This window comes from Myotis yumanensis, unplaced genomic scaffold (assembly GCF_028538775.1).
Source record: "Myotis yumanensis isolate MYYU_CA2020_CCGP unplaced genomic scaffold, mMyoYum1.0.hap1 SCAF_2, whole genome shotgun sequence".
NCBI lineage: Eukaryota > Metazoa > Chordata > Mammalia > Chiroptera > Vespertilionidae > Myotis > Myotis yumanensis.
This window is the reverse complement of record NW_027223753.1, coordinates 90,043,611-90,187,789: the sequence shown is the minus strand read 5'-3', so window position 1 is coordinate 90,187,789 and position 144,179 is coordinate 90,043,611. Positions and strand designations below refer to the sequence as shown.

General features: G+C 43.7%; 1 protein-coding gene and 2 pseudogenes across 1 annotated transcript; 2 read left to right on the top strand and 1 right to left on the bottom strand.

Annotated features, from left to right (window-relative positions):
• Positions 1 to 4,857: 4,857 nt before the first annotated feature.
• LOC139001958 (large ribosomal subunit protein uL14m pseudogene) lies at positions 4,858 to 5,310 on the bottom strand (annotated as a pseudogene).
• A 32,211-nt stretch (positions 5,311 to 37,521) lies between these two features.
• LOC139002483 (guanine nucleotide-binding protein G(I)/G(S)/G(O) subunit gamma-5 pseudogene) lies at positions 37,522 to 40,510 on the top strand (annotated as a pseudogene).
• A 14,237-nt stretch (positions 40,511 to 54,747) lies between these two features.
• On the top strand, positions 54,748 to 114,559 carry LY86 (lymphocyte antigen 86). The gene is made up of 5 exons (XM_070403445.1): positions 54,748 to 54,909; positions 89,060 to 89,146; positions 90,704 to 90,832; positions 110,232 to 110,284; positions 114,141 to 114,559. Exons 1-5 carry the CDS (start codon positions 54,783 to 54,785, stop codon positions 114,222 to 114,224), a joined length of 480 nt encoding a protein of 159 aa, XP_070259546.1. The 5' UTR covers positions 54,748 to 54,782; the 3' UTR covers positions 114,225 to 114,559.
• The last annotated feature ends 29,620 nt before the right edge of the window (positions 114,560 to 144,179 follow it).

The window sequence follows — 144,179 nt, the reverse complement described above, 5'->3', positions numbered from 1 at the left end:
CACTGTACTGGCAGCCATCAGCCTGGCTTGTGGCTGAGCAGAGCTCCCCCTGTGGGAGCGCACTGACCACCATGGGGCAGCTCCTACATTGAGAGTCTGCCCCCTAGTGGTCAGTGTGTGTCATAGTGACCAGTCATTCCCAGTTGTTCTGCTGTTAGGGTCAGTTTGCATATTACCCTTTTATTATATAGAATAGAGGCCTGGTGCATGGGTGGGGGCTGGCTGGTTTGCCCTGAAGGGTGTCCTGGATCAGGGTGGGGGTCCCCCTGGGGTTCCTGGACAGCCTGGGTGAGGGGCTGAGGGCTGTTTGCAGGCTGGTCGCACCCCCTTCAGGGTGGGGGTCTCCACTGGGGTGCCCGGACAGCCTGGGTGAGGGGCTGAGGGCTGTTTTCAGGCTGGTCAAGCCCCCCCAGTGGGGACCCTCACCTCATGGAGGTTTGGCTGGCCTGGGTGAGGGGCTGATGGCTGCTTTCAGGCTGGCCACACCCCCTTTAGGGTTGGGGTCCCCACTGGGGTGGCTGGCCAGTCTGGGTGAGGGTTTGAGGGCCGTTTTCAGGCTGGCCAAGTCCCCCAGCAACGGAAGCTCCCAGCCTCTCCTTTTTTTCTTTTTTTTTTTTATTCTGGGATTTATTTGCCTTCTATAATTGAAACTTTGTAGCCTTGAGAGGAGCTCAGAGCTGGCCAGGGCAGGTGGGAGGGAAGCTTGGCTTCCTCCATCTCCAGGGGCAACCGAAGCCTCCTGCTTGCTCCAGCTCCGTGGCCACGGCCAGCTGAAAGCAGGTATCTGAGGTTTATTTACTTTCTATAATTGAAACTTTGTTGCTTTGAGTGGAGCTCAGAGCCGCCGCAGCAGGCGGGAAGCTTGGCTTCCTCCATCACTGGGGCAACCAAGCCTCCTGCTCGATCCAGCTCCGTGGCTGCCGGTCGCCATCTTGGTTGGGTTAATTTGCATATAGTTGCTCTGATTGGCTGGTGGGCGTGGCTTAAGGCATAGCGAAGGTATGGTCAATTTGCACATTTGTCTTTTATTAGTGTAGATAGATACTAAATCTTGATGTCTGATAGGCAAGTTCCCCCACTTCAACCTTTTTCTTCTGCAGGAGTATCTTGGTTATTTTTTTTCATTCCTGCTACTTTCTTGTGCTTACTCTGTTTTTTACTTAAGCAGGCTCTTTAATTCATTAATTCTTAAACTTTGTTCTTTTCTCATATAATCACTTAGATTTTCCTGCAATTACTTCTTTAGCTTTATTCTTTGGTTTTTGCATTTACTATTTTTATTCAAATTCTGGTTTATGTCTCACTGATGGTAATTCTTTGAAGCTATTCTAGACTTGCTTTAAGAACTAGTATATGTCAATTTTTGCAAATGCTGCATGCACTCTTGAAAAGAGAGTTTATCCTCCAGTTTTTGGGTACAGGGTTCAATATATACCATTAAGACAAATTGTTAACTATGTTTTCAAATCTTCTCTACCCTTGTCCACATCTTCTTAACCAATCAAATACTAGATAGATAGTTTGAATCCTCCCAATATGACAGGGGATTTGTCTATTTCTCCTTGAACTTGTGTGAATTTTGCTTTCTATATTTTGTATCCACTTTAGTAATGCGTATAAATTTAGACTTGTTATGTACTACTGCTGAACTGAATCTTTTAACATTTCAAATTTAACCTCTATATCTTTAATAATTTTTGTTGTTTTTGTAGATTGTTTTGTTTTGTTTTGGCCTGATTTATCATTTTAACCTTAACCTTCCTATGTCCTCAATTTGTAGTTTATTGTTTCTAAAGTCAAATAGCTGGGTTTTGTTTTTAACCCATTCTGATTATCTTTGAATTGGTAAATTTAAAATTATATTTATTGCTTCTAGTTATCCCACATTTTCCATGCTTCTTTTTTTCTCTTTTTATGCTTTTGGATTGATTGAGCTTTGGTTTCTCCTCTCCCCCACCCCTTAGGGCCTAAGGCTTAGGCAATCTTTCCCCTCTGCTAATGTGAAAATTATAAACACTACTTTTATTCTTTCAGTGATCACCCTTGATATCTTACCATGCAAATATAACAATGTCAAGAGTTAATCAAATTTCTACCCTCTTACTGAATTGACATTTTTCCAAAGAAGATATACGAATCACCAATAGATGTATTAAAGATGCTTAACATCACTAGTCATCAGAGAAATGCAAATCAAAACAACAGTGAGATGTCACTTCACACCTTTTAGAATGGCTAATATAAAAAAGATAAGAGATAAGTGTTGGGGAAGATGTGGAGAAAAGGGAACCTTTGTGCACTGCTGGTGGGATTGTAAATTGGTATAGTCACTATAGAAAACAGTATGGGGATTCCAAAAGATATTGAAATTACTGCTATGTATATGCTTAAATTAAATCACTACCTCAGGTATATCTGCACCCCCTTATTCATTGCAACATTATTCACAATAGCCACGATATGGAAACAACCTAAGTATCCTAAGTGTCCATGGACAAAGAAATAGATTTTTAAAAATAACACACACACACACACACACAATGGAATTTTTTTCAGCCATAATAAAGTAGGAAATCCTACTATTTGTGACAATATGGATGAACCTTGAGGGCATTAAGCTAAGTGAGACAGGTCAAACAGACAAAAGACAAATACCATATGACTTCATTTATATGTAAAATCTAAAAAGAGCCAAATTTATAGAAACCAAGAGTAGAATAGTGATTACAAGGGTCTAAGTGCTGCAGTGGTTCTCAACCTTCCTAATGCCGCAACCCTTTAATACAGTTCCTCATGTTGTGGTGACCCCCAACCATAAAATTATTTTCGTTGCTACTTCATAACTAATTTTGCTACTGTTATGAATCATAATGTAAATATCTGATATGCAGGGTGTGTTTTCAGGGGTCATGACCCACAAGTTGAGAACCGCTGGAATTGTTGGTCAAAGGGTACAAAGTTCCAGTTATAAAATGAATAATCTCATATATTCATCTATGATTCTAATATCCAGCCTGGTGACTATGGTTAGCAATACTGCATTGTATACTTATAAGTTGCCAAGAGAGTAAATCTTAAATGTCTTTACCACCAAAAATATTATAGTTATGTGAAGATATGAAAATGTTAAATAACCTTATTGTGATAATAATTTCATAATATACACATTACCAAGTCTTCACATTGTACAGTTTAAGCTTATACAATGTTATATGCCAAATATATCTAAACAAAGCTGGGAAAAATCTCTAATTTCCTCATGAGAAATACAAAAACTTTCACTTCAATCACCTCCCTTCAAATTATATCTGATTGTTTTCTATTCTTTTCATTTTATCTAGTTTTTTAAAACATCACAAATAAGACAATTATTAATATTACCCTTTAAACAGTTAATTATTGGTATTCTGGTACCTTTTTTCTAAAGTGCATTCTTCAGAAGTTCAAGTTTCTTGGAGCTAACCTCTTTTCTTGTTTGCCTAAAAATGACATTAATTTTCCCATATGCAAACGTAGTGTTAGTAGAATGAGAATTTTAAATAGTTATTTACTCATGTCATTTTGAAGATTTTTATTTTACTGTCCTCTGGCTTCCACTGATGCTGGTAAAAATTCTGATGTAATAATTGTCTGTATTTTGTAGGTGACCTATCTTCTCTTTCTGGGTCCTTTTAAGATCTTCTCTTTATCTTTTATATCACAACTAGAGGCCTGGTGCATGAAAATTCATGCACTGGTGGGGAGTACCTCAGCCCGACCTGCCCCTTTTCACAGTCTGGGAGCCATCAGGGGTGGGAGGTGACCCGGCCATCAGGGGAAGGTGACGCCCCATCATACCTCTGCTGCTGCCATTGCTGGCATTGCAAGCCTTGGCCAGCCCTGGTTACCTGCGCCTCAGGCGGCCCTGGGCAGCTGGGCAACCGCCATCCAAGGTTTGCCTGCACCTCAGGTGTCGGCTGGGCAGCTGCCATCCAAGGCTTGCCTGCACCTCGGGCCGGCCCTGGACGGCTGGGGGGCTGAGGGGACTGGGGTACTCCAGAGGCAGGTGTGCTGAGCGGCCAGGCCCACCTGGGGGTGGGCCCAGCCTTGCTGCATGACTACTGCCCCGGTGGGGCTGAGGGGACTGGGTACCACCATCTTGAGACTGTGGGCACTGCCATCTTTGAGGGTGGGGCAGTCAATTAGCATATTCCCTCCTTATTGGCTGTGTGCGCCACCATCTTTGCGATGGTGTGAGGGTCAATTAGCATATTCCCTCTTTAGTAGATAGGCTGTATCAGTGAAATACTATAATGGAATGTATTTTACTGACCCTGTTTATCTTTCCTATATTCATGGAAAAATAGCTTTTATCATTCTCAAAAATTTTAGACACTATCTTTTCAAATATTGCCTCCATTTCCTATCCTCTCTGTTCTTTCATTTGAACTCTGATTAGATATGTTAGACATCTATCTACCTTCCTTCCATATTTTTTCCTCTTTGCTCTATGTGGGTTATATCTTCAGAAACTTTCTCTAGTTTATGAATTCTCTTTCAATTTGTATATAATATGTTAAAAACATACTATACATCAAGCTGTAATTTCAACCATTATATTTTTATTTCTGGAAGTTCTATTTACTCATTTTTAATATATCTGTTCATTATTAATAGTCTCTTGCTTTTAAGTAATTTTAATGATTACATTTTTTATTTCTTCTTACAAAAAGAATTTTTTTTTTTTACATGTGAAAATGTTTATTCCTCACAGGACACTGTTCCCCAGCCACAGGGCCCCAAGCTCCCCGCCAGCAAGGGCTCGGTTTTCAGAACTGCTCCTTCAGGAGCCCCACTGCCGCGGTGGCTGGGCTCTGCTCACACAAAGTTCTGAGCAATGGCCAGCACCTTGGAAAACTCGCCTTCCCTCCGGCGCAGGCTGGTGGGGATGGGTGTCTTAATGCGGGTCCGCACCGGGTTCCCGTTGTCCTCAATGAGGACCACGTTATTGGAGTCGAACCTGGGGGTCATCCGAGGACCAGGCATGTGGTGCCCCACAATGAGCGCCTTCTTTTTCTGTCCCTTGATGGCCAGCAGTATCCGGTCGCCTACTTTGCCCACCTCATTCTTGGTATAGACGTGGATGCAACTAGGAGGGCGATGGTACGGGGTGTTCCCCAGGGCACTGTTGTCCACCACACGCACCCACGTCATCTTCTGAATTGCACCGAGGGTCCCGGTGGTGCTGAAACAGCGCTGGCTGAGGGCTCTGCTGATGCGGGTGAAAGGGCCCCTTAGCCCAGGAAAGAAAGCCATGGGATCCCAAGAAGGCAGATCCGCTCTTGCCACCCCGGAATATCCCGCCACGGGCCCCTCCGGCCAAGCGCCGCCTCCCCACAGCACCCCACGCGGCCGCTCCCTGTGCCTGCCACAAAAATAATTTTTATAGGAGTTTATTTGAGCCAAACTGACAACATATGCCAGGGGAACTAGTTCTCAAATGCTTCCTACATTTTTATTTCTTAAAAAAAGTTCTTTATATGCTGTCTGAAAAGTCTAATACCTAAAGTAACTGATCTATCTAGCTCTGTTTTTACTTTTGCTAATTCTCAGTAGCTATGGCTTGTTTTTGTGAGTGCTGGTAATTGTTACTTTGAACTCACATGTGGTTCAGTTTCAACCAGGGGGATTCCGAGGGGCTTGCAGAGGAATGCTTCCCTCCAGGGACATGTATGTTTGTTTCTGCAAGGTGTGCTTTAGAGAAACACTTGTCAGTATCCATGGCATCTCTATACACTCTGAGGTCCTACTGTCACTTTAAGCTGCAAACTCAGTTGCAATCCAGTCCCTGACAATAATCAAAGCCCTTTGTTTTAATGTCAAATATAGTCGCCTCCAGTCACCTGCAGAGGAAAACCTGGGCATTATCCCTCTTTTCTCTCCAGCTCCCAGCATTCACCCCCAACTACTGCTTGCCAACGGTTCCCTATCAGAATCAAGACCAAGATGGAGAACATTAGGAAAACGGAGTCAAACAGCAGCTGGGCCGTTTTCTACCCGATGAATGGTTGGCTGCTTCCTTCTCTCATAGACATTTTTGTGGGCACCTGAGTGGTTCTCCTGTTGTATTTGTTCTCCTGAAACATGAGTAAATTGAACTGGATGCTTCTTTCAGCCCTGCTCCTCTAACCGATTTTCTTGCACATACTCAGTAGAGTCCATGATTCCTCCATTTAGGCCTCCTGGTTTCAGGCCAGCTCTCTCCCTCCCACACAGACCACTCTGGCCCATGGAAAAGCATCCTATGATTTACCTCCAAGAGAGGTGCAGCCCCTTCCCCCACAAAACTGCAACTCCCTTTGTTCCACCCTGCCAGCCAATGTCTCTCTCCTTCTAGATTTTTTTTTTAAATATATTTTATTGATTTTTTACAGAGAGGAAGGGAGAGAGACAGAGAGTTAGAAACATCAATGAGAGAGAAACATCTACCAGCTGCCTCCTGCACATCTCCCACCAAAGATGTGCCTGCAACCCAGGCACATGCCCCCGACCGGAATCGAACCTGGGACCCCCCAGTCCGCAGGCCGACGCTCTATCCACTGAGCCAAACCGGTTTTGGCTAGATTTTCTTTTTTTTTTTTTTTTTTTTTTATCATGTGGCATTGCAACAGAATATCTACCTCTCCCTTGCCTGGGGCAGAAATTAGAGTCCTCAAGGAGGCAGCCTGCCTGCATCCCAGCAGGAACTGGGCCTGCAGAGCCAATGCTGGGTGTTGTATGGCTGGCCTCTGGATCTTTATGTGGACTCTAAGGCTTTGTCTTTGGGGGTCTCAACTCAAAGCTGGAGGTTCTTACAGGGCTCCTCCTCCTTGGTGGTCTGAACTGAAAACTCCCGCCACCCAGCACCACAGCATGCTGCAACTTTGCTCAGCTTTTATACTTCTTAGCAGTTGGTTGTGTTCATTTTGCTTTCTTGGCCTTTCAATTTTTTAATGTACATCTTAGAAATCAGGCAATGCCTTGAAGATAAATTGTTCACAGACTCAGTTCTCTTTGGTTCCCTTTTCTCTGTGTCCCTGGTTCATCAAGTCTGGCAACTTAGTATCTCAACCTTCAGTTTTTCTGACTGAAGCAAGCTATGAACTGCCACATTCTGTTTGGGTTCCACATCCCATGCCAGGACCTGAATCAGCAAATGCTCCAAGAGGACAAGAACAGTTGTAAAGAAAAGAATCACCTCACTACATCTGTCTCCTGTCTAGCATCTTGGCCCTAGGAATCCTGGAAATTTGATTGCTCTTTGAGGCTCAGACTAATTTACAGTTTATTTTATTCAGCTTACACAGTGCTTCAGCACCAGGGTTATTCTGATACAAAGTACTCCTTCACAGCCAGAAATGGAAATCCTTTTTAAGTTTTTTTTTTTTCCCAAGAAATGTACCAGGTGGCATATATTCTTATTTAATAAGAATGCCTTGCCATTGGCTTTAAATATGAAAGATAATTTGACATACTAATAGAACAAAATTCTTGGTTCACAGCAGCTTTTTTCAAAATGTTGTAAATGTTATTGCATATTCTTTTTTTTAAATCCTCACCAGAGGATATGTTTTCATTGATCCTAGAGAAAGAGGAAGGGAGAGGGAGAGAGAGAAAAAAAAAATCCATGAGAGAGAAACATTGATTGGTTGCCTCGCCTATGCACCCTGACCAGGAATAGAACCCACAATGTGGGTAGTGCCCTGGCCAGAAATCAAACCTGCGACCTTTCAGTGTATGGGACAATGCTCCAACCAAGTGAGTCACACCAGCCAGGGTTTGCTCCATATTCCTTTTGCATTTAATATTGCAGAAGAAAAGTCTTACATGAGTCTTTTTGTTCCTTTGGAATAAAAGTTAAAATTACTTAATGTTTCCAGCAAGACACCAAAAAGGATTAAAGCTACAAAACAATGTCTGCATAGGTTTTCCGTACAGGTGATTGAGAAGGGATGTCACAGTTTGAGCCCTCCCTGTAGAGGATGGGGGATGAGGAATTGGGATGATTCCTGAAGAGGTTTTAGGGGATGCCTTTGGAGTTTGTTATTATTCCAACCTATGGCTGGCACTCTCCCCTCACGTGTGTTGGGGGTGAGTTCAGTGGACACTCAGAATCCTTGAGAAGATTTCCACTTTGAGATAAGGAAGTCCTTTTCACACAGCCATCTTTTAGTGTTTGTATATTGGCCATTTATAAGAAGTAACAAATACTATATGGTCTCAACTAAAGTAAACATGCACAGAATAAATGTTTTAAGGAACCAGCCCTAGCCAGTTTGGCTCACTGGATAGAGCGTCGGCCTGGGGACTGAAGAGTCCCGGGTTCGATTCCGGTCAAGGGCATGTACCTTGGTTGCAGGCACATCCCTAGTAGGGGGTGTGCAGGAGGCAGCTGATCGATGCTTCTCTCTCATTGATGTTTCTAACTCTCTATCCCTCTCCCTTCCTCTCTGTAAAAAATCAATAATATATATTTTTAAAAAATGTTTTAAGGAACCACAACAAAAAGATTAGTGTACTTGGAATCTAGGTGATTCTTATTTTTGTCTTCATACGTTATCTTATTTTGCCAAAATTTGAAAAGACATACTACTTTTTATAATTATATATGCTGTTTTTTAAAAAAATACCTAAATAGTCTATAGACTTATAGACTTGGAAAGAGTAGAGTACCAGGATTGGGAAAGGAAGTTCCATTCTCTTATCTTATATTTTGACCTATGCATCTCTTCCATTTTACTGTTCTGGAATTATATCCTTTTATAATAAACTGGTGATCAACAATTCAAATGCTCTTCAATCAATTTCTTTTACCACTCTATTTGGTGGGCTAAGGCCTATAAATAACAAAGGCCCAGAGAATTTAAATAACTTACCTAAAGTCTACACAAGTGTGTGACACATGTACTACAGCTTGTACAATGTGGTTTGGGTTGAGCCACACAGTCTGGTTCACCTGAGGGATAGTCCCACCCATGAACAGGACAACAATAATAATACCTAATTACAACAGGAGAGCCCAAATAAACCACACAAGGGACACAGGATATCAAAGAGATTGCAACAGTGGGTCCCCCAGGACACCTACTACATAAGGCCATGCTGTGAAGATTGAGAGTCATAGCAGTTCTATCTAAGACAGAGAAACAAACACAAAGAGAAAACTAAAATGGGGAGACAAAGAACAACCACCAAATGAAAGAAAATGAGGAATCTCCAGGAAAAAGAGCTAAATGAAATGGAGGCAAGCAAGTTATCAGACATAGAGTTCAAAGTAATGGTATGAGGATGTTCAAGGAATTTAGTGAGAACTAAAAGGAACTTAGTGAGAACTACATCGGCATGAAAAGGGACATAGAAACTATGAATAAGAACCAATCAGAAATGAAGGATACTATATCTGCTATCAAGAGTACACTGGAAGGTATTATAAGTAGGCTGGATGAAGCAGAAGATCAGAGGAGCAATTTGGAAGACAACGTAAAAACAAAACAAACAAACAAACAAAAAAAACACACACAACACACTCAATTAGAGCAACAGAAAGGAAAAAGAATTTTTAAATAAAAGGATTGCCCCTGGCTGGTTTGGAGCACTGGCCCATGGACTAAAGAGTCTGGGTTCGAGTCCTGATCAAGGGCATGTACCTGGGTTGCAACTGATCATTTTCTGTGTCGGGGTGTGTGCAGGAGGCAACAGATTGATGTGTCTCCCTCACATCAATGTTTCTCTCTCTTTCTCTTCCCCTCACTCCCTTCCATTCTCTCTAAAAATCAATTGGGGAAAAAATATATCCTCAGGTGAGGATTAACAAAGAAACCAAACCACAAAAACAACAAAAAATAAAGAGAGTTTAAGGGAACTTTGGGACAACATGAAATGTAACAACATCTACATCATAGGGATACCAGAAGGAGAAGAAAGTGAGAAAGGGATATAAAAACCATTTGAAGAAATAATGACAGAAAACTTCCCTAATCTCATTAAGGAAAAAGTCCTTCCCACAAGCTCAGGAAGCACAGAGAATCCCAATCAAGATGAGCCCAAAGAAACCCACACCAAGACACATCATAATTAAAATGGCAAAGTGTAAAAACTAAGAAAGAATATTGAAGGCATCAAGTGAGAAAACAGTTACCTACAAGGGAATTCCCATAAGGCTGTCAGCTGAATTTTCAACAGAAACACTTCAGGCTGAAGGGATTGGCATGAAGTACTCAAAGTAATGAAAAGCAAGGAACTGAAACCAAAACTACTCTAGCCACCAAGGCTATCATTTGAAATTGAAGATGAAATAAACAGCTTCCCAGACAAAAAACAAAAAGGCTAAAGGAATTCATTACAACCAAACCAGCATTGCAAGAAATGTTAAAGGGACTGCTTTAAGAAAAAGAAATATATAGAGAGAGGAACATAGGATAAAGAAAAAAATGGCAATAAATAAGTACTGATCAGTAATAACCTTAAATGTTAATGGATTAAATGGTCCAATCAAAAGACATAGGGTAGCTGACTAGATAAGAAAACATGACCCATATATATGCTGTCTACAAGACACCCACCTTAGAACAAAAGACTCACACAGGATGAAAGTGAACAGATAGAAAAAATATGCCATTTAAATAGAAATTTTAAAAAAGCAAGGATAGCAATACTCATATCTGACAACATAGACTTCAAAACAAGGCCATAACAAGAGATAAAGAAGGTCACTACTTAATACTAAAAGTATTGATCCAACAAGAGGACATAACACTTGTAAACATATATGCACCCAATATAGGAGCACCTAAGTTCAAAAAGGTCTTAATGGACTTTGAGACTTTGGCAGAAATATAGTCACAGAAGGGGACTTTAACACCCCACTATCATCACTGGATAGATCTTCCAGATAAAAAATCAGTAAAGAAACAGACCTTTAATGATACACTGGATCAGATGGATTAAATTGCTATTTCATCCCAAAGCTGCAGATTATATATTCTTCTCAAGTGCTCATGGAACATTCTCAAACATAGACCACATGTTAGAATACAAAATAAGTCTTAAATTTAAGAAAATTGATACTATACTAAGCATCTTCTCAGATCACAATGGAATGAAACTAGAAATCAACCACACACAAAAAAAACCTCAAAATATTCAAACACATGGATAGAGGCTAAATAGCAATGAATGCATTACCAAGGAGATCAAAGAAGAAATAAAAAATTACATGGAAATAAATGAAAATGAACACACAACAACCCCACATCTATGGGACACAGCAAAAGCAGTTCTGAGAGGGAAGATCATGGCATAATAGGCCTACTTCAAGAAGCAATAAAAATCTCAAATAAACAATCTAACCTGACTCCTAAAAGATCTAGAACAAATATTTAAAAATGTATATGGAACCAAAATAGACCCTGAATATCATTAGCAATCTTGAGAAAGAAGAACAAAGTTGGAAGGACCACAATATTAGATATCAAACTATACTACGAAGTCACTGTAATCAAAACACCCTATATTGGCACAAGAACAGGCATATAGATCAATGGAACAAAACAGAGTGTCCATAAATCAACCCACATTTTTATGGTCAATTAATATTTGACAAAGGAAGCAAGACCATACAATGGAGTAAAAACAGGCTTTTCTATAAATCGTGGTGGGAAAATTGAACGGGTACAGGCAAAAAAAAAAAAAAAAAAAAAAAAGCAACAAGGCCACCAACTTATACTATACAAAAGAATAAACTCAAATTGGATAAAAGACTTACATGTTTTCCCGTCTTACGTTTAAGTCTTTTATCCATTTTGAGTTTATTTTTGTGTATGGTGTGAGTTGGTGGTCTAGTTTCATCCTTTTGCATGTATCTGTCCAATTTTCCCAACACCATTTATTGAAGAGACTGTCTTGACTCCATTGTATGCTCTTGCCTCCTTTGTTGAATATTAATTGGGCATAGTGGCTTGGGTCGATTTCTGGGTTCTTTATTCTATTCCATTGATTTATATGTCTGTTCTTGTGCCAGTACCAAGCTATTTTAAGTACAGTGGCTTTGTAATACAGTTTGATATCTGGTATTGAGATCCCACCTACTTTGTTCTTCTTTCTCAAGATTGCTGCAGCTATTCAAGGTCTTTTTTATTCCAGAGGAATTTTTGGAACATTCGTTCTAGATCTGTGAAATATGCCATTGGTAATTTAATGGGGATTGCATTGAATACTAGAGGAATCCACAGGCAGTGAAATCGCAAACATATGCTGAAGGAATTTCTTCTCTGATAATGCTCCTAGGGCAATGGAAACTAAAGAGAAAGTAAATAAATGAGACTACATCAAAATAAAAAGCTTTTGCACAGCAAATGAAACCATCAATAAAACAACAAGAAGACCCACTACATGGGAGAATATATTTGCCAATGATATCACTGATAAGGGTTTAATCTCCAACATTTACAAGGAACTCATGAAACTTAACAATAGAAAGATAAACAATCCAATCAAAAAATTGGCAGCGGACCTAGATAGACACTTTTCGAAAGAGGACATACAGAAGGCCAAAAGACATACAAAAACATGCTCAAAGTCACTAATTATACGAGAGATGCAAATCAAAATGACAATGCGGTATCATCTCACACCCACCAGAATGGCTATCATCAACAAATCAACAAACAACAAGTGTTGGAGAAGATGTGGAGAAAAAGGAACCTTTCTGCACTGCTGGTGGGAATGCAGACTGGTGCAGCCACTGTGGAGAACAGTATGGAGCTTCCTCAAAAAACTAAAAATGGAACTCCCATTTGACCCAGTGATCCCACTTCTAGGAATATATCCCAAGAAGCCAGAAACACCAATCAGAAAGGATATATGTACTCCTATGTTCATAGCAGCACAATTCACCATAGCTAAGATTTGGAAACAGCCTAAGTGCCCATCAACAGATGAGTGGATCAAAAAACTGTGGTACATCTACACAATGGAATACTACGCTGTGGTAAAAAAGAAGGAACTCTTGCCTTTTGCAACAGCATGGATGGAACTGGAGAGCATCATGCTAAGTGAAATAAGCCAGTCAGAGAAAGATAAATACCTCATGATTTCAATCATTTGTGGAATATAGAGAACAACATAGACTGGTGAACAGGGACAGATCCAAAGACAGAGAAACAGCCATCAGACTATTAATCCCCAGACGGAAAGTAGGGGAGGGAGGGGGCAAGGGGAAGAGATCAACCAAAGGACTTGTATGCATGCATATAAGCCAAACATGGACAACAGGGGGATGAGACATGGACAACAGGGGGATGAGAGCATGAGTGGTGTGTGTGTGTGTGGGGGGGGGGGGGGGGGGCGGGGGTTAATGAGGGGAATGAGGACACATTTGTAATACCTTAACTAATAAAGAATTTTTTTAAAAAAGACTTACATGTAAATTGTGATACCATAAAAGTCCTAGAAGATACCATAGGCAGTAAAATATCAGACATCTCTCAGGACAATATTTTTTGCTGATATGTCTCCAAGGGCAAGGGAAACGGGAAAAAATAAACAAATGGGACTACATCAAACTAAAAAGCTTCTGCACAGTAAAAGAAACCTTTAATAAAATGAACCCATTGTATGGGAAAACGTATTCACCAATGATACATCTGATGAGGGGTTAATATTCAAAATTTATAAAGAATTTATACAACTCAATACAAGGAAGACAATCCAATTAAAAAGTGGACAAAGAACCTGAATAGACACTTCTCCAAAGAGGACATACAGCTGGCCAACAGACATATGAAAAAAATGCTCAAGGTCACTAATCATCAGAGAGATGCAAATTAAAATTACAATGAGGTATCACCTCACACCTGTCAGAATGACTACCATGATTACTAGTAAATCAACAAATGACAAGTGCTGGCAAGGATGTGGAGAAAAGGGAACCCTCGTGCACTGCTGGTGGGAATACAGACTGGTGCAGCCACTATGGAAAATAGTATGGAGTTTCCTCAGAAAGTTAAAAATGGAACTGCCATTTGACACAGTAATCTCACTTCTAGGAATATATCCTAAGAAACCCAAAACACCAATCAAAAAGAATATGTGTACTCTTATGTTCATAGCAACATTATTTACAATGCCAAGATCTGGAAACAGCCAAAGTGCTCATCAGCAGAAGGGGGGAGGGGGGAAAAGGGAGCAAAGTGAGGGGGATAGGGGACATCTGCAATAGTGTCAACAATAAAAAATTCAAATAAAAAATTAAAAATAAACATAAAATAAAATGCCTAAATATACCCTCCCCCCCCCCCCCCCCCCCCCACACACACACACCAGAAACCTTTTCTCTGGATAGTGATTTCCCCCTCTATATCTGTTCTATTTATTAGGCGGGGACTCCCCCCTCTATAATTGTTCTATTAGGCAGGGAGAGGACTTAAGAAAATACCAGTTCCAGACATCTGGAAGGTCTGTGTGTTGGGTGGTCTGAAGGGCACAAGGGCTGTGTTCTCTCTAGCTGCAAACTGAAAGTTAGACCAGCCCTCATTCTGCCTCTTCATGTGACCACAGGTTTAGTTCTTTTTTCTTCACTACCTCCTGCCACTCGTGCCTTCTCTCCTCTGGACCCCTCCTCTGCTCACACACAGTCAGCTTCCACCCCCCCACCCCCCCCACCCCCACTGGCTGGTACACAATGCAGCATGTTTTCATTCAACTATTTCGGCCTTATTTTGTGGGTCCTATTTCCCCAGGAGCCTGCTAGCTCCTAGAGGGCCGGATGTGACAATGCCCACAAGCTCCTTCTCTGGGCTGAGACACTTAGGGCTTTTCCCAAATGCGATTAAACTGAGCAGACGCATCTGCTACTCTGCCTTCACCGCTTGTCCCCTGCCTTACCCATTCCATGGCATTCCCAGCCCCCAGTTTTCTTTGGAGATTCAAACAAGACCTAAAGAGACAAAGAAGAGCATTGGTGAGAGAAACTGCGGATTCTCTCCCAGGAGAGAAATAAGCCAGACAGGGATAGGCTCCCCGCCCCGCCAACCTCCCCGCCTGCACAGTACAGTCCTTAATGGCTCCTGCCCCAGAGGCTGCCTTCAGATCGACAGAGAAGTGAATTGCGATGAAAAATTCATCAGCTTCTGCTTGTCCACAGCCCAGAAGCGCGAGGATCACGTGACCTGAGCAGCAGCCAGGGGGCAGTTAAGGCAGCCTCTGCAGAACGGAGGCTGAGTTCAGATCCCCAGGAGACCTGCAGGGTTCAGCCTGCAGCGCCCACCTGCCAGGAGCGCGCACACCGAGGGGATGCTCAGGGGGCTTAGCCCCTGGGGCTGAGGGCCATAGTAATTTCCAAAATACTACTGGGAAGCATGCCCTTGGATCCCAGGACCCCTTGAGTGTGTAAATAGGCCGTCCTTGACGACTGGGCCTCCCAGTTAGGGCCTATTCCCTTGCCACCAGCTTCCTGCCATTGCTCAATCCAAAGGAACAGGCTTTGGAGTTTGAGGTCAGTCAGAGTCCTCCAGTGCTGCAGTCCCGGAGCTGGGGTACTGAGGGAAGGTGGAGGGACAGAATTAGAGACATGCAACTGAGCCCCAGGAGGCCTCTGCAGCCCCTTCCATCTGGGCACAGAGCAAACTGACATTGAGTGCCTCCCCACCCCCACCCCCTAGCTAGCCAGCCACCTCTGCACTGCGCTGCCAGCCATGCCGCGTCTGAGACTGCGGGAGGGACACAGAACTGCTAGCCTGCTCTCCAAGTCTCTGCATTTTGAAGTCACTTTCCTAAAATCAAACTTTAAATAAGCATGGATGACTTGCCTAAGGGCCACGCAGTACCATGAGATGCTATATTCTGACCTCATTGGGATGCGCAGCATTTTTCTGCTGTTTTGTTCCTGAATCAAATGCAGTGGTTAGGGGAATTTTAAATTCAGGTCAGGCTCTCCCAGGACCACCAGGCTAGGGAATGCGCTAAATCTTAGGCCAACAGCGCTCTCTGGTGGTAGTTGACAGTGTGCGGGGAGGCGAGCTGAGTGATGTAATGGTCCACAATAGTTCCTCTGAGAGCTCTGCAGCAGGATCCGCGAGGCCAGGCGTTTTATACTTCAGTTTTCCTTGTAAATGCATCATCTTACAAGGCGGTTTTCCGTAAGACCAATATTATATGATATAACCGAAATGTCCCTCTTTGATTGCAATCTATCCTAGAGCTATTGGATTTGAAGCTGAAGAGGACATGGAGGTCTAAGTCCAACCTCCTTGATTCACAGCCTTGAGGGGCCTGGTTACGTGAGCTTTCCCAGGTCCGGCCCAGCCAGGACGTGAATCCATGCTTCTGACTCCCAACTGCAGAATTGTTTTACCTCCCTCTGCTCTCGTGGCAGCATCCAGCTCTTTTGTTCCCTGAGGACTGGAAAACTGACTCCTCACTGCCTGAAAAATTTGGGGGACAAATTCAGGTCAGGGCCTCCCACCGCCCGGAGAAGGTCACCACAGAGGAGAGTGGGCCAGTGGCAAAGTTGGGCTGCTGGACTGCAGATGAGCCTGCACTACAACTCAGAGCTTTCAACATTTGCGGATTCCTGCATTGCAGATATTCCAATCGTTTCCTTCTGATCTTTAACTCTTGCCCTTATGATATCTCACAGTTTGAGAAACCAATTCTTCTCATTTCCAGAAGTGAAGTTTGCCTCAGGTGAGCTTCTTCAATATTGTCTCTTTCCCATTAAAATGTTTGTATTGTCTCCTATCTTTTCACTCTCTCTTACATCAGGGGGGAAATCCTTTGTCTTTTCCAAGCCAAATGCATCTACTTTTACCTCTAACATAAACTGTTGAGTGCTCCCAAGAACACAGGGAGGAAGGAGGGGGGGACTCATTAGAGAAAATACAAAAAAGCAAAAAGAAACTTTAAGAACCTATCAATAACATTCTCAGGAGAATGAAATAGGATATTGTTTACCTGAAAAAATAAAGATGCACAACAAACAGAATATCCAGAGAACAGGAAAGACTCTTTGGAAATTAGAAAGTATGAAGCAACAATGAAAGATTCAAGAAAAGAGTTAGCATAAAAATTTCGGGACATCCCCAGAAATTTGAACAAAAAAGGCAAAAACACAATAAAAATCAAACCACAAACATACAAAAACTAGAGTCTGGCCCAGGGGTGGGCAAACTTTTTGACTCAAGGACCACAATGGGTTCTTAAACTGGACTGGAGGGCCGGAACAAAAGCATGGATGGAGTGTTTGTGTGAACTAATATAAATTCAAAGTAAACATCATTACATAAAAGGGTACGGTCTTTTTTTTTTTTTTTTTTAGTTTTATTTATTTCAAATGGGCCGGATCCGGCCTGCGGGCCATAGTTTGCCCACGGCTGGTCTGGCCAGTGTAGCTCAGTGGTTGAGCATCGACCTATGAACCAGGAGGTCATGTTCGATTCCTGGTCCAGGCACATGCCCAGGTTGTGTGCTCGATCCCCAGAAGGGAGCATGTGGGAGGTAGCTGATCAATTACTCTCTCATTGACATTTCTATTTCTCTCTCCCTCTCCCTTTCTCTCTGAAATCAAGAAAAATGTATATATTTTTTAAACTAGAAAGTTAGTACAACGGGCAGCATCAGCTACATAATGTGGAGGCTCTTGTTTAAAAAACATTAAAGAGTTTCAATATGGTGACAGCAGAGCATTAACTCACACATGGTGCAGTGGGCACTGCTGTCTGGTCCTCTCCTTCCTCATAGTTCAGGGATCTCATCAACCTACACCATGAGGAATCCTCCTGACCATAACTTTCAACCACAAGGTCACTGCCTTTTATGCTGCTTTGGGATGGGGGGAGGCGAGATATGGTGTCCAATGTGGTAGCCTCCGCCACACAGGGCTATTGAGGCACAGATGGGATTAGTCTGATGGAGACTCACTGTAAGCGTAAAAAAAACCACATCACCAAAATTTAGTATGAAAAAAAGATGTCAAATATCTCATTAATAATGTATTACATTGATTACATGTTGAAGTGAAAATATTTTAGATATGTTAGGTTAAAATAAAATATAGTTATGAGTTTGGACAAGAGTATGGTGGTTACCAGAGGGAAGAGGGTCGGTAAAGGAGGCCAAATATATGCTGATGATTTGACTATGAGTGGTGGGCACCCAGTGCAATATACAGAGTATGTGTTATAGAAATGTACAGTTGAAACCTAAATGATCTTATTAACCAATGTCACCCCAATAAATTTAATTAAAAATAAAATATAGTTAAAATTAATTTTACCATTTCTTTTTACTTTTAAAAAGTATGGCTGCTGGGGAAAAATTTAAATGTGGCTCCTGTTGTATGTCTATTGGACAGCACTGGTCTAAAGAGATTTATTACTGAGACAGTCATTAACCTTGTTATCCCTGTTCTCTTTCTTGTTGTTATTACAAGGATTCGGGGCAGCAGGCCTGGCCATGTGCTGTATCGATCCATTTCCAAAGAAGAAACCAGAATCCTCTGTAGATATTTCAAAATGTTGGAGATTTAACATAGAGGATCGGGTTATCAAATTGTTATAAAGATTGAAAGAGCAAAAGGGGAAAGTGTTGTTGCCAGACATCCAGAAATGCAGGAAGCAGCTACCAGCCCCCCACCCTCCACAGGAGTCTGTGCTCCCAGGAGCTCACACCACTCACCCTGACCTGTTTCTCAGTGGCGCCAGGAGCTCATGTGCTGGCCACAGCCAGGCAGAAGCCTTCTTACCTGTGGCTGCTGATGGTGTCGGGATTGTTGGCACTATTGTTGGAGCCGACAGTCAGCCTCCGCTCTCCCCGAACTGGAGTCACTGACTCTGCTACTGAGAGGGGACCTGCCAGAAACATCAAGGCTTCTGTCTTCTCACACGCTCTAATTTCTGTGAATGCCTCAAATTGGCAGACTTCAGTAGAAGTCGGCTGTCAAAGGAGTCTGCAAAGGCAGTTTGCAAGCTTCCAGTCCTGGAGGTGAGAAGGAGGATAGAAGGAGGTGTAGAGACCTTCTATAGCATCTCCTCACAGAAGACAAAACTGGTAAACATAAGTGAATGTACCAGCAGGAAAGTCTTTGGCTGACTATGAATGAATCATTGGTAGTGAAATGGAAAAATAGGAGAGCAATGAAATTTTTAAAATAAGTCCATTACAAACTCCAGGGAAAAAAACCCTAAAGTTGTACAATCAAGGAAATATGCTTATAATGCACTACTTGGTCCAGCTGTGAACAATGTTTCTATGGTCATAATATCATAAGTAGTGAATATTAATTTACCAAAAATTATGTATAATTTTATTGGGATAATGGTAAGTAGACAGTAGATGAAATGAATCTGAGCTCTAAATCTTCAACTCCCATGGCAGTAATTTAACACATAAGTTCAAGCCTGGGAGGAAAAGCCATAAGATTGCATTTTAAGTTAGTTATTTGTATCCTCAAAGGAAAGATTGAGTAGTTAAAGTAGGGAGTAGTAATCTGGAGTGAGGAATGGGGTAACAGCATTGCAGGTTGGGGTGATGAACCTAATTTGCTTTAATGATGCACATATATTCCTTTGAAAAGTATAAAATTGAATAAGAAGTTTTTAACTTCATAAAGAAACCTTCTGCCCTCAAACAAACAAGCAAAGCGTCCACTACTCATAGAGCATCATTGTAAACATACATTTATGGTAATGACAAAAAGAAAATGCCATTAGTGTCATAGGAAAACGATGCTTGACCGCATTGAGTGGCATGATTTATTTGTGGAAGGAAAAGTTGACTGAGCAAGAGCAAATTATTATCTTTAGCCTGTATTCTTTACCATAAATAAGTCTAGCTGTTCTTGGATGAGCAATGGTAGTTACAAATACCGTTTTGGAAGGGTAATGTTGAACATGTTGTTTCAGACTACCAGCCATGCCAAGATTGTTAGTTAGATAACTTTGAAATAGATGTTAATTCATTGGAGCTAAATTGTATTTGGACAGAAACATTTACTGCTCCCCAAACATCTACCCTCTTGTAGTTAGGTAGGGCCATGTGACCTTCCAGCCAGTAGGCTGAGTGGAAGTGATCTGTTCCTCTGAGCCAAGCATTTAGGAGCCAGTGCTCAGCTTCTCAGCCCTCTCCGCCCAGCCTTGTGATTACTGAGAAGAGAGTCACAGATGGTAACAGTGTTTTGCATCTCTGAGTGACCATGTGGAGGAGTCACCCATCATTCAGCGGCCTTGAGTGGTTGAGAAATAAACTTGTATTGTTTAAACACCTGAGATTTTGGCTTGTACATTTTACTTTAACATAATCCAACCTATTCTGCCAAATGTTCTTTTGTATTGTTTCACTTACTATGTAATCGTAAAATGTGCTATTAATGGAACTCACTGAGCCACCATCATAAATCCATCACCAGGTGTACTTAAGCAATGATTCTAATAAGAACAATGAGTTTATGTGGAGTCTCACACACCCACTTACAAAGGCTTCTAAGATGACTTTCGTTAAGATGGTTGTTGGGAGAGGGAGGTACAGCAAGTGGCCACATAACAGATCTTTTCTCTGGTTAAAGTTACCTTAACTTTGAGGGAACAGAACCCACAACTGAATAGTCATCATGTCCTAGCTAACTGATAGCTTTCAAAGGAAACAGAACTAAAGGAGTTAGACGGTTTAGATTGAGTCAAATATTTCAATCGGTCAATCAATAACATTATTTCAAAGCCTGCTGAGTTCAGTTGTTGAGCAAGTACAACATAACACTAAAAATGAATGGGAGATATATTTATTTCCCCAAAAACAAAAAAGAAGAACCACCATGGCCGAGCACTGTTAAACATTTTTGTAAAATAACATCTCAACAAACACACAATAATATACTCCCGATTTCATGCTTGTACTGAAGCCGTGGAACTAAGGAGACTGGGGAAATCACTCAGTGGAGGATTCACAGGGATGGAGTTTCAAGTTGGGCTTGTAGGAGGCAAAACAAGTATTAGTAGACAGGTGCAAAGAACATACACCAGATGAAAATAGGGGCACACAGAGAAGTCCAGGGAAGAGCAGGTAATGTGCAGAAAACAAGATCAGCATGCATGGGATGACAGTTCCTGAATGGGGATAAAAAGGATGACATCCAGATAGGGAGAAATTAGTGAGGGACCCTGAAGGCCAGTGATGTAAATCATTTAAGAATTGCTTAACGAGGTTTATATAAAATGATCTGGAAAAGAGAGATTATAGAGATGGGGAAAGAAGACCAAACTGGGACATAATGCCATGATTCAACTATGAAATTATGAATTGGGATGTTTTTGGGGTTTGAAAGGAAGGAGAAAATCCAAAAGACAAACTCAGAAGGATTTGAGGATGGATTTAGATGTGAGGGTTAACAAAAAGAGAGGAGATGGGTTTTCAAGCTTGGGGGAATGAAAGGGTGTCTACTTTGGGGTAAACAAAGTGCTCCCAAACCCAACACTAGAATTTTCCTCTAATCCCAGTGGGAAGAACAAATTAGACCAAAGAAAGAGATAGAGAAGAGCAGGAAGGAAGGATAATGTTCCTAATCTTTTAGCTTTTTGAAGCCAATGATCATATGTTTCCTTATCTTAGTGTCCTATTCCTGTCTCTAATACAAGAACTAACACCTGGAACCAACCAAAGAATAATTATTGAGTGAGAAAGTAAATTGATTCAAACTGACTTAGGTTTTCTGTAGACTAGAGATGTCAGAGCCATCTGCACCCTTCCACTACACACTGCGGGCGTCGAGGTCTCTATTCAGGCACCACCAAAGGATTTCTCATAAGAAATGAACTCTAAGTGGGGAAGGAGCCAGGTCTAGCAAGACTGAGCTCATAATAACACCTTAGGTATCAGGGGGAAGTTGAGATTCAGGATCAGTGGTCAGGTTGTCTCCTACACAGGTCTGAGTCCTGAGTGGGGGACCTTAAAACTGAAAGGGCTGCTTCCCTGCCACAATGGAGCATGGTGCAGGCTGTGACATCATGAAACCTTAGTGTTGAGTTACAGGTTAACCATCATGAAATTATGAGAGGCCACAGCACCAGAAAGATAGGTGACAACATGCTGGCCACTTGGAAAAGCAGGATGGAGGCAGCAGTCCTGTCACAGCAGAGTTGAGAATATGGGAGTATATTTATTCATAAGATCATTTGAAAATTCCCCCTAGAAGCACTTGAAGAGGTGGGAAATATTCAGGGAGCCACTCAGTTAAGAAATAATCAAAGCCTTTGTCCAAAGTGTATGAGACTGTGAAAGGCAGCACCCAAGCTGGTGCACATTGCAAGCATTTGAAGGTGCTTCCAGAGGGGCCACTGCTGCCCTGCGAGGGGGAAAGGATGAGTTAACAGCCATGCAAAGCTTCTGATCAGTAAGCTGCATCCCATATGATGTGGACCAATTTCTTACCATAATAACAAAAAATGTTCGAGGAATTAGAAAATAATTAACTGTGCCACACAGAATAATTAACTGCTCCACTCAAATTTTAGCTTCCCATCATGCCTCGCACTCTCCTGCCTGTGCCTACCCACCATCCAGTCTCTGCCTTTCTTTACCAATGGGGCCTCCATTTTGTTCTGGGTGGAGTGTGGAAGGCCATGTAACACATTTCTAGGGCGATGCATAAGTCTCTGGGTGATGTTTCTTTGGGGGCTTTCTATAAAGGGGGAGATTCCCCAGGTATGCACCTCTGCCCTTTGTCCTTCCCCTTCTTCTTACAAAGAGTGTGGAGTAGCTGCTGTCTTGTGAATACAAGGCTTAAAACATATGAAGACGAAATCCACGTGCCCAGAACATAAGTAGAAGGAGATCAGGGCCCTGATGGCATCAAAGAGCCACTATACCATCCCAGATTGCCTACCTGGAGACCTCAGGTTATGAGAGAAAAATAATGCTACAATTGGGTTAAGACACCAGATGGGTTTTCATCACAGGTAGCTAACGCAGTTCCTAACCTATCCACTACTTTTGTCCCTTTGCTCAAGCACGTAGTCCATCTGCAGCACCCTAGTCTACTCCCTCTGCTGAACTGATTTATTCCCTTATGTCCTACCACACGCAGAGGTTCCTGTGTTCTTGTGCTCCTGTGTTCCTCCCTGGCCTCCTGCACACAGGGGTTCCTCCCTCACCCTGCCCCTCCTCAGCCTCCTGCACACAGGGATCCCTTCCTCATCCCTCAGCACTGTTAGCTGGCTGTGTCACATGAATAGCATTTCTGCTTCCTGTTAGCTCCTCTTTTATACAGGAAGTGTCTTCTCAACTATACTGTGACATTCTGATGGCAAAGACCCATTACTATTTCTTTTTCCTTTTTCTTTTAACTTCCACAGAATCCTTCTAAAGTAGCAACTAGTCCCTACTGAGAGCTTCCCTCATGGAAGGCTGGGTTAGAAAGGTGATGTGTCCTTGTGTAAGTGTGGAGGGTGGAATCCAAATGGGAAACTTGTTTAAAGTCTTATGAAAAGTATTTCAGGCATGTGGAGGGAAACATGGGTGAAATGGGGTCAAAAAGTACAAATTTCCAGTTATAAAATAAATAAGTCATGGTAATGTAATGTACAGTATGGTGACTGTGTATGTGTATATATATATATATATATATATATATATATATATATATAAAGAGAAACATGTAAATTGACCATCCCTTTGCTATGCTCACCGGCCAATCAGGGTGAATATGCAAATTAACCTGCCAAAGATGGTGGTTAATTTGCATACACAGGCACCAGGCAGAGAGCAGAAGCAGGAGAGCTGGCAACTTGGGGGAACGTGGCTCCTTCGGTCGCTCCCTTGGAGGGACGTGGCTCCTTGGTCATCAGCCGGAGAGCAGAGGAAGAGAGCCAGAGGCTTGGGGGGCTGTGGCTCCCTTGGTTGCTCCAGTGAGAGGAGCACCAGAAATTCTGAGAATAGTAGTTCTGATGGCAGCCCCAGAACCAGAAGCAGAAGCCCAGAGCGCAGGGAGCATCAGGGATGCTGGGAATCATAGTTCTGGTGGCAGACGGATCTCCTAGACCAGGGTGGGCAAACTTTTTGACTCGAGGGCCACAATGGATTCTTAAACTGGACCAGAGGGCCGGAACAAAAGAATGGATGGAGTGTTTGTGTGAACTAATATAAATTCAAAGTAAACATCATTACATAAAAGGGTACGGTCTTTTTTTTTTTTTTTTTTTTTTTTTTTTTGTTTTATTCATTTCAAACGGGCCAGATCTGGCCTGCGGGCCGTAGTTTGCCCATGGTTGTCCTAGACACTAGAGCAAAGTGAGCCTGGAGCAAGTTACTGTTGTGGTAGGGGATGAAAGGAAAGCAAAGGTGAGAGGCATAAGTAAAATCAGAGTGTCTAGGAAAAATTAAAGGGAAGATATCCTAAAACTGCCAGGAAATCTCCACCAATGAAGCAAAGGAAAAAAAATGCCTCTATTATTCTGTGAGCAACAAACCAAACTGGGTTGGGGGTCTCAGACAATTCGCTCATATGATTGCAAAGACAGACAGAAACTCCCAGATTGGAGAGGGCTCACCTGAGGGCTTCCAGATTGGAGAGGGTGCAGGTCGAGCTGAGGGACCCCCCCTCCCCGTACTCCCCTTCCCTGTGCACGAATCTTCATGCACCGTGCCTCTAGTATCCTATATAATAAAAGAGACACATGCAAATTAACTGTCCCTCTGCTATGCTGAAGCCATGCCCAAGCCACACCCACCAGCCATGCCCACCAGTCAATCAGGAGCGAGTATGCAAATTAACCCAAGTAAGATGGCAGCGGCCACAGAGCTGGAGCAAGCAGGAGGCTTGGGTTGCCCCCGGCGATGGAGGAAGCCAAGCCTCCCGCATGCCCTGACTGGCCCTGGGCTACGCTCAAGGCTACAAAGTTCCAATTATAGAAGATAAACAAATCCCAGATATCTGCTTCCAGCCGGCTGGAAGCTGAAGCGAGGAGGAGGCTTGGGTTGGCCTTGGTGATGGAGGAAGCCAAGCTTCCCACCTACCCTGGCAGGGCCTGGGCTCCACTCAAGGTTACAAAGTTTCAATTATAGAAGATAAATAAATCCCAGGGAAAAAAAAGAAAAAAAGGAGAGGCTGGGAGCTTTGGTCATCGGGGGTGTGTGGCCAGTCTGAAAATGGCCCTCAGCCTCTCACACAGGCTGGCCAGGCACCCCAGGGGGGACCTCTACCCTGAAGGGGGTGTGGCCAGCCTGAAAACAGCCCTCAGCCCTTCACCCAGGCTGGCCACACCCCCATGGGGTGAGGGTCCCCACTGGGGGCTTGACCAGACTGCAAACAGCCATCAGCCCCTCACTCAGGCTGGCCAGGCTCCACAGTAGGGACCCACACCCTGAAGGGGGTGTGACCAGCCTGAAAATGGCCCTCAACCCCTCACCCAGGCTGGCCAGGCACCCCAGCGGGACCCCCACCATGATCCAGGACACCCTTCAGGGCAAACCAGCTGGCCCCCACCCGTGCACCAGGCCTCTATCCTATATAATAAAAGAGTAATATGCAAATTGACCCTAACAGCAGAATGACTGGGAATGACTGGTCACTATGACACACACTGACCACCAGGGGGCAGACGCTCAATGCAGGAGCTGCCCCTTGGTGGTCAGTGCGCTCCCACAGGGGGAGCTCTGCTCAGCCACAAGCCAGGCTGATGGCTGCCAGCACCAAGGTGGTGGCGGGAGACTCTCCCGCCTCCTCAGCACTGTTAAGGATGTCTGACTGCAGCTTAGGCCTGCTCCCCGCTGGCAAGTGGGCATCATCTGAGGGTCCCCAGGCTGCCAGAGGGATGTCTGACTGCCAGCTTAGGCCCAATCCCCCGGGGAACGGGCCTAAGCCAGCAGGTAGACATCCCCCGAGGGGTCCCAGACTGTGAGAGGGCACCAGCCCGGCTGAGGGACCCCCCCCGAGTGCACAAATTTTTGTGCACCGGGCCTCCAGTGTAAATATATATATATATATATATATATACATATATATATATATATATATGTATCCAGAGGACTTTGCATTAAAGTTTATGGGTTATTTGATCTCAGCTTAAAATTTATAGTACACTAATTATGATTTGTTCCGCATAATAACACCAGGCTCCAGACCACACACATAGCCCAGGACACAGCCACTCCCAAAGCTGCTAGAAACTGCCAGCTGGTGGTGTTCCCTCATTTGATCACTCCTAACTACTCCTGAGCAATGCTGAGTGGCTCACCAGCTCCCTTCCAACACCTCCACCTCTCCACCTTGTGCAAGGTCCACCTGGCTTTCTAAGGCCAAAATAACATTCTGGGATGACTGTCCTAGAATGTACCAGAATGTACAGGCAGAATAGTTAAACCCCTTCAGAGGCACTTGGATGATTTTCTGGAATAGAAAATAATAGCAGTTCTTTTCCAAACCAGAATCCTTTGTTTGGCCCAGTGTATTAAATGTTCCTGCTCCTCCCCATCTGCCCCCGTGCCCCCAGTTTATGTGGCAACACAGTTGCTGTGATTCTCATTCCCATGCTGTTTCCTGACTGAACAAAAGTGCAACAGGGCCCCATGGTCTGTGAGTACCCAGCGGGCCCATTTAAGGGCTGCAGCAGCTCATGCAGACCCAGGTGCAAAAAGAACAGGCTCCACCTCACCATGTCTGCTGTGTGCGATCTAAGCCAAAGAAATCAGCCTTTGATACACCCCGGTTACCCACTACACTATATTTAATGTGGACTAAAGCAGGGCCTGCCTGGAAGCATGGATATATGGAGCAGACTGACAGAAGTCAGAGGGAAAGGGGGGTTGTGGGGGAGGGAAACTTGATCAAAGGTGAGGAGATTAGCCAAAGAACATGTATGCATAGCCCATGGACACAGACAACAGTGTGGTGATGGCCAGATGGAGAGGGGGCAGAAGCTAGGTGGAGGTAGGTAAAGGGGGGAGGGGGACAGGAGGGTATGTAATAGTGTCAACAATCCTATATAATAAAAGGCCAATATGCAAATCAACCTAACGATGGAACAACCAGTCACTATGATGTGCACTGACCACCAGGGGGGCAGATGCTTAGCCCAGGAGCTGCCCCCTGGTGGTCCCCAGTGGTGGTGGTGGGAACCTCTCCCACCTCCGCAGCAGCACAGAGGATGTCTGGCTGACAGCTTAGACTCACTCCGAAGCCAGCAGTCGGACAATCCCCGAGGGATCCTGGATGGGAGAGGGCACAGGCTGGGCTGAGGGACCCCCCAAGTGCATGAATTTCATGCACCGGGCCTCTAGTAAATAAATAAAAAGATTTGAGTTATTTCTTATCTGACCCTCCAACAGGTGGCTCAAATTCCAGGAGCCTTGCAAAAAGCTGCAGACCAGCCAGATATCCACTAGGGGGTGCCCTGCTAACATTTGTCAGAGCCAGAGGGCTCAGTCCCTGAAGTTTTCTGATATATTGAACATGATTTATCAAACTGTTTATTTTATCCTTCCGTAAAGATGTAAAAAGCATTGATAATGGGCACACTCCCAATAATGAGCAAATTAAACTAATTGTTTTACTTTCACTCGCTTTTGAATTTAATATTGGCCAGCAGTATTGAAACAAGGTGTGGATTGGTGGCAAGATACTGTGCAGCAAACCTTCTGAAGAAAGCCACTAGAATGGACTCTATCCCAGATATGTAGGCACAGGGCATTCCGTGTCCATGCAGGGGTGGAAGCCGTTTTAGAGCTATTCAAACAGAATATTTCAGTAGGGAAGATCCAAATGTCTTCTTTGTTTATTGGAATTTTTATTGAGATAATTATACACGCAGTTGTGATAAATAATTCTAAGAAATCTCATGTATGCTTTCCCCCAATGGTTAACATTTTCAAAACATAGTATATTATAACAACCAGGATACTGACATTAATACAATCCACTGATCTTATTTATTTAGATTACTTAGATTTCCACAATTTTATTTGTACTCATGTGTGTGTGTGTGTGTGTGTGTGTGTGTGTGTAGTTCTATGCAATTTTATTACCTACTAGAGGCCCAGTGCATGAAATTCATGCACGGGGGCATCCCCTCAGCCCAGCCTGCACCTTCTCCAATCCGGGACCCCTCAGACATCCCTCTCACAATCCAGGACTGCTGGCTCCTAACTGCTCACCTGCCTGCCTGCCTGATCGCCCCTAACTGGCCCCCCTGCCAGCCTGATTGCCCCCATCTGCCCCCCCCACCAGCCTGATCACCACTAATTGACCCCCCCCCCGCCAGCATGGTCGTCCCTTACTGCCCCCCCCCCCCCCCCCCCCCGCTGGTCTGGTTGCCCATAACGCCCCCTGCCAGCCTGGTTGCTCCCAACTGCCCCCCGGCCATCCTGGTTGCCCCTTATTGGCCCCCCTGCCAGCCTAGTCACCCTAAACTGCCCCTCTGATGGCCTGGTTGCCCCATGCAGCCTGCTGTTCAGTCATTTGGTCACTCCCCACCGTTCCCCCCTGTGGGTCTGGTTGCCTCACAAAGCCTGCTGTTCAGTTGTTTGGTCGTCCCTCACTAACACCCCTGTGGGCCTGGTCATCCCACGCAGCCTGGTGTTCAGTCGTTTGGTCATCCTTCACTAACCCCCCTGCTGGACTGATCGCCCCACGCAGCCTGCTGCTCAGCCATTTGGTTGTCCCTCACTAATCTCCCTGCTGGCCTTGTTGCCTCACTCAGTCTGTTCAGTCCTCCATTCTGTTGTTTCAGATGTGACGGCCTCTGGCTCTTTATATATATATATAGATAGGTTCACCCAACCACCACCACAGTCAAGACACTGGGCATTTCCTCCACCACAAGGATTCCTCGTGCTGACCTTTTATAATCACACCCATCTCTCTCCCATGCCCTGGCAACCACTAATCTCCATTTCTGAGACTTTGCCATTTCAAAAGTATTATATGAATGAAATAACACAGTATGTAACATGGCAGAATTGGATTTTTTTTACTCTGTAATTCCCTGGTGATTCATCCAAGTCAACAGTTTGTATGCACTACAGAGTGCTTAACCATTCGCCTCTTAGAGTACATCCCTGCTGTGCTGCCTCAAGATTTGGCAAGTAAATAAAACCACTGTGAACATTTAGGTAGTGATTCTAGCACTGCTAGCTAATGATGCTGAAAATTTTCATCTTATATCTAGTGACTTATTTGTTCCAGGACTTTTTTTTTTTTTGGTAGATTCTCTGAGGCTTTCTATGCAGACAATTATGTTTTCTGCAAATAAGTTTCTTTTTAATAATTATTCCTTTTCCTTCTTTTTCTTGACTTGTTTCAGTGGTTAGAACTCCTAGTACTACCAATAAGAGTAGTGCAAGCAGACATCCTTGCCATATATCTGATCCTAGAAAAAAGGCATTGTGTTCATGAGGTGGGACATAGTTATTTTTGTAGATGCTTTTTATCCAGCTCAGATCATTCACCTTCATTTCTAACTTGCTAAGACTTCTTAATCATAAAAGGGGGTTGGGTTTTGTCAAATGCTTTTCCTAACATCAATTAATATGATTATATGATTTTTAATTATTATACACTAGAGGCCCGATGCACAAAATTCATTCAAGGGGCTCGGCCCCTGGTTGCCGCCACTGCAGGGGACCTCTGCCTCTGCCTCTGCCTCTGCCTCTGCCTCTGCCTCGGCCCCAGCCTGCAGCAGCTTGGTCTGGAAGGACGTCCAGTCTAATTAGCATATTACACTTTTATTATTATAGATTTTTGGGACACCTTCTATATGTGGGTTTATTTCTGGGCTCTCAATTCTGTTCCATTGGTCTGTGTGTCTGTTTTCTGCCAGCAACATGTTGTTTTGATTATTGTTGCTTTGTAGTACAGTTTCAAGTCAGGAAGTATGAGTATAATACCTCTGGCTTTGTCCTTTTTCCTCAGGATTGCTTTAATTATTTGTTGTTGTTTTTTTGTGATTTCATACAAATTTGATGATTCCTTTGTTCTATTTCTTTGAAAAATGCCATTGAGATTTTGAAGGGGATTACATTAAATATAAATATTGCTTTGAATAATATGCCCAACTATACTGATTCTTCCAATCCATGAACATGGAATATCTTTCCATTTCTTTGTGTCTTTTTCAATTTCTTTTAATATGTCTTGTAGATTTCAGTGTATATAGGTTCTTCATATTTTTTGTTAAGTTTATTCCTAGGTACTTTATTATTTTGTTGCAGTTGCAAGTGGAATTATGTCTTTTTTATTTATTTTTCTGAAATTTCATTGTTAATAGTACTATATATAGGAATGCAATGGATTTTTATACATTGATTTTGTATCCTGCAACTTTACTGTATTTGTTTATTATTACCAATAGATTTCTTTGTGGAGTCTTTAGGGTTTTATATATAAAAATCATGGCTAATATCCAAAATATATAAAGAAGCCATACAACTCAGCAACAAAAAACAAACAACCCAATTAAAACATGGGCGAAGACCTAAACAGACGCTTCTCCCAAGAGGACATACAAATGGCCAACAGTTATATGAAAATATGCTCAACTTCACTAGCTATAAAGGAAATAAATCAAAACCACTGCACACCTGTGAGAATGTCTTTATCGATAAGACAAGTAATAACAAGTGTTGGAGAGGCTGTGGAGAAAAATGAACCCTTGTTCACTACTGGTGAGAATGTAAATTGGTACAGCAGCTGTGGAAAACAGTATGGAGGTTCCTCAAAAGTTAAGAATAGAACTAGCAGAGGATTCAGAAATCCCTCTTCTGGGCATCTACCCCCAACATTGAAATCATTTATTCATAAAGTTATATGCATCCCCATGTTCATTACAGCATTATTCATGGTGGCCAAGACATGGAAACACAAAAGTGTCCTTAGATGGTGACTGGATAAAAAGGATGTGATATATATATATTAGAGGCCCAGTGCACAAAAATTTGTGCACTGGCAGGGGGAGGGGGTATCCCTCTCACAGTCTGGGACCCCTTGGGAGATAATGACCTGCTGGCTTAGGCCCCTTGGGTGGCAGAGGGCAGGCCAAATCCCTAGGTGCCTGCCCCGCAGCCCCTGGTCGGGCTCAGAGCAGGGCCGATTGGGGAGTTGGGGCGCTGCCCCCTGTCATGCACAGAGCAGGGTGGATCAGGAGGTTGTGATGCTACCCTCAGTCACGCTCAGGGTAGGGCCGATTGGGGGGTTGAGGTGCCGTCCCCATCACACTCAAGGCAGGGTCGATGGGGAGGTTGCGGCACCACTCCCTGTCACACACAGAGCAGGGCAGATGAGGGGGTTGTGGCGCCACCCCTGTCACATACAGAGCCAGCCGATGAGGGGATTGGGGCGCTGCTCCCTGTCACGCACAGAGCAGGGCCCATCAGGGGGTTAGGGCACTCCCCCCTGTCACACTCAGGGCAGGGCCGATAGGGAGGTTGTGGCTCCACCCCGTTACACACAGAGCAGGGTCCATGGGGGTGTTGGGGCGCCGCACCCTGTCACACACAGAGCAGGGCCGATCAGGGGGTTGGGGAGCTCCCCCCTATCAGGCACAGAGCAGGGTCAATGAGGGGGTTGGGGAACCTTCCCCTGTTATGAACAGAGCAGGGCGGATAGGGAGGTTGTGGCCCCGCCCTCTGTCACACACAGAGCCACAGGGTGATCAGGGGGTTTGGGCGCTGCCCCCTTGTCATGCTGCTCCAGGGGCCAGGAGATCCCTCACGGCTTCTCTTGACACCAGGGCAGTGAGGCCTCGTTGCTCCGCTGATCCCGGTGCTGGGAGGCCTTGTGGCTCTGCTGATCCCAGTGCTGGGAGACATATTACCCTTTTACTATATAGGATAGAGGCTTGGTGCATGGGTGGAGGCCGGCTGGTTTGCCCTGAAGGGTGTCCTGGATCAGGGTGGGGGTCCCACTTGGGTGCCTGGCCAGCCTGGGTGAGGGGATGATGGCTGTTTGCAGCTGGTCACACCCCCTTCAGGGTGGGGGTCCCCACTGGGGTGCCTGGCCAGTCTGGGTGAGGGGCTGAGGGCCGTTTTCAGGCTGGCGGGTGACTGAAGCTCCCAACCTCTCCTTTTTTTCTTTTTTTTAATTCTAGGATTTATTTACCTTCTATGGCTGTCACTGGAGCTGAGAGCCGGCTTTAGCTCTGAGGCTCGGCTCCAGCTCTGAGACCTCAGCTGCTGAAAGCAGGTTTCTGGCCTTTGTTTACCTTCTGTATTCGAAACTTTGTTGGGACTCCAGCTCTGAGATCCCGGCTGACTGAAAGCAGGTTTCTGGGGGTTATTTTAGCTTCTATAATTGCAACAATGTTTCTTATAGAGCAAGCTCAGAGCTGGGCTGTGGCAGGCAGGGAACCTTGGCTTCCTTCATCACTGGAGCAAGCAAGCCTCCTGTTCACTTCAGCTGCCTGGCTGCTGGCCGCCATCTTGGTTGGCAGTTAATTTGCATATGTCACTGATTAGCCAATGGGAAGGGTAGTGAAGTTACGGTTAATTACCATGTTTCTCTATTATTAGATAGGATATATATATTTACTACTCAGCCATAAGAAAAGGTGAAATACTGACATCTGAGACAACATAGATAGGTCAAGAAAATATCATGCTAAGCAAGGTAAGTGAGATGGAAAAAGACAGCAATCATATGATTTTGCTCATATGTGAGATATAAAACACAAAGCAACAAACAAACAAAAAAACTCAGAGATACTAACAATAATATGGTGGTTACCAGAGGGGCTGGGGAGTCAAATATATGGTGATAGAAGGAGACTTGACTTTGAGTGGTGAACACAATGCAATGTATTATAGATGATGTATTATAGACCTGTATACTTGAATCTTATATAATCTTTTTTAATAGATTTTTATTGATTTCAGAGAGGAAGGGAAAGGGATAGAGACATAAAAACATCAATGAGAGAGAATCATTAATTGGCTGCTTCTTGCATGCCCCCTACTGAGGAGGGGGGGGGGGGGAGCGGATCGAGCCCACAACCTGGTCTTGTGCCCTTGGCTGGAATCAAATCTAGGACCCTTCTGTCCAAAGGTCGACGCTCTATCCACTGAGCCAAACCAGCTAAGGCTAATCTTATATAATCTTATTAACTAATGTCATCTCAATAAATTTAAAGATTTTTTTTTTAACATTAGTTAGGAAGTGTTCCTTTCTCTTGTGTTTTCTGGAAGAGATTGTATAGAATTGGTTTTAATTTTTCTTTAGTTGTTTGGTAGAATTCTCCAGTATGCAGAAAAGAGTTAACGTGCAGACCTGAGACTGTGATTCTTACAAAGAGCTGCTTGTAAGGTTGGCCCTTGGCTGAGTGGCAGATAGTTCCCTATGGTGATATAGCACTTTTCCTGAATGTTAACAGTGGCTCACTGTGCCTAAACTGTTCCTGGGATGTGGTTCATGCTAAACCACTGCTTTCCTTCTGGGTGTCTGGCATCTCAGTGACTGTGGTCAGTCACACAGGTGCCTACATAAGCAACCCTGGTGAAAAACTTGGATTTCTAGGTTGACAAGCTTCTCTTATAGACAAGACCTCATATGTGTTGTCATCATCCTTTGCTGGAAGAATGAAGAATGTTTCACTCCACTGGAAAATGGCTCTCAAAAGCTTGTACCCGATTCCCTCGAGACTGGGCCCTGGGTGCATCTCCCTTTGTTGATTTTATTCTGTATCCTTTTGCTGTAATAAATCATAACCATAAATTCACAGCATTCTGAGTTTATGAGTCCCGCTAGCAAATCACGAAGCCTGGGGGTAGCCTCGAGGGCTCCTAACACATGCTGTGAAACCACTGGAGCCTACGGATTTCTTTTTCAGATTGGTTTAATTATAAATTGAATTTCTTTAATGGTTATGGTATAGTAAGATTATCTATTTTATCTTGGCTATGTTTGAGTAGTTTGTTTTCTAGGAAATAATCCATTTCTGCCAAACTTTCAAATTTATGAGAAAAAGTGTTCAAAACATTCCCTTGTTAGTTTTTCAATGGCTGCAGAATCTGTAGTGAAATCCTCTAGTTCATTTCTGATGTTGGTATTGATGTGTTCACTCTTCATTTTTGTCAATATTGCTAGAGGTATTTTAATTCCATTGATTTTTTTTCAAATAACCAGTTTTCTGTTTCAGATTTTTTCTCTATCATTTTCCCACTTTCCACTTATTTGATTTCTGTTCTTTATTATCTCTTCGGTTATGCTTTATTTGGTGTGTTTGTTCTAGTTTCTTATAGCAGGAGTATAGATTACTGATTTGAGAGCTTTCTTCATTTAATACTATAATTTTTCTCTCTCAGCCCTGCTTTACCTGCATCTCACTTTTTTTTATATCCTGTGTTATCGTTTTCATTCAATTATATGTTTTTTAAAATTTTCTCTTTGAGAATCCTCTTTGATCTATGGATTATTTAAAAGTGTGTTGTTTAATATTCATGTGTTTAGAGATTTTCCCATCTACATTTTGTTATTGGTTTCTGGTTTGATTCCAACAGAGTCAGAGAACACATTCTGTATAATTTCTTTGAAATTTGCTTAGTCTTGTTTTATGGCCTAGGTACAGTGATGGCAAACCTATGACACGCGTGTCAGAGGTGACACGCGAACTCATTTTTTGGTTGATTTTTCTTTGTTAAATGGCATTTAAATATATAAAATAAATATCAAAAATATAAGTCTTTGTTTTACTATGGTTGCAAATATCAAAAAATTTCTATATGTGACATGGCACCAGAGTTAAGTTAGGGTTTTTCAAAATGCTGACACGCTGAGCTCAAAAGGTTCGCCATCACTGGCCTAGGATATGAGGATATATCTTGGTGAATGTCTATGGGGGTTCTAGAAATGAGTTCTGCAGTTATTGCTATTCTATATATTATATGTCAACTAGAGGCCCGGTGCACAAAATTCGTGCATGGGGGGAGGGTCCCTCAGCCCACAATCCAAAACCACTGTCTCCTAACTGCTCACCTGCCTGCCTGCCTGATGACCCTAACTGCTCCCCTGCCGGCCTGATGACCCTAACTGCTCTCTCTTCCTGGCCTGATCCCCCTAACTGCCTATCTGCTCTCCCCTCCTTGCCTGATCACCCTAATTGCCTATATGCTCTCCGCTCCTGCCCTGATCCCTCTAACTGCCTATCTGCTCTCCCTTCCTCTCTGCGCCCTTCAGACCCCCAGCACAGGAGTGCTGAGAGCTCTCCACCATGGCCTAGCCCCCATCCTGATTGGTCATTACATGATGGTGTCCAGCAATTTGCATATTTCTTTATTATTAGTATAGATTAGATTCCGCTGATCACATGGTTTGTCCAGGTGTGCTATCTCTTTGCTGCTTTTTTGTCTAGCTGCTCTGCCAGTTCCTAGAAGGTGATGTTGAAGTCTCCAATTATAATTATGGGTTTTTTAATTTCTCCTTTCAGCTTTATCAGCTTTAATTTGAATATTTTGAGGTCCTGTTTTTGGTGCACACATATTTAGGACCATTATACCTCCCTCATAGATTGATCTTTTTATCATTATGTAATATACCTTTTTTTCTCTGGTAATTTTTTTGCTCTGAAGTCTACTTTACCAGATATTAATATAGCCACTCTCATTTCTTTATTAATGATTTCATTATCATATATCTTTTTCTTATTCTCTTACTTTTAATTTATGTCATGAAATCTAAAGTTTCTTAGAGGCAATATAAAGATTGGTTGTTTTTTTAAAATTTATTTAAAAAAACCTCTTTCAGCCTTAGCTGGTCTGGCTCAGTGGATAGAGCGTCAGCCTGCATACTGAAGAATCCCAGGTTCAATTCTGGTGAGGGGTGCATGTCAGGGTTATGGGCTCGGTCCCCGGTGGGGGGCGTGCAGGAGGTGGCCAACCAATGATTCTCTCATCATTGATGTTTCTCTCTCTCCCTCTCCTTTCCTCTCTAAAATCAATAAAAAACATATTTTTAAAAAATCTCTTTCTTTTGATTTATGTATTTAGACCATTTACTTTTAAGGTAAATACTGATATGTTCATGTTTGTGATGCCATCCTATATAATAAAGAGGTAATATGCAAATTGACTGTCACGCCATCCCACAAGATAGCCTCCTCCATGTGGTCAGAGATGGTCACCCCCATATGGACACAAGATGGACACTACAAGATGGCCTGGAGGGGAGGGCAGTTAGGGACGACCAGGCCGGCAGGGGAGGGAAGTTAGGGGTGACCGGGCCAGCAGGGGAGGGCAATTACGGGTGACCAGGCCAGAAGGGGAGGGCAGTTGGGGGCAACCAGGCCTGCAGGGAAGGGCAGTTGGGGAGGACTAGGCCTGCAGGGGAGGACAGTTGGGGGCAATCAGGCCTGCAGGGAAGGGTAGTTGGGGGCAACCAGGTCTGCATGAGAGGGAGGGTAGTTGGGGGAGACCAGGCCTGCAGGAGAGGGTAATTAGGGGCCACCAGTCCGGCAGAGGAGGGCAATTACGGGTGATCAGGCCAGAAGGGGAGGGCAGTTGGGGGTGGGGGGACCAGGCCTGCAGGGGAGGACAGTTGGGGAGGACCAGGCCTGCAGGAGAAGGCAGTTAACGGTGACCAGGCTGGCAGGAGAGAGCAGTTAGGGGTGACCAGGCTGGCAGGGGAGGGCAGTTGGGGGTGGGAGGTTCCAGACCTGCAGGGGAGGGCAGTTAGGAGCAACCAGGTCAGCTGGGGAGGGCAGTTGGGGGCAATCAAGCCAGCAGGAGAGCAGTTAGGCGTCAATCAGGCTGGCAGGGGAGTGGTTAGGAGGTCATCAGGCAGGCAGGCAGGTGAGCGGTTGGGAGCCAGCAGTCCCAGATTGTGGGAGGGACGTCCGACTGCAGAGACAAGGCAACCTACCTGACCAGTATTGCCCAGGGTTCTCTCCTCTCACCCTGCCCATCACAGCCTCATCTCTTTAGAGGCACATATTGGGCCTGGCCTGAACATGGCATGTGATTATCCTCACTGCCCCCCTGCCAGTCTTGCCCACCCTTAGTGAGGCTTCCTCACCTTTGGCACAAGCAAACGTGATTGAAATTGGAAAAAAGCTAGATGGGGTGATGTTGCCATGATGATATGGCTACATTGGTGTAAATACAGCCTGGTGGGGAAGAAAAAAGTTATTTGTGGGTTTTTTTGTTTGTTTGTTTGTTTTTAAATATATTTTATTGATTTTTTTACAGAGAGGAAGGGAGAGGGATAGAGAGTTAGAAACATCGATCAGCTGCCTCCTGCATACCTCCCACTGGGGATGTGCTGGCAACCAAGGTACATGCCCTTGACCGGAATCGAACCCGGGACCCCTCAGTCCAGAGGCCGACGCTCTATCCACTGAGCCAAACTTGTAAGGGCAAGTTATTTGTTCTATTCCTCGTAGTTAAATACTGAAAAAGGCTGAGATGCAATGTGACAAATTCTCCTCCATCTTCATCTCCACTAAACCTAAGACATTTATTAGAACTGAATTTTAAAATTTTTTAAAAATCTCTTCCATTCTAGAGGGAAAATATTGTGTGTCACTGGTGCACTCTGCAATAATGGCTAAAATTAATCTGTTGAAGGTCTGTGCAATTCAAAATGCAATAGACAGGAGCTCTGGCTGCTCCTAGGCTTTGCAGCCTTTGGCTTCAGAACGAAGACTGCAGGTTGGAAGGTGATGATACAGCATAAAACCCAAGGGCCACCTTTTGTCAGATCCACTGTCAAAACTTTTATCTACAATGTCCTGTGGATATCAACTTTTAGGGAAATGTTATGTTTTAAAAATCAACTCTCCCAAGTTTAGCTATAAATCCTATGGTAATTAAAGATGAAAAAAACATTTCTTTTTCATTGATCTCATTTGTCTAATAAATGTCTTAGGGACTGACAGCTCAATCAATGCTTCCAATCTCCTGAAATGAAAATATCTTTCTTTCATGAGCTAGATAAAAATGATTTAAGTAGGTGGAATAATTTGGCTATCTTAGTATTATTAACTGAATGGCATTATCATCAATGTTTGTTCCCTCCTGTGTTATTTATTTCAAGAACAACCTGGGATTGCTGCAAAAAATAATTTTATTTCAGTAAAGATTATGTTTATAGAGGTTGCTCCCATTTACCCTTTGAATAATAGTGTAAATGTGAGGCCAGGGGCCTTCCTCAACTGAAAGTAGATTTGATCTTCTTCAAATCAGAGCATTCATAGTACATTTAGAGCATTCTTACATAAGATAATCACACAAATTATAATTACAGAAGAAACATAGAAAATGTCTTGGTGGTTTAATAAGAATAGTTTTGTTGGCATTTTTCACTTGTTGTTTATTATATAAACATTTGTTAAACTATCATTATGTACTAGACTCAATGCCAGAAAGGTGAATAGCACCGAGGCCTGGAGTTCGTGCATTTTATAGATGGAGAAGTAGACACAAATAAATAATGCTGATATACATAATGTGTGCAAATGCTATAGATGAGATAGATAACTGGACCCTAAGTGTGTAGGAACTGGGGATGGGAGGAACCTAGATGACGTATATTCTAAAGCAGCACATGATAGCCACTGGCATCATGTAGCTATTGAGTACTAAAAATTTTCATGTTTTTTTCATTTTAATTAATTTGAGTAGCCAAATGTAGCCAGTGGCTACCATAGTGGATAGCATCATTCTAAAACAATAGTTCTCAAGCCTTTAGCCTGCATCAGAACCACCTAAAGACTTTCTGAGTTCTGATTCAATAGATCTGAGGTAGGGCCCAAGAATTTGCATCTTCACAAGCCCAGGTGACTCTCATGCTGCTTGTCCATGGATCCCACTCTGAGAAGCACTGATCTCTAAGGAATCGTGTCCTTGGCAGTCACCATAGGGCTAACACTCGTCCTTTGCCATGTAGACTTACTATGAAGTGGGCTCCAGAGCCCGCACTTCTATGGCCCCTTTGGAGACTTAGTAGGGTCTTCAGCAATGTGTTCACACAAGTCATAATTTGCAAAATTGGTAAAACCCAAGATTGGTTAAGACCACCATCTGACAAACTCTCCATCACATTCCCTCCCCTATTGGCTGATGTGGAGACGCTAATGGCATTTTGAGAATGGTGCTAAGGGGAGATTAATTGACTTCCTTTTAGCTGCCTAGTGGGTATATTTTTGTGGTTTCCAGTTGCATGCATGTGTAGAACTACTGCAGCTGGTTCTTATGTAAGAATTGCATCAAGACTGCTCCTATCAACTGCTCGGTTGACCTGCTGGCACTGAGGTGAAGGTTCATTGCTTTACAGACTCTCCATACCACCAAACAGAAGTATGTGGATTGCAGGGGAGAAACAAGGTTTGAAATGGAATCTGTGGGATGTTTTCAGTCATTAAACATTTATAATTGTAAGTGGGAGATTCAGTTCCTTATAGACACCTATTGAAAATGGAAATTCATTCTTACAGAAATGTGCTTGATTCAGCTAATACAATATAAACAAACCATTTTCTTTTCTGTTGTTGTTGTTGGTTGTTTTTGTGTTTTGTTTTTTTTTAAAGAGACAGATATTTTGAGAAAGCTATTTTCCCAAAATCTGTTTTACTTGCAATTTGGCAAGAGGTTTTGGAATGTATAGTTTAAAAAGTGAAAAATTATAGTTTTTTGTAATTTATTTTGATATTTAGATATTTGTTTTGATCATCATTAAATTTATTGAATCAGCTAAAAATAAATGGAATCTAAAACAAAATTCATAGAGATGAGCAGTGTAATTAGTAGAAATTATTCTGATATTGAGAAGTAAGTGGTAGAAATTTTTGTCTTTATATTAAACTTAAAGTAGTTACTCATTATGTTGAATGAAAGTAAAGAGTAGGCTCTTTTGGTTGTTTGAAATTCCAATTAATGAAGAGAAGTAAGTCCTATAGAAAAATGGGAAAACATTGAACTCTTGTTGATTTGTCACAAACCACTAGTAACAACAAAAACCTAAAACTCATAAGAAGCCATGAAATGAAGGCCTGGTGACAGGATGGTTTATAAGTGTTTCTAACTCAAATTCTTTCTAGAAATTGGTATACCAAAAAAGTTGAAAAGTCCTCAGTGCCAGTTATTGTAAGGAAAAAACTCAGTTGATATTTTCCCAAATTTGACAATAATCTTAAAATTTTACCAGAAACAAATTGGGAAACTAATTATTTTTTATAAACTATCAATAATTTAAAACAACAACAACTTTAATCAATGATGCTAGAAGAGGCCCCTTGATTCACTGTCCCACTATCTGGCTTCTGAGGACTCACAACCTGTGGACCCACTGCCCCACTACCCACAAATCTGCCAGCTCTCATGTGTACAATCTGGTTCTGCCAGCGCCACCTCTATGAAGACAGTGATTCAACAGCTCCAGCTAGAGGCCGGGCTCAACTGTGTGAGAATTTCCCAGGCACCTGCAGATTGGAAACAATTTTGTCTGCAGAATGCTCAGTACGACCCCCTGCTGATGTGAGTACCTTCAAGTACCAGTCCCTTTGGACCCCAGAAAGGCTGTTCTTTTCTGTAGTGAAATGAATCTTTGAAGGTGTTCTAAACCACTTTTCATGAACTGCTGAATATTCAAAGAGAGCTATGTTTGAAGCCTGTACAAAAAGCTTGCCCTATAACATGTGCCATACTACAGAAACTTCTGCTTTTGTCAGTCCTTAACATCTTCCACTCTAAATTTCATGAATTTCTATTTCACAAAGATGATTATTTTATATACACTGTCAACAGCATACAAATGAAATACTAGGTATAAACAACAACAAAAATAATGCTAGAAGAAAGATGAAATTATCTTCCTAAAATTGTCATCTGAAGAGAGTGAAGTAAAAAAGACAACAAAAACCAAAAAGCTAGGTGAAACAGTAGTTAGAGAGAATAACCAGAGAATTAACTAATTGAAATGTTATTTTTATAGATTTTGTGATGCTTGTGGTGTCAGCATGTTAAACTTAATGATTTAAAATTGAATAATATATTATTTATCTTATCATTTGAAATATTAATTTGTGTTTACAAATTATTTTCTTCAAGAGGGCCCACAAATCATGAAAGTGTTATGCTCTACAAAACCTGATTTTGCCCCTGGCCTTCTCTTAGTACTTATGAAGTGAATTGAAATAATGTTCTATAAGCAAATGGACTTAGGAAATGCTTTCTCTGCTATGGCACCCACAGTGCCTAGTTCGTAGTAGGTGTTTAATAAAAAGTTGTTAAAGAGTAAAGCCCAGGAGTGAATAATGGTGAGCAATTATCTGAGACAGAGCTACATGTGTGGGGTGAGGGGCTAGGGGACAGGTCAGGAGGAACCTTCTTTTTACACACCCCATTTTGCTTCTCCTCAGTTATTCAGATTTATTGGTCCTGTGAAGCACATTCTGCTAGATTCCAGAGGCCTAAAGGTTTACATGACAGCCCCTCAAAAGGCTCTAAGTCCAGATGAGGGGACAAACTTATATAAAATAGTGCCACTGGGATGGTGAGGTAGCCTGGTGGACATCAGAGGAGAGAGACCACCCTGGGCCAATGTAATTGGTACAAGTTCATAGAAAAGTAACTCTGAAACAGAAGAAAGGAGTCGTGGGAGAAGAGTGGGACAGGCAAAGGGTGGAGATGGGAACTCACGTGGCCTGCTTGAAAGGGGACAGAAGGAAAACCACTTGGTGTGAATAGGCAAGTCCTGAAGGGGAAAATTGGAGCTTCCTTGGGAAAATCAACTATGAAGGCCAAAAATACCAAACCAAGGGGCTTGGCACCATCCTAAGCATAGAAAAGAACATGCAGAGGGTTGAGTTTGGGAGATGAGTGTCCAGTGGGGTGCAGAACACCTTGTCCCCATGGCACAGAGGACGGCTTGGAAGGAGGGACTCCAGACAGGGAGACCAGATCAGAGGCTACTCCACCAGCTCAGGAGCAAAGGAGCATAGCTCAGGGCTCAGGATGTGGGGACAATAGCAAAGGAGGATGGCACTGAGGCACAATATAAAAGAGAGAGACTTGGGGTTTTGCTTTATTCTGTTTTAACATTCATTGAATGCCTAGTGTGCAACAGATGCTTTTTCATGAGCTACTTCATTTAATCCTCAAACTGAAACTGGAACCAAGGATTGACTGCCTGCTGCCCAAAAAAAGCCAAACTCATGGAACAGGTACTGGTGAAAAGGGAAAGAGGTTTATTCAAGTGCTGGTCACCTGAGAAGATGGGCAACTCTTGTTCCAACGCCCATCTTAGCATCTCAATGCAGTCAGGGGTTTTTTAGGGGGGTAGTTGAAAGAGGAAAACTAAGGAATTCTGTCAAAGTCCAGTTTCAAAATCCAGTCTTCAGATGTTTCACTGTTCTCTTTAGTGTGTGTCAGTGTCTGGTGTTTTATTTCTCTGTGGGTTTCATTGCTGATATCTGGGCACAGGATGTTGAAGGCCTGGTCAGCCATGAGCATCTGCTACACCTCTATGGTTGAGGCCAGCAAAAAGAGGAACTGGAACTGCTGCTGCCTGCAACATGCTTACATATGAAACTATTAATATTTTAGACTATAAGTTTTATTAGTATATTCTTATTTTTAATTCTTGGTTAGTTAGTTAGTTAATTACATGTGAAGTTTTTTTATACCCTATACCCTGTTACAAACTACCTGGAAAAATGGAGGCCATCATCCTCATGACATATGTAAGGAACGTGGGGCTCAGTGAAGTAACATTTGCCAAACAGGCAGGATTCCAGGGGTTCCCCGTGAACACATTGTTTTCAGCTCATGCTCTTTCAACTCATGGCACAGCCCCTGAGAGGGGAGACAGTGGCAGTGTGCAGTATGGAAACTGAGAAAGGCCTGCCAGAGAGCCAGTTGGGGGAAGGAGAGGAATGGCTGATTTTAACTGGGATCTTTTGCAGGAATTGATTTCTATTTGAACAGCTGGAGGACAGCTTCTTTTTCCTTGTTTTCCCAGCCTGACAAGTATTTTGAGCCCTGAGACTAAGACAGAATCACCCTGCAGCTGTCGCTGACATTTTTAAATCTGTTCCCAGTTTGAATTAAGTAAAGTCCTCATTCTTGGATATGAAAGCTATTGCCAAAAAGGTTGTAGAAAGCAGTTTATTTCAGCTTTTTCTCCGTATTGCAACTGACCTTCTAAATAAAAAATGTGCAATATAAACAGGCCTTCCTGTCTCCAGTGAAGGAAAGTCTAGGAGGTAAGATCCAGGGCCAGCCAAAGTTCCACCACCACATATCTAACTCCAGAAGAGGGGTTCGCTCTGCCTTTCTGCCCCTAGAGCTAGGCCATGGTCACACTTGGAATTAAGCTAATACAGTGTGATCATAATACTGCTTCCACATGCGTGTTCTTTGTCTTCTCCAACTGTCTGAAGCTCAGTCCTTGAAGGAAATACTATCACGGGGGTATGCTCAGGAGAGAGTATTTCTCCTGTTCAATAAGGAAAGAAATACGTATTTTCACAATTTACAGTTTAACAAAGACATGTTTATTTATTTAACTATTTCTTGACAAGTCAGTTTTAATATCTTACATTAATCTTCCAAAGACAATTCACTACAACTGCAAAACATCCCCCCCCCCTTGCAAAAAGAAAAATTGCTGATTAGCCACTTTAAATTTTCCTCTTCTATGGAAAGTGTGAACATTAAGGAAACACAAAAATGGTACTCCTACAACAGGAAGCTGATTTAAAAACCCTGTAGGCATTCTTTAAGGTTTGAGGAAATGAAATAAGAACTTATATGCATATATGCATAATCCGTGGACACAGACAATAATGTGTTGAAAGCCTCGGGTGGGACAGGAACTGGGTGGAGGGAGACAACAGGGGACACTTGTAATACTCTCAACAATAAAGACAAATTAAAAAAAGAAAGTAACAATCTCCACTTGCACCATCTAGGTGGATATTTTTTAAATCTTTTTTTAAGTTGCACAAGTGCTATGTGGTCACTGGAAAAGCGACAAATGTCATAAAACATAAGTCAAAATATCCCTTCCTTTATTGTCTCTCACAAGTTATTCTACTGTTGTGAAAATTACATGTAAATATTCTGCATAAAATTTATAGTACATACTCCAGGGATAACGTGAACTTAGACTGTGATGCATTGGATCACTCATGACTCTGTCACTATAAAATGGCCCTGGTGTCGTCACGTCAGCTCAGAAAGCAGTGCTTCTGAAGTGCCTGCCCCCAGGCATGAGGAGGTACATGAATCATTTTTACCAGGTCTCAGCAAAATAAACAAAATAAGGATAATATCAATGTCAATGTGAGGCTGCCAACTGTCTTGATTGTAAAGAACCTTGTTTTAATATAAGAATGTGTCTTTCTTTCATTTTTTTTTTTTTGGTCATTTCTCTAAAAACAATTATATCAATAGTAGATGATAATTTGGGATTTCTGCTTTTATGCCATTTATTGCAAAACAAGAAGTTTAGCAATACTAGTTCAGCTTATTTTTAACAACTTTCAATATTTTTAAGTGTACAATTAAGTGGCATCAATTACATTCACAATGTTGTGCAACCATCATCACCATTTTCATATTTTTTTCATCATCCCAGGTATTCTGTAACCATTAAACAGTAACTCCCCATTTCTCCCTCCCACAGCCCCTGGTAACCTCTATTGTATTTTCTGTCTCTATGAATTTGCCTATTCTAGGAACCTCATATAAGTGAAATCATACATTTATCCTTTTGTGTGTGGCTTATTTCACTTAGAATAATATTTTCAAGGTTCAGCCATGTTGTAGAATGTATCAAAACTGCATTCCTTTTTAAGGCTGAATAATATTCTGTTCTACATATGTACCAGTTTGTCTATCCATTCATTTGTTAATGGACTCATTGTCTTCCCCTTTTTGGCTAATGTGCATAATGCTGTTATGAACATTGATGTACATGTATCTGTTTGAGTTCCTGCTTTCAATTCAAGTGCTAATGTAGCTAATGGCTAGCCTTCTGGACAGCACAGCTCTACAGCAACCACTAACATCATAAAACAAGGAGGGAGAGGTAAAAAGCCAATACAAAAAACGTTTTACATCAATGTTAAAGGCACGCTTTGAAATTAAATACCCATTGCGTTTTGAAGTTATTTATTACCAGTTCTTACAAGCTAATATCTTTTTAAAGTATGATACTTTGTGAAACACTGTGTAATATGAAGTGAGAATTCTCGTGATCCATCCACAATGTGTTAATATGTGTTGTGACCTTAGAAAAGAGACCTAATCTTTCTCATTCTGCATTTATTCCTTTACCAAATAACTTCTCAGAGGTGGGGCCAGAATAAAGTCACCACCCACCCCACCCAATCTCTCCCTTACTGGGGCAACAGAATGTTGTAGTTAAGAAAATGGACTTGAATATTAGGCCCAGGTTTGAGTCTCACCTCTGCCATTGTGTGACGTTGAACAAATTACTTAATTGCTATAAACTTCAGTTTCTTCATCTGTATAATGGGTATTATATAATACTTACCTTAAATCCATGTAAAACATGGATTTTATCATCTTGGAAGCCTTAAAATATTAGTTTTTTTTTTATTATTATCCACCCCACTAACTCTAAAGACCATGAACTATGAGGTAGACACCATTCAAGGCAGCAGGGATTCAAAGGTGAATAGCAAAGGCCTTTTCTTCAACAGAGAGGCCAGACATGTGATAATCTGACTGACGGAAATGGCTATTCTGAGGCTGAAGTAAGAAAGTTCAGAGAAGTGAAACCAGACAACCAATGGATCTGGGCTGTCTGTCACTACTTCAGTCAATTAAACAGAGACGGGGTTGAATCATACACAAGGGTTTATTCCAATACTACCAGCAGTATGGAAGAGCAACAGGTCATCAACAAAAGTCTGCTCTCCAACACTCCATAAGACAGCTGCTTATATTGGATAGGACAAATATTACAGGGGGAAGTAGGAATTACAGGCATGGGGAAGTAGGCAATGCCAGCTGGGGTGGGACTCCATTGTTTGGGCAATAAGGTTATTAATCTTTCCATTATATTAGGTAGTTCTTGAATGAGAATGGACCACATTCCAAGGTTGACTCCCAGGTTCAAGGTTGACTTCCAGGTCTGAGGTTGACTCCCAGGTCCCAGTGGTATGAGAGGTATACAACTCCCAGCCAGGTTAGAATGGTTAATAAGACATGATTGATATTTCTTATAACTATAGATAGTCCTCAATATTCTATTTTTGCCTCTAACAGAGCCATTAGGGTAACCATATAAATGTTGCTATGTCAGTGTTCGTATTGTGATGTGTACTCTTTTTTTTTTTTTTAGTAAAATACAGTAACCAAGGAGCCTGGAAAAATTATGAATATCGTTCTGATTCAGTTGAGGAGACAAAAGAAGCTAGGCAGATTGGGGCAGGACCATGGGAGGAAGAACCCAACTAGGCGGAGTTACTAAGTAAGACACCCTATTGGGTGGGGAAAGAAGGGCGTGCTCGGGAGGCACAAGCTGTAAAATGTATGGATATTTCTAAGACAGGCAGCATGCAGATAACCCATCACAAGATAGTAAGGCGCATAAACCAATTCCAAGGATGTTGCTAAAGCAGAATTATTTGAAAAGACCAATCAGGAGCTAGCAAGGCTATCTCTACCCCCTAAATTAAAAGGCGTGAGCTTCCTCTCCCCTCTCTCTTCTCCCAGACTTGCTAGGATCTTGAGTTGATGGTAGGAGATGCACTCCCCTGCACCTACATGGCTTATGGCCATGTGGGCCTCCACACAGTACTAATAGACTTAACTTGGATGCTGACCTACTCCCAATGCAACATGGAAAGGAAGCTCTGGACACTGGTCTGCTCCTGGAATCCCAGCTGCACCTTTTCCAGGACTGGCTTCTCAATATACTTCGGTTCTACTAACTGTTTTTGGTCCATGACTTTATTCTTCAATTTTATGAGACAAATGAACTTGGACTCAACCCCACATTTTGGTTTCATAGTTGTTCTTTCCAAAAAACATTAGGCTTTATTCTATCAGTGAACGGGAATAAATTATTTCCATTTAACTTAAAAGAGCAAATTCTACTCGTTCACAAAGAAGCTCAAATCTTCTGAATCTTACTCAGAGTTGTCAGGAAGTAGTATTTTACTGATAGTTTTCCTTATCAGCATCCTTTCACAAAGTATTGTGCTCATTTATGGGACCCAGCTGCTAATTTACTAGAGAATTATTCCCTAATGAGGATTACCAGGTTTTTAGTGCCAAATATGTAACAAGCACTTTCCATACATACTCAATCTAGGTTTTTTTTCAAACCCAAACCGTGGGTTTGGTGAGCTTCATTTTACAGATGACTCTGTGACCTGCCAAGGTCACATGGTGGTCAGAGGCGGGACCAGAACCCAATTGCCCCACCCAACTTCTCCCTTACAAGCTTGCTCTTCTAGTGGGTGTTTAGGAGAGAGCACTTGTTGAGTAATGGTGTTTCCTATATGTTCAAAGTGTAAGGAATTGGTCCCAAACCTTTGGAGGGCCTCCAAGGAGACAGCACACTCTCAGGTGCAACAGCAACAGCAGAACAGCAGTCCAGGCCCAAGTTCACTGTCCAGAGTGGCAGCCGCAGCAACAGATCCTGAGAAATCTCCTGTTTCCACACAACTTCTAAGGTAATCATCACAAAGGTGAAGAAATTACCCACGCAAATATAGTATCTTATCTAAAACACTTTTATTTGTTTATGTATATTATCAACACTCTTTTATTAATAGCCTGCATCCTCCTCCTAGTAAACTTGAGTCTCAAGCATTTCTCACGGCAGGCTTTTCTTTACCTGCACCAGCTCATAACGGCATTTATCCAAGGATAAAGAGCACTGTGCAAAGAGGAGGTAACAATAAATGTTTGTTAATTAAATTCTCATGAAGATCTAAATTTACTCCTCTTACTTTCCATTTCTTTTCTTTACCTTTGATATCAAAACAGAAAAATGGGCAATAGCTATGCACAGGCATTTTCAAAGGAAGAAATACAAATGATCAATAACAATAAGATGAAAACATGTTCAACTCTATTTGTGCTGAAAGAAATATAAGCAAAACAATTTTTAAACACTAATGCCTAACTGCTGGTGGGATTGTTGTATCATTACTGTGTCTAGAAACAATATGGTAGCATGTATGAAGAGCCTTAAAAGCTGGTAATTCTTTTCACCAAGTATTTCACTTTCAGGAGTTTACCCTGAGGAAGTAATCATGCCTGCCTGCACAAAAATACAGCAACAAGGAGATTTGCTGCTTCATTATCTCCTCCTAGTTTGCTATTAATAACAATCTAAATTGATTAAATAAATTGTGGTTAATCCATGCAGTAAAATACTATAAGTCATTAAAAGTCATGTCATGGAAGAATTCTAAGTGACTGGTGTAAGTGATGTAGCATGTTACAGTATACGCAGCTTGTACAGTGTGGTCTGAAAGGATATTTCACAAAATGTCAATAGTGGTTTATCTGGATATTGAGACTACAAGTGGTTATTTTCCCTCTCTCTTCAGCTTCCCTGCCCCATCTCCTTGCAGGAAAAGGTTGTCCTGTATATCTCCCAAGTCCTTCAATTAGAATATATTACTTAAGAATGAGAAGCAAAAGGAGAGAAAAGGAAACTGTAATACTCCTGTGAAAAGATGACATCACACTTTGTTAACTATGTGGGGATCATAGACTCCCTAGTGATAGAGAGCTGCTTGCTTTGCCTTACTGTGCTGGCCCACTAAGCCCAGAGGTAAAGTCACCTCAGCTAAAAAGACAAGCTTATCGGACCACACCCATCCTGTTTTTCATCCATTCAGACTAAACTATTTTACTAAATTCTTGCTATGTGCTAGGCACTGGGCATACAACCATCAGGGGGAAAAGGAGAGAAAGAGAAAGAAGGAAGGATGGGAACGTGGGAGGGAAGGAGGGAGGGAGAGTTACTGATTAGTATAAAGGAATCTGACCTTCACTGAATAATGGCCTGTGAACAGTGCTGTGAAGAGATGAGGTCCCCCTGGCACAAGCTCAGTTTAGGGGAGTTACCCTCTTGGTCCCTCCCCCCCAGGCCGCAGGCTCCGATTGCTAGATGGTGAACTGGTGAACGGGGAACCATGGGGAAGAACCGGGGTGGCGGGGTGGGTGGCGGTGGGGCAGGACTGGGGACTGGTGAGCGGGTCGAACAGCTGACCTTTTGGTCCCTCCTCCCGGCCTGCAGACTCAGATAGATCGCCAGATGGCGAATGGGGAACTGGGGTGGGTGTCAGTGGCAGGGCGGGACCTGGGACTGGCGAACAGGTGGAAGATGGCCCTGATCGCACGCAGGCTAGGCCTCTAGTAAGAATATATTTATGTGCCACATAAGCTCATCCAGTTAGCCACCTTTCCATGGGGTGGAGGGCCTGGCTTTGGCTAAAGAGCAAAGCATGCAAACTAGATTCCTGAGAGACTCTCCAGCCTGTCTCTCAAGCCCCTCCCAGGATCTGGTTTCCTTTAAGAGTAAAAGATAGTAAAAAAAAAAGTACCATTTATTGATTATTATTGACTTTTGCGAAGGTAAAGAACTTACAGTCAGAGAGGTTATGTGACATTCCAATACCACACAACAGAGGCAAGATTTCTGCCCAAGCCAGCTGACTACAAAACCCATTCCACGTGCACGGCTCCTATATGCCCCAGCACCCAACTTCCCATTGTGGCAGTTCTCTGACAAAGATGCCTACTCCTTGAAGCTACAAAGGCCAGTCCTGTCCATCTCTAAGTGGTGGGGATAATTTGCTTTGATCTCACTAGATAGGAGGATAAGCAAACATAAAGGCTCAGTAGTAAAGAGGCTGTTTTCTCTGGGGTCAAGAACCTTGGATTCTGGAGTCTGTCTGACTTTCAACTTGGCTTTACCAAATGTGTGATCTTGGACTAATTTCTAACTGTGCCTCAGTTTCCTCATTTTGATAATGAGGATCATCACAGAACAAGTTCAGTACCCTTTCACTGAGATCTTTAGTACAGATCTATTTAAAACTCAGAATTTCTTGATTTTAAAAAGGTAATAGCGTTTATATTTTATAACACTCCAAGTGGGGTCTGGTGCAGGGTCCATTGCTCATTAATCAATCACATTAATATTTTTGCAGTGAAACAAATTAATATTCAGTTAGGTATAATAAAATAAGTCTCTAAATTAAGGCTTTAAATTGATGAGACTATACAGTTTAGATCAGATTTTTCCAGCAAAAGAATGTTTAAAGACTCCTTTTCCAAGACTTTGGGATTTCAAAGTTGTGGTAGCAGAATGATGGTACTGCACCTATCTTGCAAGGTTGTTTTGAGGATTAAATGAGTGAGGGAATGCATACTGAGTGCTTAGAAGAGTGCCTGGCACGTAACAGCGGTCCAGCACATTTGGCTATTCTTATTTATTCCAGGGAAGAAATAAACAGGCTATTTCAAAGATTATTATTTATATGTCAAAATTACTGCTGAGTTAGCTTACTACTTCAGGGAGAATTCTAGATGGATCCATCCCATAGCCAACACCAGGAGAGAGAAGTCAAGAAAATGTTCTGAGTTCTGATGCAAACAATGGGCAAGTTATTTCATTCCAACCACCACCTGCCAGTCCAGCAAAATATGCTCTCCAACAATGTGGCTCAAAGTGACTCATGTAAACCCCATGATGACCAGCTGCAAATCTGGAACTAACCAGAGTGGGAGGTACATACTGAAGCCAGAGGCAAGGCACAAGCTACAACGGCAAATTAGGACTCCTCTTCATAGCACGTAAAAGAACTCTCTTCATTCTGACCACACTTTTGGTTTCCTTCCTAATGCTTATCCTTCAGCTTATCAAAGTCATTTCAATCTTAACAGAATGAAATCTTGAGAACATCTCAATCTGGAGAGAGTTTTAGCTACAAGTTGCTAATTTGTCCCAGGCGGCAGAGAAAATTTAGACAGTGTACATAAGTCCTTTCAGACTACCAGTGATGGCGAACCTATGACACGCGTGTCAGAGCTGACACTAGAACTCATTTTTTGGTTGATTTTTCTTAGTTAAATGGCATTTAAATATATAAAATAAATATCAAAAATATAAGTCTTTGTTTTACTATGGTTGCAAATATCAAAAAATTTCTATATGTGACATGGCACCAGAGTTAAGTTAGGGTTTTTCAAAATGCTGACACGCCGAGCTCAAAAGGTTTGCCATCACTGGACTAGACCCACCCTCTCTGAATCTCAGAGCAGTTTCTTGTGCCTTAATCATTGGGAAACTCGTGGCCATTTTCATCATTGGGAAATTGATCATACTAATCTATAAAGCCACTTCTTTCTTGGCCCAGCATACCTGTTCCCCAAGCAAACAAAAATCATTTCTGTTGGTAGTTCATCATAGAATTTATGGCCCCATACTTTTCATATGTCCCCAGAATAAATAAACAGGAATGTTAATAAATGGAGCAATAATAAGGAAGTTGGAAGAGGCAGTATCTCTAAAAATGTTCTTAAGAGGAAAGACTTGCTAGAGTTTATCTATTAGAACAGTTACTGGAAAGCTCTGACGAACTACCAGTCTGGGCAAATTAAAAGGGAGGGGCAGTTAGTGTATACAGGCATGCAACAGGAAGCTGAAAGGATTTCAGAAATCTCAGTTCAATTTTCTATGTGAGAACCAAGCAATTTTCTATGTGAAAACCAAGAAGTGAAGTGTCTTTTCTTTTACTAAATGCTTTTACTAAACAAAGTTTTGATTGTCTTCTCCCACTAGAAAGTTAGCTCTATGGCAATCGGCTCTTTGATCTGCTGGACTCCTGGTGCCTGGAATTGTATCTGGAATGTTGGAATTCTTAATAAATATCTGCCGAATAAATGAGTGAATTAATCTGAAGCAGGTAAATAGATGACATTTTTCTTCTTTTCTGTGGAAAGCAGACTGTTTCTACACTTTTCTATTTTCTTTGCCTTGTTCTCTGCAGCAAGGTCTAGTCCATCCAACTTCCTCATGTGGAGCCGCTTCCCTCTTACCCTTTTATGTTGGACTCTTGCCCTCAGAATCTCACCTTTTATTCATAAAGTCTCTTCTTAAACATGAGTTTTCCTCTTAAGAACATTTTTAGTGACAGCCATCCTGATCATAACGTTTTTACCTTTCAAGAAAATATAGACACTGTCCCCAAGCAGAACTCTATGCAAGGAGAACAGCTTGAAACATGGAGGAAGAGGATTAGCAAACGAAGTAGAAGAGAAGTCTGAAGGAGACCAGAACAGCACAGCTTCTGTAAGGTCCTGGGAGTCAGGATCAGAGCCTGACAGTACTAGTATGTTTGACTGTCATTTGCATCTATAAGGCCATTTTCAAAATAAATATCATGAATTTGTTCTAATTTTATTCTATGGTTAGGGAACAGGACATTATCAATAAACTCTTCTGTGAACTCTACAACACTTCTAGCTGAAGCACTCCTCAAGCCAGTATGGATTGATGGAACTAGTGAGCCATACTGATGATTTCAGTCAAATCCTGCTTTTCAGGATGCTGAACTCCTTCCAGAAAGTTGCTCACTCCTTACTCTCCTTTGGCTGTGTTATGTGTTTTACAAAATGTTATGCGTCATATAGAAAAAGAACATGTTGTTTATAAGAGGATTTTTAAAATTGTACACTCTGCAAGAGGACAAATTCCATAATCTAGGGCAGAACTCTCAAACTGTGGCCCCAGCCCCGCAGCATCAGCAGCATCTAGGAACTTGTTAGAAATGCAGGTTATAGGGCCCCACCCCAGACCTCTAAGTGGGGCCTGCAATCTGTGTGTTAACAAGCCATCCAGCTGATGCTGATTCCCATTCCCCCCACCCCCAGGTATGAGACCACGGCTGTAGCATCACCACGCCTCCAGAGCCTCTCAATGGATGGTCCCTTTTGAACATTTCTGGATGCCAATGCTATCTCTGAATTATGATTCTTTTCATTGCCAGGTCCTTTGATTCACAAATATCTGTGGCCCTATCCTCATATGCCCTGATTTCCTTACTAGTAGCCACTCACAGCTCTCTGCCAGCCTGCCTGCTCCCTGCTCTGCACCCCTGGGCCGGTCTGCTGGTGTATTGGTCATGCTGGGCTCTGCAGGGTGGAAGGGCTTTGCCTTGATTGCTCTCCTCACTCACTGTTTAGATCTCTCTCACAGCCTTAGAGACCTCAAAGGTCCCCAGGGAAAGCTGCCATGGCCTTGTCCTGGAACTACCAGAGATTAAATGCTCCCCTGGGCCCACAACTCTAAACATTGAGCTTCTGGCTCTCACCTGAGCTCTTGTTCACAGCATAGCTGACCTCTGTTCACACAGACCACACGGTGCTATCTTGTCTCCTCTTAGAGCAACTCACCCTCCTCTTCATCGGGCCTCAACTTTCACCCTGAGTTCTTAATGCATCAGAGAGCTTATTACAACACAGAGTGCTGGCTGGACCCCGCCCAGAGGTTCTGATTCAGTTGGTCTTGCATGTAGCCCAAGAACTTTCATTTGTAATAAACTCCTGGTTGAAATTGATGCTATTGCCCAGAAACCATACTTTGAGAACCACTTTTGAAAGCCAATACCACTGTACTTATTTGCAGATAAGTACCTAAAAAAAAAAAAAATCAATTCAGACCTGCCCCAAATGACTAGTCTCTGGTGTCTCCAAAAAAAATGGAAAGCATCCATCAGCTAAGTCAATGTATTTATTTGTCTTTATTGGCAATTACATTCCACTTCAAAAACAGTTTTAAGGTGACTTTAATTCTTATTTAGCCATCGGCAAAAATTGTCAATTTCACCTACTGTGCTTAGTGAAATGCTTTTTCTCCCAGGGGAAATAGTGTTCTCTGTTGCTCCTAAAATCTGCCTGCTTTGGCTCTGACTCCAGTTCTCTCCAGCGAAGGTGCAGTTGGGTGGGGGTGGGAATCAATGTTCAGAAACCTTGCTGTCTGGAATCAGGGCAACAGTACTGGGATAGGGAGACAGAATCTTGGCTTTGAAAAGAAAGTGAGACATGACTTTAACAATCTCACCAATGACCAAACCAATTACATTCCCACTCTTAAAAGGGAGGCCCTCACTTCCCCATCTTCCCCTACCCCGTCCACCAAGCTGAACCAGAAATAGCCCACAGCTCACTTCTCAGGGCGACTCCCTCCCCCTCATTTTCAGAGACCACATTTGCAGCTTCCAGAAAAAGGCTCCGTATTAGCAGCTGCACAAGTCCAGAGAGTGGAGCTGAAACCAGAGAGAAAAATGCCAATAGGGCAAAAGCCTCATTCCAGATCCCCAATGCCGGATGCTGCCTGCCAGAGCCAGCCAGGTCCAGGGTCCACAGCCCGCGTGAGAAGCCTGCAGGGACCTGGGGCCTGCTGATGGAAAGCACAAGGTGGCCTGTGGCTTACCCACCCTGAATTCACAGCTCCACCTGGGGTGGGGACTCTTAGGCGGGATGTTTTGCGGGGATCTGAGGCATAAGGCCACACACCACTTCCTAGTTTCTCTCTGTGAAAGCAGAAAGTCAACATCCAACCTACCCCCCACCTAGACTAGCTTCTCTCTGATTCAAGTGCCAGAGGTCCTGGGGGAACAGTATTCAAATGCCTCTGCTAACGGACTGTGCTACTCACAGTGGTTCTCCAAGAGCATAAAATATGAGAAGTGAAACTGAACATGTCACCCTTTTAATGAGGGGAGAGGAAGAACCACCCTGAAGGCCCTTCTTATTGGGCCTGTTATTTTTCCGTTGGTCACACACAGGCTTGGCCCTGCACCATGAAGGGTTTCACTGCTGCCTTCCTCATCTGGACCCTGATTTCTCCCAGTGGTGGTGACACCCCAGCCTGGCCCACACACACAGCCTGCAAGGACTCAAGCTTGGAAGTGCTCTACCAGAGTTGTGGTAAGGTCTTTAACTATCCATCTGTGGCTCAGTGGTTGAGCATCGACCTATGAACCATAAGGGCACTGTCTGCTTCCTGGCCAGGGCACATGCCTGGGTTGGGGGCTCGTCCTCGGTGTGGGGCATGTAAGAGGCAGCCAGTGTGGGGCATGCAGAAGGCAACATAGTGAGATATTTCTCTCTCTCTCCCTTTCTCTCTGAAATCAATAAAAATATATTTAAAATAATTAAATAAATATCCATGTGTGTTTTAGGGGAAATTAAGGCCCACAAACATGGGCTACTATAGCACTTAGTTGGGGTGTGTAAAGAGTGAGGGAATTAGTGGCCGAACACTTTCTCCACTTGCAGCAGGTCTGCGAGGGCCATTTGGAGCCCTTAGGAGAAGGAAGGGTGGGGGTAGGAAAGAGCCTGAATAGAGTGACAAAGAGGATGAGAAAAAGACACTGAGAATCTAAGTATAGAATCCACTAATCCCACAGAGCCTGAAAAGGAACCCAATGACCAATGAGTCTTCAAGTCATGAAACCTCGCCTCTGCAAAATTAGGAAAAGCTGCTTCCAATCCCCCATCCCCTCCCTCAAATTGTATCCTTGGATAGTCTGTTTAGTTTGCAAGTTGAGTGAAAAGATCGCTTTGGCTAAAAAGGAGGTTTCTGTCCTTCTCGTAACACTTCCAGAGCTTCTGCTGCAGTAGCATCGCTCATAAGTTAGGCAAAAACTTACCTTGCAGTATTAATGCCTGGGTTTTCTCTAGTGCTGCACATAGTAGAAGGGAATGAACCCTGGTGGTTACCCCAACAGGGCAAACAGATAAACCAACAGAAATTGCAATCTAATGAACAGAATGCAGGAAATTGCAATAATCAGTGTCTGAACCAACCCTTTGGGGTTTAAATTAGTCTATGAGGGCGACAGCACACCCTGGATGTGGTGGCTGAAACTACAAAAATTGTTTGGTTTCTCCTGCGGCCTCTCTCCTGGGCTTGCAGAGGCTGTCTTCTCCCTGAGGCTTCGCCTGGTCTTTCCTTTACCCACACAGTCCTAGTGTCTCTCCCTTCTTATAAGGACACCAGTCCTATTGGATTAGGGCTCATTTAAGCTTAATCGCCTCTTTAAAGGTCCTGTCTCCAAATACAGTCATATTCTAAAGTACTGATGACTAGGCTTCCAGATATGAATTGGGGAAGGGACACAATTCAGTCCATTAAGGGGGCCTGAGTGGGGAGAAATGAGCCTGGCCTCAGGATCATCTCTTGAATGAAGATTAGAGAGATGGGCTCATGAAAGGGCATGGCATTGTGAAATATGACACTTTGGAGATAGACTGTGGGCAAACTGTTGTTTGGATTGAAGGAAGTGGAAGGAGATCTTGCTAAGCATCTAAGCTGGTGTACTCTACGCTGGGGAGTAGTGGAGATGTTATGAGCAGATAGCCGATCCCTACAGCTGCCACCCAAGGAGATGACCGTCTGGACCTCTTTGAGGCAGCATCGACTTAACTTTATTCCTTTAAAAGAAGGAACATGGAACATTAAAGTGTAGAGGTTTTTGGTTGTTTTTTAATGTAAAAGAGAATGAAAGGCTGATGCTGGTATGTTGATCTCATTACTCTTGCTCTTCCCGTGGGAATGGGATGCTTTCTGCTGGCATCTGTTCATTTTAGGTGCAGGGTGACAAACAAGGCTTGAGATGAATGGACTGCTCAGGACTCGTTTTCCCAATTCATCCTCCCATAAAAGTTGCCATGGCTGGTCCAGCTCCCTGACCAGCCTTCAGCTTACAGCTAAGCTTGGTACAGCCTTTCAAGTTGCTGCCAGGAGAGGCAAGAGGGGCAGATGAATCAGGGAAAGAACAAGAGCATAGCATTTGCCCACCTGGGGATAATGCCTCCCTCTGCTCCAGGAATGTGGGCACAAGCCCTGATCTGGGCACTCAGAAAAAATAAATGGGGGAGATGCTGTTTTTGTCCAAGAATAGTGGGGGTCAAACAATTAAATAACAGGGTAAGTGTTCTGTATTAAGGGCTGGAATAGATGCATGCGTCGTGCAGCAGAGGACATGGTAGCTGGAGAGGGTGATGTTGGGGAATGTCTGGGGCAGGGTCACCAAGCTTGAATTCAATCTTAAAGAAAAATACGAATAGTAACTATAGCATCTCATGTTCCTAAGATTTATATGTGCCAGGGACCAGGCCAAGTGCTTCCTATGTGTTATTTTATAGAAGTGCTAACTGAGGGTTAGAGATGTCAGGTAATTGTCCAAGGCCGCTGCACAAGCAACAGTGGCAGAATAACATCCCTGTTGCACGGAGAAGATGTTGAGTAAATATTTATGCAATTAATGAATTGATCCGAGGCCTTTCTGACTCCATAGCTATTGCTCTTTTTTTAAAAAAAGTTTTGTTTTATTGCTTAAAGTATTACAAAGAGTATTACATATGTCTCCTTCCCCCCCCCCCCTTGACATTCCCCCGGCCTCCCCTACCCCCCAGTGTCTTATGTCCATTGGTTATGCTTATATGCATGCATACAAGTCCTTCGGTTGATCTCCTACCCCCCCTCTCGCCCCCCCCCCGCCAACCCTCCCCAGCCTTCCCGCTGTAGTTTGACAGTCTTATAGCTATTGCTCTTAATGTCCTGCTGTCTATTGTTCTGCCTGATGCCAAATGGAATAGAGGTGGAGAAGGAAGGAATGGCATGTGTGAAGGAGGGGCATGTGACCAGGCACAGAGTTAAGAGCTCTAAGGAAGGGCTGGAACATGAGGGGATGAGACATGAGGTGAGCAATGGGGTCAGAACCTGAGTGTGATGGTTAATTTTACACATCAACTTGATTGGGCAAGGGAATGCCCAGATAGGTGGCTAAACATTATTTCTAGGGGTGTCTGTGAGGATGTTTCCAGAGAGATTAGCATTTAAATCAGTGGACTGAGTAAAGCAGGTCGCCCTCATCAGTGAGGATGAATATCTTCCAACCAGTTGAGGGCCTGGGTAGAACAAAAAAGCAGAAGAAGGGAGAACTCACTCTCCACCTGACTTCTGAGCTGGGCTGTACCTCCTGTTTGCAGCTCCCCTGGTTCACACTTCACCACCAGCTCTCCTGGGTCTCCAACTTCCAGCCAGCAGATCATGGGACTTCTCAGCCTCCATAGTCATGGGAGCCTGTACCTCATAATAAATCTCCTCATAATAAATCTCCTCATAATGAATACATATGCATTATATATAATATATCTCATATATAACATGTATACATTACAGATGTAATTCCATCGGTAATGTTTCTCTGGAGAACCCTGACTAACACACCAGGGGATCCAGACAAGGTTGGGCTGCATCCCTCTGGCAATGAGGAGAATGCATTTTGGAATGATCCCTCGGGTAATAGGTAGGAGCATGGGTATTAGATTGAAAGTTGTTTAGGGCTAGATGCAGACTTTGTGCCTAAAGAATCAATAATTTAGGAAAGAAACTATAGGAGCTTGAACCAGCATCATTTTAAGAGCTTTAATATCAGAGGGAATCTTTGGTTTACTTGGTGTCAACAGAAAGGGAAGCAGAGTCCTGGGAGCTTCTCAAGAGACGGGCCCTGCTTCATGTCTCCATAGCCATTGAGCTGCCAGAGACCAACGGGCTGCATACTCCCTCCCAGATGGAGATGGTTTCCTTTCAGATTCTGGATTCACAGTGGGGCAGCCGCCTTCCCTCCCCCCAGCCTCCATCCCCAAGGCCTTCACATTGGTAACACAGTGCAAAGGCTACATGTGTGATGCCTGCCCCGCCCTGGTGTTTAGGGGCTTCAAGAATTCTAATATGCGTGTGCATGTGGGAGGGTCAGCTGACAAAACAAAGGATCCATTGTTTTCTGGGTTTACTGTTTCATTTTTTCCCTTCTCTTTTTATTTTATAATTTTAGTGGGAATGGGAAATCTTAGGCTACAAACTGTTTTGAATAATACAAAAATCCTTGAGATGAAAGAACCTCATAAGCACTCACTGGACTCTGAACACTGAGCAGGAAGTGAGCAAAACTGTCTGAAAAAACAGAAGTCCTGCCCTGTCCAACTGTTAGTGCTACAGTAAAGAAAAGAGCAACAGTCGTTACGAAAGCAAAGGGGGAACAAAAGCAGTCAGCAGCCTTTCTATAGTTAAATCATAAGAAAATTTGCAGGCCTAGAAAAAGCCCATGCACATGCCACAAATGTCCACCAGTATGTTTATACACTGACTCTATCACACATGCAGTAGATTCCAAAAGTACAAGATGGGAAGATGAACTGCCAGGGAGAGAAGCAGGATAAGGAGAGAGAAAACAAAGTAAAAAATAATGCCAAGGTGGTTAGGACAAGCACAATAGATGAGGCAGTATAAGGGATAAGATCTTGGTGTCTGGAGTCAGCAAATCTCATTCCAACCCTTAGGCAATATTCTTTAAGTCACCTGCTCTTGAATATACAAAAGGTGTATGAGTCTCCTGTAGTTGCTGTAACAATGGTGGCTTAAAGTGACACACATTTATTCTTTTAGAGTTCTGGAGGTCAGAAGTCCAAAGGCAGTTTCCCTTGGTCAAGGTCACACTGTCTTGGGGAGAATGTCTTTCCTTGTCTTTTCCAGCTTCTATAACTGTGTGCTTTGCATTCCTTGGCTCACTGCCTCTTCTTCCATCTTCAAAGCCAACAAAATAGCAGCTATCACATTCCTTTCTTCTTCATCAAATCTCCCTCTGCCTCCCTCTTATGAGGGCACTTGTGATTAGGATAATCTCACTCTCTGAGGATCCTTAGTTTAATCATAATTGCTAACTCTCTTTTGCCAGATAAGGTAACATTCAAGGGAGAACATAGATGTCTTTGGAAGCCATTCATCATCCCTCTACAAAAGGGATAATAAATTAATCTACTTCTCAGGGCTGTGGGAGGATTAAGTGCAAAGGATTGCATGAAAAGTGCTGAGCACATACTGCATGCTCAGTAAATCTTTGCTGCTCATGACTTATAAGGTATTTTATAGTCACTAGAGATATTTGACTATGAGCTCTCTTGAAACCAAGTGAAACAAGGACATTGCAATATTGCAAGGTAAAACCAGTTTTTAAGGGGATGTCCAGCTTTTTCTGCTACCTGGATGTGTTATGAGAGAAAGTTCTTCTTGGAGAGATGGCACCCTGGACAGCATCTCAATAAGAGATTCCACAGTGACTCACATTTGTTGTTTCTCATGATGCCCTTTAGTGTGGACCAAGTGCTCATTACTAAAACGCAACTCAGGATCAATTTTGCAATGGGCCACAGTGGAACCTCGCATGTAGGCAGCACTTACAGGTCTGGATTACTCAAAGGAACAGCCTGTAGGACTAGATGAGCTGTATGTGCCCCAGGCAAATCAGCCATAAATACCATTATTGCTGTCATTGTTGTTGTTGCTGTTGTAGGAAGTGGGCCTGTGATCCATCTCCAGCATAGTCAACTTTTAATGGAAACGGTTACTGAATTTCCCCAGGGTAAACAGAATGTAGGGAGGAGGGAAGAGGATATAAGAACAAAGAACTGTGTAAGTGAGCCAGCATCATGGTGGAAACCCACAAGGCGCCAGCCTCAACTAGACAGGGAGAGGTGGACACAACTAGAAAAAGCCTCAGCCCATTTTTTTTAAATGCCCTAAGGGGAGACAATAAGACCTAGGCAATATATGAGGAAACTCTTAGCCCCCTGGTACTAAGCCTATGAGGAACTGGAGGAGGGACTCTCACACTTCGGGGATGAATAGGCTGTGATTGCTACTCCATGTGTGCCTATGCAATCTGACACCCACTCTGGAGAACGTATTAAAAGTCTTGTTTTCACCATACTTCTGTCTCTGAGTTTGTTATTTGAATTCAGACAGGTGAGCATTTCTCACACTGTTATGTGATTCTTGATAAAGATTGGAGAGGAGAGATTTTCTTCAAGAGCCTTGAGTGTAGATCTTAATGTTGTCATTTAACATGCTTTGACATCAACCAGGCAGAGCGGAGGGTCATAAAAAGTAAGGGACCTGTGACACACGTCTAAATAGCTTCCTGTCCTCTTTTTAATCTCTCTGACACTCACAGTCAACCTGGCCTTTTAAGAGGCTCCTTCCTGGGAATTGTGTAGGACAGGTGTCAGCAAATGAAGCCCTCAGGCCAAATCCCAACTACTGCCTGTTTTTGTCTGGCCTAAATGGTTTTCTAAGAATGGTTTACACATTTTCAAATAGCTAAAATTTTCAAAAAAGGAATAATCTTTGTAGCATGTGAAAACTATATGAAATTCAAATGTCTGTGTCCATAAATACGTGTCACACTCATTCATTTATGGATTGTCTTTGACTGTGATCGTGCTACAGTTGCATAGTTGAGAATGTGACTATTCCTTGGTCAAGATTAGGAAGGAAGCTCTTCACCAGATCAGAACCCCAAGTTCTAGGTCTCCTGGATAAGTCTAGCCATAGAGAGGCTGCATGGTCAAGTGAACTTGACACCTAAACCACCAGGATTTCAAGGAATTTATAGGATGCCTTTGAAAGAATCATCATGGCCATAAAAAATCTCCTGCTTCTGCATAACATTTTACAGTTTACAAAGTCCTTCCATTTATAAAGTGCCATTCTATCCTTATTAACAGCCCTAAGGGGTATGTAGGATGTTTATCTCCATTTCCCAGGTAGAGAAGCTGAAGCACATACATATTAACCATCTTAATTAAGTAACATACCTGAGCCATGATACAAACCTGAGGGTCTAACTCCATGCCCAGTGCCTTAAAGCTGGGTTGTGGAATTAGAATAATGAACAACTCATGACATTTGATCCCAGAAACACAGGATGGGGACAGAGAGAAGGCACAGCTCAAAAACTAAGTTTTTGGGTGAAGAGATAAAAACACAAGTATTCTGTGGACTAGAAAGGGAAGGAGAAGGAGAAGGAGGAAGAGAGGAGGGGAGGAGGAGATTTATCCTCTGATTTAAGGATTGCCCCATTCCCTCCAACCTCCCCTCTCTGCACACACTCAGAACTTGGCCATTTTGGCTCTTCCCAGCATGCATCAGGCCTACAGCAGCCACAGAGAAGCACTCACATCTATATTTTTCAGCCATGTGTACCAAGTCCTCCTTTGTTACAATGGTGTCTGGAAATAACATCTCCCAAATTACAATGACATCTACCATTGTCTTATCAGTAACAGCATGTTTTTCAATCAGAGCCCTCCTGTGCATGCTTATTAATCCACAGGAAGCCCTATGTCCCCCACACCTGACAGCAGTTTCCTCTGTGGAGAAGTTGGTGAGTGGGGAGGGGGTCACAGCAGGAGCCCTATCTCTGGCAGTAAGTTGAGGTCTGTGGGTGATTCCTAGGGGGGCTGGCCAGCCGCCTGGGAGATTCTAGGGTCAGGAAACCATGGCATCCGGTCACAAGTTTCAACTTTGTAACAAACACCCGCTCTCCTCTCTTTGAAGGTAAACAGTCTTGTCCATATTTGCCTGAATAGGTTTTGTGCGTTGCCAAAGTTTGCTGCAGGGCAGGTACTTTCTCTGACCTCCAAAAAGTCCTTAATTACAAAGTCAAAGTCAGGTCTGGTGCACCTGGATAATCCATCAAACAGGACAATTAGTCAGACTTTAAGATTGCAAAGCAATGCAACATCTCCTCCAAAATAAAGGGTAAGCTGCAAATGGCCTAGCTGCATAGCAGAATGAACAGGCATGTTGATAAAATGTTCATAGGAAAATTTCTTCAAAACTTCCCTGGGAGGAAAAGGAGAGAGAAAACACCTGCTTTTCTCAAACCTAATTATTCTCAAACCTTATGCTCCTAAGTAAATGGAGCATAAGACAAACCCAAAAGAAGCAACAACATTGAAAAATAGTAGTAATAGTGGAAAACATCACTGGCCAAGTAGTCCTTTAGCAGTACTTTAAAATATTGCACACAGAAAGCATTTCTCTCTTAGTTTATTTTTCAAGACTAATAGGGATATAAATAAAGTACAATGAAAGACAAGTAGACAAATAGCCAAAGAAACACAGATGCAATTCCAAAGGGTTAACCTTGGGTGTGCAGTATTAAAGAGTGTGCCGCTTTGAGCAGATGGAGGCCTTTTGGCCCACATGTAAAGACAGGAATATAATGTGTGTGTGTGTGTGTGTGTGTCTGTGTGTGTGTGCATTTTAACATTCAGATGCAGATTTTTATAAATGGGAACAGGAAAATGTTCAGGCAGAACAGGAGCTGGAAGAGAACAAAGCTTGTAGGTGTGTTTCTGCTACCAAGTCACTGGGTTCCTCCCTGCTAATTCTCCCATCTTTTAAAAAGAGATTCGGAGAAACTTATCAATAGGGACCTAAAGAGGATTAAAAGCTGAGAGTCTGGGATTCTAAGAGGCCTCTTCTGTGCAGACAGAAAATGTGTCCCCAGGTCTTTCCATCCTCAGGCCAAATCCCGATGGGCAGCTTTGCTCCTGTTTTGGAGGAGGATCTTTGGAGAGGAGGAGATGGAGGAGGGCTGGCCTCCAGCTCTGCAGCTATTTTTGTAGAAACTATGACACAGAAAACACATTCCCAAAGCGTCTGCCAGTGTGAAGACCTGGGCGTGGCTTTGCACTCAGGCAGCAGAAGGGGGAGAGTGGGGGGAGCAAAGCAAATTTTTTTCTTCATGCCAAGAAAGGCACAGGTGAGAGAGCCCCTTCCCAGCCCCAGCTGTGCAGCTGGAGCAGCTGGCAGAGCCTGCAAGCACCAGGCTCCAGGTGACAAAGGGGTGACTTGCCCAGGAACTCTGTGCCATCTGGGTTGGTGTTTGGTCCTTTTCTTAGATTCCTTGTAAAGTGCTATCCCAGGCCCCTGACCCAGTGGCTTTGTTCTGGGATCCCAGAGAAGCCACATGGGCATCGGAAGACGTACTCTGGGTTTACCCGGGAACAGCTATGTGCATATCCATCTGAGTGCAGTCAACGGGAGCAATGCACGGTCAGCTCCTTTGTGTGGGATCCAGGAAGGCATCGGCGTCCCTTTCTGAGAGTCCATGCCGGTCCCTTCTATTGTCTCTCTGCCTCAGGACTCGGGTGAGTGGTAACCACCCAACGGCTAGAGGAGAAAGAAAAGGTTCCTCGCCCAGAAGGTGCTGCCTCAAGCACAGTTTGTACTTGAAGATTCCTTCTCACAGGCTGCCTGCTTAGCCAAAGTGCTGCCTGTGGGCTCCCTCATTTGAAGCCTGACATCTCCCCTTGATGGCCAGGCAGGAACTACACCAGCCCCATCGAGAAATCTAGAACCTGGTGTCCAGGTTCCCATGGCCTGTCAGCCAGCAGACTCCTTCCCTATAGCTGGGAACTTGCGTATTCAAAAGGCTCCTGTTTATGGTCAATGGAGTCTTCCTCTACTGTATTAAAAATGTGCCTTCACACAATTAAACACTACTTGCATAATTAATAAATGAAAACTGTAAATTAAATTTATTGCTGACATACATACATTGGTCACGAATTTATTAACATAGCTTTAAGCCTTTAATCTAATATAGCAGATTGACTTAAATCCCTTAAATGCAGGCAAAGCACACACAAATTATCACAATGATTATTCTGTTTATTACCTGTTTCTTAAACTAGTTTCCAAATATTAATAACATGGGTTTACATTTACTTCTTTATCATCTTTACATTGATTTTTGTTTTTACCTGTTTTCTAATGTTCCTGGGGTTATAGTAATACTTAGTTCCATATTTCCTAGGTGTCTCGTGTACTCTAGACCAGAGGTGAAGACTGTCACCTCAGACCAATCAATTGATTCTGGGCTTGGTTAGTCAGCAAGCTCTCTTTACTTAAACTAGACCTTTTACACCAGCGGTTCTCAACCTGTGGGTCGAGACCCCTTTGGCAGTCGAATGACCCTTTCATCTAAGACCATCCTGCATATCAGATATTTACATTACGATTCATAACAGTAGCAACATTACAGTTATGAAGTAGCAACGAAAATAATTTTATGGTTGGGTCACAACATGGGGGACTGTATTTAAAGGGCCAGAAGGTTGAGAACCACTATTTTAAGTCCTTTCCTTTCAAAAGTTCCCGGTATCCTGGTGCTTTTTCTTCAGATGATGTGTGTTTTGCTAGGTCACTGTGAGGTTTCTTATTGCTCTGGCATTATTACCCATCAACCTGGTCTGTCAGCAGGAAACTTCTGTCTGCTGTGGTGAAGTAAAAAATATAATGAGAGGAGTTATTGAGAGGAGTTGATAAACTTTGCACAGTTGAGATCGATCTGTACAACATTTAGCTGACTCATCATCTTAGGAAGCTCTTTCTATGTGTATATCCTATGTGATCGCTGCTGCTGATTTGACTCTTGTCCAGCATTCTATCCAATTTTTATGTGAGACCACCTGAGCTGATCAGGCCTTCTGGTCTAGTTTTTTCTGGCTCATTCACAGCTCTTTGTCCTTACTCCTTCCTACTTACGAAGATAGAGAAAACCACATAGTTCTCTCTGGCCTCTCCAAGGGCTGGAAACACTCTAAATCTCCAAATAACTAAGCACAAGGCCTCATGCTCCTCTAGTGCTTAGGATGTGACCCAACTTCCTTCCTGTCATTGTTCAGGCTGCATCGCTCAGAAACGCTTGCTAAGTAATTATTAAAAACAGAACCAGGAGAGATGAGGTCTTCAAGAGCCCCAAACAACAGTGTGGCTTTCTTCCTATTCCCAGCCACTGCCTGGCATGGCTAACGCCATCTGCTCCAACCAAAAGGAGAGAGAAGTCCCCAGTGGTCTCCCCTGCCCTCCCTACTCTGAGTCAGAGATGAGCATAATAGGCTACATTAGCACTGGCTCGCAGTCTGTTTACAAAGCTGTGGCCAGTATAGACAGTTACAGTTCACGTGGCTGAGTAGCTGCAAATGGAGGAGACGGGAAAATGTTCCAGGGCAGGGCGAGGTTGCTGGAGACATTCTTGGAAACAACCTTACACTTTGTAAGACCGAAAGATCAGTTTCTGACAGTCAGCCTGTGGCCACCTATTGTGGTACTGGATGCTAGTTGGTTCTGGGGTGGGGGCTGTTACATAGCCATCTATTTCTCCACAATCCTAGCATTTGCAGGCATGTAGGGAGAGTCAACATCCTGCCAGTCCCAGCCCACAGTCTCAGGGCAGACGGAGGACCTCTTACAGAATTGGGAGGTGTTCTTGCCAGATAGAACCGCAGGGCTAGTCCAGGCATCTTGTTCAGAAGAAACTGAGACACCAGGCTAGAGGGCACAGAACCTGATAGGACCCTCCCAGCAGCTCTGCTTCCTCTCTCAGCACAAAGGCCATGAAGTGAGTTCACCAGTTTCAGGTTAAAGATACCACATCCACCAGAACCAGGCCTCTTCCCCACACCCACATCCCCCAAGTGCAAAGGATCCTCTTTCTATGCAGCCAGTCTCTTAAGGTGATCTGCCCACATCCCTGCTTGCCCAGACCCTATAAAACAAGAGCCTTTGTATATGCAGAACCTCTGTGAGGGCTCATTGATAACATTGAGATGACCAACAGTTCATAAATGTATTATCATTGCAGATTTTACATAGAAATGACAGTTTCATGGAGTAGTAAAAACAAGAGCTTGTTTAGATAAGAGCTGCTTTCTTCTGTGATATGAGCCTCATTTGGGTTTCTAACAATGTTTAGAAAACAAATAACCAAGACAGAGAACAGCTGACAAAAGTATGACAGGTGACTCGGGTCCCTAAAGCCCTGAAGATCGATGCCAGCAACCTGCTTCTCCTGGTCTTTTCTCCATGTGAAAAAAAAAAAAGCTTGCTCAGGACAGCCAACTTGAGCCATCAGGCAAATGCCCAAATCCTTCCACCCTCTCCTCCCCCGCCACTGGGGTCAGCTGGCAGGGTCTGGGCTGTAGATGGAGGTTATTCCAAAGGGAAGTACTAGGAGCCTCAACTCTCCAGAGACCCGAGGTCAGCCTGACCTACACTGAGCTGCTTGAAATCCAAGTGGAGTGGTAAGTCAGCAGTAAGATTATTTTTCCAGGGTGAACAATAGCTTTTCTACCTCACACTTGGCTATGGTTTTAACTAAGTTAAAGGGCAATTTTTGTGTGAGTGTGTACATTAAAAAAAAACCTAAGGAGAAAATTGCCAATGGCTCTTGGTTTATTTAAACCAGTGATTAAGCAGAGCACAGACTTGTTAGTTAGTATCAAGTGTCCGAACAAAAATGTGCCTGAGGTTTTAGAGTAGTGATTCTCAACGTGGGGCACAATTTGATTTTTAAGGGGGGCAATTCAAGAATGAGTTATTAACAGTGAATTTTTTACATTTCTTAGGATTCTAGGGGCCTCAAATACAGTATATAAATATATATTGCGACTTATTTATGCATTTCAGTTCTCTATTATATGTTTTGAAACTTTATTTGCTATTTTTTCATGTCACTGCATATTATTATTAATTTTAAACAATTTCTTAGTGATTTCTTCTTCAGTACTTCAACTGTCCTTTTGTTCTTTTATTTTTCTCTTTCATGGATGCTATGTTCTTTAGAAGCTTGTTTAGACCAAGTTGGTGGCCTTTTTAGCTTCCTGCATCCTTTTAGGAGTGCACTGTTTGAATAATAAGAATTATATGTCACAGGGAGGCCATCAGGATTTTAGAGATGTTTAGGTGGGGAATGGCCAAAAAAGGTTGGGAACCACTGTTTCAAAGCGAATAACCAAAATCATGAGCAGCAGGCTGCCATGCAAGCACTGCCTGCTCTCAGGGAGTCAGCATGCTGCCTTCTTGGAGTGTGGACCTTCAGAGTTCTAGAAAGCAGGACAGGAGAACAAGCAAGAGAGAGAAGGCCGCAGTTACTTCCTGCAAAACTTGTACACCCATTCCAGAAGATGCAGAGCAGGGGTAAAAAAAAACTTCAGATGCCACCTTGGCTGGTATGGCTTAGGTGGTTGAGCACCCTAAGTCACCCAGAGGTCACCAGTTCAATTCTTAGTCAGGGCACATGCCCAAGTTGCAGGCTCAATCCCTAGTATGGGGCATGCAGGAGGTAGCCAATCGGTGTTTCTCTCTCTCTTTCTCTCTCCCTTCCTCTCTCTTTAAAATCAATAAAAAATATGTATATGTTTTAAACCCTCAAATACCCTCCTGGAAAAGGCAAATTATGAATGAGTGGATCAGTTGTAATATACAATAGAAAGTGACAGAGACAACAGCACTTGCCTCATCTCTGGAAGAAACTATTCCTCATCCCCATCTGATCGTCATGAGAGCTTGTGGGACCTTTGATGTCCAATCTCCTAATTTTTTAAAAATGAAACTAGAGTTTCTAATCCAGACACACAACTTCCTAATTTATAAGCATGGCAACTAGTCTAAGTATTATTAAAGTTTGTGAAGGCTAACAAAATATATCTGAAAGCTAAAAGCATCCCATAGGCTAGCAGTTTGCAGCCTTTTTCACCACTCAAAGCATCTCTAAGAAACCACGTTACACTTCAGTTTTACCATCACTATCCTCTGTATCAGAGTGATGTCCCCACATAAATCCCTGAGCATGCCAAATTATAATAGTTAGGTATCCACGTATTCAATGTGGAATATCCTTACTGGCCCAACAATCAAATACTCAGGTGTGTACACTCCATGCTATTTCCATCTCACCCAAACACCTGGAATAGCTAATTAGATTTTGTGCCAATTTTGACCAAATTTATTAGAGTGTTTTTTGCCACCTACAAATATCATTAAAATGTACATTTCTAAAAGATAGCAAGAAAGTAGAAAGCCTAGAGTATAAATACTCAAAATGAAACTATTTATTAGAATTTAAGATGAATCTACATTTAACACCATATAGTCAATACTCACTATAAATTAGAGGAATTTGGTTTAAATATTAAGTTTAGAATTTCTTCAGAAATTGTCCCTGACATAAGAATTAAATATAAATTTACTTGAGGCAGGATCCTAAGAAACATTAACATAGAGTGAAGAAGTGAGACATGGAAGTAAAGGAAACCAATCCAAGTAACCAATATGGGCAACTGGGGTTTGGTCCTTCTGGGGACCTCTGGGAGAACCTGTGAAACGTAAGTTCGAGTGGTCAAGATCTGAAGGGAGAAGAAACTGTAGTATTGCTCTACCAACTCTTATCAGCTGTGGTTGTCCGTAGAGATGCTAACTCCTAGCACTTTGCTTTGACTGTGATGGGAGCAAGCTCACTTCCACACCCAGAGAAAGCCCTCAGGCAGCCATTGGTGTTTGCAAGAAGAAGGCTTCAAAGAGAATGAATGGCCCTCTGCAGTGTCCTTGTGTGTTTGAATCTCTGATATGCACTGATATAGCTCCCATAAATAGGACACTGGCAAAAGACAGACCAATATAGCGCACCAAAAATGGTCAATGCTTCAATTGAAAATGTATGGAGTGGGCAATCTCCTGGTCTACGTATGAAAACTGTCTTGCTATGAGATATCTGAAAAGAATGGGTAAAGTGTGACACAAATCTTTTAAAAAGCTTAGCTGAGCCTGCAAGAAAGGATGGTTTCCAGGAGCCAAAACAAACTGAAAGCCCAAAACAGAGGAAAGCCAACATGGAAACTGTGTCTGCCCGCAGTAAAGGTGTGTCTTCATGAACCATGACTTAGGCTTCATTGGCTGTGTGGCAGTCTGGCAAAGGTGTCTTATGCTGTGCAAGATGGGAAATGGATTCCTCCATGAACCTCAGACCTTTAAAGAGTTGCATCCACAATAAAAACAAATGGATAAGAAAAAATATATACTATTCCACAAAAGTAGAAGACAAGAATGCTTATGTAACTCTACCTGGCCTCTAGAGAAAATAAGTCTTCCCTGAGAATTAGTAACTCCAGACCTGATATCACATAGGTCTGGAATCCAAATGTATATTGTCTTCACGATCCAGAAAAGTCCAACCCTAAGAATTAAGTTAAAGTGGTCTTGATTAGGAACACCTGGGGAATATTGGCATAAGGAAATATGTCTTCTGAACAGCACACACTCTCAATTCACAGGATTTCTGAAGATTGAGCTGATAATTCAAAATTTAAAAATATAAAGAAATATACATCCAGGAGGGAGAGTCAGCAGAAAAAAACAAAGCAAAATCACACCCATAAATATTTAAGATTTAGAAAATATAACATTCAGAATATAAAATTTAAAAAGTATCATTTGGCCCTGGGTGGTTCAGTCAGTTGGACTGTCCTCCTGGACATCAGAAGGCTTCGAGTTTGATTCCCAGTCAGGGTCACGTAGGGGAGGCAACTGATCAATGTTTCTCTCTCTCTCTCTCTCTCTCTCTCTCTCTCCTCTCTCTCTTTCACCCTCTCCTCTTTCCTCTCTTTCTAAAAACAAACAAACAAACAAACATATCCTTGGGTGAGGATTAAAGAAATTATCATTTGTTGAAAGAAATAAAAGAGGGTCTCTGTAACATAAACAAGGAAAATATGTCAAAAAAATAAGATTTGACAAAAGAATAATATAGAAGCCCTTAAAATAAAATATTTAATTGTTGAAATAAAAAATTAATTGTTTGTTTAAAACACAGATTTAAAAAAAGCTGAAGAGAGAACTAATGAACTAGATCAGTGGTTCTCAACCTTCCTAATGCCACGACCCTTTAATATAGTTCCCCATGTTGTGGTGACCCCCAACCATAAAACTATTTTCGTTGCTACTTCATAACTCTAATTTTGCTACTGTTATGAATCATAATGTAAATATCTGATATGCAGGATGTATTTTCTTTGTTACAAATTGAACATAGTTAAAGCATAGTGATTAATAAAAAAAACAATGTGTAATTACATATGTGTTTTCCAATGGTCTTAGGCAACCTCTGTGAAAGGGTCGTTCGACCCCCAAAGGGGTCGCGACCCACAGGTTGAGGACCACTGAACTAGATGAAAGGTCTAGAAGATACTCAAAATGTATCACATAAAAATAAAGAGATGGAAAATATGTTCTATAGCTTAAGAACAAAATAGATAAAATGGAGAGAAAGTAATGTCTGAAGAAAAATGCTGGGATTTTCTAAAATCATTGAAAAATATGAATCTTTAAATTCAGTAAACATAATTTCCATGTAGGATTCATAAAAAGAATTCCACAACTAGATCTTTTAAATCAACAAAAGTATATCTATATATATATAAATATATATATATATATATATGTAAAACAAAACAAGAAAAAAAAACCCACACACAACTGGTATAAGTGGCAAAAAAAATTACCTACTAAGAAAGTATGTTTTGACTAATAGCAGATTTCTAAATAGCAATAGCAGAGAAAAGAGAAAATTAACCTAGACTTCTATATATAGCTAATTGTCATTCAGTAACAAAAATAAAGAATTTTTTGAACAAACAAAATCTATAGTTTGACACCAAGACTCCCAGAAAAGAAACTTTCTAAGGGATATCTCAGAAAGAACAAAATGATCCCAGAAGTTAGTTCTGAGATGCAAGATAGAATGGCGAGCAAAGAATCAGGAAATTTTAATAAGGAGTGAATGTTAGGATGTGAATAATGTCTAATCTGAAACAGGAATATTTTGTCTTACTGTTGCATAATAAATTACTCTAGTGCCCAGCAGCTTAACACAGAAAACATTATTATCTCACAGTTTTTCTCTGGGCAGAAATTTGGGCATGGCTAATTGGGTCCCTGTGTTACAGGGTCTCTCACTTGCCAATCAGTGTTGTCTGGGCTACCACCATCTCAAGGCTTGACTCGGGGAAGATCTGCTTCCAAACTCATGTGTGTATGTGGCCATAGGCAGGCCCTGGAAGGTCCACCCCAAGCTCCCTCACATGGCTGTTAGCAGGGGTCAGGTCCTCAGTGGCTATTGGCCAGAGACATCAGTTTTTTGCCACATGGGCCTCCCTATGGTGCTATTCACAACAGAGCATCCCTGCTTCTTCAGAGTGAGGGCTCTGAGAAAGACAGTAAGAGAGGGCCAGAAAGACAGAGGACACCAATTTTTACAGCTTAATCTCAGAAGCAACATCACAACACATTTGCCATGTTCTACTACTGCTTAGAAGCAAGTCACTGGGTAACTCAAGGTGAGAGATGTTCACAACAGTATGAATTAGGAGGAGGGATCATTGAGGGCCCAATTGGAGGCGGCCACCACAGGGCACAACAGAGCACAAAACCATAGGGTAATAATAGCAATGGAGGAGGAGGGTAATGGAGTGGAAAGCATTCTGATGTCCTTGTATTTTTCAGGGGGCAAGAAAGATAATATTCCGTTTTACAAGATGAAAAGTTCTAGAGGTCTGTTGCGCAGCAATGTGAATATACATAACATTATTGCACTGCACACTTAAAAGTGATTAAGGTGATAGATTTAATGTCATGTGCTTTTTACCACAATAAAGAAATAAATAAATGCCAAGAAAAAAGTTTTTTAAAAAGATAATGTTTAACTTTAAGCTTTGTTAAGTAAAACATGCATATTAAAATTTCAAGGGTAACTATTAAAAACTATGTAACTTTCAAATTAATAAAAAAAAATTTTTTTGAAACACTCCAATCAATCCCAAAGAATGCTGGAAAGAAGAGAGAAAGGAACATAGAAAGATCTGGCATAAAAGAGAGAAAACTCAAATATAAATGAGAAATAATACAAATATATTAGAAAGAAATACAATTTGATTAAAGTAATCTGATTAAAAAATGCCAGATTGAATTCTAAAAATTGGTTCTCTGTGCTCTTTACAGAAATGCTCCTAAAATATACATCTATAGTGACCATTGCATTTATTGGTGATTCACTGAAAGCAATCCTTTTAAAACTAAGAATGAGACAAGAATTCCCATCATCACCCTTCTATTCAACATTGCACCAAAGACCCTACCCAGCATAGTAAGTCAAGAAAAATGAAATGCTTAAGGATTTGAAAGGAGGAGGAAACAAAAACATTATTATATGCATACAGTATGATCGTCTAAGACCTAATCTAAAAATTATTTGAATTAATGAGAGAGTTGCATTAACAACTTATTTTGGGGCCAATTTATGACATTATTTCAGGAGATAGCACAAGTAACTTTGGTTAATTTGGTTTCATGGTGATAGAGTATATAATTATGTGTATAGATGACAATTGTATCTATTCCCCTTTTGATGAATATTTAGGTTGCTTCCAATTTTTTACAGTTACAAACTGTTGTGAGCATTTACTACTTACTAGAAGCCTGTTGCACGAAGATTCGAGCAATAGGCATTCCTTCCCTTGACTCCTGGCACCGGTTTTCCTCCGGCACCCAGGATCCAGTCCTTTGGTCCGGCCGCAGCTGAGAAGCCAAGCCTCAAGGCTAGGCTTCTCCCCTCCGGCTGCAGCAAGGCTTGGCTTCTCCCCTCTGGCTGCAGCAAGGCTTGGCTTCTCTGCTGTGGCTGCAGCAGAGAAGCCAAGCCTCTTCAGTCTTCAGTCTTCACTCTCACTGGAGCCTTCAGTCTTTGCTCTGCGCCTGCGTATACAAATTAAGCGCCATCTTTGTTGGGTTAATTTGCATAGTCTCTCTGATTGGCTGGTGGGTGTAGTGGAGTGACACCAATTTGCATGTTTATCTTTTATTAGTGTAGATGTTTTCTGTGTCAAAAGACAATTTCTCAGCTATGGACTTTTCTTTCCAGTTTTCTGAAGTTTAAGCCCAGGTAAAGGTATTTTGGAGAACTGCTCTTAGTTTCACCAGTTTTGTCTAGAAATGTTTCCACACAAGGACAGTTTTAAAATGTTATGTTCTGAAAACTCAAACAGATGGCAAGAAAAGGTGACAGCGATGGTGTGAAGGAGAAGGGCGAAGGGTTGGGTTGGGGTCTACTTGAAATTCTGCTGTGATCAACTCACGTGTTATTTTAAACTTGTGTGTGGGATTGATTGGGGAAGGGAAGCTGTGGTTAATTGGCAGGTTGCACTCTTCTCATTTACTAATCTGAAGTCAGGTCTCTCATCTTACTTTTCATGTCAGTTTGCTATCTTCCCATATAATTTTTTATATTTTTAGCAAAAGTATTTTTAATCCTTTAATCAGGGGAAAAACACTAGAATTGTGTTGATTCAGAAAATAGAGAAATGAGTCCTTTACTTGGTTAGGAATTTGTTTTGCTGGAAGAGAGGAATTTTGCCGGCAGAAGGCAAAGGAATTTTGCCTTTCCATCATTGACCAGTAAGGACTGTAGTCCTGTCTTACTTGTGCTGTGGGAGTCTAGACCCAGGTGGTCTGTGTTACACCCGTGACAACATGCAAAGGAGAAGCGTGGAGTTTCCCTGGAGGCACCTCTCTCCTTCCCATCAGGGAGAGCTCCCTGCAGAGCTCTGGCTCCGTGTCACCATGTGAGAGGTGCAGGAAGAAATGATGGCCTAGCTTTAGGAATAAGGAATTCTGCTTCCCTGATTTCAGTCCAAGACATCCTATAGTAGAATCTCAGGATGGAGCCTATAGGTGGAATCCCTGATAGGAGTACTGTCCTTCTAAGAGGAAGAGAGCAGAGCTCTGTCCCTTTATTGTGAGCACACATGGAGAAGTCACCATCTACAAAGCAGGATCAGGGCCCTCACCAGGAACTGAACCTTCTAACATGTTGACCTGGGACTTCCCAGTCTCCAGAGCTGTGAAAAATTAATGTCTGTTGTTCAAGCCACCTCGACTGTGATATTTTGTTATGGCAGCCTGATAGACAACACGTCAGCTCCATCAGTGGGCTTGCTTCCTAGAAAAAGTGTAAATTGATTTTTTTCTCTTGTGAGTCTGATGGGGGATTGGAAGCAGCAGTGGACAATTCATTATCATGTGCAGGACAGCAGTACTCAAGGAGGAAGAAAAATATATGAAGTTGATCTCATACTGGAAAGCATTGGGAAACAAATCTCAAGAATTAACACTTGCTCTGCAGGCCTCTGTATGGCTGAGAGTGGCCACAATTGCATCGGGGGCTCTGAGTGCGGCATTGAAAAGGAAGGGTGGTGGCTAAGTAAGAAACCCCCATCATGGTGATTCAAGCTTCTCTCTCCTGTACAGGCATTAAGGACAATTAGCCATGGCTGCTTGTGCACTTCACAGCTCCTAGCATTTGCATTGCTTCTGGAAAAATCCTTCTCGAGTCACAGGGAAAGTTAGCTAGAACCTCCAAGGCTGATGGGTATAAAAGTTGTCAACCCCACATTAAACTACAAGCCACTCTCCTGATTCATCCCTGGGGAATAAGCTTTTATGACAAGAGTTTCTCTCTGAAAGGACCCGCCTGCATTGCTGGAGGGAATGTAATCACAGCCACTCAGGAAAACAGTTGTGCTTTTTCTTATAAAACTAAACACATACCATATAATCCAAATCCTGAGTATTCATCCCAGAGCAATGAAAACTATGCTCATACAAAAAGCTATAAGTGAAAAATCGTGACAGCTTTATTTGTAACTAGAGGCCCAGTGCACAACATTTGTGCACGGGAGGGGGAGGGCCCCTCAGCCCGGCCTGCACCCTCTCGCAATCCAGGACCCCTTGGGGGATGTCTGCCTGCCTGATTACACCTAACCACTCTGCCTACCTGCTTGATTGCCCCTAACCAATCACCTGCCTGCCTGATTGCCCCTAACCACCTCTGCCTTGGCCCCCACCATCATGGCTTCATCCGAAAGGACATGTGGAATGATGTCCAGAAGGTCATTCGGCTGTCTGGTCTAATTCGCATATTACACTTTTATTATTATAGAAGATAGACCCATTCTGGCCAAATGTCTCTCAACAGGTGAATGGTTCAACAAATTGCAGTGCATTCACACTGTGAATTCTACTCAGCAATAAAAATGAATGAACTATTGATACACAAAACCTGCAAGGATCTCTTGAGGGCATTATGACAAATTAAAAAGTTTAGTCTCAAAAGGTTGCATATTGCATGGTTGTACTGATGTAATACTCTCAAGATGGGAAAGGGGTGATGGATAGGGAGTGACTAACGAAGGGCAGCATGAGAAAAACCCTTTGTATCTGTACCTTGATTGTGCTGGTGGTTACACGTGAAAAAATTGCATAGAACTATATGTGAACATGTGCACATGCATGCACACCCCCCTCCCCCATACACATAGGACACACAAAAACTGGTGAAATCTGAAGGTGGTTTGTAGACTTCACCAGTGTCGGTGTCCTGGCTTTGAAACCCAGTTATGGAAGATGTTACCATGAGGCGGCGTGAGTAAAGGACTTTTTGCAACTTCCTGGAGATCTATTATTATTTAAAAATAAAAAGTTAAATATAAAATGAAGGACTGGCCTGTAGCTTTGAGCCTAACGCCCTGCGTCTCACTTGCAAGGGTACCGTCCACAGTGCAAATCCTGCCCCCCCGAGTGAAGGCCCCACAGCCCTGGCCTCTAGGGCATCTGAAAAGCTGGCACCAGAACAAGTGTGAAGCTTAAGTTGGTGCCAGGTTCCTCCTTTTACAGGTGAGGACATGGCAGCTCAGTGAGGCCAGGTGATGGCCAGCTGTCATCCTAATTTAAATTCTGAGTTAAGTGGAAGCAGCTGTTCCTAGAGCCACTCCAACAATGAGTGCTCTAACATGGTCAGCCTTGCAGGCCAAAGTGAGCTGGGGTTGTTGTATTTCTGAAGGGTGTGTGTGGGTGTGTGTGTGTGTGTGTGTGTGTGTGTGTATTTAAAGGCTTCAAAGGATAAACTATGGGCATCAATGTAATTTAATTCCATTTAATGATGGGCAGATCATCAGCAACGTGAGGAAAAGGGTGAGAAGGCCAGAGCTTACCTGTAAAACGCAGGCCAATGATGATGCTGGAAACTGTTTCACCAAAGTGTCTCCTTCTCTGGAAGTCATGGGAAGAAAGCGGAGACCTGCCTTTCTGGTGCCACTTTAGCAGTAGAGGAAAGAACACCACATTCTTCCCAGCATCCTGCCAGAGGTGACTCCAGGATCTTTAAGGTCCACCCATGTCCCTACAAACACCTGCCACCTCTGACCTCACGTCTTCAAAGAAAACCCTCAACTGGTTGCATTTATGATGCTCACGGTGAAGAGCACAAATGTAGGACTGGCTTGATTTCACCAGGACAATGGGAAAGGACACTTCATCTAACACATTTTAGATCTCATATAAACCAATCACCTACTTATGAAGTGAGTAAATGTCATTTTAAATCTTACTCTTAAAAAGCACTGCTCACTGAGCACCAAAAAGCCAATAGAAAAGGCTTTTTGAGGTCCCAGAAATCACAGGCTCTTTAGAACTCACTTCTGTGTGCATGCTGTTCTCTCTGCCCGAAGGCTCACTGGGAAGAGTTGCTATAGACTCAGGAGACAAATGCCCCGTCTGGGTCCATGCTCCAGCCCTCCCAGAGGGGTGACTGTGCACAGTTTCTTTAAACCTTCTTTGCTTCAGTTGCCTTGACTCTTAAAATGAAGGGAATTCTCTCTTAAAACTTTAGTGGGGATCTGAGTTAATATACATATAGTGCTTAGAACAGCACCTGCATGTGGTCAGAACTATAAAAGTGACCACTCCCCTCACACTCCCCTGGGTCCCCTGCAGCTTGAAGACTGGGCTCTGGTGTCACTGTCACCTCCTGCAGTCCCTGACCACCCACGATGGGTGTGAGTGCCTCCCTTGGGCTCTGTGGCATCTTGTGGCAACTGTGTTTACCTTCTCTTCCTCCTTCTATACTCTAGGTTCCGAAAAGTCAGGGGCTATGCCCAAAGTGGTATCATCTCTTAGTAGCCCCACATGTAGCTCAGTGCTCAGCACATAGTAGGCACTGGAAACAGGTCTGTGATTGGATCAATAAACAACAGGTATCAGGTTTCTTATCTCTCCTGTCGAAGTTGCATCTCCCACTCTATTTTCTCAGCATTTACCAAAAATAGGGAAATCAAATTGCTGGCATGCTCAGATAGCTGCTCTGACTTCAAACATGTATCCCAAACACAATCTAATTGGAAGAATATTTATTCCCAAGTCTGAGGATTGAGAACTATGAAGGGAAAGTAATCCTTACTTCATGTATACCAAGAGAAGGCAAACTAAGGGTATTTTAGGGTTAATTGTCTTATTAAAAAAGGAAATGTGTTAGCAAAACATTTGAGGAGATAAGCAGGTTGGCCTTTTTCAAAGTCAGCTCAATTACTGCAAAGGAGATCTGTTCCCTCACTTTCCCTGTCTGATTATTGATTAATGTACCTTCATTCGCTCAACAAACATTTCTTCCCCACCTATCACAGTGCAATGAGCCCAACAGGTGTTGTCAGAGTGGGGGAATTCAGAAATAGTAAAAGGGCTGTGTTGTTTTTGGTTTCTCATTCTCAAACTCTTAAGGAATTATTGTTTGGAGAATTCTCAGTTTAAACCCTGCTACCTCTCTCAAAAGAAGAAAGTTATTCTGTCTGTGTAGCCCTGTGTCCAGGACCAGAGGCCGCCTCAGGCAGTGAAATGGTGTCAGGAATAAGGAGATGGATGAGGTACTATTCTATTCCCAACGGTCCTGGAGAGACACTGGACACACAACACAACACAACACAACACAACACAACACAACACAACACACTCCGCCCAAGTCCCCACCACAGGAAGAGGGTGCCCAAATTCCCAGACTGCAGGGTTGGCCACCTCTTTGAACACAGAGAGCAGAGAAAGACAAAGCTGACCAGGCTGTAAAAGATGCAGCTGTCTCCTTAATTAAGGCTGGATGTCTTTCATTTAAAACCACAGGCTGCTTTATTTCAATCTCATTTCAGGGACTGATCTGATCCCACCCACAAATGATGCTCTGCTCCCCAGCACAAAGGCCTGACCAAGCCCTGCAGGTGGCCGCCTCTCCCGCACAGGCCCCACGCTCCCACTCCCATCTGCCAAAACCCTGCTGTGTTTCCACGGAAGTTCTTCCCCAGCTTTGGAGTTTGTTATGGACACGCCATGTTTCATGTCCCCATTCCACAACAGCTCTCACTGTCCATCATTTACATCTCAAACCTTTCTGTGTCTAGGTTAGTGTTAGGCTCAGAGTCAATCATCCTGAAATGAAATAGAAAAAAATTCTCTTAGGGGCTGTTACAAGAATTCTAACTAGCAGAGCCCTGCCTTTTTTTTGAAAGAATTCCTTAAGGAGTCACTGGGGTAGCTGCTGAGGCCCAGGGGCCTGGTGTGGTTTCTCCCCCAGCACTGAGACAGAAATACTCCGTTGTTTCTCTAGAGACAAAAGTTAGAGAGATGATGAAATACTGCCATTTGTGACAACATGGATGGATCTTAGGAATATTATGCTAAGTGAAATAAATCTGTCAGAAAAAGCTAAGAACCATATGACTTCATTCATATGTGGGATATAAAATTGAAACTTGTGGATACAAACAGCAGCATGGTGCTTGCTCAAAGGAAGGGGGGCTGGAGGGTGCAGGGGGCCTAATATATGGTGACAGAAGATGATTTGACTTTGGGTGGCAGGCACACAATGCAATATACAGATCATGTGTCCTTGAAATGTACACTTGAAACTTATATGATCCTATTAACCAATGTCTCCCCAATCAATTTAATAAAATAAATAAATAATTTTTTTTAAAAAGAGAGGGAGGGAGGCAGGAATATGGTGACAGGTAGCTTATGGGGAGGGGCATGCCTTCCTGAAATCCCCAATCTTCATAAATTCTATTAAACTTATGAGCAGGTTTGTAAGATTTCTGAAGAAATCTTTGAAGGGGTGAGATGTTAGCCTGGAGGGATGCACTGGAGATCTGGGAGCCCACCCATAAGCGTACGCACCAGGACTGAGTGCAGAACTTGGTATGGCTTATCAACGGTGGTTTCCCATGAGGCTGAGTTGTGGCATCAGCTGGGAGCACTGAAAAAGCTCGATGCCCAGGCAGCACCCAGCCTCCTAGGGTGGAGCCCAGGCATGGGTATTTTTAGAGCCACCCAGGTGATCCCAATCTACAGTCAAGTTTGAGAACCAGTGGTGGCAAGCCTCCGAACCACGAATTGTTCAATGCAATCCTATTTATAGCCCAAGGGCTGCAAGGCCCTCACTGACATCTAGGTTTTGTTCCAGAAATATCTACTGAACTTGGCTAAATTATTTTAAGCCTAGAGTGCTCTGGTATTAAAAAGAAAATTTCTAAAAGAAGTTGGTTTCTATAGCTGCAATGAAAATAGTCAGCATTGCCCTTCTATTGAGAATCTACTATTTGCCTGGGACTGACCTAGATGCTCTACAAACTTTGCTTTTCTTGATTCCTACAAAAACCTTCCGATGCCTCTGCTTTCCACTCTGTGCCATGCCAGTGTCTTTTGGGTAGAGAAGCAGGTGCCCTTTGCAGGGCAGCAGTGACCTACCCGACCCCAGCCAGCAAGCTAGCATAATTGGGAAGTTGGTTTTTTGTTTTTGTTTTGTTTTTGTTTTTTTTTCCTTCCTGTGACCAACCAGCAGCGTAAGAGGAGCAGGGTCTTGGCGCAGGGGTTGGACTCATTTTGCCTCTGTCCAAAGCTCTGCTTCTTTCTTTTTCTTAGTGGCCTCTCTTGCCTTTTGTGTCTCCCACGTGGCAACGTGAGGGCCAAGCCACAGGAACAGCACTGAGAGCACTGGAGGCTGAGTCCTCAAATAAAACAGTCCCTTCCCTGCCCTAGATCTCAGCCTCTTCATCACGTGACGGGGATACTAATACCTGGTGTCCTGGCCACTCACAAGATTGGGAGAGAATGGATGATTCAAGTACACCTGGGAACTCCCGGTACTCTGGGCTCAGATGTAGTTCTGTAAATGAGCAAGGCCAGGGCTGCCCTCGGCTGTTACCTCCCAGCCAGCTTATCAGTTTCTGTCATTCATGCATCATGTTCCACAGCACGAGACGCCAAGGACAAACACCTTAGCTCTTTAAAAAAACAACAACACCACACACAATTCACAACTTCCAGAAGTTGGAGGAAATTTCTTTCCAGCATTAACAAAACAAAACAAACAAAAAAAACCCCAGCACTCACCCTCACAGCCACACACCGTCAGGTGAAACTCCCTGCACATCAGGACCCTGCTCTGGTCCCCTGTCAGAGATGAACAGATTTGTGCGAAATGCAGAAATGAAATATGACAAAATATGACACCAGGTGTATCTGGTGGTGTCTCGATGTAACCAAATACTGCCATCAGTCCCACTATTCCTCAGCCCAGGACTCCTGGAGTCACCAAGGATCCCCCCCCGCCGGGGAAGGGGGGTCTGCCTGCTTGTGAAACCCGAACCCCCACCCTCAAAGTGCAGTGGAGATATGCTCTGAATTCTACTCTCCCATTAAAAACAAAACAAGCTAGCTTTACTCAGTTTTCCTATCCCAGGTGGACTGATTCCAGATTAGTTACAGAAAGTTAAACAATTATCAATACCAAACAGAATAGAAAAGTACCCCAATGCTTCTAGACTTGGAGGAGCCCTGGCAGTTTCATCACTACTTAACCAATACTGGGGCTCTGAGGGTATCTGGTCTGGTCAAGAGCCTCCTGCCCCGCTTGGTCTAGCTAGCAGTGACTGGTGCATATGACACAGTTAATAAATATTATTGGAAGAGTGACTAGCAACATTGTCACTAAGATTAAAAAGGGGCCAAAATAGACAGAATGAAGTGCACCCATGGAAGACGTACCTTGCACAGAGAAGACCATAAAACGTTGACTCCATGTTGACTATAAAGGAGAGAGTGAAGTATACCTGTATCTTTTAATGAATCTATCATTCAGTTGTATGGCATTGTAATTAGATGATGGAAGTGTTGCAATCCAGATGAGAGCAGATGCATTTTCTGATTTGACTTTGTACACCTGAGGCCTGATGCTCTTCCTGCCAAATGTCAGATACTCAGTGAAATGAATGAGAAGCTACAGTAGAATTCCCAGTCTCAAGCCACTATCTCACCTATAGGACAGGTTCTAGTTTTCTCTCATCCTCATGTTAAGATTCTGTGCTAGGTGGCACCATGGTGCCCTCTCGGTAACACACAATACAACTGTGCATTTAGTCTTCATTGTTGATCTACTCCTAAGGCTCAAAAGATCAAGCATGTCAGCCTCTAATGGGTCCTTATTTTTCTTAAGACATTTGATGAGGTATTTTGGGTAAAAGCTTGTCTTCATTGCCGTGGTCTCTAATGCTTACCTTATGATACAAAGCCATCTCCTCCTAAGCTGATGGAAGCCAATCTCAGGTTATTCTGGGGGAGTGGAAATCAGAAGCCAAGGGGCCATGCAAGTAAATATCCCTTTCCATCAATAATGAATTCCATTGAACTTCATTTCTTTTACAGTTAGAAGCAGACAAGTTGAGGGATCTAGAATTTTGAATTTGGTAGCACCAAACATACCTTTATACTCAATAATGCCTTCACTAAGCTTACCAGATAGACTGCAAATGTTGGAACCATCTTGCATTACAAACAATAGGTAATCTACTGTGATGATGTCCATTCCATTTTTGTTGTAGTCAATATCAAGAACATATTTAACCATTTTGATTAGACAAGAAGCCAGATCATATATCAGACTTTAAATGTGTGTGTGTTTCCAATGAAATGCTGACCAAAAAGGCTTGAATGGGGATGAAACTACTCTTATTTGAAATAGTGGCCCATCAAGGGTGCTTGCCCTGCCATTCTATAGTGATAAGATTTGACAGGTGTAAAAAAAGAAGAGATCAGGAAATGACAGAACAACATATAATTAGAATATATTTGCCACATTGTAGGTCATGTCTTTCTCTTCCAAGCCAGGGAAGGAGTATGGAGAAGAGTGGAAGGAACACACCACAGTGGCATCAAGAACAGACAAAATGAAGGCTAATTTTGTGTTGTTATGGTAATGAATTTCCAGCATTGGCATCTCACTGACCTTACTCATTATACTCCTTTTATCGATTCACAGTGACCCTTTAATGTTTTCCTATGAATCACACAGGAAAATTAAAACACCCCAATCAAAATACAGCTACACAAGAAGGCAAATTTTCAGATTCATGCATAACTAGACCTGTATCATAAACAGAGTACAAGCTTGCAGAATTTGTAATCATCCAACCTAAAGGAAGATGTCAAGAGCAAATTCTGTTTATTTTGTTTTATTTGGAAAAAAATTCTGAAAGATGACAGGAATATCTGCTACCATTTGGACTGGGACTGGGTTTTCAACTACGCTCAGGAACTCTATCCTAAGTGCCAAAGCAAATTCCCACTATTACGATGACGAAGCTAATGCACTAGCACCTTCTCAGAAAGTCTTCCAAGTGTGAGGAGAGATCAATATTAGTGGCCTCACAACTTAGGCTTTTCAAGTAATAGCTGGCGCCCAGCAAACCTGCAAGTACAGCTCAACTTCCCTTCTGCTATCATCAAAGTATCTGACTTTCTTTCCTTTCCATCTATTTATCCAACCAAGTGACATTCCTGGACACATTTACTAGAATAGACTCTAGTTATCTGAGATGATTAAACCTAGTTCCTACCCTAGTGTAATCTATGAGAGGTGCAAACTAGCAATACTTAGCACATTCGTGATGATAAAGGTATGATAAAGACATACACAACCTGCAGTGCGAGACCAGAGGAAGGACAGATGAGGAAAGGGCAGACAGCATCCTGGAGAGGCGTGCAGTTGAGCTGGATTGTGAAGGAACAAAGGCCCCAGAGAAGCGATCAAATTTTTCCTGTATGAGACCTAAACCTCTCACAAGACATTTATTGGAAATTGTTCAAATTGATTTTTGCACAGCAGATAGAGGTAAATATGTCTTCTGAAAGTAGAGAATTAAAACAAGAGCCATCTATCCAGCAAATAGTGAGTTAGCACCTGCCATTTCAGGTGCATGTCAGACACAATGAGAAGGGGAGGGTAATCAAAGACATAAGAGGGTATAGTATAATAAGATATAATAGAAAAGTCATGCCCTGGAGGATCGGACATCCGTTGGAGAGGCAAGGCATTATCACATAACATATTGAGTAAGTACACAAGGCAGTCTGTTACATGCTAAGTAAGTGGCATAGATCATAAGTTCATAGGAATGGAGAGAAAGAAGCTTGTGGGATGAGGTGACATTTCCCATAGAGGTCAGGATTTGGATAGAAAAGCAGTGAAATCACAGATCAGATCACGTCACCCACTCCCTCTAAAGTCATCATTGGCTCCCAGGAAGTTATTGGCTCACTCTTGGTGCTTCCACAGGACCAGGGCATCCTATTCATAATACTCCTGAAACTGAGATGGCTTTTTCTAACCTCTATATCCCAAGCACTCCACATATTTCCTGCCACTGGTAGGGGCTCCAAAACTTCATCCCACAAACGTGCGGAGCCATTTAGAGGCATTTTATTCTTGAGCTAACTAACTGTTGACCATATAAGAGCCGGAAGGGCTGTAAATGCTCAATTGGAAGAGCTGTTGAGGATTCGGGCAGCGTGACACAAAAGGCCTCTGGTGGGGGACTCTATGTCTCAACTTGTTAGGCTCTGGCGCCAGCTGTGCAGTGAAGATTTTACTGTAGCAGGAAGGACATGGACAAGCTTGGGGATGGACTTGGATATGAACCTGGGAGGCGAGCGGAGATGAGGCTGGAGAAGTAACAGTTCCTTTTCAGGGTGGCGCTGCTGTAAGAACTCCACCTCTCATGGGGCAGGAGAGCCAATGCTCACCCACCTTGCATTAGTTTTTAAAACCTAAAAAATCTGAATAAGTGCTGTGAATTATGTCTATGTCAGTTTCCTAGTTTTCATACTGTGCTATATTTTATGTCAGATGTTACCATGGGGGGAAGCTGGGTAAAGGGTACCTAAAACCTCTCTTTACCTCTTTGCAACTTTCTGTGAAAATATAATTATGTCCAAATATGAAGTCAAACAAAACCCCTCAAGCAGAGCTATGAAATATAAAAATGGCATGAGCAGCATGAGAGTTGGACCCTCCTCTATCCCTCAAACCACCTAACCAGTGACCAGGCTGCAGGGTGCCCAGCAATGCCCTGGCTCGGGACTTAATGCCATGGAGTCTGGGACCACACTGCCGGGCCCAGAGGCCTGCACTGCCCAGGGCCCACCAGGCTCGCAGCCTCCCTGTCCTTGGTGGGGAATGCCCCTCCCGAGGCTGTGCCAGTGGGTTTTGTTTCCTTCCCCTGGGTCCAGCTGAGACCCCGAACACTGGGTAGAAAATACCCAGGCGAGCTTGTCTTCTCCTGGACAACCACCCGGTCCCAGCCCGGCCCCGGAGAGCACAGGCCACCTCCAGAGCTTCAGGCACAAGCATGTTCCCAGAGCTGAGATATGTTAGACCCTGCACAGGCTACGCCTCCTGTTTACCTAGGTCTGTTCCACTCCGTGGGTGATCCCCAAGCAGTTCCAGGACATGCTGACTGCTGCTGCCCTTGGCAAGCCGGGCAGATGCTGCGCTGCTTTCCAAGAGCCTCTTCTCAGTCCCAGAGACTGGCTCTTAGCTGTTTAGAGGGGAAGGGGGGGCATCTGGGAGGCTGCTTCCATGCACCCATGTCCCAGGATGGTGGGGGCAGCAGGGCATTTGGGACAAGCTGGGCTCACTCACTCTAAGTATCATCTTCCCTTGGGTGGAAGCCATACACGTCAACAAGGAACTTAGAGGCTGAGGAAAAATATTTCACATGAACAGACTGTATATTTTACCATGAAGCTTTGCTTCTTTGCTCAGTTTGTTTGCTGCTCTCTATACAATGATGAGTCTGGAATAAACATTCTCTCTGCCCTGCAAGCCTGAGAACACCAACTCGCACTAACTTCCTAATTTACTCTTTCACAACATCCAAGTGCAGGTGATGTGTACGTGTTACAAATCACCTGAGCAAGTGTCCAAGGGAAAGTCTCTGCCTCGCCCCCGATCAGTTCAAATTCTTTATAAAGAGAACTTTAAAAATGCAATCCACCACCTTTTATTCTGGCAGGTGATTCTGAGACAGTAGGTAATCTGGTAACTGACAAAGCAATTCTTTAAAGCAGCCGTTCTCCACAACGTTAGCTTGTCCCCCGGGGGATATTTGTCAATGTCTAAAGACATTTTTGCTCTTCACAGCTGGAGTTGGGGGCAGGCGTGCTGCTGGTATCTAGTGGGGAGAGGCTAAAGATGCCTCCCACGATGCACAACACCACAAAAAATGTGCATGTAACTCCTATTATTAATTCAGCAAACAACTATGTGGAACCCCTATAATCTTAAGGCATTATGTGGGCCCTGAGGTTGGGGAACCCGCTTGGCAGCATCTGGTGGAGGAATGTCAGAGGCCTACAGAGGATATTAGGGCATGCTGAGTGCCTGAGTGCAAACACAAACCAATAGGGGGAGGATATGAGATTGTGAGGATGGAATTGGGGAATGGGAGGAACTGATGTCATGTCCCCCAAGATGACTGCAAGCTGCATATTCACTCTCAAATGTAAAATGAAAATAACTGATAGGAAAGATCGCCAAGACCAAGGCGCTTTTCCAGCAATCTCATTTTCTGTGTTTATAAACACATCTTCAGAAAGAGGTAGCCTACTGCTTTCTTTGTGACTTTGTTCCTTATTACGATTATTTTCCTAACAATATTTTTCCAGTATCAAAGACATATTTTATTTCCTTATTTTGTCCTTAGTTTATTCTCTCTATCTCTACCTTTAAATATCAATAAACATACAGTATCATTCTGTAACTGCTAAGTAGCTAAGCATTACACACTTGGCCTCTTTTATTTTTCCTCAGATAGCAACCTAAATGTATTCACAATTTTCAGATGTACTTTTCTAAACATCTGTTAGTTGGACTCTCTTTTTCAACACCGAGTGCCAAATATGTAACAGAAACAATTGCATTTTTACCCGCTGCTCCTACTTTCCAAGCTGAAGGAAGCCCTTGGACAGCACAGAGATGTTTATGAAGTAAAATGAGCAGAAGAGAAAAAGGCTTTCCCCCGCAGAAAAGTTAGTGGCCAGATTAAAGGTCACTAGATTCAGTTTGCAAGGCTGAAATTGCCTAGCGATCATTTCCACAGCAAAAACCACAGACAATTATGCATCCTCCAGGTCAGCAATGTGGGTGATAAAACTGTCTGGCACACTATCACTGGCAAATGTGAGCTCATAGCTCAGCTGAAATTGAAACCAGTTATGAAAGAGAACTAGCAGATGCCACAGGCCTGCACACACATATTCCAGGCGATCTTGCAAATCAAGTAATTAACATGCATCTTTGAGGCTCTGCTTTGTGAAAGCCTCTGCACAACACTAAGCGGCAATAAATTATGTGTTTGTTTGTTTGTTTTTTAATCTGGTTTTAATCTTGACCCTGCTAGTTAATAGCACCTCTCTGAGTTTATATGTTTTTATTTATGAAACGGGGAAAATCATACCTATCTCTCAAGATCATTATTTGTTGCAGCAGTCTGGACCTGGTCAGGAAAACAGGACCACGTCAGTTATTTTTTTTAACACAGAGAATTTAATATAGGGAATTGCCTAAGGAGTTCCTAGAGAACCAAAAAAGCAAAAAGCGGGCAATGAAGATGCAGTTACCACCCCAAAGGCTGGGAGAGCAGAGGGCAGAGGTTGGAGCTATTAGAACTTAGACGCTTGAAAGAAGAGCCCTGTGGGGCTGAGACACCTACTTCGGGGGGAAGGGGTGACAGCTTCTGAGGTACTGTCATCACAGGAGCTTCGGGGCCAGCAAAGCTGAACCTCTGCTGATTCCGTGAAGGGTGCAAACGAGAGCTGCACATGAACCAATTGCCACTGCCAGGGTGACACGCCCTCGCCAGGTGACACTCTCAAGTACCAGCAAGTACTCAGGAAGGAGCAAGTCTCTCCTCCCGCTCAGCCTCAGTTTCCCTCTGGCACCTCTAGCAGAGAAGAAACGTGATTTCGAAGAGCCTCAGCTTCACAAAGCAAGAGTTCGGAGGCTGGGTTTGGAGCTGAGAGATTGTGGCTTACTACACGGCCCTTTCAGCCATTCATTATGTGATTTATCCAGCGCTTGCCATGTGTCCAATCGTGAGGCTCTCTGCTAGATGCTGGGAGTCTGAAGAATTCAATGGAAAACTCATAAATAAAGTGCGCAGCTCAGTGACTAGTGCAATGTAGACCCAGCTCTCCTCTCTCAGGCCTGGTGAGAAACATAAAGGAAAAAGGAATGGAAAACAAAACACCAGCTCATACTTTTTAGGAGTTCTGCGTTATGGGGTAAATCAAAGAGCAAAGTATAAAATCATACCTGTTTGTACACTTTAAAAAGTATTTCAGACATAACTGTTTTAAGAATTCAGGAGCAAACAAATATGTCGGGGTCTATCAGGGAAGCCTTCACAAAGACGAGGGGAATGAGCAACACCTTAGTTCTTAGACAATGGCCCAAAGGGTTGAGACCATTATAAAATGGAGGAAGCACGTGCGTAACTCAAATATGGTGGGAACTTCCTGGGTGCTTACATTGCAGCCCCGACCTCAGGGAATGGAGGATGGCTTTGTGAAATGGAGGGTGGAAGATGGGGCTGGTAGAACATTTCTTGACACTCTTCTAGGGGATGGATGAGCCATTGGAGTTTTTTGAATAAGTAGAAGTTATGCATGAAAAAAAATTATCTTTGTAGTCCTTATCAGATCTAACATGATACCTTACATATAGTGAAATATTTGAGGAAAAAGTATTACATAGAATAGGCTGGGATGGATGGGGATGGAATTTTTAAGGCAGGTCTTAATTTTGAAAATCTGCATATAGATTCTTCTGTTTTAATTATAATAATAAATACTTTGGGAAGTGTTTCGAGCAATCAACGAGCAAGTTTAAGTCTAAGTTCCGGAAATAAAAAGATTCAAGCAATGATAAAAACTTAACAAGTGAAGATGTAACCCACCAAAAAGACACCGTGCTCATTTCTCAGACTGAACATGACATTGGGCAGCGTTGGCTTCACAGAGACATCATGGACCTATGCAAAAAATGTATTGGGCAGTATGTTTTTTAATCAATTTTAGTGACTCATATAGGAAAAGTAATATAAATGGTGTAAATTTTGAATATGAGTCTGCAGAGTATATGGTGTACTCACACCTAATCTGCTGTTTTTCTCTTGGCAGATCCATTACAAGATTTTGGCTTTTCTATTGACCAGTGTTCCGAACATTTAAAATCAAATATCAACATTAGATTTGGAATCATTCTGAGTAAGTAAAACTATTGACATGAAATAAAACAACCTCTTCCTGGCTCACTCACCCAATTACTTGTATTAACTGGAGTGGCTGGCTCACTCTGTGGAATTAAATCTACTCCCACCTTCCTCTTCAGTTCTCTCTCTGGGTAACATCCAGATAGAGTAAAACTCTCATTTAATGTTGTGATTTTTGTACTGAAAAGACTCTAGGCACTCATTTGTATGATATAAGCACCTGGAATCAGTATACCCGACAGAGAAAGAAAATATTTTGAGCTTAAGCATTAATGTTTGCTCAGGAGAGAGTTTTTGTTTAGTTATTTCAGCAACGAACAAGTCTACTACCAGCAACATGGCTAGTCTTTGTGTTATTTCATTTCCCAAACAGCTAATATAAGTTCTTCAATCTTGACTCAGTGAAAAGCGTGTAATATCTTCTCACTCCACCCCAATCAATGAGCTCAAATGCTTTCTGATTGTTTACATTTGTATGGTCATGCCATAACAATTAATCGTCATATTGCTATAGTTACTAGAGTATCTCCTTTCTAAAAGAGTTTATCAAAACCAGAGGAGAGGATTTAATAAACTTAGCATGGGGAGTCGGTCCACAGAGATGGAGGGAACATTCCCAGAGTCTAAGGACCCTCATGCATCCTTGTATTTCTCAAACCTCACACAACGTCTGGACTCTATAGCAGCAGCTCAATAAATGCTATGAGGAGAGACAGAGAAATGCAGAATGAAAGGAGAATGGAGCAGAACATAAAAGGGGGAATGGAAGAAAGTTTCAGAAAGAATTGGAAGCCAGCACCGCAGAGCACCCTGAAGCTTCCTGTGTAGCTATGCTACAACATCTGCCCAGCAACAGTGGGGGTGTGCAGGCTTGCCCACACCCCGGCGCTGTCAGGGAGGTATCTAATACTATGGGGCTGAAAAGTGATAGAAGCCAGACCTGCAGCCACCACATTAAGGGGCCATGGCATCAGGACAGGGGAGCGCAGCAGATAAACTACCTCCTCCAAACAAATCAAGTTTGTGAAAGCACCTCATCTCATACTCAGGGCTGGCACCACAGTCCCCTGCACCACTGCCTAAATCAGTGGTTCTCAACCTTCCTAATACCGCGACCCTTTAATACAGTTCCTCATGTTGTGGTGACCCCCTACCATAAAATATTTTCGTTGCTACTTCATAACTGTAATCTTGCTACTGTTATGAATCGTAATGTAAATATCTGATATGCAGGATGTATTTTCATTGTTACAAATTGAACATAATTAAAGCATAGTGATTAATCACAAAAATAATATGTAATTATATATTCAATATGTGTTTTCCGATGGTCTTAGGGGACCCCTGTGAAAGGGTCGTTCGACCCCCAAAGGGGTCTTGACCCACAGGTTGAGAACCGCTAGCCTAAATGCTGTTTTACCAAGAAAACGGTTCCCTGTGCAGCACAGACTGCTGGAAATGCAAGTTCTTGGGGCTCATACTTGTATAAATTTTGAATGCTTTGATATGCAGCAAAACCCACACTAGGTAAAGCCCATCTCTTTTCCTTTAGGAGAGGACATAAAAGAGTTGTTTCTTGATGCAAGTCTCCTGACGGGAGGAGTGCCCTTTTTGAATTACTCCTATCCCATCTGTGAAGAGGATCTCCCCAAGTTTTCTTTCTGTGGAAGAAGGAAAGGGGGTAAGCTGTCTGTCTTTCTCATGATTGCTGAGGCCCAGGAACAAGATCTCTGCTGAGGTCAGGACACCCTGGTGGGGATCTGGGCCCTGCCCCTCACCTGTGGACAAGTTTCACCTCACATGTCAGCAACTAAGTGCTGTGTCATATGCTGTTACATAAAAATAACCGTAAGGCTCGTCCACAGGGCCTACCTGACAAGGTGGGTGTGAAAATCAAATTAAACACCCATATATAAGGTACTTTACAAACACAACATGTGTTAATGATGGCACTTCATTTATTTTTTTTTTAAAAAAAAGGAGGGTTGGCAACAGAAAGAATCAGTAGCTTCCCCAAATCCATTGCTGTTCAGTGTTTCCAAGTTTCTCCTCAGCAATCTCTTTACTGGCAGGGTTTCCTCAATATAGCAATGGACTCTGAAAAAGAAAAAAAAAAAATGGGAAGCTTTCTGACTGTCAGCATTTTACTGTAGTCTTTCTCATTTGAGTCATTGACTGATGGGGCAGTAGGTGGCTACGTTCAAAGTACAGATGTGTAAAACCCATGGTATTATCACTCTTTCTCCACCCACTAGGCCGCCATCCCTGCCATCCATACCTCAGTAGAGCCCAGGGGCCCCCCTCCAGCCTGTTCCCACCTCGCCTCTCCTCCCAGTCCTCACCCCCCATCTTCACCAAGACCCTGAGATGCCTCTGTTTATTTAACCAAAAGTTGGGTCTGCTCTGTGACTTTCCTTCCCCAGAAATTGTTCCTTTCCTCTTCCCAGGGTCTCCTTACCATTCCCATTGGCCAAGGGGGAACATGCCCCTAATCCCACACCCTTGAGATACTCACTCCTCTATTTCCTCATTCAAGGAAGCTGGAGGGAAATCACCTAATTATGCTTCCAAACAAAGGCTCTAAAGAAATTGGATCCCCTTCCCATAGTGACGATGCAAACTCAGGCACATCCGTGTATTTCCTCAGCACGGAGGGCTGTTCAGTAGCTGGTCCCTATTGAACTTTTTCTACCTGCCTTCAGCCATTCCTGTCTCAGACTCCTCACCCCACAATCAGCCACTTTTTCTTTCCTTCCTTCCCTTCTTCCTCATTCACTTCTTCCTTCCTCCCTTCCTCCCTTCTTCAATACTAAGACTCTACTGTGTGAAAAGCACTTTGGGGAGCCTGAAGATGAACCAAGGATGGTTTCTGCCTTCAAGGACATTGATGATGGCCTAGAAGAGACTAGAAATCCACAAAATTCTGTGTGGTGTGTGCATTAGAGGCACAAACAAAATGCCAAGGAAACGTGAGAGTTATAGTTCATTCCCAACAGGTTGACCGCTTGGAAAATGGAAAGTCTGAAAAATGTAATATAGAATTATTTTCCTGTTTGCCTTAAAGTGATTTGAAATTCGGTTATAGGCTTTTCAGCATTCATTATATACTAGTGTATATATATATATAGTTTGTGCACAGCATAATAATGCTGGTAGTCTACAAGCATTCCTGATTTTATAAAATGTTTTGAGGAATTCAAAGCATCTTGAGCTGATAATTAAATAATAATCCCCAAGAAGACTGACAACTCAGTAGGCTGCCACCTAGAGTCAGCATCTACAGTCCTATCTCCCATGTTTGCTTATCTTTCCAACTTCCCCCCAAAATAATTATTTTTGAACCCAAATGTGGAAACAGGTATGCTTGGAAGTACTACTAGCTTAGTAAGAAAGAACCCATACTGGGCTGTCCTTTTGTTCCTACGCTCCTACTTCCTTCTATTCTCCAGATCAAATCTCCCCACCTCCTTCCTGGAAGATGGAAATGACTTCCAACCTGGTTTTCCTACTTCCTTACTGCTGCTGGGGGGAGGGGTAGTCTTCCCAAATACAGTGCTGATCATGTCCACCCCCTTCCCAAAAGATTTCAGGGGTTCCCATTTCTATAGAACAAAGTCTAAGGTCTTCAGTGAGCAAGGTTCATCACGGATTGCACTCTAATCAGCTTCTCCTGCCACATCTTGGCCCACATGCACCTTCAGCTACAGCTTTAGTGAATTATTTGCCACTTTCTGACCACACCCTGTGTTTTGACACACGTGGTGCTGTTCTGATGCTGCCCTTCGCCTCCATTGCCTGTTCCCCATTTCTCTTCTATCCAGACTTCACTTAAGTATCACCTCCTCTCAGAAACCTTCCTCCTACCCCAAGCCAGTTAGTTGTTCCCTCTGGATGCCCCTGGTGTATCACATCCCCACTTATCTCAGCCATCATTGTATTCTAGTTATATTACGTGTGTGCATGTATACTAGTATGTGTGTGCCCTTTGAAAGCAGGCACTTCAAACTTTGAACTCCTTGAAGGCAGGAATATTTCTTGCTCCTCTCTGTCTCTGTAGACTTTGCAAAGAGAGACCAGCACAGAGTAAGAATGCAATAAATTCTTGTTTTATTGAATTTGCAGGTGACAAAATGAATGCAAGTATCCCACCTCCTAAGTGACTATCTAATGATGCTTACGCATGCCACAAAGACACAGGCACATCCAATCCCAGAAACCAGTAAATTATCTTGATCTTCCACATTTAAGAAAACCTATTTTTCCTCAGTGAGTGGTTTTAATCCTATATAATAAAAAGGTAATATGCAAATTGACCAAACAGTGGAACAACAGCACCACAACACCAGTGGCCCCTCACCCCCATAGGCTCTGTTCCCAAGCGGGTCCCTGGAACCCGATCGGGGGCGGGGCCGACAAACTGCCCGCAGTCCCTTGCCCCAGCCGGCCCACCCCTGATGGCTCCCATCAGGGGTGGGCTGGCTGGACCCCACCAGTGTATGAATTCATGCACCGGGCCTCTAGTAGAATTAATAAAACAGAAGAGATATTGTCCCCCAAATTAAAGTGTTCAATTTTGTTTGGCAGCTCAAAAAGCTGATTTTGCCTTATTCAAATGCTGGGCAGCCCTTCAGACATTTATTTGCTTTGTTGTCATGGAGTTGATAGCTTCATAGGCAGGCTGAGAAGCCAGAACTTGGGAAATTGCCAAGAAATTTCATATATATATAAAATGATCAGAAAAGTAATATACAAATGCTACATGCACAAATAATTATGTAAATTACTAAACCAGAGAAACTAAAACCTTAAATTCAGAGGCTTCTTGGGTTATTACATTTTTTTAACCCACCCATCAACCCAGTGCAGGAATGATGCTGCTGAAAAGAAGTGATGACTTCTAAGACCAGAATTAAGAGAAAAACATGCACCAAGGAGGACCTAAGGCAATACAAACCCGAGCATAAGCTGTTGTTGACATTTTAAACAGAAGCAAAGTCCCTCTGGGGTTCACAGGTCCTTCTTAGAAGAGCAGTGAGAAAACTTGGCGTCCACTGTGGGCAGCCCATTATGGTGTCAGTTGTAGATGAATTGTTTGATACTTCCATGGCATTATAGTGCACCCCTCTGCAACCTGCACCCCGCTGACTGTAATCCGAGCCAGATAAAAACACAAAATGGGTCAGGTTTAGTGAGACTGTGTGGACAAAATGTTCTCTTTCCTTCTGCATCTTCCCAGCTAGCTAAGACAAGAGCACATTGGATTTAAAAACCAAGTGATAGTCTTTTGGCATTGTTAATTTGGGCGCAATAGCTTCTAAGTCCAATCATAGGGGATTGACTAAGTAGACTATTGTCAGGCCAAACAAAGGTATTTAAATGGCTTTCTAGGAGAATATTAAATTACATTGAAATAAACATATAAGGCTATTGTTAAGTGACACAGAAGCTTGCTATAAAAGAGTAATCACTATTACATCTTGTTTTTATTTAAGTGTATTTAAATGTATACACCAAAAAAAGCTTTAAAATAGCATACACCTAGGTGCTGAATAGTGGTTATCTCTAAGTGATGGAACTGCAGATCTTTATTTTTATCTTTTTTTGGAAATCTCTTTTGCTTTTATAATAAATACTAGAGGCCCAGTGCATGAAATTTGTGCATGGGTAGGGTCCCTAGTGGCTGCCGGCTGCCAGCCAGGACCTCCCTTTCCCTGGCAACTGTCTGCCACAGGCTGGGGCCTTACTTCCTGTGGTTGGCCAGCTGGTCCCACCCCCTGGTCAAACTCCTGGTTGAACTCCCAGTCGAGGGGACAATTTGCATATTAGGCTTTTATTATATAGAATAAATGGTTACCCCTTTAATTATATACATTCTATATCCTTTCTCTGGGACACCGTTAGCCCCCTGTACCCAGGTTCATTGAGAAGGGATCAAAATGGGCCACTATTTTAATTCCCACTCCATTAATGCTAGTTTAGGTCTTTTCTCTGCTGATCACATAGGTTGATCTGCTTTACTTGATCTTCATGCTTTTAAACGGGCTCCATCAGCTCCACATCAATTAAATTGAATGTCCTTAATAACTACACCCAATTATAAACCCTAAGGAAGGAAGCTGCAGTAACTTTCTTAATATTTAAGTTAAGAACAGTAATGCTGGTAGAACCTCTGTGTGGCTAGTCAGGTTTGGCCTCGTCCACAGTCACCAACTGTGCCCTTTCCCCAGGTTATACATTACTTAGTCCCATGCTGTTGTCTTGGTTACACGTTAGGCACATGTGGCTTCTCAGCCATGAAAACATAGCTAGTCTAAGTTGAGATGTACTGCAAGTATAAAATAGAGACTCAATTTTAAAGACTTAATATGAAAAAGAGCAAGATATCTCAATCAAATTGTTATATTGGTTATCAGTTTAAATGATAATATTTGGGATCTATTGACTTGAATAAAATATATCATTATTACATTTATCAACAATAAAATATATTATTAACAAATTGTTCAAATTAATTTTACCTATTTAAATGTGCACCCCCCCCCCAAAAAAAATAAAAACCACATGAAATTATACATGCTACCATCATTATATTTCTACTAGAGGCTTGGTGCACAGCACGGGTGGGGTCCCTCCCAGCTGATTGGGGCTGATCGGTCAGGAGGAGAGATCGTGGGAGGTTGGCTGGCCGTAGGAGGTTGGCTGTGGGAGCGCACTGACCAGCAGGGGGCAGCTCCTGCAATGAGCATCTGCTCCCTGGTGGTCAGTGTGCATCATAGCTACCAGCCGGTCATCCAGTCACTTAGGCTTTTATATATATAGATTAGGCAATGATGCATTATAATCTCCCTTTACAATTTTCAAGATTCCCAGACCAATTAATTCAGAATCTCTGGTGGTAAGACCCAAGCCAGGTGATTTCAATGTTCAGCCAAAGCTGAGGAAGGAGGAGGACCTTAGCCCCAGGTAGGCATTGCACAATATGTGCCAGGGACCTTTCCAGGCAATAACTACTCTACTGTTTGCACCAACCTTATGACATATAGAAACTACTGCTACTAGCCTCATGTTAACATATGAGGAAATTGAGACCCAGAGAGGTTAAGTAACTTACCCTGAGTCACAAAGAAAGCAGGCAGTGGAGCTGGGTTTCTCCCCAAAACGTTGGGCTCCAGAGACTTGCTCTTATCCTGTCTGCTACCTATCCTCTTGGAACATAAATGAAACTGCTGGAGAAGTATATCTCATTTTAGCCCTCCACTAAGACTGAGAAGTGATCAAAAGACATGACCAAATTACAGAAATCAAATCATCATTTTGGGGCATAACAGCCATTATATAAGGCAGTGTTTCTCCAAGTGTGGTCCCCAAACTAGCAACATCAGCCTCATCCAAGAAATTTTAATAATGCAAATTTTTACTTTCTACCCAGACTTACTAAATTAGCAACTCAGTGTTTAGGGCTTGCAATTCTGTACTTTATCAAGCCCTTTAGGTCACCAGTCCGCAAACTTTTTCTGTAAAGGACAAAATAGCAGACATTTTAGGCTTTGCAGATGATATTTTCTTTACTCAACTCTGCTCTTACAGTGTGAAAGGGGCTACAGACAATATGGAGATGAATTGTACTGTTTTGTTTTCTCACTTCTATCTAAGGTTAGCCCCTACAGTTCTCATTTTCTGACCTAGGCTTGATTTCATTTCAGAATGAGTGACCATAGAAATGCCCACTCTCTTCAGGGAAACCTGACATTTAACCATGGAGGTGTGGTCCATTCCCACAGCCCCAACAAGATTATCCCACAGTTGTCTGACTTCTCCCAAAGTCTGGGTTTGTCAGCACAAAGCAACACCACAAACAAGGCACCCACAGCCTGTCTAGCTTGGAAATGAGTGGAGTTCACCCCAGTCTCTCTTATTTTGTTCTGATTTATCAAGAGTTCAACACACCTTGATGTCCATTCTCAACAAAATGGGATTCGTTTTGTTTAACAAGTTTCCTATAATATCCCATTTTAGGAAGATGGGAGTGAAACAATAAGTGAAACAGAGCAAAAAAATTGATTGTAGGATTTATAATCTCAGAAGTATGACTAAGCCCCTCTAAGCCCCGCTCACCCCCCAAAAAAACATGTAAGGTGAAAATTACTCAAAGGAACAGGGTGGCTCATGTTTTGGCTGTCTAGAATATATTGTATAGGGCTATGTAGAAAGCAGACTCTCAACTGGACATGAGCCTGGAGATCTGGGCAAAGACCCAGATTAAGGCCATAAAGTAAATAGAATGAAGAAAGGATTTTCACTCTTGATGACAAAAGACACATCAACTGTTATGCTTGTTTCAGCCCAAGCCTCTGGGAGTTCTAGCCAGGGTAGGTCAACCCAGGCAAAAGGCATTGGTTTCACAGCACTAAGTAGTAATTGGCTTTCAAAAATGACTTGTTTATTGTTTTACGGATTGACTTGTGGATATCAATTGCACCTACCTTCTTGCCAAAACCAGCTAAAATTAAAATAAAGGCCTGGAGAAGTTAAATAAGTGAAGTGAAGTGTGTGTGTGTGTACATACTATGATTATAAACTAGGAGACTGTGATTGACATGGTTGAAACATGATGAAAACTCGGGAGGACTTGATCTTACATGTGTGACAGATCCCAGAGAGGTGCCGCAGACAGCAGGCCCCACAAGAACTGCTGGTGTGGGGTGCACCACCCCTGTACATGAGCACTAGCCACTTTCAGTAGGAGCAAAATCAATTATGAAATACATGTGCCAGATATGAACACACTTCACTTCATGCAGTGTGTAAGCTACAGAAAAAATTGGTTGTGGATTTAATTTTCAATGCATCTGGAAAGCTTGCAATTAAATATTGCAGTGACACCTTTTGTAGGCTGAAGAATCCTTTAGATAAAAAAATAACTGCTCCCTGATGTATCTTTTGTGTAAATCTGAACTTTCCTGCTTTCACTGTTTGTTCAAAGTGGGGAATACATCATAATTAAATGAATTTCAATGCACGACAGAGTAGATCCCCTGAGAAATGTATTTAAAGTCTGACATGAGCCGAACCGGTTTGGCTCAGTGGATAGAGCGTCGGCCTGCGGACTGAAGGGTCCCAGGTTCGATTCTGGTCAAGGGCATGTACCTTGGTTGTGGGCACATCCCCAGTGGGGGGCGTGCAGGAGGCAGCTGATTGATCTCTCTCATCGATGTTTCTAACTCTCTATCCCTCTCCCTTCTTCTCTGTAAAAAATCAATAAAATATATTTCAAAAAAATAAAATAAAATAAAGTCTGACATGAGATTGTCAACAGGGTGGATATTTTCTCTGATAGCAGCTACGAGATTCTGCAATAATACTGATTTTACATGTACAGATAAGACAAAGATACAAGCATAGCAGGTACTCACATTGGCTCCCTGTCCTTCCTCACTGCTAGAGCGTTTCTCATCTGTCCCAGTTCATACTGAACACATGTGTCCGGCCATCCTTGAAACATCTTTAATTGCTGAGCTTCTGAGTCTTTGTAGCTATTCAAAATTCAGTCCGAATAGCAACTCAGATTTCATTGGCTAGATTTCTATTGCCTTAGCTATCTCTTTTTCTGTGTGCTCCTTTTCATAGGTTTATATAATGGAGGACATTTGGAAATTGCCTTAACTTGGAAAAATTCCTATAAATGCTCTCTGCAAAATGCCTTACACATTGCATTTCTCTGGTAAGAGACGGGCAAAAGCCACCTTCCAGGCAAGTGCTACCTGGAAGAAGCTCCACCATTAATCTATGCCGACGACCTAGCACCTCCATAAAGCCACGCACCCCTACAGTAGGCCTCGCCTCTCATCTGTTTAACACCCGCTGCACTGGCATGCACCAGGAGTGCGGTCATTGGTTTGTGCTATAGGAGAAGGCGAAGGCCTCAATTTTAAAGCATGTCTTTACCAGGATAGCACTTCTGTCCTACCTGTTTGTTCACCTTCAATTTCTGGGCCATTAGACCATCTGCTCTATAAGCTCATTTGCTTCAGGCTTTCTGCTCTGCTGGTCCCCCCACCTTATCCTCAGTCTGTCCCAGCTGCAGCTTCAGGTTCCAGCCTTCATCAACTATTGCTAATAGCCCCGATGACAAAGTGGCTTAGGTGGGAATTCGTGGCTTCACTTGCCATGGATGAATCAATAGACCTGCAGGGCGAGTGATGTTCTCTGCCACCTGGGAAATGGCAGTTTCTCCCGCCATCATCATTTGCGCTGTCATTTTGTAGTTGCAGGCAGCATGCTACCGAAACCAATATTATTCTGGAAGAGTGTTCTGTTGCCTGCCGCATCACACTTGCTGCATCGGGAGCAGGGCCCCGCCCAGTCCAGTGGTTCTCCAGCCTGAGCGTCAGCATCACCTGGCAGACTTGCTCTACCACAGACTGTCGGCCCCACTCCAGTTTGCAATTCAGTACAGCTGGAGAGAAGCCGGGGAATCTGCATTTCTCACAAGTCCCCAGTAAGGCTGCTGCTGTTGGTCCAGGGACCACATTTGAGAGCCACCAGCCTACCACATAATAAGCACAAGCTAGACGCACAGAGCTGGACCTCTACTGCCACTTACCGTTATGTGACTGCAGGCAAGTTCATCTCTCTGAGCCTCAGTTTCTTCATCTGTATGATGAGGAAAATACGAGTAACCTTACAAGACTGTTATAAAGACAAAATGGGATCATCTGTGTGAAGGCGTTAGCACAGAAAGCCGTTTGGCACAGGGTAAGCACTCGATAAGTGATAAATGCTTGCCACTTCCTGCAGCTGATTAGGGAGTTCTCAAGCAAGGGCACTGAGCCCTGAAGTCATCCATCTCCGAGTGCAAGTCTGCGTTTTCACAAGGCCCGGAGAGGCAGTACAGCTTTCGAGGCTTAGAATTTAAGGCCTTTTCCCTCAGAGGTAGCAGAAACTTGACTTTGGTCCAAGCTGTGTGGCCTCTAGCGGCTGACAAAGTGGGGGCTGCAGGCCCGCTTGCACCCCTGGGGAGAGAGCCCCCTGTGCACTGCTCAGGGAAATGGAGATTGGCAGCACCATCTCCTCAGCCGTCAGCCTCTCTTCTCTTCATGTTTTATTCTTTGTCTGCATACTTCAAAATGTTTCGGGCAGCTGTGGATTCCTTCTTGTGAGTACAGGGTAGCAGCTGCTGCTACAAATTCATAGGGAATCAGCAAAAACAGCAGTTTAGTATTGAATTAACAGAAACTTCCCACTCTTACTCTGTAAAAAATAGAGCTAGAAACAACGGTCACCATAGAAAGGGCACCAGCAGTGACCAAGCCTAAGAGGACTTTTTCTTTCTAAGAACAAACAAAAACCAAACAAACAAAAGGAAACGCGTTGCCTATTACGAAATCCTATAGCCTGGGAGCTTCCCCTCTTTTCTCAAATTCAAGCCTCTTAGTAGGAGCTAATAATACGGGGAAACTACCATGACATCAGCGGAGTCTCTGCTTTAGTTGAGCTCAGCACATTGAGACTAGTGATGATCTAGGGCCAGAAGCATTTTCAATTTTCTAACACAATACAAGCTCCTTTACAAATCCGGGCCTCCTATGGAATTTCATAAGTTTGCTCAATGACTCAAACACTCACCTGCGTGCAGGAATCATTAGGAAGCTAATTAAGGAGGCTGACTGCCAGCTCCCCACATCACATCAAAGCTCTGATCCCAGGGATCAGTGGGTTTGCATTTTAACAGCATCCTGAGAGCTCTGAGGTGTGTGGACCCAAGAGGCCCTCAACCTGTAAAAGCCCTCCCAACCCTCCCACCCCGCCCCGTGATGTCTATTTCATTATTTCTAATCACATTGCTCTTTCCTGTGGCTGTCCCAGGTTTCTGGAGATCAACTCCATTTCTTCTCCTCTCTCTCCTCCCATCACCATCTCTTCATTTCCATTTCTGGAAATCCAATCAGCCCACCAATTCACAAGTTGTATTTTGAGAGTTAAGTGTTTATCCACAGAAATCCAGAAATAGGTTGATAGAGAAAATAGCTGAAATTCTCTTTCCCTCCTAACTGCCGGAGTTATGTATCTCCTGAAGGGAACTGGGGCAGTAAAGACAGAAAGGTCTTGAAGGAGGAATACAGTTGGAATGAATCACTTCACTTTTTGAGCCTCGGTTCCTCCTCAATGACGTCATAATTGGCACTCTCTCTAGAATGTAGCCACTAGCCACCTGTGGCCACAGAGCGCCAGAAATGTGGCCCGTCCAAAGTGAGATGTGCTCTAAATGTAGAATACACGCTGAATTTTAAAGACTTTGTGCAAAATAAAAGTATAAAAATAATTTTAAACATCTTTAATATTTTTTATATTGGTTACCTGTTGAAAATATAATATTTTAAATATTTGGGTTAAAATACATATATTATTAAATTAATTCTACTTGTTTCTCTTCCCTATTTTTCAAATGTGGCTACTAGAACATTTTCAATTACATAAATGGCTCACATTATATTTCTGTTGGACAGTGCTAACCTAAATCTGCTCTGTCCAGGTTGGCAGTCACTAGTCACATGTGGCTATTTAAAATAATTTACATTTAAATTAAATTTAAAATTCAATTCATCAGTCACATTAGCCACATTTCAAGTTCTTAATGGCCACATGTGGCCAGTGGTCACCTGATTTGAGGTTGCAAGCATAGCCGAGCCCCATATCTGCAGAATGCTCTGTTAGGCAGCACTCACCTAGTGCCTTCTATGTTGCTCTAAGTGTTTTTAACAGTCTGTCCTGAACTCATTTGGATTAGTTTATGTTAGCAATTTTACTCTCTAGCTCAGCTGTCGGCCCAAGCACCTTCCATTTTGTCCAAATGTGGATAGCCCCTGTCTTCTCCCAAAGTGGGAGGCTCAGAGCCCCACAGGGGCAGTCCAGGGCATTCATTCTCCTTGCTGCTCTTTGGGACAAAAGTCATAGAACAGGTTATAGGGTGTTTAGATTTAGCTTCTTGGCTGGGTGGCTCTGTCATCAGAAACAGTTTTCTGGGACTACCCATAGCTCCTATGGGCCCTCATATGAATTAAGAGAAGGTGTACTTTCCACCAGGAAGCATTCTTAGTTTGGGGTCCTCCCAACAAAGCCAGAAACAAAAACCTGGGGGTGAATAGTTTATTGGGATGTGAGACCAGGAAGCAAGAGTAGGAGAGGAGCAAGAGGGACTCAGTGCAAGAGGAAGGGCCAAGAAGTGAGGGGTCAAAGAGCTGATGACCAGTGTGGAGAACTTGGGCAACTATAATGTGTGTCTCAGAATTGTCCCTCTGAAGGTTAGGAATCAATGGCACTTATCCCTGATTCTAAGTCTTCTAAGTTGAGGATTTCCCTGGGGAATAGAGTCCCTGAACTTCCCCTCATGGGCTGCTTTGCAGCAGACTACTGTGGAGGGGCAAGCACTTGACCTGGGATATGGCAGAAGTGCAGCTGATGCTCACCACGGCTGGCGTGACGTCAGGATGGGCAAGGGAATGTGCACAGGATACCAGAAGTATCTGCAGGTGGGAGCCAGCCCAGCCCCAGGCTGCACAGTCGGCTCAGCGGGAGAGGAGCTAGATTTCTGCTCCCACTTCCCCCTCGGCCGGGCTGGTCTGTGCAGCTGCATGTGGCGTGGCTGCAGGACCACCTCTGAGATGGTGCAGGCAGGGCTATGCACTGCAGGACAGACAAAAAGGACTGCAGCTGCTCTAGAGAATAACAGGAAATACGGCCAGGAGATGAAGAAAGTGACAATTAGGACTAAAAAATATTATAAAATATAAACACTGGACCTGGGCCTATCCTAGAGCTACCTACTCACACTGCCTGGAATCCACTGAAACCTTGAAACCTCAAGGTTCCCACGGGGATTCTGGCACAGGCACAGTCACCCTGGAGGCAATGGGCAATATTCTGAGTCCCCAGCCCCAGGCAAGCTCATTATTAATTTAAGTGATGTCTAACCAAGAACTGGCTCTGCACCCTGTGGGACCAGAAATGCAACAGCCTCCAGGCCAGAGACAGAAAAAAGCAGAACTCATGGTGGCAGCGAGGAGGAGGTGAAGAGCAGGGGGCCTGGCCCCACCACCTGCCAAATCTGGGGTCTCTTTAAGGAGATACGCAAGACAGGGAGAGAAGGCATGTTTAGAGCTCACCAAAACGAATACACTCACTCCCTCTCACTCCAAAGAGGAGACTCTTGGTCTGCCTGCAACATTCTCCCTCCTCCCTCCTCCCTCCTCACCATGGGACCACGGCCCACAGGAGCTGCTGCAATGGGCCTTCCCAGACCCTGAGGTCCCTACTGACAGGAGGACAGAGAGAGGGCTGTGCTCCTCCAGGGCATCGCTGTCTCCCAGCCCCCGCTGCGCTGGGCAGGTAGGAAACAGGCTCAAATGCTGAATAAATAAATAAGTGATAATTTTTAAAAATTTGTTCTGAATATACTAATCAACCTATAAATTGAACTCTATATTATCCTGTCAAGCACCCTCATAATATTTATAAATTGGACATATTTGTAATAAATTTGGAAAATGAGGGAATTTCAATAGAAGGACTAGGAAATGGCAGGAAGGCCATGCATTGGACCAGGCCACATCCTGGTTACTGAGAACAAAGGGCCGGGCAGCAGCCCGAGTCTCATGTCAGTCTAACCCAAAACCCTCTGTGACATTTCATCTTCACAATTTTCAAGTCAATTTCCTCTCTAAAAGACTCTATGCGCCAACCACACAATGATCTGGGTCAAAAGGCCTATTCACAGAAATGACTTCAGGTCTTCAGAGCCAGAGGGTGAATTCCTTTAATTCACTGTACATTTAAACTGCTAATGATTTTAAATGAAGGAAAGAAAGAAGTGGTAGAGATATACTGGGGCTCTTTTTATAGTACTGGGGTGTGAAAATGTTAATTAAAGGAATCACAGAATCAGAGAGGATCTGAGAAAGGAAGGAGCAGGAATTTAATTTTAGGTGTTGTTTCATCAGGTTAAAAAAAAAAAAAAGACAGTTTCATGCATTGCTTGCAGCAATGCTCATGACTTCATGGGCCCCCAGAACAGCTCCTGTTGAAATGGTAAAGTGTTTGATTTAATAACTCCCTCTCACCCCAGTAAAGAGCCCATTAATAGTGAAGAGCACAAATTAGTAAATTACCAAATCTTTGAACATTAAATGAGCAAAAGGTTTGATATCATTCCCATGGTATTCTTCAAAGAGCCATGCTCAGCCTTTTTACTTAAGCAGCAATTTAAAAAGGAAAAAAAATGAAAAAGAAAAAGAAAGGGCAGCAACAGGTCTTAGCTGTGTACACTGGCTTGGCAAAAAGTTCCCAAACCTAGTCTCGCTCTGTTCCTCATCAGCCGCCAAGTCAGCCCTCATACGTCATATCCAGGAACAATAATATAACAAATGATTACTATTTCTACCCTTACGGGGCACCCCACTTTGCTCAGTGAGTTTGCATACAAGTTCTTAAGTCCTCTGAAAGCCCTGCAGGGAGGGACCCTATTTATATTCTGCAGTTAGGAAGCTGAGGCACAGGATGGTTAGGCAAATTGCCCACCAAGACTTAGTTAGTGACTAGGAGAGGTAGGTCCTGATCCCAAGTGTGTGCCTCCTAGGGCAGGTCGTCGGCACGATGCCACTTTAGAACAATAAGTAGAAGCATAAGTAGGTATAACACATGCCCAAGAGCATCCAGTTGGACCAGACCTGGACAGAAACACTCAGTCCCCATCCCTGGACTCTGCTCTTGAACCACACTGTGTCCCATACCCTGATGTCCAGCATGGGTGATTTTTATTGGTTCATGCCCTCAAGCAGTCAAAATCCCTGAGTTGCAGAAGGTATAAACCTATTCTAGTCAACGAAAGCAAAGACATTTTCTCAAAAGGAGTCACAGAATCAGTGAGAAGGCAGAAAGTAGGCAGCTCTAGAGACTGGTGAGTTGAAATGAAACAAACCATCTCTTGCCAGAAGAGATTCATCCTGTGTCTCTTTGTCCCTCTCTCAGAGTGTCCTGGTTCAGGTCAGAGAGTACCCACTGCGAAAGAGATACTTTCTTAAACTGAAATCATATACTTGTAGCTGGGGCACTGTGTTGCCCAATTCCAGGGGGCACCATAGATTCAGTGTGAATGGTCTGCCCTCCGGTTGCAACACACCAGCAGTACAAATGAATCCCAGACCACCCCTCTAAACCCTCTGCACCTGTGATGTACACTGCCCCCACACACCACTGGCTCCTCACAGCTAACATCTGTATAGCTTAATTATTGCTTCTCCTCCTGATGCACTGGAAGATTCTTAAGGACAAGATCCAGAATGTTAACATCTCTGTTTCAAATACCACATAACATAGAGTAGTAATTTCCAATAAAACTCTCCATATCCACACCCAAATATATACTTCCTTTTAAACATGACTGGACCAGTACATAGAGTGCCATAAAATGGGGGCATTGGCCATCTGGCACATGCTGCATTTGCATGTGGTCCTTAAGGAAGGATAGATAATGCTGAGGACATGGGCATTTAACAGAAGCCAAAGTCTGTACTAAGAATGATCTCCTGGTAGAAGTTCAGTCTCAGATGGCCCTGGGGAGGCCTTTTAAAGGAATATTATCCTCACCCTCCTGGTATTGTTCCACGTGGACAGCTGGTCTTGCCCCTGCCATGCTGCCCCTGGCCCAAAGTCCCTTTTAATGTGGAGAGTTTGATCTGTCTCCAAGTATTTACTGAACAGGTCCTGTGAGAAGCACGAAGTCTCTGTGTCATTAAAAGAGCCCAGTAGCTAACAGCAATAAGCATTTATCACCGCCTTCCTCCTCCACCATCCCTCCTCCCTCATACCCGGTCGGTTGTTCCTAGTGACTCATTCCCTAATCCAGCCTCTTGTGTCAGCACATCCCAGGCCCAGACACTTCCATAGGAATACAATAGCAAGAGCAAGAATGAAGTTGGTTGGCAAACCCATGTCCTGACTCTGGATCTGCTCATGCAGTAACCTCATTCAGTAACCATATATTGCACCTGGCTGTGTGTCAGACTGTGCAATGTGCTCAGAACCATGCAAACAAGAAGGCACAGAAGCCCAGTCTAGTGAGTAAAGCAGGCCTGTAAGCAAATGATTACAATTCCAGGTGGTCAGTGATTCAAATGGTTCCCATAATATTCTTGTCTACTGTCATATCCAGCACCTAGAATAATACCTGGTTTATAACAGATGGACCCCAGCCATGTGGATTAGTGGATGAATATATTAAAGGCTAACACTTAATGATTGCTTACCATGTGCCAGGTGCTGTTATAAGAGTTTTACATGTATTAACTCATTTGATGTTCACAAGAACCCTGTGAGATAGATGTTATTATCACCCACATTTCCTAATAGGCAAACTGAGACAGAAAGGTTGAATGACTTGCCCAGTTAGTAGGAAGAGCTAAGATTCAAATCCAGCCAGGATAGTCTGGCCCCAGAGTCTCTGCTCTTAGCCTCTGCTTATAATATGCTCCGTGCACAGTGCAGGGAGGCAGTCACCATCTGAGGAACTGGACAAGGTTCCATCTTTTCTCCTGACTTAATATTGACATGGATGGCCCACCCAGCACCATGATACCTCAGTTCCTCAACTTCCTTACTTCTAATAACCATTTCCATCATTCCACCTCAACTGCTCTCTCCCATATCAGCTCTGCATCCTGTCATTGCCAGTAAATGCTCTACTTGTGAAATCTGAGTCAAGCCTTCTGACCTCTGGCTTTACCATATCCTTCCAGCTTACCTATTCTATGACCTTATTTGCAATACTGGAAACTCCATTCAACAGACTCCACCACTGTTTTGCTCTTAACCAACTCCTCCTGCCTTCATTTTTTTTCCTTACCCTCCTTAGATCCCATGCTGTTATGATACGCTTTTCCCTGTGTCTATTCCTAGTATCCTTGCCTTTCTCTCCTTATCATTTTTGTCCAGTAAAACTCTAATCCAATCATCTACCCTCTCTATTTTTGCATCAGAGCTACTGAATGTTGCTGAGAAAATATAAATCTTAGCCAACCAGAGAATCTTTAAATTCATAGCCACAAGTCTAAAAAAAAAACCAAAAAAAAAACACTCAACAACATTGCCTAGTAGTCCTACTGTGTTTTTCAAGTAAATTTCTTCCCCACTGTCCATAACTATTTTATGCCATCTTCTTCCTCCTCAATGGATCAGAGTCGTCACCCTCAGGTTTTCCTTACATCTCTGCCCATGACCTTCACTGAAAAAAAAAAAAAAACAAATAAAAACAAAACAGAAGTAATCAGTTTGGAGCCCTGCCATTGGTCCACTGGCAAATCTACAAATCTATCTATATCTGAACCTGTTCTACTGTCTTTTCAACCTCATAACTATGGGAGCAATCTTTGTGCTCTCCTCAAAGGCATATCCCTCCCCTCTCATCTTCCTAAACACTTCATTCCTTCAGTTATTTCCTCTCTTCTGCATCTTCAATCCCTCTCTTTCTACAAGATAATTCCCTTCAAATTACAAACATGGAGCAATATCTCCTGTCTTAAAGAAGCCACTCAACCCTACACTCTCCTCTAATTGTTGTTCATTTCTTTTCTGCTTCTCTCTATAGAAAAACTTTTTTACTTTCTTACCTCCACATCACTCTTCAACCCACCCTATTTGGGCATTTGTTCTCACTTCTCCAATGATCTTGTCAAGGTCACTAAATGACATCCAAATTGCCAAATCTACTGCAAATTTTTGTCCTTAAACAAATTTATGAATATCATTCAACACAGTTGATAATACCCTCCTTTTTTAATTGACTAGAGAGAGAAGGAGAAACATTGACATGAGAATGAAACATCAATCAGTTGCCTCTGGAATGTGCCCCAACCAGGGATCAAACCCACAATCTGAGTATGTGCCCTGACCAGGAATCAAACCTGCCACCTTTTGGTCTATGGGACGATGCTCCAACCAACTGAGCCACACCCTCCTCTTTTGAAGAATATCCATCTGGCTTCATTGATCCACTTCTGGTTGTCCTCCTCTCCACATCCGTTCCTTCTTGATTGCCTTGGCTGGCTTCTCCTTCTCTGTCTCTCTCCTGGATGTTAGAGGGCCTCAGGAGTGGTTCTGGCTCTTCTCCCTTTTCTACCTATTAATTTCATTTTCCTGGGAATGGGGGGGGGGGGGGGGGTGCTCTCATACTGTCCTATGTCCTTATCACCATTTACATGTTAATGACTCCAATATTCATACTCTATCTCTAACCTCTTTCAAAAATTCCAGATCATGTATCCTACTGCTCTCAAGGTCCCTTAATAATCACCCCAAAGATAATCACTAGGGTATTACCTCTAATCACTGTCCCTACACAGAGGTCTTCCTCCCCAGGCTCTCCTATCTCAGTAAATGAACCCCCATCTGCCCAGGTGCTCAACCCTAAACTCTCCTTTGCCCTCCCTCCACATGCAACTCATCACTAAGTCCTGTCTCCGAGTGTAGTCATGATTTTATTCATTTTCCTCCATCACCACCCTCATGCTTCACTAATCCATCTCTCCCCTTAGCCACTGAATGGCCTCCATTCTAGGCCTCTGCACACATTTGTCATTTGACTTTTTACCACCTTTTTACTTGGGCCCTTTTGTTCACTACACTTCAGCACTCTCATCTCCCTCTGTCCTTCCTTCCCAAACTCTTGTCCATATCAGGGCCTTTGTCCTCTTTCTGGTGCCCTGGGGTTCTCTTCTCCCAGATCTTCAAATGGTCACATCACTCTCCTCCCTCAGGGCTTAGCTCCAATGTCATCTCCTTAGAGACACCTTCCCTGACCAGCCATCCTATCAAACGTGGTGTCTCCCAGTACACACCTTTAGAAACATTTACTGAGTGCTTCCCAGACATTGATGCTTTCCAATGATTACTTCTTTTATTTTTCACAGCTTGATGAAGTGAGCACTGTTATTGTCATTATTATATTCATCTTAAAAACAAGGAAACTGGTGCAGCCACTATGGAAGACAGTATGGAGCTTCCTCAAAAAGTTAAAAACAGAACTCCCATTTGACCCAGTGATCCCACTTCTAGGAATATATCCCAAGAAACCCGAAACACCAATCAGAAAAGATATATGCATCCCTATGTTCATAGCAGCACAATTCATCATAGCTAAGATCTGGAAACAGCCTAAGTGCCCATCAGTAGATGAATAGATTAGAAAACTGTGGTACATCTACATGATGAAATACTATGCTGCTGTAAAAAAGAAGGAATTCTTACCATTTGCGACAGCATGGATGGAACTGGAGAGCATTATGCTAAGTGAAATAAGCCAGTCAATGAAAGAAAAATACCACATGATCTCACTCATTTATGGATAATTAAGACCATTATAAACTGATGAGCAAAAATAGATACAGAGGCAGAGCAACATCGAACAGACTGTCAAACTACAGAGGGAAGGCTGGGGAGGGTTGGGGGCTGGGGGAGGGTGGGGTAAGAGAGCAACCGAAGGACTTGTATGCATGCATATGAGCATAACCAATGGATACAAGACACTGGGGGGCATGGGAGGCCAGGGGAGGGTCAAGGGGAGAAAAAAAAGGAGACATATATAATACTCTTTGTAATACTCTAAGCAATAAAACAATTAGAAAAAAGAAAAAGAAAAAAAAAGAATCCATCACTCGCAAAAAAATAAAAATTAAAAAAAATAAAAATAAAATAAGGAAACTGAGCCCAAGGAGGTAATAACTGTCCAAGCTCAAACTGTCTTCAGAGATGGTTTCCGGATTTAACCCTGCTCAGCCTAGCTGCAGCCTGGCCTCTTAACCATCACACCACCTGCCTGGCTTGCCTTACCTGATGTCTCCTTCCAGCACTTTTTACATTCTAGGTACTGTTTATGTGCTGTCAGTGTCCTCATTAGAATATCAGCAGTGTTTGGACAAAGATCTTTTTCTTCACCTCTGGATCCCCAGGGCACAGTGAGCACAGAAAATATGAGAAATCATTTTTGTTTTAAATGGTTGTATAACACTATGTATGTTTTGTTTATTTTTCAGAGCAGATTTATTATGCTGGCCCTGCCACTAATCTTGGATTTGAAATTCCCAAGGTAAAGTTTTGTTTTTCCATTTTGTTTTGTTACTTAATTATTATATTGAGCAGTTTCTCCAAGGAGAACAGAAGAATGGGGGGTAGAGGAGGAGGAGGTGGGAGAGGAGGAGGAATAGGGAATTAAACAGTTAACCCTTCATAGGCCACCAGTAAGAAAACCCTCTTTCAGCAAAGCTGATACCTCATAGTGGGCAATTTCAAATGTTTGATGAACTGGTTTTGTCATTTTAGTATTTGATATTTTATGTCATGTCAGACCTGTGGGGATCCTCTAGGTCAACACCTCCTACATAGAGGGATGTGTCCCTTCAGGGCTGCCCTGCCTGTGGGGACTCCATGTAACTGCAGCTGCTGGGGTGTGGGAGGCAGGCACAGGCTGGCTGTCTTTAGCGCTCAGTAAGGCTGGCCTTTCAGAGAAAGGAATAAACACAACCATGAGGGCTTACAGGTGCCCCAGTTAGCATCCTTACACTGCTATTCAGGGGCTGCCACTGAGTAAATAAAGTGTCCACATCCTGAGTGTTCATGGGAGAGCCTCACAGTTAAGAGTAGAATTTTCCGCTAATTCCATTTTTCTCAAAACAATGTGATTTTATTAGATGGCTGCATGCAAACAGCTCTGACATAAGCAATAAATTTTCAATATGCTACTCCTCAGAGAACTTTAATCAGAAAAAAATATAATAATCTTTATTTTTTTGTTTTTTAAATCATCGTTTTTGTCCTCCAAAAGGGTCGCGTTCTTCATTTAAAAAAATGTGTTTAATTTAATTTCATTTCTCTTGTGTTTCTTTTCTATCCTAGCCTCTGGTTCCTAAGGTCAAAGCTGTGGTGTCTGTAGGCCATCTGGGACCTTCACCAGCATCGCTCGAGTAGCTGGGAACTCCCCCCCCACCCACCCCCCTGGGTTTTTCTTCTCCAGAGCTTTCTCTGCAAGCTTTCAGTATAATATGAGTTTTGCAAATTCTCTTCATTTCTAAAATGTGGGGTCTAAATTCTCCAGATAGATTTTTCTATAAATCTTTGCTATTTGAATTCTTTTTCCTTACTCATTTTCTTTCTGATACCCCGTCCCCTGCCCCCCCCCCCCCCCCCCCCCCCACACACACACACACTGGAGATTGACTTAAAATTTGCAAACAATTGACTTTCATCTTGCATTATTGGCTCTTTTTTTAAAATAAACCAAATTCTGTTAGCAGTTGCTATGAAAGGGGAAAGAACTCTTCATACTCATGGAATCCCTCTGGAATAAAATTTACCAGAGCTGTACAAAGCGTCGTTGCCAGGAAAAACGCTCAATGAGATTATTTCCCAACATGAGGGCAAAGATGCAGTCAGGCCTCCTGGCCCTGGTCTGGGTGTTTGAGCATCTATTGACTATCTTTGCCTGGTCCTCTTGCCTCCTCCTCTTCTGAGGCCTGGGCCTGGGAAGCAGAAACCTGGCCAGCGCTATTTCCCCAACCCCCACCCCACAGCCTGCTGACACCTTGCCAGACCCAACAGGGGAAATAACCCAAGTGGGACACATGCGGCCTGTCACATAAGCAGCAGAGGCAGCTGGAGGCCTTAATCCCCACGTGGGCTCCGATGTTGGCCGAGGACCAGCTGCGGTCAGCTCAGGGTACCTGGCTGACGGCCAGCCCGCAAGGCTCAAAGGCTTCCCTTCCTAATATGGGACAGAGACAGTGCGAAGCCTTTTGGTTTGAAAAAATCCCCTCCTCCCACCAAATCCCCTGGAGATGGGCTCTGTGCTAATTCTGTACCAGCTCGGCTGAAAACTTCCGCTCAGCAGTCCATCTTCAGTGTCTCGGTATTCTTTACTTTTCATAAGCGGTGCCTGGGCCCAGATGGAAGCCCGCCTGGGCCCTGCATCTCTCTGTGACTGTTGTTTTCTGGATTAGAGCTCAAGATCCTTGGGCTTCCAAAGCACATGGGCAACTTGTAGGTACAGCCTGAAATGCGTAAGTGCCAGGGACTGCATGTTCCTAACTCACACATTCGGTGCTCGTCTCAACAGCAGAAAGGCCACCGCTCTGTCCCTTGTCCCTCCGCTGCCCCCTGTCTTCTAGCATGTCCTTCCACCTGCCAGAGTCGGGCACAGTTGCCTAAATACTATTGCCTCTTAAGCCAGAGTATCTATAGCTTGTAGTTCATAATCTAGAAACCCCTCCTTCAAATACTACATCTGACTTTAGGCTTATAAAGCAATAATAAAAACTTTATTTTGTTTTCAATAATTTTATAGGGTATGGACATAAATGCACATGGGCAGTTAAAAGAAAAATAGATGGTGATAATTAAACATAATCACATGCAAAATTTGAGCTGGTTTTTACTCTTAATTACTTCTCTTTTACACTGCTTTGGTTAATTCCTAACACTGCTCCTGTAACCACAGCTGCTCCATATGTGAGAGGTCAGACCCACGGGAGCCTATACAGCACAGAAGCCTCGAGCTGAATGGTGCCTGGGGTGTTCTAATCAATCCCCATGCCCAAGACACCATCCCGAGTGGAACCTGAGTGTCTCGAATACAGTTTTCAGTGGGGGGAACCCATTTGCTCCTGGACCTCTGCTACTTGCTAGGAAGTTGTTCTCTTCTAACAAAAACTGCCTTTCATGCGACTTCTACCCAGCAATCTGATTTACCCTTCCCTCTGACTTACACAGATTGGACCCCTTTCCTTCCTCCCGTGACAGGCGCGTCAAAGATGTGCCAGGAGCCTCCTGCATCCTTCCCGCTTGGGCCCTTGCCCTGCTTAGTGTTGCCGCTGCCCGCCCCAAGCTTTTCCCCTCCAGACTGCTGAGTCTACAGACACTTGCCACGTGGACCTGTGGGGGCTGGGCAGGGCTTCTGCTGGGAGCAAAGCAGATGTGGTTAACCCCTGGGTTCTTTCTGCAGCTCCACACAGGCCTGTGCAGCAGCCACTAACACAGACAAAAGGATTCCTCTGTGGAGTGTTGTTGCCAGAAAGGAAACCTAAAAGACAGCGATGCTTTTTCTGACAGAGCATGTTGGTTTCATAGAGTTGAATTTTGCTCCTCCAGAGGTCTTCCCTGTCTCAGCAAATGACACTTTATCCTTCTATTTGCTCAAGCCAGAATCCTTGGAGTCACCCTTAACCTCTCTCTCTCCCACCCACATGGGTTTCCTTAGTAAATCATATCAACTCTTCTTACAAAATCTATCCACAATCCAAGCCCCATTCCCTGTCCACCATCAGCTCCAAATCAGCATCTCTCATCTGGTTTGCTGAGTCTCCTCCCACCTGCTCTTCCTGCTGCCCTGTCTCTCCCTGCAGCCTTGGGCTAGAGGCAGCCACAGGGACCTGTCAACATGCACCAGGTCAGACCACTCCCCCAGGAAAAACACTTCATGACCTGCATCTCTTTCAGGGCTGAAGACAGCATTCCCATGGCCAGTGAGACCTCCCTGACCTCATCTCTCCCTGCCCCTGGGGTTCCCTCTCCCTGAACCCCACTGAACACTTCACTGGTCCTTAATCTCGCCCCAATCTCCACGGGTCTGCCTTGACCACCCTACTTAAAATTGCAAGCCATCCCTAGCCCCATCCTGCCCTGCCCTGCCCAGCTCTGCCCCACACTCCCAGCACTCCTTCCCTGTGTAATGTCAGCATGTGACACACCACATACACAGCTAGTGATCACATGTGCTGTCTGCCTGTCCAGTGAGCCATAGGCTTCACAGGGCGAGGTTCGGTTTGTCTGCTTCTACTTTATCCCCAGGGTCCAGAGCAGTGCCTCACATGGAAGGTGCTCGATGACTCTTTATTGAGTGGTCCATTACTCTATGGCTCACACACCTCATGCTCTCCTTGTGTCCCTTGCAGGGAGAACACCAGGTTTTGCTGAAACTGTATAATGAAAACCATTCCATGGTGGCCTGTGCCAATGCAACCATCATTTGCTCCTGAGCAGCTCAAAAGCACAGCAGCCTTGTCATGTGGAAATTCCATGCATCTCCAACTGAACCTACTGTGTAAGCAGAAGCTCTGTGAGAAAGCTTGCTGAAGGCACAGGCGCTGACTTAGCCCAGCACCCTGGGCCCCAGACTCCACATGTGGGATGAAGCGCCCCAAATCACCTGCTTCTAAGGAGCCTCCTGGTAGTCACTAAGCAGTCCTGAGGGCCCATCTTCTGTAAGTGGGCACCTCACACCAGACACCCTGCTGCAGCTCCCTAGGAGTACTTCCTCAGGTACCAGAATAAAGAAAGCTGGCCCACAGTTGGTCATGGTTCTTCACAGAGTCTGAGTACAGTCCTGTAGTTATGTCACTTCCTGCAGACACAGCGCCGGGGCCTGGTGCAGCATGGGTGGTTCTAAGATGGTGGTTCTCAACCTTCCTAATGTCGCGACCCTTTAATACAGTTCCTCATGTTGTGGTGACCCTCAATTTCATTGTTACAAATTGAACATAATTAAGGCATAGTGACTAATCACAAAAACAATATGTAATTATATATGTGTTTTCCGATGGTCTTAGGCAACCCCTGTGAAAGAGTCGTTCGACCCCCAAAGGGTTGAGAACCGCTGTTCTAAGAGATTCCGGAGGATGGTAGTCCTGCTAAAGCTAGTGCTCTAGGGAAACATGTATCCTTCTGCTGGGAAAGCCCCGCACCCTGGACCTCAAGGGCAGAGAAGCTGATGAAACCTCATAAAGAGTGACATCAAAGTCTTATTTGATGGATAGCTGCAGAGCTATGTACCAGGCCTTGCACTCAGCCTGGTACTCCAGGGAGCAAAGCAGGCACTGTCCCTGCCTTCACGGAGCGTGCGGTCCCCTGCAATATTACAAAGCCATGTGTCGGCCAGTGGACACATTTATTCACACACAGAAGCACCTCAATGCCCTCTGTTATGAGCAGGTGGCCTGCCTGCTGTCAAAGCCATTTTGGCAGCCCCGTCTTCTCCTGTCCCGGCACCTGCAGAACCGATTGGTGGGCCCCACAGCCCCCTTTGCCATCCTGAGTCTTCCCCAACCCCCCTTCCTATGTCCCCGGGCCCAATGCCTGTCTGGCCTGTTCTCCTGCAAAGGGGCTGGAGATAGGTGACTGGGTTGACTTTATCATTTGCAGATTTTTTCTATCCATGACAGTGCCGCTATATTAGAGATTAAAGAGGAAAACATGCCATAGTTTTAAAAAGTTCATTGCTATCAATTACTGTCTGCATATAATTAAACTACCTAGAATAGCAATCTATAAATACTTGGTGAATCCAAACTTTAAAACCAGAATCTGAGGCTCTTTGGGATTATAGAGAGACGAAATTACAGTGTGGCCTGCCTGTGCCCCTAAGTGCTCAGGAGGAAAGACCAGCTGTGCCGTGCCAGGCTCAGGAGACAACCTCTGACCACACACAGGGTGGTACTGCTACGCACACAAAAAGCAAGCTGAGTTTCTGACCCTTACGGTTCCCTCTAGCAAGACTCTCCCCTGCACCCTCTTCAGTAAGCATCCCTATTCTAGCAAAGGCCCGGGGTAGATTCTGGGTACCCACATGTGCCAGCCGCTTAGTCAGCTGTCAGCCTTCCAATGACGGGCCGAGGAATAGGGACAGCTCACTTCTTATTGTTCTACAGTTCAGTTATTGCCTTTCCTATGCTTTGCCTTCTTAAAAATTCAACTGTGTGTGTGTGTGTGTGTGTGTGTGTGTGTGTGTGATTGAGAGTTTCAGATGCTATAGGTGTGGGTTAAACAAGGATTTTCATATGCGGAGCTAACCTTGGCCATGACTGCATGCACTAAGGGTGCATGTTGCACTAAGGGTGTCATGATCTGAGAGAAAAGAAAAGTGTTTCTCTGGCCCAAAATATGTCTGTCCTTAGTGTTCTGCCCTGGGCCTTAAATTTCACTTTGAGTTTCACTCTTGCAAACTGAGAAAATTACCCACTGTCTACAAGTCTCCTGTTAAAATACAAAGTCCTGGTGGGAGAAACGCCCAAAATCATGATCATTCTTTAACCCTCTGGCAGAACAGAGTGACTGGGATGAGATTGGGAGCTGCCCTCCGGAAGCAGGAGGCATTGAGGAGCTGGCAGCACCAGGCAAGCTCTCTTCGGTGAACCGTCTATGTGTGCACCTGGGGGTGAGGGCGAGTGTGCACCATCTATGTGTGCACCTGGGGGTGAGGGTGAGTGTGCACCATCTATGTGTGCACCTGGGGGTGAGGGCGAGTGTGCACCGTCTATGTGTGCACCTGGGGGTGAGGGTGAGTGTGCACCGTCCATGTGTGCACCTGGGGGGTGAGGGCGAGTGTGCACCATCTATGTGTGCACCTGGGGGTGAGGGTGAGTGTGCACCGTCTATGTGTGCACCTGGGGGTGAGGGCGAGTGTGCACCATCTATGTGTGCACCTGGGGGTGAGGGTGAGTGTGCACCGTCCATGTGTGCACCTGGGGGTGAGGGCGAGTGTGCACCATCTATGTGTGCACCTGGGGGTGAGGGTGAGTGTGCACCGTCTATGTGTGCACCTGGGGGTGAGGGCGAGTGTGCACCGTCTATGTGTGCACCTGGGGGTGAGGGCGAGTGTGCACCGTCTATGTGTGCACCTGGGGGTGAGGGCGAGTGTGCACCGTCTATGTGTGCACCTGGGGGTGAGGGTGAGTGTGCACCGTCCATGTGTGCACCTGGGGGTGAGGGTGAGTGTGCATGAACAGATAACTTACGTTACTTTTCATTTTCTCATAAACAAAGTTTGCTACTATTTCAAAAACATCATCAAGAATCCCAAAGTTTCTCCTCAATAAACTTCCCTAAAAACAGTGAGTTGGTTCAAGATTATGCTATGCCCCCAGAACCAAAGGACGCTGCAGAAACCAGCCAGCCTGTCACCATGGTGCTACAGACCTCCTTTATATTTTAAGGGAAATTGTAACTCTCTGTTTACTTTTTTTTTTTTTTAAGGAAATGCTGGTGCCCAAGGGAAGCTTCACCAGGCTAGTGTTCAGCGGGATGCTGAAGATTCCTTTGGGACAGTGTGATCACATCTCTCAACCTGTTTGGTCTCTGAGAAAAAAACCCTTTCAATCTGGCTTGCACACATGGGGACCTCTGGGCCCCTGTGACTGCCCAGCCGCAGGGTTCTGGCTCAGCCGTGGTTTGCTGCAGCGATTCACACTGTCCTCAGCATTTCACCCCCATTTCTCTATAGTTCCTTCGCCTCTCACCTCCCTAAATATTGGTTTCACCCTCAAACAGTCTTTCCTATAACTGCAAATAACTTCACATGTCCAAAGTACAAAAAAAAAATGAGAGACAACTTTATCCAAAATGCTGTCATTCATTCTGAGTGCAAGGTCTAGGGTCACATGACTACTCCTGGCCAGTCACTTTGGCCTGGCCCTGATTGGCTTAGCCTAAGTCACATGGCCCACCCCCAGAGCTGGACTGATGTTAGTCCCTTTGGAACCAATTTCACTAAGTGGAAACTGGGGGGGCGGGGGGGGGGGGAGGGGGAGAGGGGAGTGAAAGAGGTAAAGAAAAAAGAGGGGAGGGAGACTAGAGTCCAGAACACAACTAGAATTAGGCCAGTTTCTGTTCTAACTTCCCTAGCTATTAACTCAGCAAGTGACTTAAATTCTCTGAGCCTCAGCTTCTCCGTCTGTAAGTGTGGACAATAATAATACCTACCTTATAGGAATACGGTGAAAATCAAATGAGAAAATGCATGCAAAGTGCTTGGAACAATGCCTACATGTAACTTGAAGTGAGTGACTGTTATAAGCTGGGGCCTAATCTCTTAAAGCTGCTGTAATAAAAATACCATAAGCCAGTGACTTTATTTAAATAACAGAAATTTATTTCTCACAGTTCTGGAGACTGGGAAGTCCCAGGTCAAGGCGCAGGCCGATTTGGTGTCTGGGGAGGGCCTGCTCCCTGGTGCATAGGCAGCTGTTTTCTCACTGGGTCTTCAGCTGGTGAGAGGGTGGAGGGAGCTCAGGGCTAGGGTGGGGGGTGGGGTGCCCTTCTAGAAGGGCACTAATCCCCTAATCACCTACAAAGGCTCACTTCTGAATACCATCACCCTGGGAGTTAGGCTTTCAACAAGTTGACTGGTGGGTCCCTAAGGGATGGGTGTTCCCCGTAGAGCTGAAGCCTCTCCTAACTCCTCTCCTAGTTACTGGGCTGCTCCAGCCACAGCCCACAGTCCTCCCCCAGGCCTGGATGGTGCCTTGGCGCCTTGATTTCTTCTAAATGGAGCTAGTTTTATTAGACCTGGGGTGGAGTCTTATTTGCTGAGCTGTGTGCTTTGAGCATTAATTTGGAAAAGAATTTAAGGGAAACATTCGAGTATAAATTTTCCCCCAAACAGAATATAACTGGGCCAAAAGAGCCTAGGAAAGAAAATGTGTGTAACTTTTAATTAAACTTGTTTTAAAAAGAAAAGAAAAAAGATATATGTCCAAGATGTGAAGAACTAAATGTAACATCTGCAACTCTAACAATTACGTCTGCCTTCAAAAAAATAAAAATAAATAAATATCCCAAAATAGCTAGTGAGAGAACGGAAAGGGCCACGTCCTGATTTCAGGGGACTCGTTAGGGAGAGGGAGCTCATCGAGCCAGCAGGGAAACTTCAGACTTGCACCAGCTGCATGGCTCCCAGGCAGCAAACACGCTCCTGCCCAATTCCCGACCCTTGTATCTGGCCGAGGCGGCTCCAGAGGAGTGGGAAAGAGCTAGTCACTTCTAGTTAGTAAATAACTTCAGTTGTTCCTTTTGGAACGGAAGCCTTCAGCTGCCTTCAAATGGACCAGCCTGAATTTTTTTCTCTCCTCTAAACCAGCTTTTCTTTAACATGTATGACAAGACGGAATCCTCTCCTTCAGCCTCTTGGTCTCCTTGTTGCTGAGGAAAAGAATGTATACATCAATGTTATTTTAGCTGAAAACAATGAGTTCTTCCCCAAGCTGATATTTTTATGGATTCCCTGAAACCCAGCTAACAACGGAGGAAAACACATCCATGCACATGAACTGTGTCACTGTATCGTGGCTTCCCCCCGCCTCTTCCACTCAGAGGTGGTGGGGGGACATTTGAGAAGGGGCCAGAGAATACTATTGAAATGATCAAAGAAATACAACAAGGTTTCCACATAAAGGTGGACTAAAAAGGTTAAGATGTGTGAGTTGTAGAAAGACAACATCTGAGAAGGCAGAACAGCAGCAATAACAGCAACAATTTGTTAAAAGCTACCAATGATTTGAGCATTTGCTATGTGCTGGGCACCGTGTGAGGTATTTTACCTGCATTCAATACTTAATCTCAATAACAGCTCTGCAAATTAGGAATTAAAACCAGCACAACTGTGGAAGGAAATCAATCCTGTTAGCAAAGCCCACGTGTCATCTCTTCTGGATATTTGGGTGGAAGTGATGATGGTGGCATCACCTTGTGGGTAAGCTCCTGGGGGCAGAGGGAGAGGAGGAAGGAGGACCTGGTGCCTTGTGTCCCCACCCAGCCACTCAGATGTGAGACAGAGTCACGAGGAGAGAGAAGCTACCATCAGAAGTCAGGCCAGGAGCTGACTTCACAACGATTTCTGAGAAACTCCAGGACACCAGTGGCATTTTGGGGGGCCTCCATGGCCATGTGGAACAGGGTCAAGAGGGCTTAGCACAACTTGGCCTGTTCCATGAACCTAGGGCAGGAGGGGAGGGAGCACAAAGAGGGGAGAGAGAACCAGGCCTGAGCGTGAGCGCCATGCTTCCCCGCCCCAACTTGAGCGTCCAGAAATAACCAGCAGGGAATGTGAGAAGAGTGTGAGGGACTCTGTAATATGCAAGTGAAGTGGTAAGTCAGTGATATCTATTACTTTATCATTGTTCAAGTGTCTTCCTAGGAAGCCACAGGCCGACACATAAGAAATTCCAGTTTTGCTGCTGAGCAGGACTTCCCTGCCCGATGACATTCCGAGCAAAACAGGGACATCTGGGAGCAACGGCCCTGTCCAGACGTCCACCCCTCTGCCGTATCCCATTGCCACTCACGCTCTGTATCTGTCCCTTCCTCATCTTTGTCCCTATGTCACTATTTCACAAAGAGAGGTAACAATGGAGCTACTTTAATGCAAACACAAATCACAGAAATCCTTTAGAGGTCCTTTCAGTCCAAGGATGCGTGAGGCCAGAAAAAAGTTGACTATTAGTTCTTAAAATTTTCCAACAAAACCAAACCCAGGCTTCGCTGGAAGTATCTTTCAGTAGCTAACAATCCAACAGTCCTAAAGTTCACATTTCACCCAGTCCCTTCCTCCTCCTTTCATTTGTGCTGAAATAGATTTATACAATGCTTTGCAAAAAAATTCAGTGAATGCTTTGCAAAAAACTTAGATTTTTGGAAGGGTGGGTCAAGTATTAAACATTCATGGTTCCATTTTCTTTTCCTTGCCCACTAAGGAAATAGTTTCAGAATTAACTCCTTTTTATTTTTAAAAAATGTTTGTGGTTTCAACTTGAGAATATGGTTCCATTGAAAAACTGACAGAGGTTGAGTCTCAGCTCCATCACTTCCTAGCTATGTGACCTTGGGCAAGCTGCTTAATTCTTCTGTGCCTCAGGTTCCTTATCTGTAAAATGGGATCATAGTTTCTGCTTCACAGATTGTTGTGTGAAATATGTAACACATTGGGCTTAGTGGCACTTGATACATATTTCCTTTTCCCTTCGTCCTTTGAGTCATTTTTAGCTACTTGTTTTCTAAACAACTGTGTGATATTTATGTAGAACATTAGAATTCTGAATACAGTCAGAAAGAAAATGTGGGCTCTAAATTCCCTGATGCAACTTGCGTCTGAAAAAATACAAAGTTGATTTGGGATGATGACACAGTCTGGAGATGGACAGTGGAGATGGTTACACAAAGTGAATGCACTTAGTGCCACTGAGTAAATTTTATGTTACATATAGTTGACCAAACATTTTTTAAAAATAAAAAAGAGTTCATTCTGAAACTATTTTTCTTAGTGGGCAAGGAAAAGAAAACGGAACTATGAATTTTTAATACTTGACACACCCTTCCAATAATCAAAGTTTTTTGCAAAGCATTCACTAATTTTTTTTTTGCAAAGCATTGTATAAATCTATTCAGAAGTCTTTGATCTTAAAATTTTGGCAGATATTGACACTAAAATAAAATCGTGTTCAAAGACATTGTTTAAATTGTTCTCAAAAATCTTTGTTCTTTGTGAGGGTAGCAGTCTCTTTTACTGAGGCTGGGAACAGATTCAAACTCTCTTCATGGGACAGGAAAATACCTCTTATCAGAGAAATGCAGACAGCGAAGCTCTGGGCCCGCTTGAGATTCATAACACTGAGAAGGTTCCCTCCACCCACCCCTCTCACCCTCTTCCCCTTTTTCTGAAGAAAAGAAGGAAACTGGAGGCTCAGATGCACGGCAAGCAAACAAATTTGTTCAAATACCCCAGGAAGAGTGAAAGCAGAAGAGAACGCTTCACTGAGAATCAGTGACCTAGAGCGCCTCGACTCTGCATTTCACCGGAAATGGTGTTTTTAGTCCTTAGTGCTTATGATGGGATTGCTTTTAAGGGCAACATACTAGGCACTTTTTCATAAATTAGGTAATTTAAAAGTCACTGCTACTCTGGGAGGTAATACTACCCCCACTTAAAAGTTTTTTTAAAAAATAAGGTTCAAAGAGGTTAAATGAATGACCCATTTACTGTGACTGAAACCAGAATCAGCAATGTAAGTAGAGCCATTCTTAGCAGAACCACATTTTGATAAAGTCTGGAGGCCAGAAGTTTGCGTGAGCAGCGCGTCAGCCCGCACTGGGGCTGTTGTCCAAGCTCTTGAAGCTACTAAAAGGCCCAGCCTCACTGCCGTCCTGCTTTGGGGCCACTTGATGCCCCACCGGGGCCTGGCCTGGCCTTTCTCCCCCTGGTGCTGACACGCCCTGCAAACCAGTCTCGTGTTTCTTCAGTGCGTGGTGGTCATGCCCCACCCGGAGGCCCTGCGCTGGAGGCCAGGGCTCTGTGAGCAGGCGGCACGGTGTCTGCTTTCAGGTCAGTAGATACAGGGAAAGCGCAAATGTGACCTTCTGGGACCACCTGTATTAGTTTCCTACCACTGTTCTACAAAGTAACCCCAAACTTAGTGGTTTGCTCGACACAATTTTATTATCTTTCAGTTCAGGAGGTCAGAAATCTGAACTGGATCTCACTGGGCTAAAACCTCGGTGGAGGTGAGGGTCTGTTCTTCTGCAGACCCGGGAGAAGAATCCGTTTCCTTACCCTTGCGCCGCCCACATTCCTTGGCTTGTAGCCTTTTTCTCCATTGCTTCCATCTCTGTCTTTCTTCCATCGTCACATCTTCCTTGGAGTCTCTCCTGCCTCCTGTGTACACCTTGAAGGACCCTTGGATTACATTGGACCCACCTGGATAATCCAGGGTCATCTCCACACCTCAAGGTCCCCAATCACACCTGCAAAGTCCCTTTTACCATGTAAGGTAGCGGGTTCTGGGGATTAACACAGGGACATCTTTAGGGCCCCTATTCTTTCTTCCTCACTAAGCAGGATTGGGGGACACAGACTGGGCTCTCAAAGGAGAAGCTGATTTAGTGAGACTATTTTCACATTTTTAAAAAAATAAAACGTATCCTGTATTAAATTGAAATATTCCAACCCAGCCCTGGCTCACATGGCTCAGTTGGTTGGGTGTCATCCCTTGCACTGAAAAGATTGCTGGTTAGATTCACAGTCAGGGCACCTGCCCAGGTTGTGGGCTCATTCCCAGTGGGGGGATTGTGATATTTTGCTCTTGCATTGATGTTTCTCTCTCTCTCCCTCTCCCTTCCTCTGTCTTTAAAAAATAATTTTAAAAAAATTCTAACCCACTGCTACCAAGTAACAAAATATCTGATAATCTTGAATCATTCATAGTTAGTTATAGAGAGATAATAGGTTTGTCTGAGTAGCCAGAGTTAGTATAAAAGTACTTGTGCATGGTATGGCATTTCCCCCAAAAAAAATTAAACACAGAACTACCACATGACCCAGCAATTCCCTTTCTGGGTACATACCCCAAAGAACTGAGAACAGAGACTTGAGCAAATATTTGCACACCCGTGTTTATAGCAGCGTTGTTTACGATAACCGAAGGTGAAAACAACCACGTGTCCATCTGGGGGTGAACGGATGAACAAAATGTGGCATACACATACAATGGAAAGTTACACAGCCTTAAAAAGGTAGGAAATTCTACATGCTACAAACGGATGAACCTTGAGGACATATGCCCAGTGAAATAAGTCATACAAAAAGGACAAATATCGCTTAATTCTACAGGGTGTCCCCAAAAATGTATACACATTTTAATAGCTGATAGCTCAATTTTGAAAATAGAATGTATTTTAGTAAACACAGTCTTTATAATTATTCAAATTGTGTGTATACATTTTTGGTCACCCTATATTTATATGAGGTACCTAGATAAGTCAAATTCATAGAGACAGAGTGTAGAATGGTGGGTGCCAGGGTCTGGGGAGGGGAAATGGGGAGAGGGTGCTTAATGGGGACAGAGTTTCAGTTTGAGATGATAAAAAAGTTCTGGAGATGAAAGGTGGTGATGGCTGCACAACAATATGAAGGTACCCAATGCCACTGAACAAGTGCTTAAAATGGTAAATGTATGTTATGCATATTTTCTCACAATATGAAAGGTATTTGTGGATTTCTTTTCATTTCAATCACTGATTAGAAAATGAAACAGAAATACTATGGAAGCTCTTAGTCAATTCCTAGTGTATTGTTATCAGCTCTTCTATTGATCTTAATGGCCAGACCAGGAAGAGACAGCAAAAAGGCCAGGAGCCTGTCCCCAACATGCCATCTTCTGCCTTGGAGTGTAAGCCAGGTTTTCTTTACTTTTTTCCTGTCACTTCCCTCTCCCTACACACACATCCCTCTGCCCCAGCCTCCTGTTTCCATCAGCTTTTAGGAGTTCTGTGGCTGCTCAGCTGCCCCGGGGCACCGGTAGCTTCTCTGATTCCAGCCCGGTCCTGGAGGCTCCTGGCAGCTCACAGTGACTCACCTGCCATTTGCTCTTACAAAGAGACCCACAGAGCTCCAGATCCCAAGGTGTAGGCCAACCATGTCAAACTTGCAGCCCACAAAGAATATTTTTGTGGCCCAACCAATATAACAGTATGTAAGAAACATTTTAATTAAAGTTTTGTAACTTAATTTTTACAATATCCTGTTATACATAATTAATAATAATGAACTACAGCTTTCACTAGTGACTGATTACTATAATGGTGTTGGATTCATTTCCCTTAAGTGCCTTATGCGCAGGCACATGGTTTCTTGCCACTAATACTAGCAGCGAATATTTTAACAGCCGATTGCCACGTCATTAGTCTTGGATTGACTTGTTTGGTGTGTGCAACAGGAAATATTTCGCTTTCGGAGAACAAGAAAGATAGGTTTATTTGCGTTACACTTATTAATTTGTGCAGTTCTTTAGTGTCTGGTAAGTTAATGTTTAAGAAAAAATATTAATTTTTATTAAAATGTTCTATTATTTTATGTTAATGATGACTCATTAATTTCAGCCCTTTGTATTCAGCATGTCTATTGAAATAGTCCTACGCTTGTATGAAAATTGAAGCTTTTGTTTTTTTGCGGCCACACAAACTTAAACCTTGTTTATTTGGCCCGTGTGAGCCTTTGAGTTTGACAGGCTTGGTGTAGACCATGAATCCAGACCACTGGCACACACTTTTCATCTTGTGTTTGTATCTCTGGAAAATTCAATATCGCTTAAACACTTCCAATTTCCAGTCAGTGCCTCTACTTATTCTCTGAAGCAGCTCTGCAGCCAACAGGGAGAAGTGAATCCTTGTCAAAGAGGAAGTGTGAGCTTGGCAGAGCCACGTGGGCCCCAGGAACTCCCCAGCCCTCAAAGCCCTTCCACACTCACAGGCCTGTGTGTCGGGGCTGAGAGGAGGCAGGACATCGAGGCGGGGATGGAGCTCAGCTCCACAGCTCCCAGAGGCCACCGCTGTGGGGAAGGCCACGTTCCGAGGTGGAAATAGCAGACCCTTCCTGAGGATTTGTAAGTCTGTCAATAGAGATAAAGGCGGTAAAGTGTTCAACGCAACGTGACAGAGCAAATGCTCGGTAATGGAAGCTGTCATCATTTGTTATAATCACAAGTGACTTGGGACATACTGAAATCCAATCGAGAATGTGCGCTGGGCTCAGCACTTCACTCAGAATGAATATGCCCTAACTAAACATTTCATGTCCCCGGGTCTTCATGGAGTTTGGGAAAAGAGAGCTAAGTCAGGTGTGAGCCTCTGACGGTTGGCTATTCCCTCGTTTATTCTGCGGGCGCTAAGCAACCTTCTCACTGTGACTTGGTTTCTCACATAGACCCTTTGCAACAGCAGAGACTGGCTCAGTCCTAGAGTCCTTATAAAACAGGGTGGGTCGCCAGGGGAGCTGTCTAACTCTGAGTGAGTTTTCCCCTCTTCGAGGTCAGTGTCCTGGACTAAATTACCTCAGATTTTCTTTTACCCTAACATCTTGTATCTTCAAACATCCCAGTCCACTGCGTTACAGGTACCTTTTCACAGCAACTAAATGAACTCAGTATTCTTTTTTTTTTAAATATATTTTTATTGATTTCAAAGAGGAAGGGAGAGGGAAAGAGAGATAGAAACATCAATGATGAGAGAGACTCACCGATTGGCTGCCTCCTGCACGCCCCATGCTGGGAATGGAGCCTGCAACCTGGGCATGTGCCCTGACTGGGAACCGAACCGTGACCTCCTAGTTCATAGGTCAACGCTCAACCACTGAGCCACACCGGCTGGGCGAACTCAGTATTCTTTATGGGTTCTCCTCTCCTGAGTTGAAGATGAGCCACTTCCTCTGATCCTGGTTATTTCAGGGAGAAATAATAAAAATTAGTTTCTGTATTTACCAGCCTGAGGGCAAAACCCCACCTCATGGAGAGGCACCCAAGTTCATCATTGTGTCCTCAACTTCCTCACGTGCAGTGGCTCCAGCCTTTTTTCCATCTGCAAAGTATAGATGAAGTGCTGAGGAAGACTCAGCTTTTAAAAGATTCATGAATTATACATATGAATAAGCACAGATTGTGCTATTTGTTTATTTTCCAAGTGCAATTGGGTGGCAAATTTACACTGCCAGTCGGAGAGGAAAGAAAACCTTGTCTCTTAGTTTGGGTCTGTACCTGACCTGGTTTCCTCCTGCGCCCACCTGTCAGGTGGCAGAGGAAAGACCATTGATGTCGAGGCTGATTTCCAACCTTAGATGCAGTAACTTACGCAGCCCCTTGGGTATTCATTCTTGGGGGCTTATGTCTCAGTCTCCTGTTTCCATGCTTCCCCTTCCAAGACGGATCTGATGTCTGAGGGAGGAAGGCTCCTTCGACCTCACGGTGCGGGGTAAGGAGTTGGGGGATCCAGGATCTGTCCTCAGCCATGCTCCCCTCGGCCAATCTGGCACTACGGTGGAGTTGGCCTGCCCTTGTCTGTCAGATCTGCCAGCCTGCTGACGACATTGTGCCTCCTGAACCTGGGACCCATTCTCTTCTAGCACAGTGGTCGGCAAACTCATTAGTCAACAGAGCCAAATATCAATAGTACAACGACTGAAATTTCTTTTGAGAGCCAAATTGTTTAAACTTAAACTATATAGTTAGGTACATTGTTATTAACTTAATTAGGGTACTCCTAAGGCTTAGGAAGAGCCACACTCAAAGGGCCAAAGAGCCGCATGTGGCTCTCGAGCCGCAGTTTGCCGACCACGGTCAGTGGGTCCTCCCACTGGTTCAGCCTTCCTCCGCTCTCACTGCTGCGTCTGAGTTTTCTGTCAGGCTCTGGGTGGGCCCCTCACCTTCCCACGACGGGCTCCACGTCTGACTCAGTGGCTTTCAACTCAGCATTTTGCCACGTGAGAAACTAGGTAGGGTAGGGAGTGTTAACCAGACCCACTCTCCGTCCAACCATGTCACCTGCCATGTTGGATCACCCATGCTGGCACCTGTGCCCACATAGCACTTTCCTCCCGTCTTTCAAATGGTGCAGAGGGAAAGCAGGCCCCACCCTCTGCGCACTCCCATTTCTCCTTGGTCCATCTGTCCCCAGAGGTGTGCAAGTTAAACAACAGGCTCTCCAGGGATTTTACGTATTTACAAACATTCCCACCAGATCCAATTTCAAGCTGCTAACTATGTAACAATCAGCCTACAAATTCCTGAAATTTTAATAATCAGCCCTCAAGAGTTGGTAAATTATAAGCCAGCTTCAACACACGTGAACACTCTGACACTCAACCCTCTCCAGCATAAAGAGAGAAAATTGCAACAAATTTCCAACCAGCTACCTCTCCTGTGTCTTTCTCGCTATTTTTTCTCTCATCATCTCCCAGTTTACGAAGGGATGGATTTTCCTTCTTTCCTCTACCCAGAGCAGGAGGCCACAGAGCCAAGGCAGGCCCTTCTCTGTACTATGGAAAGACCTCTAACATCTGAGCCCCAGGCTTGGTCCTTAAAGATGCTGAATAGGAGCTGAAAGTATCAGAAAATGCTCTCCTTACCAAGGCTTATTGTCAGGCTGTAAAAATCAGCTTTGAATGTCAGAGCTGAACATTCCGTTATTCATACTGGGCCATTTCTATTGCTCTGTCTTCAAGCTCACTGACTCTTTCCTCTATCACCTCCATCGAGATCATTCAGTTTTTAAAATGTTGGTTACCATATTTTTCATTCTAAAATTCCCATTCAATTCTCTCTTCTACTTAGTATTTTCTGTATTTGCTGAGACTTTCTATTTCCCACTGACTTGGAGAGGAGTTGCCTTTACTTCTTGGAACATTCTTATAATTGCTGCCTTAAAGTCTTTGTCAGATGATCCCAACAACCATGATGTCTTGGTTTTGGCCTCTGTTGGTTCCTTCTCCTGCCAGTTAAACTGCTCCTGGTTCTTTGTATACTAACTAATGCTGGGTTATTTCCTGGATATTTTGGATATTATGTTCTAAGACACTATGTTTTCTTTGTTTTGTTAATTTTTTTTTTTTTTAGAGAGTGCAAATGTAAACTCACTGCCAACTTAGAGGCCCTTCAGATGCTGGCCCTCTTCCCCAATCCACTTGCTGTTATTTACCATTCAGAGTCCTCAAATAGCAGCCCACGCATTCTGTCCTGGTTTTATAGCTGCCTTCAGTAGGAGAGGGAGGGTGGAGTGTGTTTAATTCATGTTATCCAGAACCAGACCCCCCACAGTGTAATCAGAGTGATCTTTCTAAAGCATAAAACTGGCTTGTCACTCCTCTGTTTAAAACTCTTTAAAGCCCACCCCACCCCCCACCTTGTCCCCTCATAGTCTGGCCTCCCTTCTTTTCTCCAGCTTCCAGCCATCCTCACCTTTCACTTTGCTCCAAAGCAATGCTGAGCCTCTTGCAGCTCCTGGAGCCATAATGCTCTCCTGACCCCTGGGCCTTTGCACATGCTGCTCCCTTACCCTAAATGTCTCCCTCTTTCCTGGCTACTTTCCCACACATCTTAGTTGGGATGTTGCTTTCTCTGGGTCACTGCTCTTTATCCACAGAATGGACTCACTTCTCTGCAATGAGCTCCCACTGCCTCCTAGCACAGCATGTTATCACTCTGCGTTGTAGCTATCTGTCCGCCTGTCTGGGTGGGCCCCTCACCTTACCACGATGGGCTCCAAGTCTGACTCAGTGGCTTTCAACTCAGCATTTTGCCATGTGAGAAACTAGGTAGGGTTGAGAGTGTTAACCAGACCCACTCTCCATCCAACCATGTCACCTGCCATGTTGGATCACCCATGCTGGCACCTGTGCCCACATAGCACTTTCCTCCAGTCTTTCAAATGGTGCAGACTGTGAGCACCTTGCAGGCAGGCAGTGTTTTCTCCAGTTGCTAACAGAGGGTGTGAAATATAGTAACTTCCAATCATTATCTGCAGAATTGAATTATGTCAGTACCAACAGTGGCCCTGGGAAGTGGATTCCTAACCCTAAGTCGCTGCCCCCTTTGGTCAAGGCCCCTGGTAACACCCTGCCATTTGGTTCTCTGTCAACAATATGCTCCACCCTGGTCCCTGGTTTGCACCTCTCCAGGCTGACGCTGTCGTCTGGACCCCCAGATAGTCAGCCTGTCTTTAGACTCCCGTGATTGAGTGCTGCTTCCTCAGGTGCCCGCCCCTTGACCTCAGTCAATATCTGTGGAACTAAATTGCATCAGTATCCACAGTGTCCCCAGAAGTAGATTTCTTCCCCGGAGCTTCTGCCTTCATTGTCCGCACCCCTGATAACCACAAGATACTGTTCACATGGACCTCAAGCTCCTGCTTCACTTTACCACTCACCCCGTCTATGTGCCCGGGCCCAGGCTGTGTCATATGAGGTCAGCCACATATGAAATTTAAAATTATCTAGTAGCCACATTTAAAAAGAAGAAAAAAACAGGTGAAATTAATTTTAATAGTATAATTTAGTTAACACAATATATAAAACATTTTATCATTTCAACATGTAATCAATATTTTTAAAAATTATCAGGGAAATACTTTACATTCTTGTTTCCATACAAAGTCTTCAAAATCTAGTCTGTATTTTACACTTACAGCGTGTCTCAGTTTGGACAAGCCTCATGTCGAGCGCAAAATGGCCACACGTGACCAGTGGACACCATACTGGATGGCACATGACTAGAGATGGGGTATTAATATTGACAGGAGTAGCTGATGCTTACCAGGTATTCACACACGCCCAGCACTCTTCTGAGCCTTATGACTCTTCATGCGTTATTAAATTTAATCCTCACAGCAAGCCCATAAACGAGGGGCTGTTTTAACTCTCTGTTACAAATGGGTCTCACAGATTAAGCACTTGCCCAGAATAACCCACACAGTTCAGTGGCAAAGCCAAGGACAGGCAAGGCTGGTGCGTCTCCAGGCTCAGGTGGTGGCCCACCCTCCATCTGCCTCCCAACCTATGGGACACTTTGTAAATATGAAACTTGCTAACCCTCAGATGCCACACATTGATAACGCACATGAGGACAAAAAATGCTATGGATAATACGGCAACAAGTTTTGATGAGTAAATTCATGGTTTGAAAGTCATCAGAGAGGACTCCATATCCTTCCGGAAAATACCTGCCCCTGGGCCATGGCCAAAGAATGGTTCTGGGTTGAATCAAAGACAAGTCTGACAAAGGGTAGCATTTTTACGGTCTCAATCTTTGAAAGCTTCAGAAAGAATTAGTTTAGAGCAAGTTAGTTTTCAACAGATTTGACAGCAATTCAAATCAAGCTGGTTCCTTCTTAGTCTCTTCCTTCAACAAACTCTGTTAGCCTCCAAGGCCCACATTCTTAGCCTGGCACACAGTAGGAGGGTTTTAGCTGCTTTCTTACGTGCTGTTTTCAAAGACTTCTCCATGATGAACGTAAATGGTTCCCTTCTATTGCTCTTGACAAGAGGGGCACCATCCTCACAATAGGAAGGTGAGATCTATCTGCTACCACCCTCACCATCCTATATAATAAAAGCCTAATATGCCAAGTGTCTGGTCATCTAGTTGGCCATTCAACCAATCAAAGCATAATATGCTAATGATATGCTAAGGCCACTTAACTGCTTGCTATGACGTGTATTGACCACCAGGGGGAAGACAGTCAACCAGTTAACCAGTTGCTATGACATGCACTGACCACAAGAGGGCAGATGCTCTGACTGGTAGGTTAGCTTGCTGCTGGGGTCCGGTCGATCAAGACTGAGTAAGACAAGCTGGACACACCCTGGAGCCCTCCCACAGCCCCTCCCTGGCTGGACAAACTCCCACATCCCTCCCCAGCCCTGGTGGAGTCCCTTGGCCTGGCCTGTGCCCTCTCACAATCTGGGACCCCTTGGGGAATGTCAGAGAGCCGATTTCAAACCAATCCCTCAAGCCAGGCTGAGGGACCCCACTGGTGCATGAATTTGTGCACTGGGCCTCTAGTCCTATATAATAAAAGGCTAACATGCAAATCGACCAAACGGCAGAACAATTGGTCGCTATGATTCGCACTGACTACCAGGAGGCAGATGCTCAAAGCAGGAGCTTCCCCCTGGTGGTCAGTGCATCCCACAGGGGGAGCACCACTCAGCCAGAAGCCCTGAGCTGGGCTCATGGCTGGCAAGCACAGCGGCGGTGGCAGGAGCCTCTCCTGCCTCCATGGCAGTTGGACATCCCCTGAGGGCTGCCAGACTGCAAAAGGGCACAGGCTGGGCTAAGGGAACCCTGCCCCCCGAGTGCACAAATTTCGTGTACTGGGCCTCTATTATGAAATAAAGGTGACCCAGTAATAGTCCCAGGTAATTAAACTTTTCTCTGTACCATGACTTATCCTCTGGGAAATATCTACTCCTTTAACCTTCAGACTTTACACAGAAAATGTAAATTTTTAAAAAATTAGAATTAAGTTCTGTTTTAAGTTCTTTTTAAAGGGCCCTTCCCAAAAGTTGTATACAGTATATGGCTTGCACATATGCCACATTGACCAGAACTCAGTCACAGTGCCATCCAAACTTCAAGGGAGGATGGGAAACTTAATCTTTGTTCTGAGTGTCTTTGGCAGCAATGAGAATGTGCCGCTCAGATCTCTGAGTAAGGAAGTGTAACTGTGAAATCCACCACCACATTTGCATTGAGATCATGCTTCCTGCAGGCTCCTTCCAGCCAGCCACAGGCAGAGAGCATCAGGAATACGAAAGCGGCTTTGTTTCTAGGAGTCCGTGAGCCTTCATTGATGGGCAACACTTATTGGAGAACTGTATTAATTATCTGTTGCTATGTAGCAAATAACACCAGAATGTAGTGGCTTAAACAACACAGTTTGGGTTGTTTCACATTTTCTGTGGGTCGGGAATTCAGGTGCAGTTTATCTGGATCCTCTGCTTCACAAACGCTCATAAGGCTAAAGTTCAAGCATCGGCCAGGACTGTGTTTCACCTGAGGCCTGCCAGGGAAGGATCTGCTTTCCAGCTCACCTGGTGGTTGGCATCAGGATTCAGCATCTTGTGGGCTGTTGACTAAGGGCCTCGCTCTTTCCTGGCTGTTGGCTGGAGGCTGCCCTCAGTCCCTTGTTACATGGGACCTTCCCATGGCAGTCGACTTCACCAAAATTAGCAAGAGAGTCCAGTAAACTGGAAGTCTCAGTCCTTTATAACAACATCATGGAAGTGACATCCCATCACTTTTGCCATTTTTTATTCATTCATTCAAAGCTAGTCACTAGGTCCGGTCACCCTCAAAGGGAAGGGATTACACAAGGGCATGGGTACCAGGAGGCAGAGGTCACAGGGGGTTATCTCTGAAATCTGCCTGTAGCAGGGAGTACTGAGAGCTTTGCAGAACTTTCCTTAGAACCACATAGGAGTTTAAGATCCTTTCTTGCTTCCTTCCTTTCTTCCTTCCTTCCTTCCTTCCTTCCTTCCTTCCTTCCTTCCTTCCTTCTCTCCTGCACTTGTGGTCAGACCTGCACTGGGGCCTGGTGGCCCTGCCAGTCCTCTTTAGCTTCCTCCCATCTTCTCTAACAGATGGTCCCCCTAATAAAATCCTTGCATGTTTAATTCCTTCTTAGCATCTGTTTCTCATAATACCCAGAGTAACACAGTGGTCGTGGGCCAGCTGAGAATCTGCTGAGGAAGAAGGGGACTAAGGATTTTGAACAGCTTCTGCCCACATCCTTAATACAGTTTGGAAACTGCCTGCCTGTGATCTCAGCACATTTGATATTAAAGGTAAAATGCAACCTCCCCCCAAGAATGTAACTTAACTGAAAAAACTTAGCTTTACCTCTGTGAATATATGTGTGCTAGAGGTCCGGTGCACAAAATTTGTGCACAGGAGGGGTATCCCTCAGCCTGACCTGCACCCTCTCCCAATCCGGTACCCCACAGGTAGGGTCCTTAGGCCTGGCTGGCAATCAGGGCTTATCAGGGCTTTCCTTCCCCCGGCTGCCGGAAGCTGGCCCTGCCCCTACTGCTGCCACTGCTTGCCATCTGTGTGGTGCTGCTCCCCCTTCCCCATCACTGGTTGCCTCCCTCTGTGGATGACAGGTGTGGGGTGCAATCACTTGACTGGCCTGGGCCTCCTTCTGCAGGGCCATTGCTGGCCGGCCTGCACACATGCCACAGCATCTCTGGGTGGTGGCCTGGACCTCCCTCTGTGGGCGATCGATTACGGGGCCCTAAGATCAATCACCTCGGAGAGGGAGGTCCCGCCCACCCACCACAGTGCCGCCAGCCAGGTGGCCTGGGCCTCCCTCTGTGGGGCAATTGTGGGGCAATGGTGGGGCCCCCCTGAGCAATCACATTGCACCTGCCTTGGCTGGCCTGGCGCCAGTGTGTGTCATAATGTGGCCATCCAGAAGGGCATCCAGACAGTTGTCCTGCTGTTCAGTCGTTTGGTCAATTTGCATATTATGCTTTTATTATTATAGATTGAAAGTGTGTTATAGCCCTAGCTGGTTTTCTTAGTGATTAGAGTGTGGGCTGGCAGACTGAAGTGTCTTGGGTTGGATTCCCGGTCAAGGACATGTACCTTGGCTGCAGGTTCCCTAGCCTGGGTCAGGGTGCATGTGGGAGGCAATTAATCAATGTGTCTCTCTCACACCAATGTTTCTCTTTCTCTCCCCCTCTTCCCTCCCTTCCACTCTTTCTCAAAAAAAGAAAAAATTCAATGGAAAAAATATCCTCAGGTGAGGCTAAATAAAGTGTGCTACAATAAACCTTTTTATAACTTAGAATTTAAATTTCTAGAGATTAATACCCTAAGAATAAAAGCAATATGAAATGATGATGAGGACTAATATCAAATCTAATATTTTATTGCATAATTTAAAGGCATGCTTTCGACCAAATACTTTTTATGTTGTAATTCTACTGAAGTCCTTAATTTTACACTCATTTTCCAAAATGATTGGTAAAATTCCCTAAAATTGCTAAGATGGCAACTTTAGAGAGTGGGAAGGAGATATAAGAAACTCAGATAAGGGCTGAACACTTACTTTGGACAAAGGTAAGTCAGAAGGTATAATAAATTGCTCAGATGAATTCTTTTCCTCATTGTCTCAAATGAGAATAGTCCCTGTTTTTATTAACCATTCTTGTCTCTGATTTACATTGTTCTAATATAAAAATACCAATAAATACTCTATCTAAATACTTTCTCGCTCTTTTTTTTTCTTCTTTGTACCACACTGAGCTTGTAAATAGAGGGAAAATAGGGTATGTGATCTTAAGGTTTCCCAGGAAGCCCATACTATGTAGTAAACAGCATCAGCCAGGAGGTGGCAGTAGTGACCAATGAGAAATCCTGATGCTCTGCCTCTATCAGCTTTCACTGCCTTGTGGATGCTTCCTGGATCTAATCTGATGCTTATGAAAGCTATTTCCTTCTTACAAAAACACCAGGCCCAAACAGAAACTAACCTCATCCTGCCGATAAAGAATGTTTGTGCCTCACATGTTGTCAAACTATCCCAGCTATAGCTAGATCTTCAATAAACAGTTCCCAGAAGCAAGATGCAGCTGCGCATTTTAGGCAGCGGGAGCGGGCACACCGGCCTGCAGGGAAGCCCAGCACTATCAGGTGGGCCCTCAGGATGGTGGGAAGGCGGCGAGACTGGTCTCGCTCAGGAAGGCTGAGCACGCTGAAGGATTCTGCAGGAAATAACTGTTCTGGGTCACTCAGACCAAGTGCTTTCCCATCAGCAACACCCAAGTGTCTTCCTCATGCAAACACAGGTCTGATAGTGTCTCCTGCGAGGGGTTTAACTGAAATGGTATCATTGCTATCTTTGCAAAGGATTCTGGAGGATTTGGGAAGCCACATTAGGAGTTGAGACTTGTCCCCGTGGTCAGTGGGTGTCATTCAAAGGCTTTGGGCGGGGGATAAGGTGGCTAACTGCAGTTGTAAGTGGCAATGGAAAGAAGACAGTAGGAAGGCACAAGTTAAGTGGGTTTTCTAGCCTTAGATGTGTTCAGCATCCAGACATTTTTATTCTATTTCTAATACAGTAAAACCTCGATATAACGGACTAATTTGGCCGAGGGGGTGTCTGTTAAAGATGAGAGTCCATTACATAATAAAGGTTTTCTACGTGTGCACATTAAAAAATTGACAAATTGGTTAATTTACCTGTTTATTTGTGCAGACATGTTTGTGTAATTAAAATCGAGAGTGTATGAGAAGTTTAATTTCACAGAAAAGTTTTCTACATGTATGACTGTAATTTTGCATTTATACTGAATAGGTCTAGTAAATGCGTGCACTCACCAGTCACCGGAGTAAACATGCACACGGCTGGGCTGAGGCTTAGCGCACGTGGGAATGTTGGCCTGTGTGCATCCAAACTGCTGCAGAAGGTCACGCCATCCGACAACAGAACCAGTTCCCACATAGGATGCGGTGTGATCATGAGCTAATCATTCCCCGAGCATTATCTATGAGCGCTGACTCTTGGATTTAAATATGTAGACGATAGTTGTATATATGTAATACGTTTTTATGCAGGCAAAATTACTACAGTTTTTCCAACATGTAGCCTATTCACTAAAATTTGTTTAAAATAACAGTGAATTAATAACAAAAAAACAACCGGTTAATTTAATCATAAGCTAATCTTGGTTAAAACCATTTTAAAATTGATGGGGTGTTAATCATCACATATGACATATGGACCGGGAGTTTTGTCTGTTGAATCCCAAGTCCGTTAAACCGAGGTCCACGAAATGGAGGGTTTACTGTGACATACTTGGACGAGCGCCGAGGGAAATCCTGGCAGTGTGCTCTGGGTTTCCTTTCTCTACTGCATCTTTGGAGGGGAAGCAGCCCCCATGTCCATATTGTCCCCAGGAAAACAAATGATGAGAGAATACTCTGGCCGGAGCTCAGAAGGACCTGGCCTGGGGGGTTGGAAAGGCAGCGTAACTCTCCCACCGGTTTTCTTGTGCACCAGGTAGGAAATAGCAGGTGCTGGGGGGATTGATATGAGGCTAAAGGAGTCACGCGCATGAGTCCTTAAGACAAAGCGGAGCTATATCAGCGCTCAATAAACAGCAGTTATCACAGAGGGAGACCTGACCTGAAAATGGTCACAAAATAGTCCAGCCAGCCCCGGGGCTGGTCATACCCGCCAATCTATAAAGACCCGCGCGTGCGCACACGCAGAGTCCCTCTCCACCACCAAACACACCCACTGGGTCTGCCTGGGCACGCCTTCGCTTCAGCCAAGATGCCCTTGAGATTCACCCTTTCCATCCATGATCTGCTTCCAGAGAGCCCACCCGAGGTCCCGCCCCTCAGATGCTGCCCCCTGGCATGACCCTGACTCTGGCCCCCTACCCAGGGCTTACCTCAATGGGCTTCTGCTTTCACTGTGGCCAGAGAAAAGTCACCTGCCGACTCGATAAGAGGAACTAGAAATGTTTGCTTATTTGGCATCAGGGACCTGGGGGCGAAGCCAAGGCTATGACACAGGTTTGAACTACAGGGAAGGGAAGGTGTCCTGCCAAGGTCAGAAAGAAGGTGGGCACTCACAGAGGCCACACAATGAAAAGCACTGCTTATAAATGCCAATTTCACACCTATTCACCCCTGAGCAGGAGCCTGCACTGGCCCAGCTGTCTTCTGAGGAGAGTGGGTGTGTCACTTACCATTGCTTCAGGGCCTGGTGCTGGCTGTCTGGCTGGTGGCCCCTGAGAACTTGCCCTCTTGGAGTTTAGCATTTGCCCAGGTCTATTACCAAACAAGGCAAGCACACAATGGGTCACACTTCCGTGTGGGGATTCCAAAGCTCTACAAAGGGGTCCTACAAGAGGAGGGGGTTAGCTGCCAGGCCCAAAGTCCTCTGATGTAACTCGATTTGTTTAACAAAATCTGCACAGGCCCCAGCTTACAGCCAACTGACAACTGCAAGTGTGGGTTTGAAGTTGGTTTGAAATGTGTTTTCCCATCAGAACAATGAGGTTTGGGGTGGGTGCAATTGCAGGACTCCCTAAAAAGCCAATCGAGCCCACACAAGGCCTTGTGCAGAGATCAGGGAGCCAGGGCAAGCTGACAAGTCTGGGGGGACCAAACCACGTTCAGAGTGGCAGAAGCAGTGATGTGGGGGCCAGGGGACAGAGAGTACATGGCGGAAGATGCACAGATAATGGGGGAGATCATGAGGACTTTGGACCTTACCCTGAGGGCAATGGGCCCCCATGGAAAGGTTTTAAGCAGAGGAGCCACTTCTCCCACATGAGGTATTGGGACACTGGGAGCAAACTCTGGCCCCAACCTGGATCCCCAGAGGCTCCAGGCCAGCAGGGAGGAGAGGGCCTGTGGAAGGTAGAGCCTGGGTTCCCCGCCACGGTGGGTAGAGAGGGGGACCCTGAGGACCTTGGCTTCAGTGTTGAGGAGGGAGAGGAGTTGCTTGTTCAAAAGGCCCACAAAGCACCAGATCCCAGATCGGGGAGCTGGGTGTAGGAGGGAGCAGTGTTTAATGCAGGTGCACACCAACTGGGGATTCTGCATCCTGCTTTCTTGGAAAGACAGTTTCCTGCCAGCCTAGAAGCTGCTCTCAGCCAGACATAATGGCTGCATGGCCCTGTAAAGAATGGTGCAAAGAGGAAACAATGGGTCTGTTTTATGAGACATTTGTTATCTCTAAATGTGTGACAAAACCAAAGTCCATTGGCCTTTGAGCTAGACTAATATATTGATTTCTCTTTATGCCCAGATATGAACTGCATGGAACTTGAGGTGGGTGGGAAGTAATTTAAAGTTGAAATATTTTTTATGATATTAGTGTTTTTCTAAAAGCACCAATGGCAAAGTGAAAGGTTCTATTTAAATGCATTAATAAGTAAACCCATGGGACATGACCAAGGGAACTCAAGGACACTCATGTCCCTAGTGGTGAGTTCACCAACGCAGGAGCAAAGAGGCAAGGCTTTGAAGTGAAGTGCTTCTGTCAAAGCTACATTCACTTTGCACAGCTGAGCTGTTGTTCTCTGGATGGCACAATCTATGCTGCAAGCATTTTGCTCTTGTTTCATTAGTATTATTTCGCTTTAGACAAATGCCAGCATTAACAAAAACTTACCAAAAAATATACCCAGAAATGTAGCCTTACAATATTGGAACTTTCCCTCCCAAGACCAAGAGTTTCATAGCTCAATTTAAAACCATTGGCAGGCTTCCATGAGATTTTGAAAATAGCTTAATGGCAAGATGGCTCACATGCTTCTCCAGGAATACATTAGAAACAGATTGATGACTATTGAAACATAAAACATGAATCCTACCGCATTTCATGGAATCTAAAACTTCACTGTGTCAGACACACTGCTATTTCATGAAACACTAAATAAGTGTCACAATGCTTTCTTAGCACTTAGAATTTTTCTTAAATGTATTAAAAGAGCTCTTTTAGACCTATTTGGACACAGAATTCTTAAGCCACATGCCACTCACTCTCCTGCACCCACAGAAAGGAAATGTAAGCTAACAACTTGGTTAAGATGTGACTAAAACTGCGTCACATCCAGAATTCACCTTTCGCGGGGGTCGCTCTTGGATGTAGGACTTGGAAATCCATGTTTTTCCAGACACCATCGTCCTGTGAGTCACCAAGCACTTTCAGGAGAGTTCTGGTGAAGCCGTAGGCCACGTTTCTTTTAAAAGTGTTCCACAATTGTCTTCCCTAAGCTTTGATGCTCAGTCAGTGGTAATGACAACTATAACATGAGCTGCTTAGTTGACAGCAAGTGTAAGACACGGAACACCAATGAAGGCTACGGTATGAGAAAATGTTCCTTCTAGAATCAACAAAATGGGTGCAATGGACTGAATGTTTGTGTTGCTCACAAAATTAATACCTTGAAACCCAACCCTCAGTATCAGGAAGTGGGGCCTTTGGGGTGATTAGGTCATGAGGGTGGAGTGCTCATGAATGGGATTGCACCCTGATGAGGGGGCTCCAGGGAGCTCTCTCACCCACCTTCTGCCACGTGGACACAACAAGAAGTCTGAGACCCCCCGAAAGAGGGCCCTCACCTAACCCTGCTGGCACCTTGACCTCACCCTCCCAGCCTCCAACTGTGAGAACTAAATTTCTGTTGTTCATAAGCCACCCAGTCTATGGTACTTTGTTATTGTAGCCTAACTATGCAAACAGTCACTCAGACTCCTGCTGTCTCCTGAATCCACTTCCTCCCTCCCAGGTGTGTGAGTGTGTGTGTGTGTGTGTGTGTGTGTGTAGATTTTGAGGAAGGAGGAAAAGCTGACATCTATAATAAAAACTAGGAAAAAATGCATTTGGAAAAACATGACAAGCCCTTAATTTCATGATTGGGATTCTTGTTGCCTCAGCCCAGAAGGTCTGCAGCATGTCCGCTGTGTGGTCAGCAGTGCAGTGTGGGAAGCGGGAAGCCAGACCAGGTGTAGTTAGGTAGCCTGGAGGCAGCGAGGGCGGAGCAGCACTGGCTTGGGGGTCAGGCACAGCTAGGCTAGGGGGCTGGTTTTCTCTCAACTTGCCCAGCGCTGCTCATGTGGCGGATCCTCTCTAAGCTCCAGGTTGCACATCTGCAAAAGGGTGAGTATAGTACATGGCCCATGGGGTTCCATAGGAGCAAAGAAAGTAACCCATGTAAATGCCATTAATAAATGCCAAACACATTTGATCCCCTATTTATTCTCCTTAACTATACAGCCCAAGGACTGAAAGTAAACCAAAACCACCATCAGACAAAAACCACTGAAGCCTGTTTTTGTCTGTGTATTTCACAGAGACTTCTGAGTGGAGACAAGTCCTCCTGAAAATCATGCTTTTCACCAACACATAAAAAAAAAAAAAAATAACAGCTAATGAGTGGGTCATTTTCTTTTGCATTTTACCAAACAGTGATCTTTATTTTAAGAATAGGATGTTAGCATGACTCAAGTCTGAAGAGAAACGAGCTCTGTTCTGTCCTCTGGTGTCCGTGGACAAAGTCAAAGAGACTTCTCTGGTGGCAAGTCCTGGCAGGGGACCTGGTGAGCGATGATGCGGCTGATCCCAAGCCTGGCTCACTCGGAGTGGTTTCTCTCCCCTCCCTTTCCTTAGGTGCACCCACCGCAGCCCTGTCCTGGCTGCACCCAGATAGAGGCCCCGCATGGGGCATGCAGATGCAAACCTCTGCCTTCCAGGAAACCAGCAAACTTCTTCCCTGGGGTTGGTTCCAGTAAAAGGTGGGGCTCAACTGCCTGGGCAGGACGCCCACATGTAATCCCAGACTCAGCAGTGACTTTCTTTTCTGGTTTGGGGAGCTCAATTATTCACTTTGCCTTGGTTTTCCATCTTTATCATGAAAATAATAGTCTTACCTCTTCTATAAGTGTGTTCTGGGGACTAAAAATTTGGGAGACGTGGCTGTTTCATATCCTAATGGGTGGAACACAGAAGGAATGCTAAATACCACGTTGGCATTACTGTGGGTGAACCTCCAGCCTCACCACTCAGTAAAGCATGTTCCTAGGAGTCTGGTTCCCACCGCTGCTCACAGCCATTATGTGTAGTGGATAATCCTTCTCATTCTCGCTCCCTCCTGATTTGAGTCTGTGCAGCTGTTTCCACTCTGCCTCTGGAAACAGCCCTCCTTTCCACTGGGCATCCAGCCTTCCCCACTCTAACCATAGCACCTCATCTTACCCCACTCCCATTGGGGACCCCAGGCAAAGGCCTAAAACTTGGGCCTGGCCAGTTATGAGAGCCCATCTACCTTAGCCTGGGTTTCCCCAAAAGCAGAGTGTTACAGGCAGTAGTTTATTTGGGAAGAGGGTCCGGGGAAGGGGTGAGGGAAACAGGAAAAGTCAATACAAAGAGGTGTTATCAAATTGCCCACCAAGGCAGATGCCTGGAGAAAGACCTTGCTGGTGTATTTGGAGTGCATCTCAGAATCATCCGCCTGAGGGGTGAGTGACAGGAGAAGGATGAGTGACAGGAGAGGGATGAGTCACAGGAGCATTTATGTGTTGGTCCCTGCCCCTACCCCATTGGCCCCAAGTGCCAAGCTGAGCATATTTGAGTGGTGGGGGAGGTTCTGCAGATGTCCCTCACCAGGGTTCAGGAGAACTGCATTGGGAAGCTAGGGGCATCCCAAGTTGGGAGGAGGCACATGTGCAAACCAAAGAATCCTGACTGGTGTGAGTGGATTTAGCACTAAGCAGGCCCGCAGAGCAAGGATCGGCAAGGAAGGGATCACACCCGTTGGAGAGGAACATTCTGCAAGTGACAACAGTAAAGGAGCCCTTAAACTTGTACTTGAAGACCAAGAGCTTAAGCCTCTGATGGTTGCAGTAACTTTTCTATGAACATATTTAGACAACCAGGAGCTCCCAGACCAAATCTTATTTTAGTAGATATATTTCTCTATAGTTTATAAAAGTGAGGGATTATTTCTTACTGTCTATTTAACAGCCATCTCAACATGTTATATTAAGTATGATCCAAAGAATACCATTTAGTGAGATGATTTATGAAAAAAGTGTGCCAGGGTCAAATATTGATAAATAGTGTATGCTAGGACATTCCCTTGATTCTATTAGTCATTTTTTTCTAGTTCTTTTAAATTTCTAAAATTGGAATTCACTTTATAATTAGTGTGCTATGTTTCCTTACTTGCTGTTATGGGTTGAATTATGTCCCTTCCTCTCAATTCATACTAGTATGTTGAAACCCCAATATTTCAGAGTGTGGCTGCATTTGGAGATAAGGCCTTGAAAGAGCTTATTCAGTTAAGAGGAGACAGTTAGAATGGACCCCATATACAATCTGACTTGTGTCTTCAAAAGAAGATATTCAGGCACAAAGAGATGTGTATATAAAGGGAAGACCAGGTGAGGACACAGAGAAAAGGTAGCTGTTTTCAAGGCAAGGATGGAGGCCTCAGGAGAAACCAACCTGCTTGCAGCTTAATTTGCTTCCAGCCTCCAGAACTGTGAGAAAATAAACCTCTGCTGCTTAGCCTCCCAGCCTGTGGGGTTTTGTTATGACAGCCCTCGCAGACTAAGATATTTCCCATAAAGCTGTTATTAACCAATGACACTTTAAAAATGACAGCAGTTCAGAATCTGAGAAACATGTATCTCAGGAGCATCAATGATGCACACGAACATACCGAATTTTCTGGGAAAGCCTGCAGCCTCTTTAACTCTAACCCCTGCTCCCACGCTCAGTCACCATCCAGAAACCCACTCTGAGTAGCACAGCAAGGACACATCTGTAGAAAGCCTCAGGGAAACAAATTGCTCTCAGATGCCTTTTGAGCAATGGATTTGAGTAGGAGGGTTGAAAATGCCATTTCTTGGAGGAGTAAAGCTCATTCACGCATGGTGCCATCAACAAGAACTTCTATAACTTGAAGGTCAAGAATAACAGAAAAGCTCATTTATACTGTTCCATCAGGCACGCATCACATGATGGAATATACAGGCAGTCCCCCCTCACACATTTCCCAGATGCACAAATTTCAGTTACTCCATGGTAACGGGAGTTAAATAACACCAGCCCCCAACAACATGGTTCCAAATTTAGTTACTACAGTACCTTAACTGTACATAATTCATCAAGTACAACTCAGCTGCTGCTCCCAGGCCACAGGTCACTACATAAATTACAGACATGCGTCATGACCAGGGACCAATCTTGACATTTCCTTCGGAGTCCGTGGGTGACTGGTCACCGTGCATCTGTTATCAGCTCACACACAGGCAGCAGAGCATGTAGCTGCATGGCCTCTTGTCTCCCGGTGATAAACCCAGGGGACATTTTACAGAAATGGATAATCAAAAGAGAGAAACAAAAAAAGTGATAAGGCTGGAAGTGGAAGTTTAATCAGACGTAAACAGGGTTGTAGAGTAATACCTGCTGATGCTGCTGTTGTTCGAGAGATTCTACATACAGCCAGATGAACTTAGTGAACTTATTGAAATAAGTGAGGAAAGTGGTTGTGACAAAAAGAATGAAGATGCTGCAAAAAATAGTCCATATTAAAGGAACTCTTGGAGATATTTCATGGCACTAAAAGTGTAAAAAAAAATTGAATGTTGGAAGCTGACCCAGATTTAGAAAGGAGTATGACAATTCACCAAGGCATAGAAGAGAGGCTTGGTCCATACTATAAGCTTTATAATAAAAAATCACTGTTTAGAACTCTGGAAATTTTTAACAAAGAAATAAAACATTATTTCTCAGTATTTCTAATGTTTTATAGTATGCTGTTAATATTCATTTTGCTATTTTACAATTTTCCTTATATATTTATAACCAATGATAAGAGAGTTCTTAATGTTTTGACAAAATTTTGAAATTCAGGGAAGAATCTTATTGATCATTGATCATTATTATTGAGATTGCTTTGCACAGTTTCAGCTTGGCCAGTCCCACACTACTGTGCAAAGCAAACATTACTTTGTAACACTATGATGTTAAAAAGTAAATTCCTGTTGTCCTATTCTTAATTATTTGACAAACATTTTTGAAGCTACCATGATTAAGTTATATAAGGGACCCAAATACCAAGGTTAAACATAGCTTAAGTAAGAAGGATGGCAAGTATCTATACTAATAAAAGGGTAATATGCTAATTAGACTGGATCTACCAAACATTTTCCGGACGTCCTACTTGCTTCCAGGCAAAGCCACAGTGGTGGGGACTGAGGCAGAGGCAGTTAGAGGCAATCAGGCCGGCAGGGGAGCAAGCAGTTAGGGGGTGAGATCAGGCCAGTGCAGGGAAGCAAGCAGTTAGGGAGCAATCAGGCCAGCAGGTGAGAGCA

Bases quoted from the DNA above. Each gene is read 5' to 3' on its own strand.
- LY86 (XM_070403445.1), top strand. From the start codon at position 54,783: ATGAAGGGTTTCACTGCTGCCTTCCTCATCTGGACCCTGATTTCTCCC. The intron at 54,910-89,059 runs GTAAGGTCTTTA...TTCTCTTGGCAG, and splicing joins AGTGCTCTACCAGAGTTGTG to ATCCATTACAAGATTTTGGC. The intron at 90,833-110,231 runs GTAAGCTGTCTG...TTTATTTTTCAG, and splicing joins CTGTGGAAGAAGGAAAGGGG to AGCAGATTTATTATGCTGGC.